General features: G+C 46.8%; 4 protein-coding genes across 10 annotated transcripts; 1 reads left to right on the top strand and 3 right to left on the bottom strand.

The window, feature by feature from the left end:
- Positions 1-439: 439 nt before the first annotated feature.
- On the bottom strand, positions 440-4,941 carry AQP8 (aquaporin 8). The gene is made up of 5 exons (XM_074919712.1): positions 4,688-4,941; positions 2,836-2,962; positions 1,888-2,102; positions 805-939; positions 440-482 (listed from the first exon to the last, which is right to left on the bottom strand). Exons 1-5 carry the CDS (start codon positions 4,939-4,941, stop codon positions 440-442), a joined length of 774 nt encoding a protein of 257 aa, XP_074775813.1.
- Positions 4,942-15,235: 10,294 nt separating this feature from the next.
- LCMT1 (leucine carboxyl methyltransferase 1) lies at positions 15,236-35,887 on the bottom strand. The gene is made up of 11 exons (XM_074919638.1): positions 35,716-35,887; positions 34,363-34,454; positions 33,633-33,754; positions 32,128-32,204; positions 31,414-31,475; positions 23,368-23,470; positions 21,357-21,477; positions 20,474-20,575; positions 19,955-20,046; positions 17,867-17,964; positions 15,236-16,152 (listed from the first exon to the last, which is right to left on the bottom strand). Exons 1-11 carry the CDS (start codon positions 35,811-35,813, stop codon positions 16,130-16,132), a joined length of 990 nt encoding a protein of 329 aa, XP_074775739.1. The 5' UTR covers positions 35,814-35,887; the 3' UTR covers positions 15,236-16,129.
- A 460-nt stretch (positions 35,888-36,347) lies between these two features.
- ARHGAP17 (Rho GTPase activating protein 17) lies at positions 36,348-83,933 on the top strand. 6 transcript variants are annotated; one of them, XM_074919824.1, is made up of 22 exons: positions 36,348-36,492; positions 59,232-59,271; positions 63,328-63,432; positions 64,250-64,326; positions 65,416-65,527; positions 65,719-65,795; positions 66,523-66,634; positions 67,375-67,443; positions 67,604-67,685; positions 69,783-69,910; positions 70,307-70,418; positions 70,982-71,063; positions 71,520-71,600; positions 72,323-72,436; positions 72,703-72,794; positions 72,932-73,088; positions 74,311-74,553; positions 76,480-76,643; positions 77,051-77,668; positions 78,636-78,659; positions 80,671-80,715; positions 83,011-83,148. In XM_074919824.1, exons 1-20 carry the CDS (start codon positions 36,440-36,442, stop codon positions 78,656-78,658), a joined length of 2,541 nt encoding a protein of 846 aa, XP_074775925.1. In that variant the 5' UTR covers positions 36,348-36,439; the 3' UTR covers position 78,659; positions 80,671-80,715; positions 83,011-83,148. The 6 variants fall into 6 exon arrangements, with proteins under 6 accessions (XP_074775925.1, XP_074775926.1, XP_074775924.1 ...); XM_074919825.1 differs by lacking the exon at positions 78,636-78,659; XM_074919823.1 differs by lacking the exon at positions 80,671-80,715 and having other exon boundaries at positions 83,011-83,127.
- A 4,089-nt stretch (positions 83,934-88,022) lies between these two features.
- On the bottom strand, positions 88,023-102,549 carry SLC5A11 (solute carrier family 5 member 11). Of its 2 annotated transcripts, XM_074918753.1 has the most exons (17): positions 102,374-102,549; positions 101,075-101,251; positions 100,098-100,169; positions 99,335-99,439; positions 99,023-99,082; positions 98,651-98,755; positions 97,217-97,322; positions 96,305-96,385; positions 95,673-95,878; positions 94,722-94,857; positions 93,938-94,045; positions 93,394-93,544; positions 93,005-93,173; positions 91,625-91,840; positions 90,239-90,401; positions 88,952-89,133; positions 88,023-88,547 (listed from the first exon to the last, which is right to left on the bottom strand). In XM_074918753.1, exons 2-17 carry the CDS (start codon positions 101,204-101,206, stop codon positions 88,341-88,343), a joined length of 2,199 nt encoding a protein of 732 aa, XP_074774854.1. In that variant the 5' UTR covers positions 101,207-101,251; positions 102,374-102,549; the 3' UTR covers positions 88,023-88,340. The 2 variants fall into 2 exon arrangements, with proteins under 2 accessions (XP_074774854.1, XP_074774855.1); XM_074918754.1 differs by lacking the exons at positions 88,023-88,547; positions 90,239-90,401 and having other exon boundaries at positions 88,981-89,133.
- Positions 102,550-103,577: the final 1,028 nt, after the last annotated feature.

Raw genomic sequence — 103,577 nt, 5'->3', positions numbered from 1 at the left:
AGAGATGCTCAAATGGGAGACAAAAACGCAGGAGCGGGCATGGGGCAGGGCCCGGGGGCTCGCAGCACCCACCGCCACACGCGTGCCAGAGCAGTGGGAGCCACCTGCCTTGGAATTAATAGCGCCAGGAAGAAGTTAGAAAGCGATTAGTGCCAGTGCTGGCGGGCAGTGGCACGTGGGCTCTGGGCATGGCCGCTTGACTCGGCTTCTCGCCACCTTCCCAGGGGCAGGGCAAGCTCCCCACAGGGCATTCGGGGCACGGGCAGCTCTCACCCCCTGCCCCGCGGAGCTGGAGATGCTCCTGGGCTGCTTTTCATCCTCCCCACAGCCTCCAGCGAAGCATCTCCGGCGCGGGGACCGCCGGGGAGGCGCAGGGGGGAGGCAGGATGGCGAGGAGCAGGGGCTGTGCCGAGCTGCTGAGGATGCCCCACGCCTGGCATCACTTCAGGAACAGGCGGGTGGTCTGGTCACCGAGCAGGAGCCTTTGGGGAGGTGAAAAGAGAAAGAAAACTCGGGGTGAAGCGGTTGAGCTGTTGCAAGGCTGCAACAGAAACACAGCGACAGCCCCAGCCCGGGCTCACCCCGCGAGAAGGCGCGGATGGAGCAAACACGCGGGTTTGGGCGCGGGTTGGATCTTTGCTGCTGCCCTGTCACGGGAAGGAGAAGGGGAAGGAGCCTTCAACCCTTGGATCTCTCTCTGGGAAAGCGGCTGCTCGCAGCCTTGGGCAGAGCCCCGGGGAGGCAGGGGGTGGGAAGGGGGGTGTCAGCCTGCACCGCTCTCCTCACCACAGGGGCATCACGTACCTCACCAGCACGCTGACAAGGAGGGCAGCGACCATGGGCCCTACCCAGTAAACCCAGTGATAGTCCCAGTAGTTTGCTACCAGCGCTGGCCCGAAGGCTCTGGCAGGATTCATGCAGGCTCCGGACACGGCACCGCTGAAAGAAAAACCAAGCAGCCGCATCAGCCCTGCGGGACAGGAGAGCAGCTCCGTCCCCGTCGCTGCCGGGACAGGGCGATGCACGGGCTGGGTGGGGGCACTGGGCACCACCGTACCCCCCCGGGCGCCTTTCTGGGGGTCTGGCCCCGCTCGGGGTGGTCGGCAGGTTCAGGTGGCCACTTGCCAGTGGGCACCAGCCTTCGCTTTGTGAGCCCTCGAGGAAAACCCGGCGCGTGGGGCAGAAACCCGAGTGCCGAGTCTATTTTGGGGCTTGCCGGGAGCCGGGATTTTAAAGAGGGAAAGCTCTGTGCCGCGCGCAGGCAGCGGAGCGGGGCAGGAGAGACGACGGCGTTTACAGATTAAAGAAAACTGCAACAGATAAATATTTGCACAGGAGGCTCGTGCGGTGTTTAAATAAGAGCCGGGGATCCCGCTAGAGGGGGCACTGCCTTAACTAAACAATATTAACATTCATAACCGCGGGCGCTCGGTTCGCATGGCGGCGGCGCGAGGCCCAGGCCGCTCGCTGCTGGGCCCGGCAGCGCTTCCGCGGGGACACGCGGGCTCCGGGACAAAGCCCCTGTTCGCTCAGGGCTTCCCACGGCAAACACGGCCCCTGGGGTTTATCAGCCCGCGGCGAGGCTGCCCCGGCTCCAGGGCCACGGCCTGTCCCGTGCCCGGCCGGGCTGTGCCCCGTGGCTCTCCCCAGAAATAGCCGAGGGGCCAGCGGGCCCGTCTGCCACCCCCGTGGTGCGCTCGGCTTTCCCCCGTTTCAGGCCGACAGGTCCTGCCACATCCCTCCCTGGGCACGGGCGCCCCTGGGGAGCGGGGGGACCCTGACCGATGTTGGGGGCTTGGGGCCGCCCCCTGGGCTCTGCTCAGCACCCTCCCCGCAGCCGGCGGTCCCGTCCTGACCCCTGCCCGGGGAGAGGACTCGTGCGCTCACCCTGCCAGGATGTTGACCGTGACCGTGAAGCCGATGCAGAAAGGGGCCAGCGGGGTCTTGGTCCTCCCGTTGACGGCGCCCATGCAGGCCACGAGGATGAGGAAGGCGGTCATGGCGATCTCGCCCCCGAGGACGGCGGGGATCTGCTCGTCGGCCGTGATGCTGCTGAAGGCTCCTCCGCTGGCGTTGACGTAGCGCTCGCTCGGCGCCACGGCCTGCACGGGGGGACGCCCGGTTTGTGCCCAACACGCTCCATATTGTGGCCTTTAGCGGGCATATGTGCTCACCCTCAGGAGAGCGTGGGTGTAGCATCAGGTTAAAGAGGAGCTAATCTCAGCACTTTCCTCCTGAAAGCCAGCCTAAGCGCCTGGCAAATATAAACTCATTAGCGAAGGCTCTTAGCATCACCAGAGATAATGAGCCAGGCAGGGCTCTCCCGGGATGAGCCTCACCCAGCTGCCCGGGGAGGGGTTGAAGCGGCCAACGGCAACGGGCAGCACCCAACGCAAATCCAAAAGCGCCCTGAGAAGCGGAGGGAAACGCCGCGGGTGAAAGGGGCTGGAGCTGCGGGGTCCCGAGCATCCTTCTGGGCCTGATCAGCCCGCCATGACAGACTCTGGAGAGCAGCTGCCCTTGAGGATGAATCAGCCGGGCCCCAGCGCCGTGCAGAGGCGGCATCCCCACGTCTGACCCGAGCCTGCGCGGGGGGCGAGCTGTGCGAAAGCCCTGGGAGGGGGAACGGGGCGCCCCGGCCCCCAGCGCCAGGCCAGCCCCACAGCCCCGTCACCTCCTGAGACATCAGGGCTCCTAGTGACAGGCAGAACCGATGCACAGAGTCCCCCCCGCCCTCCCCGTCACTGCTGCTGGGGACCCCGGGGCTGGGCAGAGCGGGGGGGCCCTGCACCCCAGCATTAGCCCTGGCTAAAGAGGCTCCCCGGGGGTCTGTACCTTGGCCAGGCCGGCTCCCAGCACCCCCCCGCAGAGCTGGCAGAGCCAGTAAGGGATGAGCATGGTGATGTTCAGCCCGCCGACCAGCCACATGGCCATGGACACGGCGGGGTTCAAGTGGCCTCCGCTGCAAAGGAGAGAGAAGCGTCAGTGCGGGGTGCACCCCCGGGGGGGCTCCACTCCAGAGACCCCCAGGCGTTTCCAGGGAAGGAGCAGGGACAGGGGGTGTCCCCTGGCTGTGCGGTGGGCACCGAAGCCCCGGTGCAGGGGGGTTACACCACAGCAGTGATGGAGCCGGGACCCAGCCTGCTGGGACGTGCGTCCCCGGGCGGCAGGGAAGGGGACAAGTGCTGTCAGGCAGGGCTGAGGCCTCTGCCAGGATTTTCGGGGTTTATCTGCCCCTGCTCCATGTAAGGGCAAGGGCAGGCAGGTTGGTCTCTCCACATCCCTGCGTGCTGCCCTCCACGGCCCCAGGAAGGGTCAGCAGGAGCCAGCGATCACCTCGATACGAGACCCAAATCATTCATCTCGAAGGCCACATGCAAGACAGACTCAGGTACCTTCTAATTAAAACAGATTACCACAAGCCACGTGTTAACGAACAAGTTTCATAACCAATCAGCCCTAATAATAATTGCTGGTGAAGCCGATGAGTCAGAGTGTCTAGGAACTATAATCACATCTTATTCTCCCCCTGTAATTAAAGACCCATCACAGCAGAGCAAGAAGTGCTGTTGAGGCTACCAAACGCCTCGGCCGGGCAGGGCTGTGGCTGCAAATACCCCCGGGACGGGTGGGCACCCGGGTGCTAAAGGAGGACGTGTCTGCAAATAAACCGTGGCGAGAGCACCCACCCCCCTGCCCGCGAGCATCCCGAGCCAGGCTCCTCTCCAGACACAAATCTCTAAAACCTGACTTCAGGCTAAAACATCTCCCTGCGCAGGACCCTGAGCTGGCTCCGGGCTTCAGAGCTAACGGGGGACCCCGGAGATGTTTCTGCAGCCCCTCATCACAAAGCCCCACCACGCTGCTCCCCTCACCCCCGGCTTCACTGCGCAGAGGGTTTGGGGTGTAACAGGCACTGCCAGCCCGTGCACCCTGATCTGTGAGTCCCAGCTGGTCAAACCTCACCCCACAGCACTACCCCTCCCAATCAGGTACTGATAAACTATCAGTCAGGTTGCTCCGGGCTCCAGGGCTCACACACGAGCTCGGCTGAGCGGGGTGCGTGTCCCAGCCCGGCGTGTTGGGGGGGACAGCCTGGAGCCACCCCGTCCCTGGGCTGCGCAGAGCTGACTGGAGGGAAGGGAATGAAACCTCACAGGGACTGTTTCATCTTCCTTCAGGATAAATCTACATCTTAGCGTCAAACAATGAGCAGGTTTGTCTAAATGTTGCTTTTGAGTCACTGAAACCATTTGTAAATGGAATCCAAATTTTTCACCTGAAAATACACAGGGGAGTAGCATGCTCGGGTCAGAATGTTTTGTTCTGACATCCTTTTAAAAGGAAACATCTCAGCTTTCTGAAGGAAAAGCTGACTTCAGTTTTGCCCATTTTTATTAAAAGGGGCTAAAAATTAAAAGTTACACTCAACAGCCAAGCGAGCTCCCCCAGGCCCAAGGTGGCACGGACGCCCACCACCAAAGCAGCCGCGCCGTTAGCCCAGAGGCTCGATGGCAGCGTGGAGCTCCTGCAGCCACTAATATCTGGGGAGGAAAGATCCTAACGGCAGCGTGTGGGGAGACCCGAGCATCTCCTCCTGCCCACGCTCGGAAACCGTGGCGGGGGGGTGCAGAGGGGTGGCGGCTGGGGGGGCAGGCGCAGCCCCCGGGGCCGACCCCCCCCTTACCTGATGTCTCCCAGGACGGCGACGGTGAGCCCCAGGGCCAGCCCGTGTGTCAGGGCGGGCTGCAGCCTCCCCGTGCCCCCCGTGTCCTCCACCACCGAGAGGCAGCCGATGAAGATGAAGAGCGTGCTGCCCAGCAGCTCGGCCACGCAGGGCTGCACGTAGCGCTCGTACCAGTGGGGCTGCGAGGGCCTGGACTGGATGTCCATGTCCAGCACCTCCTTCACCAGCGGGGGACCACGCTCCACAGCGGCCATGAGCAGGGCAGGAGCAGAGCAGGCAGCGTCCTGCAGAGGGGCTGGAGAAACCGGGGATGCAGCTGCTTCTGAGGGGTCCTGGTGCAGGGATGGAGCACCCCGCGTGTCCTGCTGGAAGGCTGGCACCCTCCCCGCTCCGGTGTGAAGAGGTAGTGGATGGGAGGCTCTAAAAAATGGATTGGATTTGCATTGCTTAAAAAAAAAAAAGGGGGCAATAAAAGCTGATAGGCCAGCCCCCAGGAATATAAAAGCTCTTTATCACTGCCATTCCTTGGTTCAAGGCTTGGGGTGGTGGTTTTTTTTTTTTTTCTGTAGGTTTTTGTTGTTGTTGTTTTAGGGTTTTCTGCCAAGGCTCAGGATGGGATCCCTTTCATGTAGATACCCAGAGCGCCAGCACCTACACGAAGCCCAGCTGGAGCCTTCCCCGGGTGGCTTTTACTTGCTTGTGGTGCCAAGAGGTGGCACATGCCGGGAGGACCCTGACACCACGGGGGCACACAGGCAGCCAGGGCACCCTGGGAAAGGCCTCGTGTAGCTCCAGGGAGGGAAAAAACACTCCTTGGGGAAAAAATTCACTCCTGGCCAAGGCTTAGCTCTAAGTCTAAGGCCAGGTGTAACACAAGAGACAAGAGCCCTTCCCAGCACGGTGCAGCTGAGAGCCCCAAAACATGTGTGGGAGGGGACACGGGAGGAGCAGGGGGGGAAGGCTGCACCCCAAGGAAGGCATCACCCTGACTGGGGGAGGCAAGCTGGCGCCCCTCGCAGCCAGCCCAGGACTCGGAGCAGTGTCCTGGCTTAGGTGTGGAGGGCAGACGCCTCCAAAAACTGCCCAACGTTGGTACTGCTGGGCATGGCACACACATGGGATTTAACTTGTGTTACGTCAGTAACGCTTAAAGGCCTTTAAAATCTTAAAGACAGCATCAGCGTGGAGAGACGTATCAGCAATCCCCACAGAGAGCAGGTAAAGAAAAATCCTACAGAGCCCAGAGAGCCGGTGAAGTGACCGATTTGCCTTGAGTTACCCACGGAGCCTGCCTGAACCACGGCCAAAGCTGGTTCCCTGAGCCCTTAACCCTCATCCTGCCCAGGGCTCCTCAAGCTGGGGGGCCCCTACTCCCCTCGCCCTGCTCTCAAACGGAGGATTGCTGGCCAGGGTGCCAAAGGGACCCACCAGCAGCTGGGGAAGTTGATGTTGCTCAGACACTTCAAACCGAACCTCCCCACAGCCCGTGAGGGATCGGGCCCGAGCGGGGACAGAACCCACCCCGCAGGAGACGAGCGTTGTGGCATTTCACCTCCTTGAGCAATTGCCTGCCACGTTTTGTGTTTGTAGTGGGTAAGTAAGGATTGGGGCTTATAGATTTATTTTTTTTTCCCCCTCTTGTAAGCAAGGGTAAAGAACACCACGGATGTTTTATGATGTTTTCACAAGACACTGGGGATGGGAAGGAAATTTCCACTTGCCTGTCCCAGGGAGGGCTGTTGCTGGCCACACGATAGACAAGGGTTGGGCCAGAGCTCTGAGGGAAACCCAGTTCAGGCACCTCTAAACGAGCCTCTGTCAACGCGTTTCCCCTCCCAAGAGCTTGGTTCCTACAGACAAAAGGTCTTGGCATCAGGTTATAGAAATCACTGGAATACGGAGAGTGAGTGCTGGGGTTGGTTGGTCTTTGGGGCTCCTCTCTGAACCCCCTGCACAGACCTGTGGAACAGGAAAAAACCTGACCCAGCCTCATCAGCTCACAGAGCAGAGTCACCTGGACCCGGGTACATCGAATCCATCCGTCACCACAGCCCCCAGCACAACCAGCCCAGGGTTTCACTGGAGGCATTAACTCGGGCGAAAGGAATCCACATTTCAGTTGGTTTTTGGGGTATTCATGAGAGATCAGTGTAACACGTATCCAGATTTCACCTGGCGCTTCCCCCCAGCAGCTCAAAGCGCTGAACAAGCTCTGCTGCCGTCGTGTCAGCGCACCAGGAGGCGGCCGAGCGGCCCCAGGCCACCGGCAGCACCGGGCAGCGGCGTGGACGAGCCCCGGGCACCAGCCCACGGCTCTGCCGCTCCTCGGCCAGGGCAGAGGCAGCAAACGGCCCCTCCCAGCCGCTGCTGCCACGGACACGGCGCAGGAACGCTGCTGCCGGCGATGCCATCGCGCCCGGAGCGCTGGCGGGTCACAGCCCAAAAGTGAAGATTAACTCCATGTCCTTGGCTTTTAAACATTTACCGCTTTTCTTCAGGGAGCAGGGATGTTTGCCCGAGCCTTCTAGAGGAAATGCTCTGCCTTCGGGCAACAAAGGAATTAATTATTGCTAAGCACAGGACCCAATGTTGTGATCTTGAGGGACCTTTTTCCCCCCCATCAGCAGGAGCTCCAGCCAAGTGCCCGCCAGCACTGCCTGGGCATCCCGTGGCTGCCACGCAGCACTGACGGAAAAACCGCTGGAGGCAACCGGCTCGGGAAATATCAGCACTGTGCAAAACACTGACTGATTTGTTTTGGAAGATTAGGGAAACGAAAACATTTTTTGCAGGGCCGTGGCTGATGTGCTGCTAACTGAGCAGTTCAGCGGGTAGTCTCTTGCCTTCCTTGCTGGAGTTTGGGGAATGCTGCTGCTCTCCAACCACTGCCTCGGCGTGAGGGCGGTCACAAGGGAAAATAACACTCCCTGTACATAATCCAAGTTAACATCAAATACAGGGACAAACCCAAAGCAATAAAATAAGGATGCTATTTTCAGCTGTGGCTCCTGAAGTGCTCTCAAGCACGTAAATCCCACCTGAACCTCCTGATGGACAACGAGGCCGAGCAGCCACCTGGCTCATCACCAACTCATCCCAGCAAAGGGGCAGGACGGGCCCTGGCAGCGCGGGAGGAAAAAATACAAACTACCTATGTAGGAATTACCCCAAGTTTTCAGCTGTGCTACACTAGAAGCGCCAGAGGAGCTGCAAGACAAAGGGACGTGGAGGTGTTCAGCGTGGTCAGAAGTCCCACTGCCAGCCAGAGGAGCACGGGCAGAGCGAGGAGCTCCAGCCCGAGGGCTCCACCGAGCCTCGAAGGGAACAGCATCATCTCGGCACGCACGGGGCTGCCTGGACTCTCCCATGCAATCAGAGCAGCAATATACATCGTCTATATTTATCATCACGAATTGGCAGAGGTGGTGTTGGATTTCTCATATGCTTACCCTGAACTGTGACTTCCCTGCCCTCACAGCTCTCGAGCAGGATACGCTTTCCCCAACACGTAATAAGCGGTTGCTGCAGACCTAATTTAAGCTCCATCGCAATCCGACGTTACTCCACTGTCATTCTGAGAAGAGGCTGCTCCAGCACCTGCCTTTTCTTTAGAGATGCCCCTAACACACAAAGAAAACCACCCTGCTCTTAGCACCCTTTGCCCCTCACGGATAAGATTAAATACTTGGCACCAAGGTTTACTGAGTAAGCTTGACAGAAACTACGCTCGTGGGAAAAGGCGTGGGGATGAGAACAGATAAATCTGTTCATATTAGCAGACGCTTATTTTTGTCCTTGTTTGTGCTTGCACCGATTTGTTAAATAAATGACAACAGCAACTGTGTCAATTAGTTTAGTACAGGAAATGGTGGTACAAAACAAGCAACAGCTTCAAAAGATCCTTTTTAGGAACCGTAGAGAACATTTCCCATCTCCATCTACCTGGACAGAAACGCCCTATTTTATCCAGCCCCCCCCCAGCAATGTTTCATTCTGTTTCTCTCTGCTTCATCCCACGGATCCGCAACCTTTCATTTGCTTTTCTATACGAACCATCCCACCCAAACTCAAAAAAGCACTTCAGCGGACACTGAAGGACAAGCTCAAGTGCCATTAACATTGAACAATGCTGAAGTGTGGGACTTGAGCGTACGTGGAGTCTCTGCAGAATCAGTGCCAGCACATTTCATAGGACAGACTTGCGACTGCATGTCTATAAAAAAAGCTACCAACAACGTATTTCGGTGCTGCACAATGGTGTTGCTGCAAGGAGAGACCCCAGCGCAGCCAGCAGCCGTGGTCAGCTCTTTTAAAAAGCAATAAAGAAGGCAAAGGCAACTCATTTGACACTGCCTTATCTTTACCGTATTTATCTTGGAGACTGATAGTCTCAATGATTACACAACTGTTACTGAATGAGAACTTGCAGAATTATTTGCAGCTCATAGCAGTAACACAGGTTAGCTGACCTCTGCCCATTTATAGATCCCATATTGCATAATAGTTTTACTTCTAATTGCTACCGTAATGCTCGAGTGCAGATGGAAATTTCCAAGGGTTCTTAATACAGACTTACCGCTTTCTGCTGGAACGCGGGGACAGATTTGGGTCAGTTCTGCACACACAGAGTAGACTGGTTTTTGAGAAGGGAAAATAACCAGTAGGATGAAGCCACACTCAGACCTTAATTCTGGCATTTAACATTAAAATCCACCAAGCTCTCAAAGAAGGGACGGATGCTGCTAGTCCCATACACACGTGTGCGTCCTCCCTGCAGTTACCCAACACTTGTCGGCCTTGGGATAGTCGCGGGGAGCCTACAACAGAGCGTTTCTGTCCTCAATAACCACATTTCTCCATGCCTCAGCAGCAGAAAGACCTGAAAAATCTTGTAAGCTTGAAATGAGGAACTGGTAACTCTGCAGAGAAGCTTGGGATGCTAAGCACCAAGCTAACAACTGCTTTTCATTCAGTTCCTAGAGCTGGGTAATCTCTGTAAGGAACTAAATAAGTTAATTTTCTAGAAGAGGACTTCTTTTATCCATCTTTTGAGTGAGTAGGCAGTGCTCAGGCATGGCTAATGTGGGTGGAACACGGTAAAGTGCGATCACCTAAACTGTGGTTGAAGCTTGGACAGAGCGAGGATCAACACCCAGGAGCAGATACGAGGATTTTCTTGTACCTGTCGGGAAGAATTTGTGACAGGAGTCTCGGAGGCAGGCAAGGACCACGTGCTCCGACTCCCTCGGTTTGCCATGACAACTGCGCTCAGCAGCCTCCTTGTGCAAATCCTTCATAACCACAGACCCTGGGAGAAGCAAAGAGGATTAACAGCATCTTGCTTCCAGAACAGCAAGTACGACCAGAGGCCCTTCCCCTGCTGCCCCTTCCCGCTCCCCACGGTCCCTGGCAGGGCCCCCCAGCAGGAGCTGCAGCCCCCCACAGCCCAGCCCTGGGGGGCTCCCTGCAGAGCCGGCCGCAGGGCCGCAGCCAGCCCGGCTGTCGTCCCCCCCGCAGGTCCCACGTCACCCTGCTCCCCGCACGCACAGCGCACGGGAGGGACAGCCCAGCTGCCGCGGAACGGGAGGGACGGCGGGGAGACGCGACTTGGCAGGCGCTCCACGACCCGTTAGCAACATCCCCGTCTCCTCACCATGGGAGACTTCCAGAACTTTTCCTACCAATGACCCCAAAGCTCCTGCTGTTACAGACACAATCCCTACGTTCAGTAGGAAAGAGGAAACTATTCAAGTACTTCGAAGGGATCTTCAACAGAACGACACAGGTGTGGCTCTGACACGGACCAGAGCTAAAGTCAGGGCCCATCTGAGACACCCAGTGGCCAAGAGGCCAGGCTGTGCCCTTACCCGGGGCCGGCCCCAGCCCGGCCCGGCCCCCAGCCTGGTCAGGCAGCACGGGGTCGGTGGCAGCCGGCGAGCTCCTGCAGGCAGGGCCAGCAAACCCCTGGGAGCACCAGGGAAGGTGCCCGGGGCAGGAGGTGGCAAGGGGAAGGGCCGAGCTCCCGCACCACAGCTGGCTGGTTGGGGCAACACAGCTGACCTTCGCCTTGCAGTTCAGGCAAGCTTCAATGATTTTTACTTTTTTTTTTGCCCCCTCCTTTATACAAACCATTTGCAGGGATGAGTTTTCTTGTACTGTCAGTACAAATAACGCAGGCAAAAGGCTGGGCTGGGAGCAGGCGAGAGGCAGAGACTCACCGTGCAGCTCGGGAGCCGCTGCCGACAGGCAGGGTCACGCGAACCGCAGCGAGCGGCAGCACAAGGCAAAGACCATCTCTCCTGCCTAGAAAACGTTTCTCAACCCTTTTCAGCCAGTGGCTTTCCAGCAAAGTAGCATTGTTTCAGCAGCACCATCTCCAAACCCAAATATTCCCTGAAGAGAGATGGAAGATTTATTTATTTTAGTTAGCGTGATCCTGAGAACAAGACTGCCCACACCCGCTCTCCCCCCACCAGCTCCCGAGGTATCACAAATTCCTTTGATCGTGTTGTAGCCCTGAAGCACAAGGTGACCTACTTTCTTCACCACGGTTGGTTACTGAGCTAGAACAGACTTCTCTTGAAGACTTCTTGCAGCAATGATTCCCCTTCTCCTAGCGGGACGCTGAACCGTTTAGCTGAACAGCTGCAAGATGGAAAGTCAGACTCATCCAGACTAAGAGCAAACAGGGCACCATCGTGCCTCTCATCCCACGGCACCAGCTCTGCTCCTATGCCGTGTTCTTCAGTGCTTTCCTCAGATGAACAAATTATACAGGGACCTAAAATAGAAACTGATGAGCAGAAATTCCACCAGTATGTGCCTCATGCTAGCAGAGACATCATTTCCAAGCACAGAGAGGATTAAACTACGACAAAGACAAAAAAGACTGCGAGCGCACAGGGCCCATCTCCTGTAGGGAGCCGCATTCAAAGCCCATTTGTACGGAAAACACAACAGCTCAGTGGTTGCATCTTAATGTCAACCAGTTCAAGGGGAACAGATCTGCTTGTTCCAGAGCAGGTAAGACTTCAGCTTGGCTCCCACTCAAAGATCTGGTACAGGAGGCTCAAGGAATATGCTTTCAAAGGGGGTCTTGCCAAAATGAAATTGATAGTAGAGACGGGGCTTTTATGGCACTAGGTATTCATTCATTTTATTCAAAAGAAAATCAGCAGGATAGTCTTGTTGCCACAGAGCAAGCATTAGTCACTGCACAAGAAGACTCCTGCAGTGCAGAGGGTGTTGTAAGGCTTTGGGTTTGTTGGTGGGTTTTTCTGGTGGTGGTTTTGTTGGTTTTTTTTTAAATTCCTGATTCTTACTAACAGAGACATTAACTGTCAGGTAACCTGTCAAACTTAGCTATGAACAGATATGTGACACTACACATTGTCTCATTTCCCCCATCTTCATATTTAAGCACCTTTGACTCAGCTCTTTCAGATACTCTGATACATGTTAATTCAAACCAAGAGGTTTTTCAGGACAGACACCATCTCTCACCGGGTGCTTGTGCAGTACCCAACCCAGGTAATGCTAACGCCAGCAAGTCAGATCGGAGCTGTCTGTGGCCAGAGATCAGGGAGCAGAACATCAAAGAGTACCAGAGGCAGAGCCAGATGGTCAAAGCCGTACTGAGGAGTCTCCGATACCGAGAGGTTTGTCATCCGTTAATAAGTTCTTACTCCATAAACCGCAATGAAGGAAATTGCATCCACGTGAATACAGGAGGAATTAGCTTCTATACAGGCTAGAAGGGGAATCCTGAGAGAACACGGGCGAGATTCAAGGACAGTCGGGTACGGGTGGGGCTGGAGGGGCGGCGAGGGCGGACTCGCGGCGGCTGCGGAGCGCTGGCACGGCCGCCAGCACCACGCTGCGTGCCCAGGGGCTCGCCCGCCTGTGGGGCCACCCTGCTCACGTGGCTCTGCCCAGACCAGGGAACCGCCTCTGCGATAGCCTGGCACGGGCTGTGAGGGCAGGGCAGCTCCAGCGCGGGCTGTGAGGGCAGGGCAGCTCTCAGCCTGCTCCCCAAAACCACTGATCCTGCTGATAAAAAACTCCCCGAACTCCATTACCACAGTTCACCTGAAGCAAAAGGAACCTGAAACAGCACCAGGTCCCAGCTCAACCCCGTCCCCCCAAGCGCTGCAGCCCACTGTGAAGGTGGAAGTAGTAAAACATTTCCTGTTGTCCATCTCGGGAGCACCTCACTGCTTCTGCAAAATGGAACCAAACCAGTAAAGTACCCAACCTGTAGTCATGCTTTCATAACACCACGTCTTTGATCTAGCAAGTGAGTTTGCAAGACAGCACGCACCCCACAGGAGCAAAGCTCTCCTGTGAGTCAGAGCATCTGTAGGTGGGAGGCCCTCGTATGCTATACGCTCATTAAAAGCAAGAAAAGCAACTTAATGGTCCGCAGCACAATCCAAGATGCAGTACTGACGAAGTCCAAAAAAGTTTGAAGATCCAAATAGAAGACTTACCAAGATTTAGATTGGGGAAATAGCCTTTGGGCAAAGGACTGCATGGGGGCGACGGGGCACGAAGGTGAGACAAGCACCTCAGAACCCCAACCTCCATACGCACCTGCAGTACAGCAGTTCTTTTAGACAGTTATTTCATTTCTCCTCAAATGTAGAACAAAGAAAAACAAACAAACCAACCCATCCCAACAACCACCCAGTCCAAGGCAACTGTCAGGGAAGAGATCAGGTGTTCACAATTTCACACAGCTCAAGGCCTGGACTTGCGAAGACGTTAAAAAGATCAGGGGTCAGTATTTTCAGAGTAGCCATGCTTCAGGTATCAACAGCCAAGCTTCTGGGCAGCACGAAACCACATCAGCAGAACTGAGAAGTAAACTTTTACTGGACTGTGGCCCAGTCAGCAAATCTGACCCATCTTTCCATCACAGCGTAGGTTGGCTTTGTGGAGAGCACAGCCGTAATAAAAACCCGCTCTTCCAACTGATAGAGAATGACAGCAAGAGGAGGAAAAAAACACTGCAAATATAGCAGCACCGACTGAGATTCTGGAGTTCTTTGACCTTTTCTCTGGCCCCTGTCCCAGCCTAGGTAGAGACCCTTGTCATTTTGTCAGCATCGCATTAAAGCCCTTTCAAGCTGTCAGGCTCTGCCTCCTCAACAAAACCAGGACAGCAGAGGGAGGACACGAAGGTGTTTCCATAAGGAACCTTTTCAGTTTTTAAGCTCTGAATAGGGACCGCAAACACAAATTCGCACTGGCAATTTCAAATAAGGTTTTATCCATATAATACTTTGCCCTTGTGACTCTGATACTCTTCAGGAGGTTATCAGAGTTGTCTTTACTCAAACCTAAGGTTCTGGACCTTCAGAGGTGTGTTCCTGGCACAGACCTTCCGAAGGGGCAGACACCCAGAAGTAGCTGCACACCGCTATTCCTCTTCACGCCAGCTGAGTATCTACCCTTACACAGCTACACAGGTTAACCGAGGAGAAGCTGTGCACTGAAGACGGGCAAGGAGGCAGGATGATATCTTCTTCCAGGTCTCTGGCATAAACACTATGTTTAGCTAGGCAGTAAGTTTGGAAGACTGAGACTAAGTAAGACAGATTCACAGAGTCTGACTGAATTTAGCTCCTTGGGTTCACGTGAGGGTAAGACAGAGCAATGGCACAGTGGGAACGAAAAATAGTCAAAAACTGGAAGTAACAAGAGGGTGAAAGCAGAAGGCAAACCCCAGCAGGTGCAGGCTGTTGAAAGCAGCAGGCGAACCGTCCCCACGCAGCAGAACGGCTCAGCAGCGAGTCCACTCCCAGTCCAGGCAGCAAAGCCCACGGCCCCTGGTACAGCTGCGCCCAGGAAGGAGCTGGGATGGCAAGGTGAAAAAATGAGACGCGTCCTTCTGGTCTCCTGCATCTGCAGAGAGAAAGGGTCAACGCTAAGGCAGGCACAGCTCACACATGTCTCTTCGTAGAAGAGGGGTACAGATAAGCCCAAACATCTAAAACGTGCAGGCATAAACATACCATCGATATTGTTATCTAGGAAGCAAAGGTTATAAGCTCCTTTCATAACCGCACAGTCCATCCCTTCCCTTCGGGGGCAGAGTTTACACGAACACTTTGCAAAGGCCGAGCAGAGCATTAACCAAAAACTGCATTTCTGTGCCTCGTCCTTTAAGAAATCGGCTTGACACCGACATAACAGCAGGTGGCCTGTAGCTACCAGTGACTGAATCAGTGAGAGAGAGGAGGGCAGCGAAGGGAAGGCCATTGCTTTTTATTACTCCTGTTTCTCTGAAATTATGACTGTCACTTCTAAGAACTGTTTACTTTTCCTGGTATCTCAACAATCTCCTCCCCCACATCCCCAGTCCAAGTCCATGTTCAACGACTTCCAAAGCCAGGTATTCTCACACGTACAGTATGGAAACGGTTGCTTACGCTTGCTACTGCTTAAAAACCCACTCTTGGCAAGGCGTTTGGGGAGAGAGGGAAAATGTAGCCACTGAAACGAATATAAATAAGGTAATTTCTGAAGAGTAAGACACTAGGCAAATTATAAATACTAAACATTTATTATTTTTCTCATAGGAAGGTTGCAAGGTTCCATTTCAAACAACAGGGCAAGGTCTTTCATTGCTGTTGGGGTTTTGTTTTGTTTCTTTTAAGGGGAAAGAAAGAAGAATGAGAAACTGGTGTAAAGATACTACCAGAAGCAGTGCAAATTTAGATTAATTTCTCTCTTACCTTCACCACCCCAGCACTGAACTGCCAGGCTAAGCCCTTCCCAGTTAAATAAAGTCTACCTTAACATCACCCAGTTCCTGGTGCATCACTGCACAAGAATCACAGCTCCCCTTCTTCTTTCACCCTTCCTCTACAAGAAGGACCTCGTACAGTGTAGCAACAGTAAAGCCTGGAGAAAGCTAACACGGTGACACTTCATAAAAATTAAACCTAAACAGAATGAAAATTAACAAAATTGAACCTTCATGATCAGCCGTGCAGAGATATCCAACAACGCAGCTCACCAGCATTGTTTTTCCAGCTTCCTGTCACAAATACACTTTACACATCCACAAAAAGACAAAAGAGGAAAGTCATATAATCCAAGAACACTTTACTTTCGGTTTTAAACTAAGGCAGGCAAGCTTTTGAACAGGAATTACTGACATCTTATGAAAGTCCGTCATTACATATCTGGGAATGGGAGGCAAGTCTTGCCTCGTAACAATTGCTCACAACGGGCAAAAAAGATTCATTAGAACTACCAAAAGCCAACAGGACAGTCGACATCAGCAGCACCCGTCGCCTTCCGCACCGGCACCGCTTACACGGATGCACAGACTGAGGTTGGCACATGCAAAGTCCCATCATTTCCGTGATCCTGTCTCACGGGGAAGGCAGTCCCTGTGGCTGCTGGGCCCACGGCTTCCCGCCAGCAAATGCATTAGAACGTGATGTTTGCAAGACCTGTTTGAAAAGAAGGAGGGTGGGGGGAGAAACAAGTGCTTATTCTTATACTACCTGTACTTCACTACCATTAGGGCAGTTAGACACAGGAAGAAGGATGCTTTGAGAATTATTATTATTTTTTTTTAAACTTACATGTAAAGGATTTGGTGGGAGGAAAGGGAATTAGGAAGCAGGTTGATCTGTACTTTTCTAACCCTTTTTTGATTGTGATGTAGCAATTAATTTAAATAAGCCAAGCTGAAGGAGTACTGAAGTAACTGAAGGCAGAAGGAACAACACAGAGGCTGCTGCTGAACCTAAGGTCTGCCCATAAAACTAAAAAGAGAAAGCTGGGGGAAGTACCATTAATGAGGGCAGTAAATTCACACCGGATAAAGAAAAACTGCTTTAGATTAAAGCATATCCATGCATCAGATGCTTGATTATCTCCTTTGAGATTTGTCTTTTTTGTCTTCTAAAATATGCTGCATCACTTAACCTCAGCACCCAAATCTGTCCTAAATACTTCTCTAATCACAGCAAAGAATAATGCCAGAGATCCCAGGAATACTGGCTACTATGAATAGGTGACCTTTTTGCCCTTAGCTCCTCTCAAAATAAGTTCTGTATTACAGTCATCACTTTTTAGCCATAAAAAAAAAAATCAAAAGGAAAACGTGCACTTCTGCAGCTCGGAACTGTCGAAGCTGCAGGATGCGAGCCAGCAGCCACCGCTGCCTAGTGCCTGGTACAGCAGCAGCAACAGGCTCCTGAAGGTTTAGTTTTACCAGCTGTTTCAGATGCTTTGCTACTCAAGTCTGGCTCCACAGCTTCAGCAGAGATTGTATCTCCTCACATCTGCTAAGGAACGGGAAATAACACTTGTTCTCGAATACTGCTTTGTCAGGAGTAAGGGAAGGGCAGAGAAGGGGAGGAAAAAGATACAGACTGGCAAGCAGAGAAGTTTTCTGGGAAGACTTAAAGTCCCTGAAGTTGCAGATAGAGGCAGAGATAAACTCCCTGCAAGACAGTTGTCTTTCTAATTTGGACAAATAATGGCTGTAGACATCCATCCTTCACCTGAACCACAATATTATTTTTTTTTATTTCTTAAGCAGCAGCAACATACATAATGTTACATAAAGCACAGATCAGGTCTCTCCGTTTCAAAGATATTCTAGTCTAGGAGAGATGGAATTTTAACAACAAAAGGAACATTTAGAAGAATTAACTTCAGAAGGAATTTCTTCCCCCAGGAGAAAGCAGCATGGAAAACTTAAGTCTCAGATAGATGTAAATGGGGACCGTGCAGAAGACTGGGCTAAGTAATACAAATTTATTTTTATGTTGTCAGGACACCGTGATTTCATATACCATGTGCCCATATGGCACTTTACATGCATAGGATTTGTAAACCTTTCAATTAGCATTGATACTATAAAGCAGGCAGTTATTTAAAGTAACCCATACGGCATCTTTCGGTGTAAAAATTCTAACTCCCCTGTACTGGACAGGCTTCCTTTGGGGCAACTCAGATGCCGGTACAAACCCCCAAAAGGCTGCGGAGAAACAGTCACAATACACCCGCTGGGAGGTGTTCACAGCCCCGAGGAGCAGACCCCGGTCCTGCCGCAGGACACTGCTACCCTCCACCTGGGGTACACCGGCCCAGCCTCCGCGTCCCATCCCGACGCCCAGGGTCACCCCCACCCCCGGGGGTGCAGAACATTACCCAGGTTACTGCTGTCCTTTGAAGCCCAGCAGATGCAGTAGTGCTGCATTAGTTGTTCAAACAGTTCCTTTTCATCTAGGAATTCAAGTCCTTCTATTCTGTAAGAATAAAATAAAACCTGTGATTCAAGCTGGAGTCTCGGGATAGTTTTTAATGTTCTCTACGGCCAGTAAGACAGTTACCTTCTAGTAAATCAGTACAGGCGTTTGTCCATAACGAAGATGCCACCACCACTCCTACTCTTTGTTGTCAATGTATGAAACAAGTGACCCGCAAGATGTTTTCAACCTCTCATCCCTGGAATTTCATGTTCCAGGACTACTCTGTGTAACTTCTCATAAAAAGCTTTAATTCTCTTCTAACCCCTTTTACTGCATGTATCTGGTCTTGCTGGATTTAAGCAGACATAATAGCACAGCCTAACGGAAGGCGATTTATCTTTACCAAAGGATTACAGTGAACAGTTGAAGATACTATTTTCTCCAGACAATCACAACAAGTCCACATTATGTCTTGGAAGAGTGATGGGTACACCAGTACAGCTTCTAACAACTCTCCCACATGAGCTCATGATGAAGCACAAACCAACTGGTACATATAAGATCTGAGGATTTTTTTCCTAAAATGGTTCCTACCTAGGATTCTTAAAGTAAGATCTTTGAATGTCTTCCACCAAACAAATGGGAGAACTTTTCCCAAGCTGTGCTTGTTTTAAAAAGTTTAACCTGGCACATTCCTTTCTCTCACTCTAGATTACTCGAATATCAGAGTGTTTATTTTCCATGCTTAATATTTGGAAGGGCTGCTACTGAGGATCAAAAGAGGCTGAGGGGCAAAAGTTCCTAAGTACACTCACAGATGTGCGAGTGCTGCAGAAAGACACTTTTGTGAGGATTTTTATAAACAGAAAGCATTATTTGCCTCATTAATACCAAAGGACAGAGTTTACATAACCTATTTCTTGGCATTTGGAACAAGCGGAAGGAGCTGAACAGATCTAAGGTAGTCAAAAATGCTGTAAAAAAAGTACAAGCTATGTCTCTCCACAAGTGCCATATGGTACAATCACACAGCACTATTTAAACAACCTGTGATTTTCAGTCTCACCTGTTCCGTTCTATGGTTTGAGAAATCCCCATATGCAAATACTTATTCTGACCAAAGTAACTCGTTCAGCTAATTCAAACTATAGGTATTGAATGACTCAGAGCAATTCACACTTTGTATTATATATCTAGGAAGTTACTCATTAAAAACAGTTTCCCCCTTTTTAGCTTTTCTTTAATGCAAAAAATTTAACAAAATCCATGCAGCTTACTGACTGTTCCAGCAGCCATTAGTCAGACCCTCTACACACGAAGCTCTGCCTGCAGACTCAGCAGTCTGGCTCCTAAAGGTGGTATGAAGGAAAGCATCATCCATCTGTTGAGAGATGGTCACCCCACGCTGTTGGGCACACCTCTCCTCTCTGTCCCTCTTTGCTTGCATAGTGCAATAGGCCATAACACTAAATTACTGCCCTGCCTTGGCTCATTACCTAATTATGCTGTCAAGGAACAAGGAAGATCAGAACTGGTCATTTTCCACCCAACTGTAGTAGAAAAGCAGACTGATAAGTAATCTGATCTAGGCCTACAAGACTGGAGCAAACCCCTGGATGTCACCTCCCTTGGGGACATGAGAAGTAGCTGCCTGTTCTGAGTGTATTTTAGGACCCAACTGGCGTTGTGGAGGCTGGATGTTCACAGGAAACATCTTAGGTACTGTAAAAACTCAACACAGCATTTCCGCAGCATCTTCCATCTGCAAATTTCTGTCATGAGACGCTTTATGTCACACCTAAATAAAACACCACCACTGCCTGTCTACTCCTGGCAGCAATAACCCTCTGGATCATTAATGCTCCAGGCGTTATCCTTGAGGCTCTGCAGAGCTCCAGCCTCAGACACGTCCTGTCTATCCAGCGGGCAACTGCAGGCAGCCTCCTCCCTGTTGTATCAGAGGATCCCATACTAGATACTGGTGTGAGCTACCCTGGAAATGGCATCTGAAGATGACTTTTGGCCGCAAGCAAGCTATCAGCAATACCTTTTGACATCAGCCTGTGGCAAAAAGCTGTACACTTTCATCATATCAATGGCACGTGCAGTTTCCCAGCCATTTAACAGCAGTCGTTCCCTCTGTAAAATAAACAAGCAGTGCAGTTTTCAGAGGACTTGAGGAAAAATACCAGAGAACGGTTTTTCCCCCTAAGGATTTTGTAGGCCATCTGCTTGACCTGTTCTTTGAAGAGCTCTTACGCTCTTTTCTAAGCATCTGCTGCTAACCCCTGCGCGGGGAGGACCGTGGGACAGATGGAGCTGTGCTCTGATCTACCGCAGTTTTTGTACTTTGCTGAAGCCAAGCGGCATCGAGCACCCACAGCACTGACAGCAGGGACCCGTGGCACCACAGACAGGAAAGGGTTTCAGCAGGCAGCAGCTGCCCCACCCCAAACCCGCTCTGGTCACTGCTCTGGGCCTTACCCTGCACACAGAGAGGCAGAACTTGCAGGCAGATTAAATAAGTTTAATATCAAACACACCCAGAGCTCTGTGCCCCTTTTACCTGAGAGTCTAAGGATCTGCAAACTTCCACTCCAGCCAGGTTACACTGTCGTCTCTGCAAGTTCTCAATCATGATCTGTCCAAAGCGGTCCGTCATATTCACCTCAGGTAGAGAATGAGACAAAAGTGTTCCCCCTTCCGAAAAAAACGTAATCGCAGTGAAAAGCAGTAACTTGGTTAAACTCTTGAATTGTCTACGTCATAAAATGTACAGGATAACATCAAAGCAAGCTTCACATTCTTACACCAGGTCTCATCTCCCACTGCCACCATCTCCTCGGCTACCTCACGCCTACAAGCTGAGTGCCCCTCCAGTGGTGACAGCGCTGCTGCCTTTGCAGACACTGGGGCTGGGCACTGAAAACTGGCTCTGCTTTAAGTTGTTGGCAACTTGGTTCAGCCCTCCAGCAGTGATTTACAGCTCAGAAGATCCTGTTACTAATTCCTGGAGCCACCTAGTTCCCCCGAGGCAGCATTTTAGTTCCACCCTGAGAAGCTGAGTTTATGCTGATGTGATTTTTTGTTCCACTTTGCCAAAGAACAGAGAGATAATTACATAATGTTATACACTCACATCTAACATTCAGCATTGTTTCTTTTTCCTCTGTTTTATTTAAACCAATATTCTATGGTTTTCTCCACATATGGATTAAGTCTCAGTTATTTTGGTTCAACATAGCCTAGAAACTGTCCTTCAGAAGGGCTGTATATTCTTTACAATGAGCTAGCAGATCTACAAGATAAAAGACAATACTGAAGAAATTCAGCAGAAACCACTGTCTCTACAAAACAATATGGCCCACTATTTTACAAGCACAACTCCCACTTTTGAGAGCAATTTCTATGACAATAAAGCAGGTTTAAAAATGCCATTTTTGTTTTACCTGCTCATAATTTATAAACATCGCCACTGGAAAGGTGCTTGCTGCCCACTTTAAAAGATTTGCAGATTGCTGCGGTGTCATGTAAACCAGCACACACTCTGCTACCAGAAGCGTTGGCAAACTTTAAAACAAAAAAACAAGAGAACTATTTCTAGCAAAAGAAAAAAAAAAATGTGTAAAGAATTATTAGCAAGCAAGTAATTTCACATCCCCAAAATTTCTTACAAGAGCTGCCCTTTTTGTGAACTAGAGATTTAAGACGGAATGAAATCACTTCTTCAAGCCGACTAGAACTGGGTTTTCTGGCAATTGATGAAAATTAACTGCAGGGGACTCCCATGGATACAAACTAGATATTAGGAGACAATCTCCCCTAAGTCAGCCACACGATGAACACAGAAGAACACGGATTCTCTAAGTCTTCTCTGAGCTGTGGTAGCGTGAACTGAAGTGCATATTAAAATTAATTTTGCAGAAGAATTGTACCCTATATACACGATACACACTCTTTTAGAGACCAGTAAAATTTGGAATAAAATACAAATTTAAAATAAAGTTTTCTCTTTAGAAAAGTTCTAAGAAGAATTTTAATTAGACAGATTTGTTCAACATCTGTGAAATAAGCTTCACATATTATTATCTAACAAAACGCAATCTATAGTTTGCACATTGCCTCTTCCCCCTCCATCCACAAAAAACCCAAAAATAGACATCTGCACAAGTAATCTTCCTCAGAATTACGGAGTTTTCTTTTAATTGCTAGAATGAACAGGAAAAAGAAAAGTCACTAGAAGCAGAAGAAATTCCACAAGGAGCAGCAATGTAGGCAAGCAAGGCAAGATTTCAGGAGATAGAAGTGTAAAGATTTAAATGGCAATTTGATGCATTCTGCTTACCCATATGCTCTCTCCCACCCAGGCAGATAGCCGCTATTTATATATCTTATATTTGAAAGGTATGTCCATCATCCACTAAGAGCTTAAATCCTGCCCCCCCCAGCCTAACGCTTGAACAATAAAATCCCAGATATTAGCTTCCGGAGTTAAGTTCTCCAAGGACTCCACAGCAATCACTTTACCAAAAGGTCTGGGGAACAATAAGGGTTTAAAGTGGAGGCAATAGAAAATAATTACAAAGATAAAACTCTGAAATAATTTAACATTGACAGAATTATTCTTTCTTTTACCAGCTAAGCTCCCAGAAACCTTGACTCGTACCGCCCTTACAACAGGGGTGGAGGATGCTCACCGATCTAGGTACTGCCCATCAGTCAACATCAAAACTAAATGCAACTGAACCAGCTCTTAAAACAAGCAATTTATGACATTTTGATACATCTCTAGTTTAGAGATTCCCCTTGAACAACTTATGATTCTATTAACTAGATTTCAACCAAATTCAAGCAAGGGGCAACTCTTTTAGAAATCTCTAAAGAGTTAAATTCATGAAGTAGAGAGAGAAAACTCTTATGAGCTCCGAGGCAGAAAATGGCTGCTGCGGGAGCTCATCCCCTCCAGGGCAAGGGATGGGGGTGAAAGCGAGAAGGAATTACAGCTGCCTGCCCTGCAACCACAGCTTTAACTTGTGCGAAAGGATCACACACCCCAGAGAGAACCCACCACCAGAAACACGGCCACAGAAAGCCATACTTCATCCCCCCCAGCGTTTTAAGATCAAGAAGGAAATAGTTCTGTAATGTTTGATCTTCTCAGGAAGGACAAAAACACGGTCTGCAGAATAGACTACGCAAGGAACAACCTTGCTTCAGACTTGGAACTACCAAGCAGTCACGGCAGTGCCAGCCTGCTCGGCTCAGCGAGGCTGCATGAGGTGTCTGAACAATTCCTTCTGCTCAAAGGGCTCAGGAAAAGGTAACCATGGAAATAGCATAATGAGCACTGGATGCAGATACTGTATGCCCAAGCCTGACTTTACTCTTACCAGTATGCTTCCACAAGCCCTCATAAAAAAAAAAAAAAAAAAAAAAAAAGCTGAAAAATAATAATCTTACTGTATATCCAGGTTATGTTTCTTTAGCTTTTCCTCCAGATCTGATGAGAAACGGAGATCTGCTCCTACTATGGAATATCGACTGGACTCTAGGCTGTGAGAATCTGCAAGTTTAAGATTTTGAGAGACTAACGGTTACAAATAAGAGGGATGCTGAAATTATAAACTAAAAAAAAAAAAAACCACACAGCAATGTATGAATTTGAAGACAAAGTTTGATCTGTTATACCTAACAATTAACAGCAAACTCTTCTTTTTAAAACATTGATTTCCCTTATACCTGATTATTGTGGTTTACAGATGGTGACTGCAACAAGCCTACTCTCTCACTCTGCAGCCACTCTAATGCAGATCGGTTATCCCATCCGTTACCATGGTTTCGAGGAATGCAGAGAGAAGAAAAATGTGAAGATTAAAGGCAGGGGGTTTTGTTTTGTTTGCTGTCTTTTCAGATAGCCCAACGTATGCACATAAGGAACTACATTAAAAAAACATGTACATCGATTTCTGGAAAACTAAGTTAAGAGTAAGAAGGTTCCAGATATCAACAACAGATATAGCTAGATAAATTAACAACACCTATAGCTATATAATATATATGGGTATCAGACATAGAGTTGGGGGCCAAAATGTTATCATTTAGGCTTTTTGTATGACCTAGTGATGGCGTTTAAGGGTAGAGTCAAATTAGGAAAGGTATTCTGAGAAACAAATATTCACCCTGGGATACAACAGGCAGCAAGCTCCTGTAAATGCCTTCCAACGTGAAGGGAGAACTAATACTAAAGTCAAAAGGCACTCTGCCATACTAGCAAGACTGTAAGGAAGCCAGCAGCAACATGAGCATCCTGCTATCAATAATTCTGACAACCAGTTGCAATCAATTCCACTAGATGAGCCCAATCCCCTCAGAAAGCATTTCACAAGTGCAGCAGCAAACCCACTTAAAGACGTAAAAGTTCTGCAGGAATAGATCAGATTGCTCTTTCAGCTTCAGCTTCACCAGAGTGAAGTCATTAAGACCGAACAGCACGTAATTTGCCCCTCTAACTTACCATATGAGTGTGCCAGAGCATGCAGTAAAAAATAAGAAAGCTAAACGGTGAAGAAAAAAAACCCCAGAGTGAGAGTTTAAAGGGGTTTTGTAAGGGTCAGTCAGCATCCGCAAGCACAGCTGGCACAGCCCCAGGCAGGACCCTGCTGCACACAGCTCCTGAACCAAACACCAGAGCAGATGCCAAGAGCCAGGTGAAGAGAGAAAGAGAAGCCAAGTGGCTGAAGAGACAGGATGAAAGGGGTTTTCCATTTCGGGAGAGGAAACAAAAAACTGGGGGGAGAAGGTATCTTATTAAGCAGTGCTTCAAACACTCTGGAAGATGTACCTCCATTTAATTTTCAAGTGACCAACTGTTTGAAAATGGCACCAGCAAGTCACAATAGCTGGCTTTCCAGCAACATTTAACAGATACAGAAACAGAACAGTTTGCGCAGAGAGTTACAGGGGGAAAAAAAAAAAAAAAAAAAGAAAAAAGAAGAAAAAAAAAAAAGTTGTGCAGAAAATGATTCAACATTTTGAGTCAAGGCTTTTTTCCATGTGCATGTTCTGTAATAGCTTTAAGACTTCCCACACCCTTCTATTTAAGTTATTATATCAAGGCCATGATAATGGCATCAAAAAAAGCCACACAAAACCCCCACCACACACAGGAAAGTATTTATATAGCGATTGGTTTGCTGTCTGGAGATACAGCACGGTAAGCGTCAGTCACCACAATTAGTATGAAATTAGTGCAATCTTCTTGTCCAGCTTCATTGACTTGGACATACTAGTACGTTAATTAAAACCAGAAATAAACTACAACAATTATGAAGTGATCCAGTAACAGAAGCAGTACAAACACTTCAGATGTGGAAGTAAATGTCTCTTGCTCACACCATGTTGATTCAAGTATTTTTATCACTGAAGAACAGGAAAGAGCAAAACCTCTTATACTCCAGGTTAGAAAACCATCCTTCAAAAGGGTTCAAATTTCAGCAATCAAAATTCCTAACGTTGTTTTTAATAAGCCTGTATATGCATGAATAAACCCCACAGAATTTCTGTTATGCCCTGACATGGTGGGAGAGGGGATGGCCAGAGGAAGCGACCGGGGCGATCCTCAGGGCTGAGCCGTGCAGCCCAGCAGACCCTTGTTTCTGGAGATGTGGGCTGTGGCCAAGTGAAAATAAACAGCCATATAGCCATAGCCTGGTTATTTGAAGTCAACTGCTGGAAAGAAAACATGAAACATGAGACAAGTTTTTTCAGGAGTGACTTGGTTCAGCAGAAATATTAAAGCCAAGTATCCTTAATGCCTTAATACCGGACCCCTCGCAGGAGAAACCGTCAAAAGGCCAAGGTGGCCGACGAGGAATGGATTGTCTTCCCCTCTTCAAAAGCCTTTTACTCCAAATGCAATCACTTCACTTCCATTTCCAGTATCCAGACTGCCTGGTTCTCCTTCTCTGGTCCATTCAAACAGAATGTACTTGTTCCTCCACACATTTTCCTGCCAACTTCCCTCAACTCTCCATTGACGGTTGTTGGCAAACACAACCACAGATAGTACTGAGGCAGAGCTGCACACACATTATACACGAGCTGATACAATTGCTAAAAATCCTGTATTTTAAATATGTCTGAAAGCACCTCATTAAATATCTCCATAATTCTTACATTCCAACATTTATGAGCAATACTTTTACCTTGAAGGAAATCTTAGGGGAAAATATGTAATTTACACTAGAAAATTTTAAAATGCAAAGAGAGGCAAAAGGAAAAAAAGCAAGAGGAAAAAGTTTAAGCTAAGCCTCTTCCAAACTTCCTTGTAAGATTTTCTCCTAGCTTCCACCTTTGGCCTATACATGTCATTAAAAAAATTCTTTTATATATAAAGTCAAAGGGATGAAGAGATCATACTTAACTAGGCAAACAACTTTGAGATTTTAAAATCAGACTGACAACTGCTCCATCACTTCACACTTAGCTGGCAGACACTCACTCACGGCGAGGCAATGGCAGCTGATGATAGCTGGAATTGCCATTGTTCCCAGCCTGGAGGCTCAAAGTCGAAGTATGACCATAAACACCCCAGAAGATAATGTACTGCTAGTCCTCGTCTGACACCAATTTCTACTTTATTGCAGAGTCTGATGCTTTAAGTATGAAAATTTGCAAACATGCTGCCACCCTGACTGAGTAGTGTTGGTGCAAATGTATTTTACAATGCCTGCCTATCTACAGAGCAGCTGAAAAAGAAAAAGCAAGTTTCCGCTTGGTAGTGGCGTCACATGGTCTCCATTGAGTTCTTCTTATGAACAAGAAGTTTCTTTTAATGGATTTTTTTTTGTGTGTGTGCTAAAAAAAACTACTTTTTTTTTTTTTTTTTACTCTCCTGAAGGTGTCTGCCACAATGACCTCCCCACAGACGAGAGCCCTGCCCACTCCACCAGCTCCCTGCCACTGCCAGGAGTGCTGCTGCCCTCCCTCCTGGCTGGCTGAGAGCACCCCCCACGCTGCACTAATGAGCAAGTCGGTGGCAGTTTTCAAATAAACAGGGCCACCTCGATGTGACTGAGGCCAACTGCCCTGACGCTGGCACAGCCAGCAACATTTCATGGCTTGATCCACTGAAAATCCCCCGTTCCAAGCGCCAATTCCTCTCCAGGCACCAATACTTCCTGTTGGCTTTTAGCAAAGTTGTTTGGTCCTGGTGTTCTTTTCTAGAGCACGGAACTACCTTATGGTTTTCTTTGTGATGCTCACACTCACCACATTCAGTTCTGTACAAAGTTTCTCTCTTGTACATGTCTGAAAGGAAGGTTCGAGAAACACCAGATTCAGATTTCATTTGAGAAATACAAGGGAGGGGAGAGTGAGGGAGAGAAGGAAAGCGAGCCCCAGCACTGCAGCCCACCCCATCCACCCAGCGCAGACTCTCAGCCGAGGTGCTCGCTTGTTATCCACACAGAATGCAATGGAGAACGTTTCTCTCCGATCAGACCACCTGTAGGTGTATTTTCCATGACTTCTGGCACAGAAGTAACAAGTGGTTTGAATTTAGACATTGGAGTGACTGAATAGTAGCAGAAGTTGCTTATAGTTGCCTTTTGACCTCACTGCAATAATTTTTGTCTTTACAGAAACACGCGACCAGCAAGTAAATGCTGTTTTAGGGTGGCCCTCAGGCACTCACCCACTGCCTTAATCCCTCTGCTCAAGTGGAATCACAGGCACACGAAGTACAGTGTTTCCTCTCCTACGAGAATGCAGAGTTTTCTTTTCTTACTCTCTTCTCAGATTAGTGAAACAATTTCTTGGAGGTTTTCCAAGAAACAGCATGCAGGATACTATTGACTCAAACTGATTTCATTAGGATTTTTATCCTAAGGTATCTCTGGCAGCTTTACAACCAACCATCCCATACAAGCTATTCTGCAGGCTCAAAGGCATGATACAGTCCTGGTCTCACTCAGGTTGGTTGTTTACTACATCAGGACAGGGTACGTGTCTAAACACAAAGAAATTTAGTCTGTCTTGCAAGAGCAGGATCATTCCCAACGCAAGGCGCGCGAGTCACCAAGACAGCAACAGCCCCAACATCCACGTTGCGTCACAAGCAAGTTTGGAAATTAAGGGAAAAAGAAGTTAAAATAATCAACTCTCAAAGCTGGACTAGACAGGGGCAGAAATGTAAGACTGGCAATGAAACGTGATAGCTCACTGAAGTGTAATTTGCACTTGCAAGGCAGCAAAGGTGGAGTACTAACTTCCCAACACTGGCAACTGCATCATAAACCAGATAGCGCCACTGAACTTTGAGAACAATTTAACCTGATAATGCCACAGGAATGTCAAGTTACTGCACAAATTCACTGCTTTCCCCCGGAGATCTAACATTCCCTAGGAAACGACAAAGTTGTTCAATTGACAAGTGTCATCTTGCTGCATTCAAGGGCAGAGGCCACAAATATCTATACTTGAATCGCAAGCCATACTGTCATTGCTTTGTCTAAAGGGCAAGGAGAAAGCAGATGTTGGCCTGAAGCTGATAAAGCTGTCTATTAGCACTAGCTTCACGAAATGAAAACATTTAGCGTGAGAAGAAAAGCAGTAAGAGAACAAGAATCATGTCAGTCGATATTACAACAACTCAAAAATCAAATTCCGAAGCACCTAAACAAATTTTTCCTGGTATACATGCGACAGCAGTGTGGAATTAATTTGGGGGCGAGGGGACACACACACACACGACAACCTCTCTCTGCAAGGTTCTAAAATCATGGACCATATCCCCACCCCAAAGCCCACGGAAATAAGTAACATTTCCCTGCCTGGAAATGCAGCTTCGTTATGCCCCACTACACTCCCTAGGCCAGGCAGTATTCCCAGGACACCACATTAATCTAACAGCTGCACCAGGCCAGACCAAAGGTCCCCCTAGTGTGGTAGCCTGCCTCTCACAGATGCCAACAGCAGCTACCTAGGGAAAAGGCAAAAAGAGGGCAAACACGTACAACAATACTGGCATCTATCTTTTTTCTAAGAACTCTTAAATGTGATTTGGATTTCTGGACCATTACTGAGTCAATGTTTTCATCTATCTATTTATTATAATACCCAGATCTTGTTCGCAGGCAGCAATAATCAACCAGCAGCCTATCATTTACATGTGAGGCACAAACTATTTTTTCCACCCATGTGCATCACTTTATATTAATCCGCATTGAATTTATCATCAAGTCACTAATTTCACAAGATTCTTCTACAGTTCTTTACCACTCTGAAAAGTTTGGACTTGCCAACAAGCTGCCACTTACTAATCACTCTATTTTCCCAATCATTTCTTAGTGTTGAACAGCAACATATCCTTAAGCACAGATCCCCATCTCTCTCCATAATGAAAATTAACAACATATGCCTACCCTCCATCCCCAGCTCCTCATCCATATGAGACCCATTCCTTCCCCCCGCAACAACCGTGCAATTTCTCTGGCACACTTTGCTAAGGGACACTGTCAAAACACATTTTTTAGATTCAAGCACGATATTAACTGGATGTCCTTTTCCAATATATCTGTTGACTCTTACAGAGAACTCCAATAGGTTTGTGAGGCGTAACTTACCTTTACAAAAGCCATGTTGACTCTTTCTCAACACATTATATTATTCCTGTGTTCCACTAAGTCTGTCTGTTAGTTTCTACTAATCTGTCCAGTAGAGACATCAGTCCTACTGGCTTGTAGTTCCCTGGATTTCTCCTGGAGACCATTTGAGTCACAGCCGCCACCTTCCAGTTCTCAGGTACTAAGACAGTTTTAAAATGAGAGGGTATATACCAGTTAGTAGCTGAGCGAATTCATTGTCAAGTTCCTTTAGACCTGTAAGAAATCTCTATTCATCTGACAGTTTGATTTGCCTACTTAGTCCACAGCCTCTTCTGGTGGCTCTTCCACATGAAGCAGTTGCATTAATACGTCCTTAAAGGAGAGCTCCCCACAGAGGTTTCACTCAAACTGACCTGTGGTTATCGAGTGCCAGTTCAAACTGGGATTCCACAACAGATTTCTACCACCTCCAAGTTATCTGGACATGAAGCTACATCCCAAAGATGTAGTAGAGCCTACATCAGCTGGGTTATAGTAAAATGGCTACTTTAAAGTATTTAAAACCCAGCACTGAGAAAGAACAAGGAAAACAGCTTTAGAGAAATAAGCCCCTCCAATACATTCAGACACTGACACATTAATTGCTGTTGACTGCTGTGACTTGCTATTAGTAGCTTCTGATTACAATACACCGTTGGTTTGCTCTGCTAGGTGTCTCTACAGCTGTTCAGTAACAGAAATACTATCAAACCCTTCTGATCAACCTTGTGCTAGTGCCTTTTTAACAGTGCTTATGCAGCATATCTCACTGTATACAGGAGAAGTAAGAAGTCTCCTTGCTGAAACAGTGGTGCTCGGGAGCCCTTTTTCTGAGATGGGGCATGGGGCTTTCATCTTTCAAGACCTGAACGTACAGTGGAGAACTCTACCGTTCGAATGACATCTAAAAGGTTGGTGAGTTAAGACCCTCTAATATACAGCAATAAAATGTGCACAACATGCACAACCAACTCAGTGTGTGGCAGTACTCCGATCCGAGTTAAAGCACTAAAAGAGCCTTGGGGTGAAGCACCTACACCTTGCCACCGGCAGCACGAGCACACCTCCTCACTAGTTAGACTCTCCCTCACTCTCTGAAGGGCCCTCCAGACCCTTAGCTGCAATTGTGCTTATTAAAGTCACCTGTACCTGTAATCCCACCACTCATCACTGCTAGCTCTGTTTTATCTGCTAACACAAATTAATTGGCATCGTAGGTGCAGATAATTACTGTTCCTAAAGGGTCCAAAGCAGCCACGATAGTGCAGTATCTGCTATTTGGGCACAAAAAACATTCCTCAACAGAACCCAGGCTTTTTTTCCACAAGCAAAGAGCTTTTTGAATTACAATCCTGACACAAACATAATGAGGCTGTAAGCCAAGACAATACAACCCCCCAGCACCTGAACCTAATGTTCTCTTAATACTAACACGTAACAAATGGCACCGGCTCCTGAGAATGGTCTTTGCAGGCTGCATTCTTCTGTTAAGAGTCTGCTAAATGTAAAGACCCATGCTCTTAATGAGACAGAAAGAAGACCAAAGGAAACACTCAACAGATACTTTAATCCAGTATATATGACTAGCAGCATAACTTGAGCTACATATGAGACAAAAAAAAAAAACCCTCAACAACTTTCTGGCAGAATAAAACCACTTCAAGAGAAGACGTTTCTAAGATGACACAGAACAAATGGGCAGGAGTCTGTAAGAGAAGAAAAAAAGCCTCTTTTCCCTCCCAATTCTCTGTCCAAACAGCATTTCAAACATTAAAAGTCTGCCCACATAGCAGAACAAAATGATCAGAAAAGTTTTAAAAGTGCTGCAGTACATTGCTGACTTATTTTTAAGATGACTCACCTATTAGAAGAGAGTCCCCTGAATGGGATTCCATAATTGGTTTTGACAGGGGAGGTTTTGATCTGTGGGAAGAAGGAAGAAGCATCTCTGAACAGTTAAGCTTGTTTAACAGTGTGCTTACGATTTATTTTTTTTTAATATATAAGTGTGTGTGCGTGTATTAAAAACAGACGAGAGAATACCTCTGCCCTCTACTGGAAATAAAAACGTTTGCAAGTTAGACTTGGTACTAAGTTGCAGTTTATACCCAATGACTCTTAAGTTTTGAGGCAACCTGAAGAGAAATCCAGACATTCTCCTCAGGTATCCTCCATAAGCCTTAACGTATCATCGAACACAACACTCACGTATAGCACCAGCCATCCTACCTCTCTAACTGAACACCCAAGCCTGGGAATTTACTGCTTTCTTCAACAGTAAGAGAAGACTTAATCGCCTCTAATCATCACGAGGGTTCCCCTGCCCATTATATTTTACATAATTAAAGTCTGCTTGGCCTCTCTAAAGCTTTCATAGACGAACTTCTGCAGTTTGGAATAGTGGCTGTGCCATCACATGTATGACTTGCCTGCATAATGAAACCTTTACTCTAAATCCCGGAGCATGAAGAGTTTCTCGGAAGAGAGATGAAATAATTGCAGTTTGCAGTTCATAGCATTTTGCTGAATTACATTCAGTCTCACGCAGCTAAACACACACAGGCACTATACTTACTTGATATTGTGTATTTTTCTTGCAACTATCATTGGAAAATCCACTTCAAAATATTTTCTAGGGAGAAGATTTTCATCCTGAGAATTGGAGTAAGACCATAGAATTAGCAACATTCAAACTTTGCAGACACATGACAAGATATAACCTTAAGTCCTAAACAGTTTTGGTTTAGTTTACACTGTCATTCGTAACAGTAGTGTAACTTAATGTCCTACAGCTTAAAAAAAACCCCAAACCAACAAAAACACTTGGGAGACATCAGAATGTCCTCTAAGCATTAAGGAAACTATTTAACATTTTATGTAATGCAGCAATCCTGGACTCCAGATCACTGAAACATGTATTCCAACAAAATATTATCAGGATCTAGAAGAACACAGCACCAGGAAACTCTTAGGACATTTAGTGTGCATCTTCAGAGTATTCTTCTAAGCAAGGAATCTGGAACATTTTGAACAGGTTCACAGAGAAAGCGACCACATTCCACAATCTGTCCCCAAACCCACAGCCAGACTACAAGCACATCAGTGTTCCTCTACCACAAAAAAGGGGAAAACCTCTTCACTTCATGTTGTCACCATCTGACACCCTAAGAGATAAGCAGTACCAAGTTTCTCCCTATGCAGCAATCCTTTTGTGATGGAGATGTAGCACTAGTTCTAGCTTGGCAACCTCATGAATTTCTGAACAGTAGATGAAATCAGGAGTCAGAACACTGAAGCACTCGCTTAACTGGGTCCCATCTTCTGTCCGTTAGTTGTACCACACCTGCTCTTTGCAAGGACAAAGAATTGGAATTACAGGCCCCAATTTAGCTTTTAAAATCACTGTTACAAGAAAGTTAATAAAACTGTATATTAACACAGCTTTCATAGGAACGCCGGTAAGAAGAAAACTTCACATGTCATAAAATTTCATTTTTTCCCTTCCACTGACTGAAATACAACGAATTGTGACCAAGCAAAACACAACTGGCCTCCCCGGCCTTTCTTCCAGAAACCAAATTTACAAATGAAAATGCTAATGAGAAGACAAGATGACTTGGAAGTGTGTTCACTCAGAATGATACTATCATATAATATCTGAATAATCTGAATTTTTGTGAATCACATGCATACATATAAACAGATGTATATATTTATATATAAAACTCACATTTATATAAATAATTCAGATGAATAGAGTCTGTACAATTCTGTGCTGTGGTATCTGATTCCTGTTTTAATACAGGATTAAATAAAGGGAAGCCTTAACGCTTAAAGAGGACAGCACAACGTGGAGTTCAAGCTCTACTCCTGGAAGTCCACTAGAGGTCAGCTCCCTGTCACAGGCTTTTTGGTAAAAACCGGTGAACACCGCAGCCCCCGCCCCGCGCACTGAGGTTTGAAGGCACCTAAACTAATTGTAAGGAAGCTGAGAAGTGAGGCAGACCACGCAGGGCACTCTGCTGCAGCACTCACAAACCTCTGCCTCCAGCCAAGTTTGTCACTCTCGGCTGTCATTACCTTTAATCTCCAGAACAGGGTATCCATGCCAGCACCAAGATTAACAATTTGGCAGTTGCATTCTGTCTTCTTTAGAAAAGCTTTAATCAAATAACTGACTCCATGAACACGAGCATAATAGCCTGTTAACAAAAAAAAGAGGATTTTTAAATTATTATTTTCATATAATACTTGCTGTTTAACGATCATTAAGATTTTTAGGTAACTTTATAAACTATCTATTTAAAAAAATGGTGTTTCTTAGGAAGAAAAATGAAGTAGAATTATTAGGAATATCAATGCACTTTTAAAAAAATACCTAAGGGTCTTTGGTTTGGGGTGTTTTTTTCATTACTGACAAAGTCTGATGCACTGATAAAACAGGATTCCTTTGGTAAATTAAAGTTTTAGTCAAGTTTCACCTCAAACTGAGCAGAGACCAGAGCTGACATACCCACCCTGCTGCCCTGGGTCAAATCAACATTTTTGATTGGTTTGTATTGATTGCTGCACGCCAAGACACACAGAGACATTCCACTCAGAACACAGAAAGCAAAGGATAAGAGTTTTGATTCAAAGAATAATATTTAAAAGGCCAACTACAGTACAGAATTATTACTGTGAAGAAAACTTGTCTCATCCTTTTACATATTTGCTGCACTCCGTAACACCCGGTATACAGAGGTTTCACGAGGTGCTCTTCAAGACCAATTCAGAACACGTTTGCACTCACAGTCACATGCCAACTTGCCTCTATTGATTTCAGGTGCTTTTCTTTCTTTGGCTTGTCTCACAAAATACTGGATGTAAGGGTCCTTCCAGTAACCAACACTTACAGCAAACCTGTCCAGCAGAGAAAAAAAAAAAAAAAAAAAAAAAGAATTATGAAATAAGGCCGCCAAGATTTCCTCTAGAAGACACACAGGCTAAAAGGTCACTCTCTGAGCTGGGTGTATACATGCAGACACAGTTTACAAAAATCTGTTGAATGTGTGGAACTTTTTAAATTAAGAAGTTACATAAAGCCTAGTTAAAAATTTTGGCTGTTGCCATATTAAGCAAGCATCTTTTTAATAGCCTCTGCGCTATTTGATGAACTTCTGCAAGACCCTAGTCTCAAATATTTTCTGCTTGAGGACCCAGCAAACAGGAATTCTGTCTGAAGTTCCTTAGACCACGCACAAAGGGCGCTTTACTGCTACACAACATGCTCTGAGCTGTTTGCTCTTATTCCAGAGCTTCTACCCATCACTTCCACACAGACAACAGTGCTATTGTAGTCTAGTAGAACTTACGAGTTTCACAACGGATTTGAAAAGGTAAACTCTCAAACTCAGCCACCCAACAACTTGCTGCTACACCAATAACAAGAGGTTGGAACAAAAAGCCAGCAAGAGCAGAAGTTAAATTCACACTCGCGCACAACGGGACAACAAAACTCATCACCCATCCTCCAGAGGTGAGGAAAAGAACTCTGAAAAGTATCAATTCTTTTTTTCCTGGGATCTCGAACATCACTGATGTTTCAGATCCCCACTGTTAGCCAGCGTAACTCCAGCGATCGCCGTAGGCTGCTTGATAAACAAACTCTAAACCGAAAACGGGGCAGGGGTTGAACAACAGGAGCAAGGCAAGCCGAGGGCTGAACCTCCGGCTCCGCGTGAAAAGCGCCTTCAGGGCAAACGCCCGCCCTCTCCCCCGGGAACTCGGACCGTGCTTTGAAGTTTACTCTGCCCAACACAGCTTCGCTAGCTGCACGGCTACACAGCTTCAGGGGCGCCTCCCCGGGCAGCCGGCCCTTGCCGCCGCCCTCGGCCCCGGTGCGGACAGAGAACCTCGGCACCACCGGGCACGGCAGCAGCCTCCCGCGGGGCGGCACCGGGGAAATGCCGTGGCTCCCTCCCTGCTCCTCCCTCCCAGCTCCCCGGCGGCCGCTCCGTACTTCGCCGCCGCCCCGCCCGCCCTCACCCCCGCCAGCACAGCCCCGGGGCTGCGGTCCGGTGGGGGGGGGACACGGCGGGACGGACGGCGGGGGTAACACCAGGGGTAACACCGGAGGGGCCCGGCCCGGCTCGCCCCTCCCCACCCCCCCGGGAGCCGCTACCGTTTGCAAACGGACGCGTCCTCGCACGTGCCCCGGACCGCCTCGTCCGCCTCGTCGAGGCCGGGGGCGGAGAGGGGGTCGCGGGCAGCGGCCGCCATGGAGCGGTGAGGGCCGGGCCCGGGGAGCGCGCGAGGCTCGGCCGCCCGCCGCTGCCGCCACCGCCCCTGCGGCCCGCCCCCCGCCGCCTCTCATTGGGCGGTCTCCGCAAGGCGGCCCGTCGGAGATCGGCAGCGATTGGCCCACGGCCTCGCCCGTTCCCACAGCGCCCAATGAGAGAGCGTGAGCTGCAGCGCCCCGCCCAGGAAACGGTGGCTGTAGCGCAAGGGACGCCGGGAGCGGTAGTCTTGTGGGATGCTCGGCCATAACGCGGGGGGCGCGCGGGCCCCGGGGCTGTCCGCTAGGGGAGGGGGGGGCCGCCGCGCACCGGGCCCGTCCCGGCTGCCGCTGCCGAGAGAGCGGCGGGCGGAGGAGCCGCCCTCGCGCTGCGGAGCGCTGACATCCGGGCTCCGGGCGGGACATCCGGGTTCCCGGTTGCCCCGCCCCTCCCGGAGACCCGGCTGTTCCTCGTGAACACGTGATGCGTTGGGCGGGGCCGGAAGTGGCGGTGGGTTCCGGTGTGGGCGGGGCCGGCGGCGCCGCGGGGAGCGGGGAGGAGGCGGCGGCGGGAGGCCGGGCCGGCGGAGCAGCGGGTGCCCGGCGGGAGGCCGGGGGAACGGCCGCCGCCATGAAGAAGCAGTTCAACCGCATGAAGCAGCTGGCCAACCAGACCGTCGGCAGGTGGGTGGCGGGGCCGGGCTCCCGTGGCCCTGCCCGTCTGGGCTGGGGCACCGGCGGGGCTCTGGCGGCGGCTCCGCGCCGTTTCTCCGTGCGAAGCCGGCGGCGGGGAGCGGGTGGGGGCTATCCGCAGTCTGGGCCGCGCGTCGGAGAGGGGAGCGTGCACGGCGGGGCTTCCCGCACCGCTTCTGAGCGGGGCCTTTTAGGGAGGAAAAAGTTCTGTCAACTCAGAAAGAAACCGGCGGGACGGGGAGGGGAGGCGGCGGAGGCCTCTGTTGCTTGGAAAATGTTAAAAAAAAAAAAAAAGCAGCAACAAGAGTTGCTCCGTTTTGGAGCAGGGAGTGGGCGTGGGGGCCCGCTGGGAAGCGGTGTCGGTCCGTCGGTCTCCGCTGCCCCCGCGGGCTCCGCCTCACCTGCCAGCTCCGAGGGTTGCTCCGGCAGCGAGGGAGGCAGAGCCCCGGTGGGAGCTTTGGGGGGGGGTCCCCTGAAACGCCGCTTCATGCGCGGCCCGGGGGTCGCACGTTGGTGCAGCCGGTGTTTGGGGTTTGTGTCATGGTCGGGGCCGTGAGGACCGACAGCAGAGAGCCCTCTGCGGCGGGGGAGTGTCGGCACCGGGGGGCAGGGGAAGCGAAAGGGGTTGAGGGGGGGCTCCTCAGGGGGTCGCCTTGGCCCCTGAACCCCGCAGAGCTATTTGCATTGTGCGCTTCCTGTCTGGGGGTTTGTGACTTTCGTTTCCTTTGCCACTGTGTTAATATTGAGTTGTTTGATCTATTTCTCACCCTTTTTCACATGCAAGAAGACTTCGGGGAGTGCATCCTCTATGACTTAATTTTAACAAAAATAGCAGAAGTCTCATAGGTGCGATTGCTGCCAGTTTCCAGCTGTCAGAGTCTTGGAAGGTCTTTAGCCTGATTCTGTGGAAAGAAATCTGTGCACAGACACAGGAGCGTCCGCCTGCAGCTCTTCCCCTGTGCTAAAAATGCAAATGTAACTGTACTGTGTTTCTAGTAGAGTTCTGCAATTTTCCCTCTAGAAAGTCCTCTCTGCTTTCAGGCAAAACTTAACCTGAAAGTTATGCGCTTACACTGGAAGTGTAAACTTTCATGCTATCTGAGTTTATACTTCCATGGCCTCAGCTCCAATAACTCATTTAACACAGTGTTTGTTTTTTGGAGGCCTACATGCATATAAAACAGGTCAAGTGTGTCAGCTAATAATGGCTAAATAGTAGATTTTTAATAGGGTGTTTGTTTTGCTCTAAAAAGAGAGCATAAATTCCAAACCAACCTTGTGTCCTTTCATTCTCGTTTCATATAAACTAATGGATTTTTTTTTTTATATTGTTGGTGAGATTATTGGCATTCCCTTTTTGCATGTGTTGGGTCCACAGCTCCAAATCCCAAGTGGAATTTCAAGTAATCTGTGTTCTGAGTAGGATAAACATCTCAGGCTGCTTTCTACCTCAAGGGGAAAATCAGAATTAAATCTGAGGAACTGTTTATAGTCGTGTATGGGTTGGGAGGTCTGTAATGACCTTTGACTACACGCAGCTGAAGCCTGGTGGAAGCTGTGGCTATCGGTTGTTTCACAACGGAGTTTCTCAGGGTGTGGTTGTCTGCGTGCATGATTATTGCTCAGATTTCGCCAGGTAGTCTGCTGGTGCCTTTGCAGCCTGGGCCTAGGATGGTGAAGTTTTCTAGTTCCATTAAAATATAGACAAGTACCTGTAATTGGTTTTCATTAAAAACTTACTTGAAATGACACTGATGCATTTGTTTTTCTAAACTTAAGAGTTAGTTTAAATTAAACACCATTTCTCGCTTACCTCATTTAGTCAATATTAAATACAAGCACATCCTTATTGGTTCTGTCTTTGCTGATAGGGTGATTTTTAATAAAAAACTGGTATAATAAAGTTGTATGGATTCTTTATCAAAGAACAAACAAACTGTTCATTGACTAGAGGTGAGAGGACTCTGAAGAGTGAGGGTAATTGTAAAGTTTTGACCAGTGCTTGTTGCCTTTTTCACATATAAATTATGTCCTCGTGTTTGTAAGTGCTTTGAATGAACCAATTTGCCTCTTCTAGGGGTCTGTGTAGTCTTGTTAGCACAAGGTGGTACTTACTCTTCGGTTGCTGACCTTGATATTTGTGGCTTTTCAAGTTAAAAGAGTAATGCTTATGTGATTGAAATAATTTTCATCACTGTAAATCTGCATTAATTCTAATGGAACTCAGGAGACTTGGCTTTTGGATGCGATTTGGGGGTGGGAGGGAAAGAAACAAAGCTTGGGAGGTTTGTGTTGGCTTTTGCAATGTATGGTCACCTGTATGTGTAGCAGCTATAACAGTGGAAACTCAGGGAAGATATTTTTACACTTCCCAGAGTGCAGTGCATTCATGTGCACAACCAAGCACTGTTTTTCCTCAGACCTGTTTTTCTTTAATTTTTTTTGGTTCGTCATCTCAGTGCTTTTATCTGACTTTCAAGATCTCCCGTTGTCTCTAAGGTTGAATTTCATCGTTTGTATTAGATGTTCACTTAGATACAAACAGCATTTTAAATAGTAACTGCTTTTGAGGCCTGTCAAAGCCCACAGTCTAGTGAAGACTTTGATTTGATAGTCAGAGATAATTTCTGGAAATGCTTCTGCATCTCCTCCTCCAGCTGAGGAGGCGAGAGGGATGTCTCAGCCGTGCAACACTGCATCAAGAAATCAAGCGTGATTAGACCAGTTGGTGTACAGAGATGTACAAAGAGAGAGAAATGGGTCGTTTCACAGTTTTAATAATAGTTAACCTTTTGTTTTAAGAGGTGTCAAATGTGCTATTAAAAATAATTGGTGAATATTTAATATTACTAGCCTCCCTCTATTTCATGGACTAGTCAGACATTCAGAGAGTCACCAGGCTCTTCCTTTCCCAAAGTAAAATCAGTAGTGAAAGATTTGTGATTGGTTTCATTTGCACATATCGGGGCTGAGGTTTTCAAATTTCGGGCAGCGCTGCCTTTGTGGTTTTGATAAGCGCTGTAGAACTCGGGGAAGACGTGGGAGATGTGACAGTCCTCATTCAGCAGGATCCTACAGGCAGTATTAGCAGAGGGAAGTGTTTTTGGCACTGGGTACCAGAACCGGGAGTGAACCATTTCAATTTTATAACACTGAAGAAAAAAGAAAAAGAAAAAAAGTTGCAGTGTGCTTCCCATCTGGTGCGGCGGCAGCCCGCAGCTTTCTGAGATGGCTCTCTAGTCCGTTGGTGTAACTCCTTTATTACCTCTTATGCTTGGACAGAGTGAGGAGATAAATCCGATCTTAAAAGGACTCTTGTGGTTATGTCAGTGCCTTGCAGAGGAGCAGTGTTCAGGATTTCAAGCCCCCGTATGCCGCTGGCAGACCCAGCAGGTGAATAAGCCACCCCACAAGAGAAGCCGTATCTGGAGGAGCAGTTTGGGCATCGGTGCTGCGGGGCGATGTCCCCCCACCCCGACTGGCTCGCCCAGGACACTCGGGGCCGTCGTGTGGGCTACCTGCTCCTCGTTCCCCTCTCCGGGATGTCTGCCCTTCCCTGTAATCTGCTGCTCCCTAGGGTGATCTTTGGCTGCTGCTTTCTGTGGTGGTGCGTGAGTTAGGGGCATCTTCTGCTTTTCTGTTTACTCATTCCAAGGTTTTTTTTCACCATAATTGAGGGGTGGGGAGGACGGGCATGTTATGAGGTCAGCAAACCTTGGTTATGCATCAGGGATGTATCATTACCAGAGGTTGGCATCCTTGGCCTTGGACCGTGAATATGTGACTTGAGATCAGAGGAGTAACTCCTTAGCGTGGAAGATAGAAAAGCTGGGCAAGAGCTTCATTAAGGCAAAGGAATGGCGTTTATGGGAAGCCTGTGAGTCCACATGGAGAGCATTATATAAATTATTAAATATAGGTAGGAAACTAATTAAAGAGGGGATTAGCTGAGTGGAACAGGATTCCACAATAATTAATAGATGTGTTAAATATTTTGCAGCAATTATCTTGTGGATGTTGTTGGATGTCTTAAACAAGACAAGTGTTCAATCTGCCACGGAGTATTTTTTATGTGTTTGACAGATTTGTTGTTGCAAGTGGTGCATTTCTACTGAGGGGGAACAACTCAAGCTCTGGTTAACCCATAAAGTAAAATACCAAATATTTGTCTATACAGACCTGGAGGAAAGGGGGAAATGAAACCAGTTCAAGCCCTGGTCGCTCTAGTTCTGTCGGCTGGTGTCAGGGAGTGTTGGCTGCTTCGGAGAGACCATCCAGCTCTGGGCTGGGCACCCGAGAGAACCTCTCGTTGGGAGTGGCACGGAACTTGCTCAGGGCTGTCTTAGCCAGAGTAACCACCTGTGACTGGTGGTTCTCGTGTCATCACGAAGGATTTCGCATCTACTTGGAGATAATTCACAGGCAGCAGGGCTGGGGTGTGCAGGGGAGTGGAGGCATGGCTTACCAGGAAATCATTAGTTCCACATGAGCTGAATTAATGCATCAGAATAAATTGCCACCTTGACCATGACAGATACACAGCTAATCACACAAAATAGCTAGCTCAGATCTAAATTTATTTCGAGCTATGTCTCAACTCCAGCCTAAACAATTAGGAACAGCTTCAGACTTTTAGGGAGGCTTTAAAGATTAAGGGTGGGGAGGTAGTGGAGAGGAAGACAATAACCTTCACTCTGAGTGCCATGGTTTTCAGGTGGCCTGTGATTCCTTAGAGGTTATGTGCTGAGATTGCTTTTAATGGGATTTATTGATTCCTCTAAACCTTTGCCTGTTTTGAGGACCAAGGCTCATATCCGCTGAGGACAGTTCTGTCCACACCCACACCCCGTGTGTGCTTTGCCTTGTGAAGTGGAAGTTGTGGAGTATGTTTGAGTACATCCCACCTCCCCAGTCTGAAGAGGTGAGGTACTACCTTCCTGCTGTCTCTGAACCTTTTCTTGGGGTGTTTGGGAAGCAGATGCTCATTCTAGCAGATCAGCTGTGTGTCAGGCTCAGAAATGAAAAGGATTATATTGTGGATGACATCAACAAGGTAATTCTTCAGGTATCTACTAGCTTGTCTTAAAGTTTTCATACCCTTTATAAATTACAAGGGGAGACGGGTTTTGATTAGAAGCTTGAGAAGTATTCTGCTTTTCGGTTGCAGTTGTCTGTAATGAAAATAAACATTCAGTGGTATTGTCATTGAAGGCTTTCAAAGGATACACTAATAAGCATTTGAACTACATAGCCAAGTAATTCATAGGAGGAATGAGTCCACAGAGGTGTTTCTATGATGCTGTTTACTTACAGAGGAACAGGTTGGTAATTAATGACACAATTTTATGAGTTAGGTTTTCCTGCCTCTGGGGACACAACTATTAATGTTGTTCCCATCAATTTCTTTTTTCATCTTTTAGGTGCAATCTAGTACCATCCAGATTAAAAATTACTCTAGCCAACTGATCTGGAAAGTTTAGGTCTGGTGAAGTCAGCTAAGATCGAGACTGATAGGTGGATTTACTGTCTGTCTTTACCAGGAGATATGCTCTATCTGCCCTTGGGCTGTGACAGTCATTTAAACCAGGGACAGGCAGATCTGACTAATTAGAAATCTGAAAGAGACCACAAACCACATTAGAAAGATCTTCTTTTTATGCAAGAAGCTGACTTACTGTAGCTTCTTTACTAGTTTTCCACTCTTTCAATACAACTTCTTGTATACAAATAGGTTTTTCCCTGCCCTGTACACATGACATTGCTCTGACTCAACAGGAGTATTTGAACGTATCTTTTAATAGCTCATGCCCTACATAAAAGTTACTATGCTAAATTATATTTAGTATTTCTTCAAGCCGCTTGGCAATCTCAGTTGTAAGTTGGAATTGATGTTGTTGTGATTATTACATTAAAGCAAGTTATGTTAAAATAACAATTACTGAATGATTAAGTACGTTAAGGAGCTACCTACATTTGATTTGTGTAGGAGAAGACCTGCTGGAAAACCATAACTTTTAGTAATACTTCATGGAAGAAGTTAATGGTCCAAGTTCTAAATTTTTTCTTCCTGCTAAAGTGTTACCCATTGATTGTAGTCTTTCAGAATTGTTCTGTGAATTATTCCTCAAGTTATTCTACTTTCGGTCTTTTTTTAATAGTACTTTACAAATCAGCTTTTTTGAGCATCCAGAGTGGTAAAACAAGAGTGCACTCATCTCTGTAAAGTCTAGAACACTTCAGTCAATATAACATCAGCTGTACCACGCCATTTAATGTCAAAGAAACATTTCTTCAATGTTTTTATAGTTCTTGTATGGAGGAAAAATGTTAAAAAATGGAGTGTGACCCCAGTATTTGAAAATTTCTGGCTCACCCTAACATCCTTTTAAAAAAAGTTAGATATGATAAGCAGTATTTACTTGGAGAACTTGTTGTCATTGGCAAAGATGTTTGAAAAAGGGGTAAACAAGATTGAAATATGTTCATATTTATGGGCCGGGGAAGAATCTGCTTTGTGCTTGTCTCTTAGGTTGGCATCTGTCTATCTGAGTACTCATGAAAAGAAAAAAAAGAAATCTCATTTCAGTGTTTATAATAGTTATCTGAAACATTTCCTGTTTATCTCCAGAAGAAGTTTGAGGTCTCTTTAATGAGAAAATTGCCTTAGATCTTTCTGGACGGCAGATTAATTCAGTGACAGGTTTAAAGAGTCTGAGTAGATTCAATTAGGGAAGATCTGTTTTCCTGAACACGTGCAGACTTTAGGACTTGGTGTAGCTAACTGTCAGGGACCGATCGAAATAAAATGTGCGTGAATGCCGACGCACTCGTAGGCTAATGGCGAGGGGAATGCATTCTCTAAACATCTGCGTGTTGGTTTGGCTGCTGAAGAGGCAGAGCGAGGAGGCGTAGGCTTTATATTGACTGAAGCTCTGGAGTTGGCACACACGGCTGCACAAAGTGTTCGCTCCCTCTTCGCCACTTCTGGGCTACTGAACGGGCCCTGCAGAGACGCAGAACTTGGCGAAATGGTGTTTCCATCTGAGATGCGAGTGAGCGAAGAGCTAACAGTTCCCCCTTTAACGCTGCCTCTCCGCCTCGGCGCTATCAACGGAGGGGTTTTGGTATCTGCATATTTATCTATTTCCTGCACCCTTTGGGGAAAACTGACACAATGTAATGCGTTGTGCAGCTCAGGAATCTGATTTTTCTAACAGTACAAACTTCCAATTATAGAAAAACATGAAGCTGTTATGTTTTTAGTTTGGGGCTGCTTCTTGTGGTAAGACTTGGCACTCGTCAGCGTATTTGCGACTGCCGTGAGCGCAGCAGCGGGTGCAACAGCTTGTGGATATAAATTGTGTCCAAGCTGTGGCCTCCATTAAATTTTGTGAGCATGTCTGTTAATCCCATTAATTAATGTACCCTTCAAAGCAAATGGCTAAAGCCAAAGGAAAAATTACCTGAATTTACCAAAGTTGAGGGCATTGTAGTGACATTCTTCAGTCGTTTTACCTCTGGATAACTTGGGAGCTGGTGAGGTCTGTAGGGCTGACTGCCGGCTGCTGCCGGTGCGAAGGGGTGTTGCTGTCCTGGAACCCCTGGTAAGAAGAGAGGTTTTGTCCATGAACAGATGGTCAAAAAAGGAGAATATTCTGGCCTGCTTTTAGGTGTTCCCTCTAGGTTTGTAAAGGCAGGCAGTTTGTAAGTATCTCTTAATTCCTCAGAGACCAAGGTGGCCTCGTGTTGGTTTAAAGTCTAGGCCATTAAGAACTCTTAGGATTAGGAACTGTTAAGAAATTATATTGTGTTTTTAAGAAACTTACTTCTCTGCAGAAGTTGTTTGCTTCGTGCATTGCAGTGTGGTGCTTTCCAGAAAACCACTGTATTGAAACTTTCTGGATACTTCATGTTGCATTTGTAGTGCTCTTACAAGGGCAGCAGCAGGCTTTAAATCGAGTAAGTATGTGCTCAGCCCTCAGTTTCAAAAGTCTCTTCCCTTGTGATCTGGTTCCAGAGCCTGGGAAGGCCTGAGAACACCTTGGCTGCCGTGCCCAGCATCCAGTGGCCAGGAGCAGATGCCACGGGAAGGGCGCGGGGCTCGGGCACCCTGGGGGAGTTTCACGCCCATGTGGTGACGGCCACCAGCCGTGTCTGTCTCGGAGTTTCCCGAGCTGGGGGTGGCTTCTGTGTGGCTGATGTCCGGTAGCACCAGGTTTGTGGTGCTCGGTGCGTTGGCTGCACCGCCGTTGCTGATGGAGAGCTCCACCTTGCCAAACAGCTGAAGGAGGTGTTAAAGCTGTGGTCAGCTCCTCTGCTTCTTGAAAAGTCCAAATTTTGATAGTTTCAACTACTTGTTTTCACTTTAAGTGAATCTTGTATGAAAGAAACATGTTTCTCTGTGCCTGCAGTGTGTGAGAATGAGCTCTGGAGCGTGTTACCTTATTTTCCAGAGCAGTGGGTGCTTCCAGGGCAGGTGAAGCTTCAGTTATTTTGCTTCCTCTTAATAGATGCAGAAAATGCTTTTCAAACTTATATAAAAATACCAGGTATTCGGTGGTGAAGAATGACTTAAGTTGTGCGAAATTGTTGACTTCAAGATACCTTAATAAAAAGTTGTGCTTTCCAGTAGAGAGCTAGCTAAAGCTGTTGGTTAGAAGAAAAAGTATTATATAACTCTGTGGCAGACGTGTGTGTCAACTGCTGAGTGGGCAGTGTGTAAAATACTTGAGATTCTTGTTGCAAAAAAAAGAAATTAAAAGATTCCATACTCGGGGGTTTGGGAGATATTAATTACCCTCCTGCATGCATGTCCTCACCTCCTTTGGCTCTTGTTCGTCGTGCTGCTGCGTGATGAATCGGATGAGAGGACTGGTAGATAAAATATTCACGGTATCAGCCATTCGCTGTAGGATCTGCTGGAGCTGGGTTGCCTCGGCTGCCTGTTTTGCTGGGGGTCAGGACGGCACAGCAAGGGTAAAGGGAGCATCCGTCTCGGGAAAGCACAGTCTGTGTTGCCTTAAAGTGATGACTAAAATGTCATTTTTCGGTGCGGATGTTTCTCAGGTGGCTTCAGAGGCTTTTGAAGGGTCTAGGGCAGCGATAAGGATGGTGGCCCGGCGCTGGGCGCCGCCTGGGTGAAGCACCAAGGGGAAGAGGGGGAAGCTGAAAGAGTCGAAGGGATGTATGGACCAGGGGTGTTTGGTGCGTCCAGGGTGGGGGGGGTGGTATCTGACATAACAGCAGAACAGTGAAGGTAAAACCAGATTTGAATCTGCTTTAGTGACAGCTCAGCTACGCCGTCAGCAGTGCACCTGCACTCCGGAGGTGGGGTTCGACTCCTCTGATAGTTACTCACATCAACAAAATAATCTCAGTATTGCCCTCCTCGTGGATGAAGCTGTGATTCCTTGATTCTAACTTGAGCTGATGGTGGTTCTCTAGAGCAAATAATTTTAATATCAGGTTATGCCCAGAGTCAAAATCCTAAAATAGTAATGATTTAATCTTGCTAAAATAGGTAGAAGTGATCTAACAAGCTGTTTCAGCCTGATGCTGTAATGTGATACGCTTGGAATTTATGAAAGCAAATGTATTTCTTAGATAGTTGCATGGTATTTTTAGGATATGATAATGGATCTGCGACCATAACTGCTCTTTAGAGGTCATTGTATTAGCAAATGCTGCAAGGCCAAATACATGGGATCTTTTTAGGATGTGGTCAAATGAAAAGTGTCTTAGTGTCCTAGAAATGTTTTGTAGCATTGTGCACAGCTCCCAGAAAGAAAGGTTTTATAACTTCAAAGTAGCAGCTCTGCTTTTTAAGTGTTTTAGGAGAACCTCCAGCCTGCTGTGTTGAGCCTTATATAAGGCAGCAATTTGCTGTCCCCTGTTTGTCACAGCACAGCTCTGCTCTGAACCCCGTGGGAGGTTTAATAATACAAATTAAACTGGGTAAGGTATGGCTGATCTCCGGTAATTCAGAACCAAATAGCTTCACAGCACTTGGTGACATATCAAGTGATTTTTAACAGATTACTGTCCTTGATTACCTGATTTTTTTCAGGGCTGCTTGATTGTTACAGGTACCAGTCTTGAAAGCAAGGCTAAATTTGATCCTCACTGATGCTGTCATGCTTAAAGCAGCACTTGATGTCTAGACAAGAAAAATGGGGAACTCTCGAGGATCCTTTTTCTCTGCAACATTGTTGACTGAATTACATGATTTTGGTTAAAATATATTCCATAGGAACGAAATAGCTTTAAAAGCTTTGAGTTTGTTACTGCTATTCCATTGCTGATAAAAGCATGTCAGAATAGTCGTGCATCTTGTGCTTGGACAGTCCTGCTGTCTCAACAGGAAACGAGCTTTCATAAATACGCGCCAGCTGGGTGAGGTCGCAAGTTCTTCTCCTAAGTGAGGTGGAGCCTCTTTTTTCCTTGACACAGATTGTTTTTTTGTGAAGTTAATTGCATTGCAGAATGACAGGAACATCCTGGAGTGACTGCAGCAGAGTGCATCAAAGAGTCAGGGGATCTGCAAAAAATGAGTATGCAAAATACCCAAACCACTTTGTAGCTGAAAGATCAATAAAGGAGGAGTTTTTTCCTTCTGCTTTACAAGTTGTCCTGTGCCAGAAATTGCTGGACTGAGATTATTTTTTTTTTGGTATAAATATAGTCGTTGGCTATATTGCATGTTTCTCAGGATCCCAGTGGCACTTCCAGAGTGAAAATTAATAAAAGGAACGTTGGTAACTTGGAGCACGGCGCTTGCAGCTCGCACATGTACGCACCTTGGTGACAAAACTGAGGCTACAAGAAACTACTTTAGGCAGTGACGGGAGATTTAAGTTGCGAAGTTGGCCTTTTTTAAGAAGATAAATTACCTTGCGTGCAGACTGTAAAGTTATGCCTGTGTTACAGCTTTGAAAAGTACAGCATTTTATTCAAATGCAAATATCTTTGGCATCTATGAATTAATTATCGAGCAATTGATAGGAAGTGTTAATCCACCTGATTAAAAGTTCTACTTTCAGTAGAAAATGAGGACAGAAAGCTAACACTGCTGCAGAAAAATAAATGTGTGAGCTAAACTGTTGCAGCTTCTATTCCAGTCAAACATTTAACTGGTTTGCCTTGCTGTAAGCCGATTTAATACGGAGATTAAGTGTTCTGATCTGATATTTTTTTGTAGGAATGGAACAGTAGGATAAAGTAATCCTGGTTTTGTAACAGCAGGTCCAAGTGTGCGTTGAAGTGCAGTACGGATTAATAAACCCTGAATGGCTCTTAGTCTGAGACTTGTGTTTCCTTCTCAGAAATCTAGTGATAATTTTCAGTTTCATGCTAGAACAGCAGAAAGCATCATGTGCAGCACATGGCAGGGCAGCAGGGGCATGGTTGTGCATGTCATACACGTTCGTAGGGTCCTGTATACGCTGTATCTAAGCAACATAAAAACAGATGTCTATATCCAGTGCTGTACAACCCAGTAATTGGATGAGTCGTCTCAATTGCAGGCTAATTGTTGGACTCGGCTCTGAAATTTGCTTTCCTGTTGGTGAAACATAATAAAGGGTTCAGCCATTCCTTGTTGAACATGGCTACTGATCAGAAAATCAGCGCAGAGGCTTTGTTGTGAAATAGCAGGCATAAAGAATAATCCCTATTTTGTCACTAGCCTGTTAGTCAATTTTATTTAACTTCAGGTCCCTGAATTCCCTTACATTTTTTTTTACTGTTATTTCAACGCTTCCAACTCCTTTTTGCATTCTTACTTTCTATTCCTACTTCATTGTTCTGCCTTTTCTGTGTTTCCTTGTTTTGCTTCTTGTGTTGATTCAGCTTGGTTCCTTTTCAAAGATTTTTCTCTTGCCAGTTTTGTGAATCCCCGAACTTAAAATAGACCTGTCTGGACAGTATGTTAACTTACGGACAGTGTTACCTTCGGTGAAGTGTCCGCTTCTGGATTGGAGGTTTTTGACACTTATGCAAGGTAACATGTAGCTGAAATGTCCTGCCAATGTGCAAAAAAGGCAAACAAATATACAAAAACTGCCCAGGATTGATTTTTTTTTTTTTTTTCAGCAGTTCAGTGTATTTTGCTCATTCCTGTATTGCATATTTTTCCTATTCAAACCTGTCTGCGCCGTAAAACTCTTGCCTTTGCAAAGGCTGTGCCGCTTCTTGGAGTCTTTTCCAGTGATTGCCAATGCAGGACTTCTGGTAAAAGAAATAATAAAATTTTAACATGCCTTGAGTTAGTGGGCAATCCACCTCTTTTGTGGTTGGAATGGAAAGAAATGTCTTGTTTGGAAGTTCAGGATATGTTTGAGGGGTTTTTGGTGGTGTGTTGTGGTTTTTTTTTTTCTCTTTCTCAAATGCGAAGGAGTTCTCCTGTCAGCAGGTGGTTTGGCAAGGGGACTGGTTCTCGCCTAAAACTAAAAGCTGCCAAAGCCACGTGTAGGGAATTCATGAGCCATTGTCTGATCCAGAAACATCAGCGGCTGCCTGAACTCTGCTCAGGATGCACAACTGCGTCCCGCTCCGCAGCAGTGCCCTCTCTGCCTCCCTTGCTGCCCTCCGTTTCTTCCCACCCCTCCTTTGTGCTCACACCTCTCATCTCAGTGGTGGAGTTCATCTGACTGAAAAATGGGTTTCCTTTCAGCCTGCTCAGTCCTTTGAACTGTTGACTAGTGGAGATGGTTGTGCTGGGCAAAAGGAGACGGGAGCAGCCAGGGATGGTAGGAGGGAGGACCCAACAACTTTTCGGCAGCTCTGCCAGCTGATGTCACCTCCGTGTTAATGAAATGTTGGCCCCGGGGTGCAGATTCACGATCAGCTTAAGCTGATTTTAAGTAGCTGCTGTTGCTGAAAGGGACAGATTTCCCCGCTCCCTGCACTGGTGCCAGCTCCCCTGTGTGCCGGCGGGGAGTGCTGCTGCCGTGGGGTCACCCGCCGAGGGGGCCGAGGCAACTGGACACCAGAAATTTCTTTACTGGCTGTAATTCCAGTCTGAGCTGGCCACGACCACCAGGGATGCCGGGGAGGGGTGGCAGGACCTGTGCCTGGGGTTCGGGGAAGGGGGCCGGCGTCAGACAGGACTCCGGGAAGGAGAGGGGTCGTGGGGAAGCGCGCAGGGAGGAACCCAACACTTGGCGTTTGTCGTGGGCTTGGTGTGGCGGCGGCTCGAGCTCCCACAGGCCGAGGCTGCTGTGAGGGACAAGGGGAGCTGCCTGCGGGCGGATGGATTGCCACGGCTCAGCCGGGTGGGTTTTCAGCTAGACCTCGGGCTCTGGTTGGAGCAGCCAACGGCGGCGATGCCCCTTTTGGCAGCACCTACCTTCGTGTTGGCGTTCAGGGACTGTGAAATTGCACCTGACATTAAGGAATAACATTCAATAGTGATTTAGAGTGCTTTCTGCTTTACTGTCTTTCATATCAAAATTGTACCCTGCTAATTTTAGATAAAATTATTCTACATAAGTAAAAGGTTTTTGCTTGCTTGGAGGAGGGGAGACCTTGTGTGAAAATAAACTTTTTAATGGAAATAAATACTGCACAGTTAAATATTAAAAATGCTTCTTTAACAAGACATGGTGTAAGGGTGTTTGTATACATTTTTTTAATAAATTGTATTAATTGCTGACACGTTGAGTGCGTTTAGCATGAGAAATGTAGATTGTAATACTTAAAGGGAAAAAAATCAAGGCATAGAAAGTACATTATTATTTGATAAGTTTCTTGTGTAGCTTAGCTTTGTCTTAGATTCAGTGAGGGGTTTTTTAATCACTAATTTGTGACAGCTTTGACATAAGAGTTTTTACTTTGTGGGGGAAAAAAAATATATGACCGCTGCTGGATTTCATCCTGACTGGATTTAAGCATTTAGAATTCTAATCCCCTACAGCAGCACTTTGCATTTCCTTCTGAAGGTATTAACACTTTCACAGATCAAATGCTCTTTTGAAAAAGAAGCCACATTTTGCTATATTGGCCTAACACACTGTGAGTGGAAGTTTGGGTTTTTGGAAAGTTGAATACAGGGAGAGCTTTGCCAGCTAGAACTTTGTTCATGGTATGAAATAATAGATTAGCAATAAGTATTTGATTTGCTGGGACAGTAGTCAAGTGGAAGCATTTAATTGTAAATTTTGATTTGTATCCAGGAGTTCAAAAGCTATCAGACTCATCGGAGACTGCTCACTGAAACATGACTTCCTCCATCAACAAAATTGTGTTAAATTTGGTTCTGCATTTAAACCACACTCGTATTTTTGCCATGTGGAAAGTTCAACTTGCATTGATCTTGAATTTGCAGTGCATGTGGCTCAATTACCTACCTAGATTTGTTACGTAGCCTTAACTGTTTGAACTATTTTCTCCAAACGGCACCGTATTTGGTTTAATTCTCAATATCTAGTATTAAAAACAAATGTATGTTTTAGAGGGGCTGGAGTTCTGAAGGGCAGTGCAGAGCCTCGCAGCAGTGACTATACCTCTGAGAGGGGCCCTAAAATAGGATTTGGCTTGAGCCGTGGTTGTTGTAAATAGCTAAATTTACTGTCTCACTTGGGAGAGGAGCCTTGGATCCATTTCACTTAACGAAGGAATTTCAGATCCCCTAATGCGAACAGTCTGTCATGGGTTTCCCTGCAACTGCAAAGGAACAGTCTGCTTTCTTTCCAAGATGATTATCTTTCTGAAGCCTGGTCTGCCTTTAATTAGAGCAGGCAGGCTTCATTCCTCAGCAGTGGATGGCTGAGATTATACAAGAGATCAAAGTCACAGCTTTTAGATGGAGCAACCAAGCAAAATTTAATGGAGGAACTCAATGGAGGAAAGGAAGAAGGAAAATGGAGCATAAATCTTTATCCAGTTATTGAGGTCTGAATTGCAGTTTTGAAGCTCCTGGGTTTCTGAAGATACAGATCTTGATTAATGAAATATTTTGGTGCCTTGAAGGTGATGCACCATTTTTTTTAAAGCGCTTCTAAAGGATTAGAAGTGCAGAAGCTCCAGTAACTGCGTGGGTTAAAATTCGTGACCTAAGCGTCACATGAGTTTGAAAACTGGTTTTGCCCTGAGGACCTTCCATAGGAAGTGAGCTGGTGGGTTATCTCCTCCGAAACAGCAGCCTTTCCTGTCATTTCTGCCACTGCCACTAAAGCATCGGTGGTTGCCAGATTTATGATGAAAGCAATTCTGATACTTGTGCCGAAGTTTATATTGTTATTCTGGGTGAAAAACAGGGATAGTAGGCAAACTCAAAGTCTAACCAGTGACCTGTCGTGAGTGGTGTTCCCTAAATACTAAGTAAATATTGAAAATGGTGACTATCATCTGAGAGTCATTCTGAAATGATTTTAAAACGTTTGTAAATATCTCCAAGAATATTGACACTTGCCTTGGGTCATGCATCATTTCTTCTGAAAAAATCCAACCACACTGAGGATCCCAGTTCATCACCTTACTTTCAGCATGAGTGCTGGGTTTTTTTATGGTGGGAGTCAAAATGAGATTAATTTGAGTCTTGTGTGACATAATGAACTTGGTTTCTGTGGTGAGAAGTGTACTTGGAGAGACACGTTTCTGCTCTGGCTTGTCTTCAAAATGCTGTGCAGGTGAAACCAAACTCCTACAGTATATCCACAAAGCTGAGCGTTGCCACCGCCTGCCAAAGGAAGCAAAATAAATCCTTCGTAATGAAGTGGGTTTGAAAAGTGACCTTTAATGTAGGCATTTTTGAAAGCCACAGCTGGGTTTTTGCTTTCCAGTTACACAGAAAGATCCTTTAATGTGTTAAAGGTCTCAGCTTCTGAAAAGCATACAGAAACGCAGAATCTGGGTAGAATACAGGGAGTGAGAAATGCGTATGTTACAACCTGGATTTGAAATTCTGGTTCGTGTAAGGAGCCTTCGCGTGAGCCTGGCTGCCCAGGAGGAGGAAGGGGCAGGGCCAATGCTGTTGTGGTCTGGGCTGGAAAATGAGGTTCCCTGGATCACCTTGATTTCCCGAAGTCAAAACCAAGTAAAAAATGAAGGCAGATAGGGCCATAAACAATGATTGATTTCATGTCTGGATACTGGCTGCAGCAATTGCTGTAAGTGTACAGTAAATGGCACCCAGGGGTCGCTTCTCCTGCGTCCTCACTGAAAAGGCATCACTGAGTTTGTGTCTGGTCTTGTTCAGCTGTTTCAGCATTTTCCCCTGATTGAGATTTGTATTTAGTTTTAAAATTGACACGTTTAATAATTAGATTCCATAAACTTGGATTATAAATACAGGGTTCATCCAGTTTAAAAGGGAAGCCTGTTCCTGGAATTTAGCACAGTGTCAGGTGGGGAAAAGTAAACTGATAGTCCTGAAACACCTTTAAGTTATACTTTTTATCAGGTTTGTCTTAGTGAATGTTAAAAAAGCAAACCTTTTGGAAGGGAAATTGTCATCTAATTCTGGATTCCTTGTTTTGGAACAGAGCTGCTGATTCTTTAACTTTTCCTGGCAGCAAATCCTGCCTATTGTATGTGGAAAGCAGGCAGGATGTGCTGCCAGCCCAGCGCCCGGCGGAGGGGCTCTGAAGTGTTAACTCACCGGCAGAGCTAAGCTGGTTACTCGTGGTAACAAACAAATGCTTTGTTGAAGGAAAATCGAACAGCCAGGAAGGCTAGCTTTAATTTTGTCTCATGTTTGGGGTGGATGTCTCCTCGCTTCCGCTGAAATCTTTCCAGAGCCCAGGAACGTGGAGTTGTCGTTTCGTCACGAAGCAAACTGCCCTCCCGTGGCATCACCTCCCGCCAGCTCCACCTCCCATCCGCAGGGCGTGAGTCAAGGTTTCTGTTTCCACTTCAACATCTGAACTGAGTCACTTGTTCTGTTGTCAATGTCCAAGTTTTTATGGCTCTTCGTGTCAGGTTTGCTCTTGTTCCTTCCTCATTAGCTGTTCAGGAGTGTGAATTTCCACTCCTTACGTAGCTTTGACCTGCTTTGGGGCTCAGCCTCTGGGTCAGGACTGATGCCTTGGTGGTGGACAGGACTCTGCTCTGAAGCCAGTGTGATCTCAAATATTGTTTAGAATAAGCTTTGGTTTTTTAGATCTTCAGTGCTGGTTTAAAAGAGCCTCTTCATTTTATATATGGAAATGTAAATTCTTTCCCTGTGGAAGATAAACACTTTTATCTCAGGAATTCTCATCAGATGTTTCCAGATGTGCAGAAAAGACTTCTGGCCGGGAAGTGTGAAAGAGCTGTAAAATGAAAAAGTGACCAGTTTTAGACCTGTGGAGTGAGAGCTGTTCTGCCCTCTGCTCGCAGCAGAGCCCTGCACTGAGCTGTGTTTCAGGCTGGCTGTGCTGACGGGCCTTGCCAGAAAGAAATGAAATGAATGATACTATAAAACACTTAGGAGGCCAGCTGGGGGCACGTGCGAAACGTTTTTTAATGTCACAGCAAGCTAAGGTATTATAATTAACTTGTCTGGAATTAAATATACAGTCTTTCCACTCTCAGATCTCTTGTTTTCTTTGCTTGGAGTGAATTAAGGCAATTACTTCTGGCCATGCCATCCCCAAATTGAAAATGGCACCAGCAGTTTTGTGGCATGTCATCTTTCATGTTAAGTACACTATTTCCTGTCTTGAAAAGAAAAATTGTTTGAAGAATCAGTTTGGCAACAAAAATGTTGAAAATTACAGTTTCTCAGTGGTATTAGAAAGTGAAAAGCTGGCTCTGCTCGGGGTTTTTGGCTCTCTTTGAAGAATCTGCCATTCACCAGCTGAGCTGTACTCGGAGCGAACCTGCTCTTTGCTCCATTCCCACCCCAGTGCTGTGTCAGCAAGGTTATTGGTGTGAAGAGTGAATCTGAGGAGCTGGTTTGCCTGACAAGTAACTGTTTCTGCCAGATTATTTTCAGTCAGCGTGGCTGCCTGAGCTGTCTTTGATCCCAACTGAGCCAAGTGCTGTATCCATGCAGGAGAGGGACAGTGAAGAAATGAAGAGCTGCTTTTGCAGCTGCTGCCACCGACAGCAAAATGTTGTGCTAACCCAGTGTGAGGCAGTTTGAAAGTACCATTTTTAGGGAATTCAATGGTTTTATCTTCTTTATTCGTTAAGGAGGTGATGATAGTTGCAACAGGTGATTGTTCAGTCTTTAGAAGCAGTCTTTCAAAATGCATTGCTGAATTTCAGTTGAAAAGCTTTGTACTAGCTGCTTCATGTAAAGGTTCTGATGTAACAGGTGTCCTGCCTGGTGTGGCAGAAAAACTTCACCTTTGGTTCTCAGGAACCTTGCTTTCCCAGGGGACCAGCTCCCTTCCTGCTTCCCGTGGACTGCTGCCAGCGCAGGAGGGATCTTCCACTGAGGCAGCTGAACAGCCTGTGCCCAGGGTCCGCCGGCGCTGGGGCTGCTGCTCGGGCTGTGCTCGTTCCCTGCGTCTCGCGCAGAAGGTGTCAGGAGGCTCCGGGCCAGGCGGGTCCCCGTTCCCCTGCTCCATGCCGGGGTGGCTCCTGCTCAAACAGCTCGGTCGCAAACCCGCGCGGCTCGGCGTGTTTTCCCCATTACTAATGGCTTGGCCAGACCCCGTTTTGCAACTGCGAATTAACTGTTTGGACTGGATTGAGTTTAGCTGCTGGGAATGTAAACAGCCATAGCTGCTGTAGTCTGGGCTTCGTAATCTCAGTTTGGGATGGGCTGTGTTCGTGATATCCCGCGGGGGGAGCTTACAGTGGAGGGTCTCCAGGCTGGGGGCCAGCTACCAGTGCTCCTGGGCTTGATAAACCCCTTGGGAACACTCTGCAACTAAATCTTCCAATTCTTAATCGGTTCTTGATTCCAGAAGGATTTCTTCATCACTTCATGCTACTGACTAGATAAGATACAAGTAAGACCTATCAGTGGATAAGGACAGAACTTTAGCAATGAAAGAGAAATTCTGTTATTTTCTATAAGTTTGCCAATTCTCTAATTAGCAGGCAGAAGGAATTAGTGCCCTACAAAGCTGCAGTTAGATGTAAACTTTAAACTAGCAGGACCTGTTATTCAGAGGGAGACAGAGGTACCTTTGATGGTTTGATGCTTATTCCCTGCTCGGTGAGGAGATAGGCTGTGCTGCTATCAAGGTTGCGTTTTCTGTTTCGTGATCACTGAAAAGCAATATTATTTAGTGGCGCTTCTTGGTTTCCTTATTAAAGGTGGAATGTGGGCCTGCAGGAAGGGTGAGGTCTTCCCTCTTGCATTTCCGAGCTCGACATCATCATCAGTGGCTTTTCTAACTCAGCGCTGGCCTGCGGACGCTGTCCTGCTGCCACCCATGACTGGGGAAAATGACTTCAGAGGAGGAGATCTGGATTTTCAAGCTGTGACTTTAAATCCTTGATAAACCAGTTCGGTGTACAAAGAGTACACCTTGAGATAAATATATGAAAATTGTTTTGCGCTTCACATAATGACATATAGTCTGTGGGTAACCGTATTTAAAATGAAAAAAAAAAAATCTGCTAGCATGTTATTGAGCCATCTTTGGTGTTCTCTCAAATGGGTATAACTTTCTAGGAAGAAGGAGAAGGGAAAATCAAACTTTGAGTGAATCTGAAGTTGTACGGAAGCTCTGTTCTACTGTTTGATGGTTTTAAATTCATATTGTGGCTGAAGTCATTCAAAAGTGTCCAGTAACTTTATAGCAGTATAATGAAAGGTCCTGTTGAATACAGATAGGGAATATTACTAGAAGGAACATTGTGTCCTCTAAAGAGAATTCCTATAAAATGTGGTTTGTGATTCTCAGTAGCTGCAAATGAATTTACAAAATCTTACTGATGTGAATATTGCTACATGGGTGAGAAAATTCTGTGAAGTCTGTCAGTCGCTGTTCTTGTGATTATCAGCAGTTCAGTGGTTTTAATGTGTACATACCCAGTTACATAAGTACTCTACGTGTCCTTAGAAGTTGTTCTGAATTACGCCACCCGAGGAGGTGGCTGTTTTATTTCCTAAAACTGCTGGTTAGGTGAAGGTTGTGTGTTCCCTTCTGGTATGTTGGATCTTGGCTTCGTGGTGTCTGTCTCGTATCACGTCGATGTGTGTCAGCATCCCGGGTGAACAAACCGCTGAAACGCCTCCGTCTAATCTAACTTTCGCTTATCCTGAGCCAAATTAAGGACTAGAGAGAGACAGGGGCATCAGTGCAAGCTTCAGTTGCATAACGTAGGTGTAGAAACCAGTTGCATTTTTTTCCTTAAACAGATTTCTAGGCAAAAGAAGGAAACAGACCTGGATATATGTGAAGATGAAGGCACCTGCTCTCCCATTACTTTTGCTATGGTCTGTAGCAACCCCTGTGTGCTGTGTGTGTGGCGCTGCTGCTGTCTTGCTGTTTCTCCGGGTTACCCTGGAAAGATTGAGTCCAGGTCAGCTGCTGGGGCTCGAGTAAACTGCCATGCTCTTGTGAAATGCTGAGTGCTTTAACTAGAAAAATCTTTGTGGTTGGAGCTGCAAGTAGCTATTTGTAAATAGCAAAAGTAAATCATTTCCAGTAAGCTGTTCTATTTATAAATGACCGCATCTGATGTTGAAGGAAGCTTGTTTTCGCAGAAGACACCTTGAGCTGTGTGTTCAGTGAGGTAAGCAGTCTGCTCAGCCTGCTTCCTCCTCAGGGCCGCACTCCTTCACCCTCAGCTGCTGATCCTGGCGCACGGTGTGTCACCTCGATCGGGATGGATTTTACCCGTCGGGTGCCTTTCTGTAGGCCTTGCTCAGGCAGACGTGGTGTTTAAGGTGAGCGGTTCGCTCAGGTGTGTCTGGGTGAGGGACAGACCCGCAGTGCTGTGCCGATTGACAGCATCGTACAGGCTCTGGGCCGAACGCTCTTCCTTAAAGGCGGGTAAAATTTAACTTCGTGGAAGCTGTTAGTGAAAAGCATCCGTTCACCTGTGGAAAACAGGACTGGGAAGAAAATGGTGTGTTTGAAACCAAAAGCCATGTTAGCTGTGGTAAATACAGCCCCTTCTTCATGCAAGGCATGTGCACTGTCAAATTCCAGCTTAGGAACAGAGGTGGCTCATCTCTTACATAGTCTGTTAGAGGGTAGAAGACTGGCTGCTCAAGAATTTTGTGTAAAACTCTTCTCAGGCACAGCATGATGTTCCTGCAGAAATACCTGGTAGCTCTCTATTCTGTCAGATCAGTTAGCTGATGTGTGTAGTAGTTGCCTCTTAAGATTAGATTAAAATCTGTTTAAGAACGTGCTGCTACAACTGGAGTGTTATTACACCGAGTTCTTCCGTGTAATTTCTGGTGGGATCTTACAAGACTAAAATAAAAATAAATTTTAAAATTGCTCTCTAAGAGGAATCATTGCAATCACAGTATTTTTATTTGTGGAAGTATATCAGTCTTTCATGTGTCTTCCTAAACAAATAAATACTTCAGTTCTTACAGTTTATGTTGCTGTTGAAGTATTTAAGTGGCTTTTGTCTTAGTCTTGTTGAGGTTTTGAGCATTACAGTATTCTGGTATTTAATTATTAAACACCTTATGGCTCACAAATAGTGCAAGCAGAGAATGTGCTGTGAAGTTGAAGTCAAATGCTTAAAAACAAAATAAACCAAACCCAACTCAAAGTGAATTAATAATGCGTTTGGAAGCATGTTCAGGTGATGAAGCCTGATCGAGAAAATGAACTTTTTGCGCATGACCAGTCTTGCAGTAGGTTATTAAACAGATTGCAGGATCAGAAGGAAGTCAGTGTAGGAGAGGAGGAACTCTGACAGCAGCGGGGGAAACTCTGAACAGGAAAGTAGAGTGCTGGAGTAACTCCAAGTCCTCTATAGCAAGAGCCGTGTAGTAGCAGTGACCAGCCAAGTAGAAGAGATCGCAGGTGAATTTATCTTTCTCTGTTTTATAGATCTAGCAAAGGTAGGATAAAGCTGTGTGATAGCAAATGAGTCAACACCAAATAAATCTGTATCAACATGAAACAATTCAAAGTTTGTGTAAACTGAGATTGGAAGGAGGTGTGGAATTGTGTGTGTAGAGGTTTGAGTATGTTTGTAACAATATTTTGTCTGGAGGTATGTGTAAGTATTCAGGTGTGTCTTCTATCGAGGGTAGACCTTTACTGGGCATACTGTTAACTTCTGATGATCTTTTAGTAATCTTAAGCGATCTTTTCTATTTTAGTATTATGGAAGTCTGTAAAATGAGGTAGTGGGAGATTTCTGATGAAGGTTGTGTGCGTGTGAGGTTAAGGGAAGGTGTTCATTTCCACTGATTGCTGGCTGATACAGCTCTGCAGCGGTAAAATACAGACAGATGAGGTTGGCTGTCCTGCTTTTCTCATGTCTTTATATTCCTTTACATTCAGGTGCACTGATAACATTACCTGATTAACACATGGAGTGAAATTGAAGTTGCTTCAATAGATCTTTGCGTTCTAGGGAAATTGCTGGGGATTTCAGTCTGTGTTAAACCGTGAGCAGTCTGAAACACCGTTAGAGCTTGGTGCAGTGGCTCGTGCTGTGGCTGGGGGATCTGGGAATGTCGGGCTTTCCCAGGCCATCCACGGTCGCTGTGCCGGGCGCCCCTGCTACGGACGTCGTGAACATGGGGTGTTGGCAGCAAGGGTCATAATGGGATTAGAACTTTAAACCAAACGGGTTTTGCTGAAAGCACTGTAGCAATCTTTGACTCTGAACATGCTAATTAGTCTGACTGGTTTTTTTTCCTCCCTTAGGGCTGAGAAGACAGAGGTACTCAGTGAAGACCTGTTGCAGGTATTGTAACACGGTTCATATATATTTTTTTTAAATGCCCTTTGTGAAGTTTGAGCCTTCTGAGTTTCATGGAGTACCTAATGTGTGTGGGGAAAAATCACTGCAAATCTCAAGGATGAAAACAAGGCTGACTTCTCAGCACATGAAAAAACTATGATACAGTTTGAGTGGAAAAACTCAGGTACATCTGTTTCTGAATCTGATCATACGGCTTGATAAAGTGAAGGAGGAAACATTTTTGCTTTTCATTAGATGAACTAGCTTGTTAAGCTTATGAACCATTAGTGCTAATGACTTGCCAGTCTGGTGGAGGATGATGAGCTGGGAAGAAACTATGATTAGGCACAGCTGGTTTCTGTCTTTGCTTCTGTTTCTCTTGAACAGGTCAGCTTGGGCCTTAAGTGGCAAAAAACATGACAGTTGCTTGCTAATAGATAATGTCAACATTTTTTTCTGAAAGTCTGGAATTGCTCTAAAGAAGTGTACAAATGCTTCTTACTTAGTTTATGATACTGGTTCTCAAATTTGTCACACTGACATGTGATTTGTTTGCAGACTTGTCATCTTTTTGAAAGTACACCATCTAATCAATCACTGCTTTCATGGTGGAATTTTAGTTGCAACTGTTAGATTAACAAGGTTGAGTACAGACTTGTTCTACATAGTTTTCTTCCTCTGGTTACTTTGTGAAAGACTTTAAAAAAAAAAAAAAAGGCAGGACATAAATTGGCAAAGGGAAGTCAGGCTAGCTGCTCCCCAGGACCTCAGGGGTCATGGCTATTTCAAATTGATTACAAAGCATCTTAATATGCTTAAGTTCAGGACCTGTATCTGAAACATGGAAGCCAAACAAATGACGCAAGTACTTTTAGTTCAGATCTCTCCAGCTGTTCAGTTTAGAGCAGAAGATGAGAGAATGTATCAGCCTTAAAACTTGAATTCGGCACAAATACATGAAGCCATCTTGAGCAATGGTGAAATGAACCGCTCTGAAACATTTTACCCTGCTTTATTTGAACCATAACAGTTTGACGATACTGTTTTTAATTTCTGAAGAGAAGTGTACAAATTAAATGACGTAAAGGATGTTAAAACACCTTGATAGCCTTCAAGGGCCCATCTGTTTTCTTGGTTAGCTGCAGAATAGTAACAAGAAGTGAAAGCCAAAAGTGCTGCTGCTTGTTGCCAAAAAAATTTTGCAAGCAAGGCTTTCCCAGGCACAGAGCAGACTGGCTACACCCAAGTGGAAGAATTTACTCACTTGTTTGTTTGCTCTTGGGGGATTGTGGAGGGGAGGGAGGCTCTTATCTAACTAAAGAGCTTAAAAGCGTGGTACTGTTCACTTTATAAACATGTTTCACAGTGTTCTTTTTTATATTTAGCTCAAGCTTTGACATAGGATTGCCATAGCTTGCTTTCTGTTTTCTGAAGTGTAATACTCCATTTCAAGTATCCCTGTTGAATGTGATCCTGTCTGAAGACAAGGAATATAATTCAGTCCTGGAAAGGCTTCTACAATAGGCCCACTTTCTGGCATGCCCTTGTAGCATATAATAAAGCACTTGTGTAATGTTTTCTACACTGAAGATGCCCTGTGGGTACAGACAGCATGGCCTGTAGGTCACATTTTCAGTTCAAAGGTAGCTTAATGGAGATTAATGTCCTTCATGGTTTTCCTGACGTCTTTGAACTAAAAAGCAGATCAGAGAGGCGAGTATGTTATAAAGTTTTGGGGTCATGTTCCTCCTATCAGTCTTCTGCCCTTTGAGTTTGGCATTCCGGCTGCCTGGGAGGAGGCTCTTGGGAAGATGCATGCTCCAGAGGCTTTCTAAGGAACGTGAGGCACCGTGCGTGGCTGACAAGGGCTGCGTTAGTCTGCTGGCGCCCGTAAGGTGGTTCAGTTACGGGGTGTCACCGTGTTTCAGGTGTGGGGAAAAAACCCTGTGCTTAGTATTTGGAGAAGTCTTAAGTACGTGACCAAACAAAAATAAATGCTTTCACAAACAGTGGTTTAGAACATGTTATCTTCAAAATTGAATACCACCACCACAACAGAAATGATTTGTCTTAGCTGCAGCAGTAAACCACAGACGGTACCTTCTTGTTCATGTATCTTCGTAGGGCTTCTCTGAAGTGGACCTCATTTTGAGCTTGTTGATACGTGCTCCGCAAATAAAAGGCAACGCTTTGTGCTTTCAGAGCAGGCCTTCTCGGGCAGTTTCTCTGCACCATACTCTAATAGATTTTTATGAAGCTTTTTGAGCACCTCAACTTGGATTCATCATGTGGCTGTCAAGAGCTTTTTGTGCCTCATGTAGCCAGTGAAACTTCAGTCTTCCTACTTCAGTTCTCCAACTCTCCAGCCCTCCTATAATGGTTCTTTTCCACCTTCCCTTTGGACTTACAAAACCTGCTGCTGGGCAGCACAGCCCCAAGGCCCAGCTTCGGGTGCTCCTCCAGGCTATGGCTGAGCAGAACTGCTGCTCCCTCTTCTGAGAGGGAATGGGGACCCCAGTCCTGCACTTGCTCGTGTGTTCAGGCCAGGGCTCCCCCGTCCAACAGCAGCGATGGGTGCTGGCCCTCTCCAGGTCCTGTCTGTGCCTCCCTCCACTGGCACCTTCTCCCATCCCACACCCTGCAGGCTCCTCTCCTGCTGGATCTGCTGGCCCTCTCAGTAGCTGTAGTTTTTACTAGCTGCTTCTGTTGGGACCTAATTGCATCCTCCCAGCTGTAACCACTTCAGGGATATACATATCCCATTGTAGCAGTGCCAACTAAACCTGTTGGGAGGAAGAAGTATGTCATTCTTACCTGGATGGGTAAGATTCCAAAGGAGAATTTGTAGCATTTCATGTTCATTAGAGCATAGCAGTCTGCTGCCTCTGGGAAAGCCAACGGTGTATCTCCTGCTTTAAATCCAGGTATGGTGCCTTTAACAGGAGCTAACACAGGGTGTAATAACTTAGCACTAGAATTACTACTCTGTCAGCTAATGTGTATTTCCGATCAATAGGAAAGCCGGGGAGAATTCTTGCCCTCCTGAAAATGTAATTAATAAGAGTGATTTGAGATCTGTATCAAAAACTGGAATCTCCAGATTATTTCTACAGATGAAATCTACTTTTTTTTTTCTTGCTTTTTAAATAGAAGCCATTCCAAAGGGCCTGTCTTTCTTTTTTTTCTTGGTGAGTCATCAAAATGCAGATAAACCGCATTCTTTTGGTGCTGTGCATAGAGAGCTGTGCCATAAGCAGTTCTGTCCTAGTCCTCATGAGTCTGTTTGCTTTTGGTGTTCTTTGAAATAAAATATTCCAAATTCCTTACTTAAAATCCATTAAAAGAACAGTTTATTAATGTATGTCTTTGTCATATTCACAGTCTATGTATTAAGCCATGTTTCAAATATGGTGTGATAAACAGAATTCTTGTTTGTGCATTGATGGCTGTTTTTCATTTCACATCCCTTTTGAATCCTATTAATATCTCTGAAAATATTATTTTGCTTAGCACGTAGGCACTTTGTCCTTGCATTTAACAGCCAGAGAAGGAAACGCAGTAGAAAACTTGCAGTACATTGGTTTGGCCCAGTGTAAAGCAGCAGCCAGATATGTCTTTAGCCTTCTACTTTACAAGGTCACAATGAAAAAATAGGAGAGCTTTCCCACAATTTTCTCCTTAAATTAGTGTCTTGGATGCCTGCGTGTGCCATTCATCTCAGATGGCAAGTATCAACCCGGTTGTCTTTTGCTGAGACAAAAAGGAGGGACAGACAGTGTTTTTCTCCCTCCCTCTGCCACTCTCCAGCGCTGGGAGCACTGCATGCTCCGCTGAATTGCTGCACCACTGAAAACAAAAGGAATTTAAATCTCTTTCAAGCGTTTTTGTTGTCAGGCACTTCTGCTAAGCATCTGAACTTGTAAGCTGTAGAATTTGAGAAATATGCAACCCAGAACTAAGTGTGGTACAGGAGGAAGATTTTTCTGCTGAGGCCAGGGAAATAACTTCTGTTTTTTGTTTTGTTTTCTCTTCCTCCTCTCTCCCCCTCCTGCTGACTAGATCGAGAGACGTCTTGACACTGTGAGATCTGTTTGCCATATTGCACAGAAGCGATTAATTGCATGTTTTCAGGGCCAACATGGTACAGATCCTGATAAGAGACATGTAAGTACAATTGCCTTCTGGCTTGTGTTCTGAGACCTGTCTGAATACAGTCCGGCCTTCTCCATACTGATCAGCTGCTAGGCTTCAAATCAGCCAAGGGGAGAAAAGCTCTGTAAAGCCATCTCACATGTTGATATTCTTTGGTAAAATGCTAGCTGTAATTCCCCATCAAATACAGTAACACAACCCTGGAGTACCTTCGTAATGTCAGACACTCACTTGCTTCTGCAGTGCGCTGAGTGCTTGCAGCTTCCGTGAGACCTGGCGATGCTGTGCAACTCTGATCAAGCTCCTCATATTTAGAATTACTTGTGTACTGACATCTCCAGTTAACTGTAAACGTTTTTTCTGTACGCGTTTGCTTCTGCCCCTCTTTAACAAAGCTGTAGATAGGTTTTCTTAAGGTGTTAGAACCAGAAATAATTAACATTCAAGTTCCCTTCTTTTACTGAATAATAGAGACCTCCTGAAAACAGGGGCACACAGAACAAACCTCTGCAGGGAGAGAGATGACAAGCTAGTTGCTTAGATCTCAAGTTAAACCTGTTTACTTGTCTTTGACAGTAGTTACATATTTGGGCCTGTCATTCCAACTAAGAGTGAGAAGAAAGTGCTTTTCAAAGGGTCTGAGAACAGGAGTCTTGAGGCTTGAAACTTTTTTTTTTTGACTTGGCGTTTTCTTAAAGTCAGAGAATGAGCTGCATATGTGTATAATAGCAACCATATGGAAGAAGAGAAAAATCTTAGAGGGGATGTACTGGGAAACCTGGAAAGGGTGAATAGCGCTAAGCTAGGCACTGTTCCTTCTGTTCCATAGAAAAAACTTCCTCTGACAGCTCTTGCTCAAAATATGCAAGAAGGATCTGTCCAGCTGAGTGATGAAACTCTGTTGGGGTAAGTGTCTGGCTTGCTTTCGAAGTTGCAGTCTGTTATTTTACTGCCTGCGGGGCTCTAATTAGAGACTTTGGGTACACAAAGGCTGTTTTCAAGCTAATGAAACTAATATTTCTAGATTCCTTCTCTTAATCCAAAAGGAGAAAAAGTGAGCGAGCATTTCTTCCAGAGTGCTTCTGGGGGCAAGTTTTAGTCTTGCCCAGAATTGCTTTCTAGAGGATTCTGATTCTCTGCTATCTTAAAAGCTTTTGAAAATTACTTTTATCCTTGTGAATTAGTAGAATTATCTCAATTTAAAATTTAGTGCAAATACCGCATTCTGCAGGTTTTCATTAATGACTTAAAATAACACCAATTTGCATTAATGGCTTCTAGTTTAAAATAATGCCAACTTCCTTATCCTGGCAAAGTGCATATTTGCAACTTACAGGAAAGTGGCTGAAACAAATAAATGTCAGTATGCTGAATTCTAGAGCAAATGTGTTTCCTCGTTGCTGATGGCAGTTCTAATGGAGACGGCGTAGAATGACCGTAAAAACCTTTGTGTGCGTTTTTGTGAGCTGCTGCAGGAGATTTAAACGTGGATAAAAACCTGAGAGGATAGGGTTTTTCCTCAGAACAAGCTTAAAACAAAGGTCAAACCATGGTTTTGGAACTTGAGACTGCAGCATATGTGATTGCTTAGCATTATGGTGTTAAGACTCCTTCACATTAAAGGGGCTTAGGACAAAATGAAAATTAAATGCTGCATTGAGCAATTTTCCCGCATCTGGTGAGATAGAAGGATGGACTTTGAAATAAATACTAACTTCTCTGCCCTTAGGACCAGTATGATCACCTAGATGATCCAAAAATGTTTGTAATGCAAAGGAATTTTGGAAGACAAAGGTTTAATAACACTCCTTGCCTATCCCAAATTTGACAGCGCAGAGAGTCTTTGTTTTGTGCCATTAAGTAGTGCCTTGCTTTATAGAAGACAAAAGCTTTCCAAAAGGGTAGCAGATGACAAAGGGCTCCCACTATTTTGTTTTGAATCTTTCTTCTTTAGTCAGTAGTAACTCACATCACAACTTCCTATAATTCTTAAAGGAAAATGCTAGATACATGCGGTGATGCAGAGAATAAACTGGCGATGGAGCTCTCTCAGCATGAAGTCCAGATCGAAAGAGAAGTTTTAGATCCGCTGTATCTACTAACAGAGGTAAGTCACCAGCCTGACTGAAGAAATGGATTTATGTATAAACTGAGAAAAAAGGGTTTATCTCATTGCTAGTAATAGAACTGTTTCCAGGAGTCCTGTTAGTGGTGGAAAGTGGGTATGAAATGTGCAAACTGTAGTTCGTTACAATACACAATTTAAAAATAAATGTAAGCCTTGAATTCTTGTTTTAGACAGAGATCCCAAACATTCAGAAGCAGAGAAAACAGCTTGCAAAGCTGGTGTTGGACTGGGATTCTGCAAGAGGAAGGTAAGAAATCACTTCTGTGATAATTGCTAGGTCCTTTTCTGTTCATGGCGACTTCTTCTTGGCGTCTCGTGGCGTCTCATCGAATGCTGGTACTTGCTTCTGAAATGGGACTGCATGTGTGTTAATATGTTGCTGAAAAAAGACAAACCTACATGTAAATTATTCAAAAAAGGACTCGCAACTACTAGATCTAAACAGAATCAGGGTTTTGGAGCTCTTACTGGCCTATATAGAATGTATAATTCTGAAAAATGCTGAAAACTCATCTTCTGTCCAGTTTGCATAAGTTGTCAATTTAAATAAGGAATGGGAGTCTAATTCTGGAACCATACCAAGTGCTTTTACAGCATTATACCGAACCGTCTCACTGGTAGGGTCCTAGGTTGTTCAACTTTAGTCTTAAGTCCCTTTAAACGGTCTTCAACTGGGGTGATAATTTCTGTAGCATTTTCTGGGATTGGTAGTTCTGACGTTTTATACACCCATGCTATGGGCTGTGGAGAACGCAGGGTTTCTTGTGGATTTTTATAGTTGCTTATCTGTTTGCGAATTATGCCAGCATGTCATAAATGGTGTATTTTGAACACCCTCCTTAGTTCTGCTGGGAAAACCCCTGAAACTATTGGGGTTTTTTTCTGTCAAAAGAAAGCCATTGCAAGGGAGCCAGAAATGCAGATTCTTGCTCAGTAGTAGTTTTCACCAAATGACCAAAGCCCTTCTTCCACAGGTATAATCAAGCCCACAAGACTTCAGGAACAAATTTTCAAGTGCATCCTTCAAAAATAGAATCTCTTAAGGAAGAGATGGACGAAGCTGGAAATAAAGTAGAGCAATGCAAGGTATGACAGGATGAGTGTCTGTCCTTTACGTGTCTCCCATTAGCAACCGCAGCAGTCGGAACGTGCCTGTGTCTGTGCGCCTGCCCGAGTACTGCACTTGCAAATTATGTGGTTGTTAACAAACTATATGGCTTAAAGGTATATTAATGCTTGTGGATCTCTGTCTTGAATTGCTTTAATTTAACAAGGAACTTTTGGGGGGGTTAAGATGAGTATTTTATGTTATTTTCTGTTTTGGTCTGAGCCAATTATAAGAAGGAACTGTATCTTAGCCTTGACTGAAGCGTTCAGGGTGTCTGGATGCTTCAAGCCACTGAGTAGCCTTGCAGTGTGAGCTGCCTGGATGAAATTCAAGCTGCTGACATGAAAGGAACATTCTGACTATTACTGACTCTGAGCAGTTCACATTCAGTTTCAGTTCTCAGTTGTCGAACAGTACATTATGCCACAGTTGAGCTGAGCACCAAGCCCCTTTCAGTAGCACTTGTCTTTGTATGCAGGGATTGGCTGTAAATAACGTACTGCCATACAATCCAGTTGGTGATTTAAGTGGGCAACTGCTTTGCTGTGTAAGACAAAGTTCAACATTTTGCTTGGGGCAGGTGGATTACTGGCTTCCTGCACTGCTGGAGTTGATAGGTCAGGCTTACTGTGGGCAAAATATACAGAAAGACAGAAGTATGTTTAAGTTGAAAAGCCCCTGTAAATTTGACGTTGCTGTTTTGCATTGCTTTTCAAAGGATCAGCTAGCAGCAGACATGTATAACTTCGTGTCCAAAGAAGGGGAGTACGCTCGATGTTTTGTTATGGTGAGTACTTCTCCACTGTGACTTTGATCGCAGCGTGTACGTGCATAGACACTCAGTTCTCAAAGATGACATTTTGTCTGCTAAACCTTCTAGTCTTGTATTTTGTGCTCATCAGAGGCTAATGCTCTTTTTGTTTTTAAAATGTGGCTTCTGTTCTCAGTTATTAGAAGCACAAGCAGATTACCATAGAAAAGCATTAGCAGTCATAGAAAAGGTCCTACCCGAAATTCAAGCCCATCAAGGTAAAGTAACTTGTGCTCTGGCTGATGCTTCTCCTTGCCTGTGCCACCTATGCACAATATTCTCCTCCTTTATCTTGATTCTCTTGCATGCAGACTTACTTAATAAGGCCATTTTGATCTACTTAACAATTTTACATTCCCAAGCATAATTCCATCTTTGTGTTCTCTGGAGTTCTCCAGCCATATTTTAACACACTAATAAAATATTAAGGATCTGTCTGATACCCAAGAGAGTAAAGGAAGGATTTTTCTATTTGCTTGCACTTCTTCCTTGATATCATGTGCCCTTTGCTAATTCATACCTGCCTTTTTAGGCCAATAAAAGTTTCATTGTGATTTAGGAACTCTTTAGGGTCCTTGCTTCTCGAATTACTACTAGGCGATTATCAGAAAAATTCCCCTTATTCTAAGGAGCTTGACTTTTTTTCTTCCTCCTTTTATGCAATCCTTTTTCCCAGTGTGCACACTGCACTAGAGCTGGCTAATGCAGTGTTCATGTTACTGTCTGGAGTACCAGCACTTAAGGGAAGCTATCAATACAGCTGCATTTCTTCCCCATGCTCCTAAGCTTTCCGTTGTCAGTGGGAGTTAAGGTGTGTCGTTGATGGTTTGGTATGAAGATGCACTGTGTGGTGTTGAATTGCTGTCCTAAATACTGGCTGTACTGTCTCTTAATTGCTAATTGCTTTGAACAAGAGGTAGACCTAACAAAGTCTGAGGAAAAAACATAACGAAAGCTGAACGAGGCTCAGGTACCTTCAGTTATGGACCACGTGCAAGTTGTAGAAGACGAAGCATGTAAATATACAAATAAATACAAGCATCTCGCTGAAAGATGACACAGAATGTCTGTAAATGTGGTGGGAGATGAGGTAATGCAAACAAACGATGCTTACACGGCGTCAGGGCTGTGTTACAGCTGTCTGGAAGGTTCTCTGTACAGACACGACTCCTTTCACTCTTTTTAGTGTTGCTCAGCTGCTCTGTACAAACTCTTCATAGGACAAATGCTTCAGAGCAGATCAGCCTCCTAGGAGGTGGGCTAGCAGGCTTGGTGTCTGCGTGGTCCAGTGTCTGGAGATCTAAGTGTAGTGCATGACTCCAGCAGTGTTTCTAGCTGTTGTGTAAATTACTGTGATTTTGAACAGTTCCTGGGATTTTTTGTCCTAACGTTTGCTGTAACGTGCACAACTGGGGAAAATGACACGTGCCTCTAACGGTGTGTTAATGAATGAGAGGAACCAAAGCCTTATGAGGGATGTAGTTGATGAGGTTTTGTAAACAAAAAGGGTAAATAAAATCCTGTGCGGAAGCACAGTGTGTCCCTTGAAGTCTTCATCTTTCTTGACCTTTTTTCCACATAAACAGAATAATGCATCTGTACTAACAATAACCTTTTACATCTGCATTTTTTTCTATTAAGGCAGCAGAAAGGGGTGAAAAAATAAATTGTAGGAAGCAAGAAATTCACATTCAATTTGGAGAAACTTGTGCCAATTTTGACTTTCAAAGTTAAGCAACAATTGAGAAATTGAACTGAGAATTTGTGCAAGTGTTACTGATGAGCTGTTAATGTGATAATTGTAATGTAAGACATTGGGGCTATTAATATCCGTTTTAAATTGCTGATTCCTTAAATCAGCAATAAAATTTGTGTTAACAGCTCAGCTTGTATACACATTAAATACGGTTAAAAACTTAAGTTCAGCCCAGGTGATGCAATCTGGACAAAATTTTTCATAAAGACTCTTGCAAACCTAAGCCTTTTGGTGTCTTGGTGGATCGGAATTAATGTAACTTCCAGTCATGTGGTGGCACTTGTGTTGGGGCCTGATGGGGCATGTGCTTCCATTTACACAAAGGATTTCTGTGTGATATTCCAACCAGAAAGATGCAGAAGTATTTTTTTTCTTGAACACCAGCAGGCTCGTTTTCTCTTTACTCGTGGTATAGGGGACTTTACCAATCAAGGGCTGTAAAACTCCTTTATTCTGAAAATTCCTTTTCTGTACTGGAGACTTTCTTCTTGTCTTGTCTGGGACATAATTCAAGGGTTTGTTAGATATTTTGCTCAGTGTTTTGATACTCTCCAACTAGACAAATGGACTGAAAAACCAGCTTTTGGAACTCCATTAGAAGAGCATCTCAAGCGCAGTGGTCGTGAAATTGCAGTCCCTATTGAAGCCTGTGTAATGATGCTTTTGGAAACAGGAATGAGAGAGGAGGTAGGTAACACCATATCACATGCTAGGGAGGGTAGGAAAAAAGAGCTCAAACTCCTGGACTAGTGTCTGTATTTTTTAACAAGTTGCTTAAGTAATTTTGTTTATTGGTGTTGATGATAAGTCTTTTGCAACAGAGTAACCTGCAAAGATATTTCAGATAGTGCTGAGGTGAATGCACCTAGAATGAAAAATTAGCAATGGGCCAAGGGTGAGATGTGACTAAAACGTTGTTGATAGCAGTGACACGTGAAGAGCCAGCTAGGTCAGAACAGTACTGTAAGGAGAAGACACCAAACTTGAAACTGCTCTGAAAGACGCTGTCATAAAATTTCTGCTGTTTTCTGCTTGTGCTAATGTGTTGCTAGCAGTCAAATACGTTTTATTTTTAACGTGCAGGGCTTATTCAGAATTGCTGCTGGAGCCTCCAAGTTAAAAAAGCTGAAAGCTGCCCTGGACTGTTCAACTTCCCAGCTTGATGAATTTTATTCTGATCCCCATGCCGTTGCAGGTATGGTGAATGTTCTGAATCAAGACCGCGTATAAACTGGTACAACACGAGTTTATGCTGTTTGTTTAACTGTTGGCTTGCTGCAGTGTAAGGTGTTGATCTCTGCAGACAAACTATGAATGAAAACACAGTGAAAGGGCAGTACAGTGAACAACTTCACACAGAAGCATAGGGTACACATGCTCATCACGCTGGATGTGTTCGTGTCTGCGTGACAGCGGCGTTTAGCATTCAGGTGATCACAGTAATCCAAATGTGATATTTCCTCTCACGACAAGAGTGTTAACGTGATCAAGGGAGATTGGAGCCATATGTCGGTCTTTGTTCTGAAGAGGTGACTCATAGGTTCATGGTACATGTTTCTGTCAAATTACAGTAAATGCTGGGAGACCTTTTATGTTAAGTGTTGAGCAGATACATTGTGGAAGTGTCATGTCTCCCCACTGTTTCACTGGAACTTGGGTCCTACTGCAGAGCTAAAATAGCACATCTGAGGACAGAATTTTAAATGAAAACCAAAAGCAGCAGCTAAGCAGCTAGCCTGTTTCTGGTCTGCATTGCAGGGGCCTTGAAATCCTATTTGCGAGAGCTGCCAGAACCTCTGATGACCTACAGTCTGTATGAAGAATGGACACAAGCTGCAAAGTAAGCACACTAAAAATACCTACGTAAGAAAGCATTCTGCTTATTTTGATCAAATTGGGTTCTTCATATATGAATTCAGAAGACAAGACCAAGCTCACATAGTTTACTTTATCATTTTTGCTCTAACAAGTAAATATTTTGTGTAACAAATTATTTCAAGTTTTGTGGTTCAGCTTAATAGTAATTGCACAAAAATGGGGTGAAATATCTATTTTATTGTTTAAACATAAGGGCTGCTTCAGACCATTGGCTGCATAGTGTTGATGCTTAAGTTTTCTTTCATTGTAGATAGAGGTAATTCAGGGATTTGACGAGCAGGTTGCTGAATTACTGAATACAAAACAGTGAATTTATTTGGCATAAATGGAAGATTATACAGTCATCTTTGTTCACTGCAGAAACAACGAATTTCTGATCTGAAAGTAAGGTGTAACAGAATTATTTTTTTCCTTTCAGCATTCAGGACCAGGATAAGAAGCTACAAGAGTTATGGAGAATTTGTAACAGATTACCTAAGCACTATCATGCTAATTTCAGGTATGTGTGAATGTCTGTTGACTTGCAGTACAGCCACTTTGCTAGAATACTACATTTCAAAGATGATTAATCAAAACGCTAATCCAGGTGGGTTTTTTCCTGGTCAAATTCAGTTAGGTTTGTAAAAGGACACCCTGTTTTATGTGTGCATTGGTGGTGGTAGACTCTTTCAGTCAAGTTAATTCACTGCTGACGGCAGTGAAAGAGGGATACGTGGAACCCTTCTACTTAGGGGTCATCCTGTTGGCAGCGGGACCTGGCTTTTCACCAGCTGTGCTCTTCATTGTATTTTCCAGTTTTAGAAATCACCTGGACGTATCTTACATGTGTTGTTTTTCCTTTTGGTTTTACCTTTTGGGAATGAGTCAGAACAAAACCAACTTTGGTGACTCTTAGAAGTGTGGAAGTTCCATCATAGGATATGAAAATAGCTGTTAAGTAGGCCATCTCAACCTAAACGTTTTTTTTTTCTGAAAATATAATAGTTCTGTAGTTCCGTTTTGGTTCCATTGGTGGGAGATGCTTTCCTTTCTGCTCAGTTCAACTTTTTTGGTTCATGAGTAGAAACTTAGTGGCAGCTACCAAGCGAGAAGGCTGTTCATCTTATTTCTGGGGTTTGGGGAGCTGTCTTTACAAGTTCTTGAATTTTTACTTGCTTCCTTTCGACAAAAAATGCTCTTTAGTTTCTGCTGTTTAATTTATTATTTTTTTTCTTTTTGTAGGTATTTAATAAAATTTTTAGCAAAGCTTGCACAGAACAGCGATGTTAACAAAATGACACCCAGCAACGTCGCAATAGTCTTGGGCCCCAACTTGTTATGGGCAAAGAATGAAGGGTAAGTTGTTTTAGGAAAGCTACAAACCAGAACTTCCATGAAGCTGTAGAATTTCTTGTCACATAGCTTTAAATCATGTAGGCTACTCGCAGCAACAGTTTGCCTAAAAAATATTTCAAATGTTCTTTCAGCCTGTGTCTCCAGATCCTTTTGGGTCTGTGTCTTTTTAGGGGTGTTTTCAGATGCTGTGAACGTCACTGAACAGTCTAGGTTATTTTTCCTTTGACAGACCTCTGTGTAAAGCTTTTTACCAATTTCTTCTGCAGATCCCTTGCTGAAATGGCAGCAGCAACTTCAGTCCACGTGGTAGCAGTTATCGAGCCAATTATTCAGCATGCAGACTGGTTCTTCCCTGGAGGTAAATTCTTGCCATAGTTAAAAGAATTTTGTATTTGTGATAACCCAGTGCAGGTAAACCTCCAATAACATCTTTGCATCGAGGCACCATTTTGTATATGCATGTCTTGGGATGCATTCTGCCTGCCTCTCTTTCAGATCAAGATTTCAACGTGTCTGGGGCGTTTGTTGCGATTCCTGCTGTTAATTCAAATCACTTGTCACACACTGGGAATGAATATGACTCTGGGACACTGGAACGGAAGAGGCCTGTCAGTATGACTGTAATGGAGGGGGATCTGTTGAAGAAGGAAAGGTATGTTTTGTTCTCGGGTTAGGTTTCAGTTATTAGCCTGCTCCTGGGAGCTGGGCTGCTGAGGAGGCTGCCATCGGACACACTTTTATTGGTCTCAGGAGGAGGATTTCATGGAAATACTGTCGGTAACAATAGTGATTTATTTCCCCCTGTGTTGTTGCAGCCTGAGGAAGGTTCAAAGGTAATGTAATGGTATTTGCTTCCAGTTATAGAGTATGCATAGTAAAAACCAAGCAGATAATTACTGCTTCCAATTACCATTTTCCTGTTACAGATTTGGGGGGGTCTAAAATCCACTGAAACAGAAGTGTATATGGTGGCATCTATCAGTATCTAACTTCTGATATTCCATGGCTTCTTTTTCAAAGCCCATAAGCTGAGGTGGTGTTACCTGGTGCCTTCATGATAAGACTTCTGAGTTGATGATGGTACAGTATGCCACAGCAAACAGTAGAACGCTAAAAGTAAAACCAAAACGTGCTGTTTTCCCATATAACATGTAGTGTAACGTTCATTTATTATCACTCATATCATGAATATTCAAGTGATGTGCTGTTTTGTTTTTAGCTGTTTATGCAAATATTAAATTGTTACCTGGGTGTTAACTGTAGCTAGCCACATGCAAATTTATCAGCACTGGCAGAGGAAGAAGAAAATCAATTCAAGATTCACCGTCTTTAACACAAGAAGAATAAGATTAAATCCTAGAGTGAATGTGCTGTATGCATTCTAAAATCTGTTAGAATTTGAGTCCATCTATCCATAGTTCCCTTCAAACAGCAGTCATAGCGTATATCCAGGGGCTTTTTTGTCTGTCTTGAAATCTGCACTGCAGCTTAGTGTGTGATAGAAACAAAATTCACGTGGCAAAATATAATTCAGTGAGGAGGTACCCTGGTATGGAAGGAAATGTATGTATTCCCATGTAAAATTACTGAGTCATTTGACCTCATTGTCATCAATGTCTGTCTTCAAATGTAATTGAGTAGTTTGTTCCACTTACGTTTTGCTTACCCCTCCGTGTGGATAAGCCAAACACGTTGCATGTCTTAACATTAGTGGTGTTATATGCAGAAAGTTGAAGCTTTCCTTGTTGCTGCTTTGCATGCTGAGCAACAGGGGGTTGCATTTGTCTTCGTGGGTTGTAACATCCAGTTGTCCTGTTGCTTTAGTGACCTGGTGTGGGCTGGCGTGGTGTGTTTACTCTCTCTTCTTTCTGTAGCTTTGGTGTCAAGGTTATGGACTTCCAAGGGAACCCTCGGAGGTGTGGCACTATAAATAGAAAGCACACATCCCCTGCTTTCCAGCCACCACTCCCACCCACGGAGCCTGGCGTGCTGGCTCAGGCTGGAGCGGAGCAGCACTCACAAGCTTCTGTGGCTGAAACAAGCCCGGTGGGTGCTGGTTTTGCTCTCTCTGCTGGCACAGCAGAACAGTTACAAAGCCCGGGAAATGAGGATGGCAGGTAAGCGGCACGGCTTCAGCTGGCAGTGGCTTAGCAGGCTGCTTCAGCAGCAAACTGATGGGTCGGGTCCCAGGACCCCTCTTCTGGCAGCAGTGCCTGTCCTGGGGGGCAGCAGCAGGAGCTCTCCTGCCATGCCTGTTGTTCCAGAGTTACCTTCTGAAACACCATCCCTTTTTCTGCACGTTCCAGAACTGATCTTCTAAAAGAAGAGAATTCTTAGGGAAAAAAAGTGGTGATGAAAAATACTGAAAAAGACCGTACTTCCTACCCATTCTGACCTTTCCAAGTTACACCCGAGAGGTGTCCACACAGTACGACTATCAGTTTGCTGCTGAAAGAACAAAACCTACCAGTGGCAATACTAGAAACCCGTTGGTCTTGTTTGTTGTTTCTTGTACATGTTATCTGGATATGTGTCTTTTTTTTTGTCTGTAGCAAGTGCTAGTGATGACCAGACTTATTTGCTAGAAAACTGGAAGTCAATTTATCATACTTCAGGATTAGTTTCTTTAGGACAAGCGTGTATACAGGCTACTTAATTACTATTGAAACTTTGTGCAGTCATGTCCCCAGTATTAATATACACGAACTCCAAGACTGATGGGGGTAGCCTTGACTCTTCCTTTCATGTGTGGTGAAAGCAGCACTTTGCTTTCAATATTTTGTGGTCTGAGAGATGTAACAACCACATGCAGTGCTCTCTAAACGTTGCCCTCTCGCATAGCGTCTTGTGGTAAAACACCACTGTGGGGTTTGATGCAGCACTGACTCTTTTGCAAACAGCTTTTGTTCTCAAGTGACACTTTAACATTTTTTTTTTCTCGTTCGGAAATCCCCCACAGACTAATATTTCCTCCACAGATGTCTTTTGTGGCAGAGCCAGCTAAAATGAAACCTTGAGGGTAGCGTCTAAAAGCTGCATTTAAAATCTGCACAAACTCCGCATTCAAGTAGTTGAAATTTATTCGCAGCATCTGGAGAAATTAGGATTGCACTGAGCCAGTAGGTGACTGAAAGGTGCGAGTCCTTTTGAGATGAGGTGAGGGCAAACTGCAAGTGCGTAGCAAGAAGAGGGGGCAGTGCTCGATGCCGCCTTGGCTGGTTCATACTAGTGCTGTGGTTTCCCCCTCTTCTGTTGTCTTTGTAGCCAAAGGTCAGGAACAGCTGAGATGCCCTGATCTCACTTTCAAAGATTTTACAGGGCTTGATCCCTGGAAACAATTCTGGTCTCCCAGCAAGGTAAAAACTTAATTCCAGGTAGAGTGGAGAGAAGATTTCAGCCAGTCCGTGAAGGGACAGCCGGCTCTTGCAGTCCCTGGGGATCTCAGCAGTAGGACTGCATCCGCCTCCCCATGTCCTGTGTGTAGCAAGATGGTTCATGTCCTTTGTGGTTTTGGGGTTTTTTGGGGCAGCTTCACCGATTGCCATCGCTCGGTCCTTAGTGCTAGGTCTGGCAGGGAGTTGGATGCGATGCTGCGACAGGGTATTTGAAAAGGCAAATAGGAATGGGGGTGATGGGTGTATCTGAATGAGGAAATTGGGCAAGTAATTTTGTATGAACTTTCACGTTGGGAGTCTGTTTTTAAAGGATCTGCAAACGCACTGAAGGGGCGTTAGCCCAGAGGCCATACCCCTAGGTATCAGTATTGCATTCAAACAGGTCCTGCGACCCTGCAGAACCCGGAGTCCTGATTTAATTTCGGTAATTAACCTTTTGTACAGGCTTGCCTAAAGCCTACTGGCCACTAATTTGACAAGCTGTAGCAGCTTTCAGGCTGTGAGTACCTACAAGGCAGTGCAGAAGTTATTCTGAAGAGCTTAAGGGTCAGAACTGTAGTACAGTTCGTAATGTAAACCTGAACGGGCGCAGCTGATCTGGGAAGGCATTTTACAGTCATCTTCTAATGTAGGATTTTTAATTTTCAGTACCTCAAAATCGAAGGACAGCACGTCTTCAGCTACTCCTCCACCCGTGAGAAACGGCGGGCACACGGGCACTGCCCAGAACCAGTCAGCAAGTAGCACTAATCAGCTTTCTGTTAATCAGCCACAGAACGCGGCAGGTCCCAGTCCCCATTCCATGAGGAGAGGTGTGTGTTTCATTTGCTTTTCAAGCCACTAATTTCCAGTGCTTTATGTCCCACAAAAACGCTTACCAACATAACTTCATAAGCGTCTCTTCCTTTATTATAGACAACGGTTTACTCTGCTTGCATTTCGCTAAGGCCTTAGCTATAAATGCGTCTCTGACTTTTGGACTTTGGTGGATGCTCATGGTAACGTTACCAGCACTGTTAAACAAAATCACTCACAGGCTTTTGATTCGTAAACTTGTGTACCTGTTCCTGCAGCTTCCTGTTGGTATCGCTTTTATTAGATAATACACCATTTTATTTTGATAATGAACCCGAGTGTTCTTTCGTGCTACTGATTCCTTCCTTTCAGGAGTTTGGTTTTGCTGCACACAACCGTGATATCTCTCCTCTCCCCTTCGCAGCCGTGAAGAAGCCCGCGCCTGCCCCTCCCAAGCCAGCCAACCCTCCGCCGGGGCAGCCAGGAAGCCACAGTTCTGCCCCCGCTGCTCAGCCACCCTCTGTCTCTCCAAAACCACCTGCTAGAAGCTCTTCTCCTCCTGCTCAACATGCAAACCAAGGAGCAGCCCAGACCTCCGCTTCCCAGGTTTCTGCACCTCGGAGATACTCCAGCAGCCTTTCCCCAATACAGGCTCCCAGCCACCCACCACCACAGCCCCCAACTCAGGCTACTCCTCCACTGCAGCCCAAATCCAACAGTCAAGCGTCTCCTCCTGCTGCAGCCAGCAGTGAGCACGGACCAGAGCAGCCCTGTTACACTCCTCCGCAGACTCCAACACCACCCGACACACCCCCGCTAGGCAAGCATGCCACTAGCTCCCCCTTGTCACAGCCACAGCCAGCTACTCAAGAATCCTCCCAGTCCCACTCTCCCCCCCAGGGCGGTACGCTGCCGCGGCCACGGCCAGTCCCGAAACCCAGAAATAGACCCAGTGTTCCCCCCCCGCCTCATCCTCCTTCTCAGCTGGCTGGAGATGGTATTATTGCAAATCCCACGCAAACAGCTTCCAAAATAGTAACAGGTGAGTGGATTCTTTCCTGTTTGGAGGTTCCTCAAGACGTAGAAATGGAGAAAAAAAAAAAATGCTGTAGCTGAATTGAGGGGGGAGAGGGGAGCTGAAAAGCCCAAATAATAGTTAAAATACTAAATTTGATTATTTCCAGTTAAAATGTCCTGTTCTGTGCATGAGGATTTGGGGCACTTCCTCAGGGAAGGTTTTCATTCTTGAGGCAGAAAGGTTTGGGGGGGAAGCAGAGATGACTTTTGCTTATTTTTTTTTTTCCTGCTTTGGAAACAAAATGCTGTTATAGCACCCAACTCTCCAGGGCTTTCTCCAGGCTCAGCATCATGCATCTGTGGCCAAAAAGCAAGTGTTTGGAGGAGGGAGAAGCAGTAGCCAAGGGCAGTATATTTCAGCACATACAGAAGATAAGAAGTGGTCACTGGTACCTGGTCTAACAGACAAGACACTACACAGGGAATGTTTTACCTTATGAGAGCAAAGTCTCCTGACGTGCCTTAAGTTGGGCACCCGGGAGCTGAAGGATCACTTATGCTGAAATGTATTTCTCAGGCCAATTTCTAGGTAGCTCTTTGTATTTTAACTGCAGCTTTCTCTTCCAGTTTTGAGACATTTGTGAAGTAAAGAGAAACTTTGTCTTCTCACAGAAATTTCATGAAGCTTTTAGTTACTAGTTTGATAAGGATAATGTTAATTTAAGCCTTAGGTGGAAAAAAAATGCAGCTGTTGAAGACAGTCAAAACTAGCAAATCCTGAAATGTTCCCCTGCTGAATTCCTGCTTATTTTAGGAAATTCTGAAGGAAGAGATAATGAATTTAGGAGACTAATGCTTTTAAATCTACTTATATTTAATAATGGTTAAAACTTTCCAATGACACTGCAGCTTCTCTAGAATAAGACTAATGTATTGGAATGCAAAGTATAAATTCTGTTGCCTAACAGCTTTACCCCATGATGCCTTCACAGGTGGGGATGGTTACTGCGAATAAGGTTTGTACTTACCAGAAACATGCAATGTAAGCTAAAATGCTCCTGCACAGCAATATTTTATTTGTAGCTTTATTTTGTATATGCGCTTTGGAATATGTGCTCTCTGTCAACTCTGTGTTATCTCATTACTACATATCATTCTGTTTGTAAGAGATTTTAAGACCCAAGCTGCTTAATTTGAATAGTCCTGTGAACATTAAGCTATTCCTTAAAACAGATTGTAAAAGCATCTATAACGAAGTCCAAAACCACTTCATGCAAAGTCACCAGAACTGCTAATCCACAAGTCAGGTGTGAAGCAGTGACCCGTTCAAAACAGGTTTGTTCTCATCAGTGCAGGCAAATACTGGAGCTCATGTTTTTTCCTACAATTCTGTGGTTTATGGTTGCATTTTCATGTAGCTTTCACTTTAGGTTTTCAGTTATTTTTAACTACTTGGAATTTATTTGGCAAAAATACATGTTCATGTGACTAAACCCCTTTGCAGCAGAGCACCCAGCAGCAGCATCTGCCTTCTGGCACGTTTGCATTCTGTCAGCTCCAGCCTCACTAATAGTAGTGGTCTGTTCAACCACAGCTGCCAAACAGCACAGTAATAACCTTCCTGTTCCGCTGTGACGGGGTAGAGGTGCTGCCTTTTTAAGGTAACAACTGCATGACAGGCTGAAAAAGTTGAGGGTGCGTTCTTGAATTATCTCAAGATTTGACTGCTTACAGGGAAGATAATGAAATCAGTATTGGATTGAGAAGTCAAGCTGGAAGTACAGTTTTCTTAAATTCTAGCAGTAAATGAGCTCCTTAAGCAACTAAAAAGTAGCTTTGCTTTTTAAAATAACAGACTTTTCCTTATTGTACTTCTGTTCTTTTTGTCAGCATCTTTAAGATACAAGAGCAGTTTATTTCAAAACTGGGTTCAGAAGTAAGGCTGGGCTCTGGATCTTTCCAGCACTTACAAATAAGTTAAGAATGGGAACTGTGCTGATGAGTCAAACTTCAAGGAAAGACTTAACCTTAATTTTGAAGTCGTGTTTCATAGGTTGACCATATTTGTTTTCATTTTGGAATTTTTCTGGTTCTGAGGAAGTTGCTTTAATGATAGCAGACAGGCAGGGTTTGTCTTACCCCGGTGTAACTGGAGAAATACTTCTCTCCTAAATAATACCCAGCTGGTGTGCAGGGGGCTGCTTTCTTACTGGGGGAGTTCCAGTTACCCAGGGCGAGCATCTGCCAGAGGGGAGTGACTGGCACAGCGAGCCATGAATTACAGCCTGGAGCTGACTCCTGCTCAGGGAAGTCACAGCCAACTGCCCTGTAGTCTGGGTAAATATAAAAAAAAATACAGAAATCAACAGTGTTGAAATGAAACTGAAGAGACTTCATGCCGTTCCTTTCAAGTGCGAAGCGTAGCAAACTGGCCATGGAAGCTGTGTACAGTAAACAGGATGAAAGCTGCTGCGCAGGAAAGCCAGTAAAGGGAAGCTGCTGATGAAGGATTCTCTAGCAAAACCGATCAAGGAACCTAGAAAATCTAGTATGTTTTGTGAAAAAACAGTTTGAGGAACAGTTGAAGTGATACTCAGGCTTACCTACAGCAGTGTGCTCGGTACAGGATCATCCACCTTTACCAGATCAGCCTTTTTTAAAGGATTAATATTCTGAATTAACACCACTGCATATTACATAAGAGTATCTGCTCTAACATTTACACGTGCACATATAAGCACTTATTATAGACTTGACTTACCTAATTCACAGTGTGAAATAGCTGGTTTTAACTTTAACCTTAAATAGTGGAGCGAGGGAAGACAGATGGGAATAATGGAAGACAAAATTAAGTTGCCAGCAAACTTCATAATATCAGAATGGGAATTCTGAATAGTTTTCAGGATACTGTTGAATTCCTTTGTCCCTGTACTGGCCTTTAGTAATGCCTCAAATTCTATTTATGGTATTAAAGTAATAAGCCCTAGAAAAGAATATTCTAATCAAAAATTTTATTAAATAATCTAGATGTTTGACCTGCATTCAGTAGGAACTGTATTGGAAAGTTCAATGGTAAGGAAAAGGCATATGATTGGCCAAAAATGTTGCTAATTCATAATCATGTCTGTGCTAATGCCCACTACTAACCTGTCACAAATAACACTGCTTGCTTGCATTATCATCAGCGTGGCATGCAAAAAGAATGGCTGTTTGATGCTCGCTCTTACATTAACGTACTAAAAGTATTGGAGACTAGAATGTCTAAAGTTGTTCGTGTTTTGACTGGCCAGTTTCACACTGTTACCACTTCCACGTACAGAAAATCCAATCTAGACATCCGTGTGTTTTATACAGAGGCTCATTCTGTATTTGATGTAGCTGTCCCATTGTTTGTCACAAATACTCCTGTCCTGTGTCCCCTCATGCTTTCAGTTACCTCCTTTTCCGATTCACCCTTCAGTGTGCAGTCGTGGTAGGGAGAACAACTGTGCCTGCATCTAAAGCTGAAGCACACCTTTTAAGTGAAGGTTCAGAGGTAACAGTAGGAGCTGTTAGGTGTTGGGGAGAACGCAGCGCCCCTGCTGCCTGGCTCTGCTCAGCTCTGAGGTCAAGCTCCACGTGGAACATTTTGAGTAAGAGAAAAATGAAAGAACAATTTGGGAACTCGCCTGATTGTAGTTTATTCTTCTATGTTGTATTGCTTCTGTTAACAAGAGTAAAAATGACTAAAAACATCTAAAGTTTAAATCAGCTGACGTTAAAAGTACCTAAACTTTCATCGCTTGTAGAAAGAGCAGTTGCACAGTGTAGTTGGGGACACAGGAGAGCTGCCGGTGGTGTGAAACTCGGTTTCAGGGATTGGGGACTTAGTTTAAACACATGAATGTGGGGCGAAGTGACAAAGTTTGGGTTTAAAGTAGCCCCAGTAATTATTTCTTCATTGCTATCCAAGCTCTGTTGAACAGGGGTTGTCTTGCAGGTGCCACAAGGCACTCGTGGGGTGGAGCCAGGACACCCACTTTCCCAAGGAGAATGAGGGAGAGAAATCGATTTAAAGGATTCCCCCAGGTGATGGTGTTTAACGGGTCATACCAGGACTGATGGGTTGTGCTGTGCCCGTGGGATGATTTCATTGACCACTCAGATACTATCTCAGCAGAACATGGTATCCCCAAGGCTTTGGTACAGGACCAGGGAGAAAATGTGTCGTTCACACCTCCCAGGAGAACGTGAATCCTGGCATCACATTTTTGGGGACGTTGCAGCAATACAAACGTGAACACTGAGCTGCTTAATCAGTGTCTGGCCGTAAAACGACGGAGTTCCAGCCTCTGTCTTTTGCCCAGTGATGCTGTTAATCGCTGCTCCTTGCGTGAGGAGGGGCAGGGGAGCCTGCTCCCGGACTGCAGGTCCTGTCGCCTTTCACCTCTGCCTTGTCATTTAGCTCAGACTTTCAACTTGAGCATTTATAAAGTAACTTCTGGGCTAAATTTAAGATGTAATGCTTGAGACATGAGTCGAAGTCTTTATAGGATGCCTGTCTCTGCCACCTGTGTTTAAAAGCAAGGCATTTATTTGGATTCTTTATTGATATAAATGATCTAAATTATTTTCTATTTGGGACAGCTGCTGGATTGCAGTAAGTGATGTCGTGGCATATTATACGTTAGTTTTCCAAAATACTGACTTAGTATTTTCAGTTACATTTTTTTGAACTGTTACAGATTTTTCTAGTCTTCTAACTACCAGGGCAGTCAGTCACCAGAAATGCAGCATTTTGAGGTCTTGGACACCTTGGCTTGAACAAACTTCTTCCCCCAGAAGAGGCGGAGAACATTACGTTCCCCGTTATACACAGGAAAGGGGTTTAATCTGCATTTGGTTTAAAGAATTTCTTTCTCTTCTTGTGGCAGTGCCTCCTTTTAGAAGCAGTAGGAGCAGGTATGGTGTCAAAAGTCATGGGTGGTGGTTACCTGGCTGCTGATGCAGGCGCCAGATTTCTTTGCTGAGTGACCATTGTGTTTTGAGGAGGAAGTCTGGAGTGACGCAGCACTCGTAAGGGGCATTGAGGAATCTGATACTGAATTGTACTTGCTGTCTTCTGTTCTTCAGAAAGCAATGGTTTTCTTCTGTTATCTACCAGACTAAATAACAGTATGGAGGAGAAGCGACTCATAAGCTTTTTAGTCTGACTTAGCCTTTCTGTGTCCATGTGTGCACGTGCACATATGTGCCAGCCCTCTGTTTGAAAAGCCTTTGTTGGTCTTTCCTTTCCTTCTTCTTTCTAAGGACACGCACCAGAAATGCACTAGTCAGTGAGGTGTCACTGTCCGCGCTGCTGATCTTGCTGTTCCCTTTTTTGTGCAGACTCTAATTCCAGTATTCAAGAACCACTTCAAAACCCTTCTTCAGAGCTTCTTACAGAGCCAGCGAGCAAAGAACTGCACAACCACCTCATGCTCGACATTGACAACGACACGGAAAGCACTGCTCTGTAACGGAAACTCCAGCTTTTGAAAGGTTCCTCTCCTGGTGGGAAAACTAACAGACCTGGCAGTGAAAAGCTTCTTTTGACGATATGGCAAAACCGCGTAGAATTGTGACTTGTGCAACACAGAGAAAGTGATTTAGCCATTCAGAAGAAGTTTAATGATCTGCGTCTCAGCAGTGGTTTTCCCCCTCTTGGATGGAAGGAATTAATTATTGCAGAAACTTGCATAGGAAGTGTAATTGCTGCTAATTCAGATGGTATTAGCAGAAATTCCAAAAGAATAAGAAGCAGAACGTTAGTTATTTAAAGTGCATGTATTATGGAAATAATCTTTTTAATGTCACGGTTAGACTTTTATTTCTAGTTCTTAGCCATTACAAGGAGATGCCTTGCAAGAGACATTCCCTCACTGATTTGCTGCAGATTCTTTTTAAAACATGAACCAAAAAATGCCAGAGTGCTGGTGGTGACTGCTGGTTATCAGTCGCCTTGTCAAAACTGTGGATGTATTCTAGTGCCTTGAAGGACTGTCTTACTGTAGAAGGAAACTTACTGTATCTTTAATCATTTCATTGCTACTTAATGATCAGTACTTAATACTTATTTCATAGTTATTTGTATTAACCAAGCCTGCTTTTGTTTATGTGAAACTTGCGACTGTTTCGAGAGAGAACTGTGGAAGTGGCTTTTGTGCTTTCATTGAAAATGGTTGAATTTTGAAAGAACTTTGAAACAGCTGTATGGATTCGTCGGTTGGGTGAACATTTATAAAATTAAAGATTGTCTTTTGTCAACTCAAGGCATCTTTATTCAAGTTTGTGGGTAACATTGCTTGAGCAGACGCTGAAGTTCACGGGGTCCTTCCCTGGGCTTTGCGGCTCAGGAGTCGCTGGTGCTCAGCTGCTGCTCCGAAGGACTGTGGTGGGAGCATCCTGGGAGTGAACGTGCATCTGTTCTTTACTGTGTAGATTCACCTTAAACAGAGATGAGGCCAGCTGCGAGGAGGAACGCTGGATACAGCCTGTCACACAGAGAAGTGGGATGGAACAGGCCATACAGTTTCTGCGAACGAGAGAGAGGGAGAGGAAACTAGTCAATTCAGGTAACATTCATATAAATAGTTGAATTAATTTACTCAACCTGTAAATTCCTTAATACTCCATAATACGTTTTATTGAAGTTACTAAGCTAGACCTCGGGCTTAACTACAAAATAAACGGCATTGCGTAAAGGCTTTGACAAGGCACATCGCATATATTATAGTTGTTGCCTTCTTGGTACCAATCCCAGTGGCTGCCCAGTTTCCAGTTCAGACCTCTCTGAACAGGAGCGGTGACCCCCAGTAGTGGGTGTAGTCCTGCTTTCCCCTGCCACTGCACGAGCGCTGTAACATTCATCTCAAAATTCAGCGTTAGGAGCCACAAATTCTAGTTCTGTGACTAAATTTGATGTTTATCTCTCGAACTATATGCAGTGTACCTGTATCCAGGGCAGGTTGTGAAGGACTTAAATAAATTCTCAAAAAATCTTCGGGACTTTCCCATTCTTCAGCGTTACACAAATAGTTAATTGTCTCTGCCGGGATTAGCAGCTCGGGTGCAAGAGTGTGTACATTCTCATTCGTATCCTCACTGTCATCCTGGATAATAAACAGCATATTCCAATACAGTTCGAGTAAGAGCACAGGGCTGTGATGCAGTTAAAGTTGAGGCAGTTTGCCCAAAACATGAGGGCTGGGGCTGCTCTGGCACAACCAGGAGCGCAGTGGTGGGCAGGGGGAGGAGGCGGGGTGAGGTATTGGCTTCATGAGTGGCTTTCACCTGGCTTCAAGCTCAGCCAGTGCAATTAATTAGCTAATCAAATGGCAGCACAAAATAGCACTGCAGAGGTCCAGGAAGAAGCTTGGAATAAATGAGGTTTTGTAGTGCTTTAACACTGCTGCTAGAATCTGCTCAGGTGTATACGCTTGTAAATGCTGCTTGGAAGACAAGCGCAGCTGCTTGCTTGTGTGGTTTGGGGGGGTAAACTCAGTAAGTTTCTTAGATCCCAGTTATTTGAAGTTTACCTCAAAATTCTGAACACAGTCTGCCAGTTGGGGTAGGAGGGCGAGGCACTCTGCGACCACCTCCGCCGTGGACTGCGCTGGCGTCGGGGCCCGTGGACGTGTCGCCGGAGGCGTCGCTGTTGCCACGTGCCAGTCTGGGAACAGTCTGGTGGGGATGTTATGTGCCACCACTAAAACTTTAATTTCCTGGAGTAAAGCACTGTGTGGAAAGAGTGAATTCCATCCTAAAGTACAGCCAGTTCTTATCAGATGATCAAGTTTCATAAACTACGGAGTTGTTTGCATTCCTGTGCTGGAGGAGTGTCTGCAGGCAGCGTGGTGCATCCCTGCCACTCAGCCCCCAGAAACCCTTTCTAATGGTGCTCTGAGGTACCGTGCGAGGGTCTTGAGCTGGGTGTGGGGGTAAGAAACAAGGAAAAGAGCAGTAGGAGTTCATGCAGAGTGGGATGGGAGCTTGCTTGGACAGGAATTCCATTCATAGCAAAGAAAATGAGGCAGCTTCTGTGAACCTGGATTTCAGTAAATTAATACAGGGCCCTAGAGAAACACTTGGGTTAAGCTAAAGACAATTGTCTGAACTCTGGGGGACTGGCTGGGTAGTGCTGAAAGGGCAGGCAGCAGGCTGGAAGGCAGTGACTCACCCTAAACATCATTTCTGGCGTTCCTGTATGTACATCTACAAATGTTTACAGAGCAGGGTACAGAAATCATACAGCCGATCCCTAAGGATGGAATTTCCCTGTTTTCAGAAACCTGTGAGGGCTGTTGACAGTTGAAGTCTTGGTGTCTCAAAGACAGGTTCCAGGGCAGAGGCCTGGGGAAGGGCCTGCTGGCAGCTGCTGACTGACCCAGAAAGGATGGTTGTGGTAACTGGAAAGGGTCAGCTCTGTGGTCAGCAGGTGCTCAGTGGGAGAAGAAAAGCTTGATGTAGTCATAGCTAATGTTCAGTTTAAGCTTAAGGAATCATTTTACCACTTCTGTTAAAGTTTTGTTTCACCTAAGGTAAGATGAAGCCCTTACCTGTGACCTTGATTTTGGAGAGAAGCTAAATCTTGGATGATGAGATGGATTGTGCTACTGCAGGACTGCAGAGGAAAGGGTAGAGCCTTTACAGAATCGCGTATTACAATCTAATTCATGAATATAAAAATAATTCATCAGCTGAGCTTTCCCTTTGAGTCGCAGGCACTAAGAACAACACGTGTTGCTCCTGTTACGTCTGACAGAACGTGTCAGCTAAGTCAGAATAACGTTCTGGGACAGTTATCTGAAGCAGGGGCTGGAGTAACTCCCCAAGGTAAGCCACGAACCCACCCCGGCGTTGTGCAGGTCTTGAAGCCTATGTATGCAGCAGGAGGTGGTTATACGTTTGTAGTTAGCTGGATCTTAGAAGCTGGATTTGTACAGAAATGAAGGTTGCTTGATCCCACTAGGAATTTATGTGACTTACCTCTACTACGTGAAAGATACAGCTGGAATAGAGAAGTAGCAGACCCGAGACGTGTTCTCCGGAGTGGTCTTCTAATGCGTTTTCAAACAATCCTCTGTGATAACCTTGTTTCAAAAGAAAACCTGGCAGTTTGTCAAAGGGTTTATAGCGATAGCTCCAGCGCCTTGGTGTTGTGTGGTCTGTTCTGTGTTCTCTCTGCTCCCTCAGACAGCAGTCACAGATCGTGCTTTTGTTATTCAGAAGATGGCATTGCTACCCTGGGAATCTCTTCTGAACAGCTGCAGCGCTGCAATTCACGCTAGTTCCTAAAACTGCACCAAAACCTGTACTGCTTCAGTACCTGAGGTCTAAAATTCCCATTAGTGTGTGTTTGCAGGTGTAGTTCCATCGCTGCTGCTGGAGGGCCCCCATGGAGAGCACTTCAGGAATCTGTGTGTGCACCTGAATCCTTGGCTCTGCTCGACATTGTGTCAGCCAGTGCCAGTGTTTAAATAAAATAAAATTACCTTAAGGTATCTCACTCGTCAGACAGAACATTTGGTAATTAGTTCCCTGAGAAATTCATACATAAAGTTGGTTGCAAAATAGGTATCGGACTTAATTCCTAAAGTCTCTCTCTCCCTCAGTTTCTCAGTTGTGTTTCATTTGCTTAGGAAAGATTCCCAAGTGACAATTCTCTTTATATGGTTTAACAAAATATTAATTTTATTATTTTATTGGCTGCCACAAGGCATGTATGTGTCACCACTCCACACTGCCCCTGCTGTCACTCTGCACATGCAGTGCCATACGCTTCTGGGGGTGATTTTTGCCACCACCACGCAATATTTAATGTGTTCGAAGAAACTGTGTGACAACAGGTGCGCAAGGTGAGCGGGGAGGGTGGGATTCCCCCAGCCCCAGCACGCCGTGGGCAGCCGAGCCGTGGCTGTGGCTTCCTGCCCCACACCGCGGAGGATTGTCCCTCTGCCAGCGTCACCCACCTGCCACCTCCTCAGCCGCTGTCCCCTGGCCCAGCTGGGCCACCACCAGCAGCCTGTGGAGCGGGAGCCGGCCCTGTGGGGAGGAGAGAGGAGGCCAGGCCAGGCCTGCTCGCTCGGCCAGGCCCTCGGTGGGGGGCCCCAGCCCCGCTGCTGCCGCCTCCCCACCTGCACGGCGCGGGCCAGCCGCTCCCCCCTCGCAGCCAGGAGGTTCTGCCGCTCCGGTGCCACCGGCTCCGGCGTGTCCCGCCGCCCCGGGGCTGCCTCCGCCATGGCCGCGGGGGCCTGGAGCCCCTGAGGGGCCGGTGGAGGCCCCGAGCAGCTGCGCTGGGCCTGAGGCCACCCCCTCCCAGCCCCACAGACTCCAGGCAGGCGGGGAGCAGCTCTCGCTCTTTAATAAGTTTATTTGCAGCTACACAAGGGGATGGGGGATCCCACCGCCGGCACTGCCCCTGCGGGTAGAACGTTCCTTGAGGCCAGCCGAGGGTGTTGGCTTGGCAGCGCTCACAAAATGGCTGCGGGGTGCCCGGCCCCCCCGGGAGGCGAGGGGCTGCCGCTGGGCCCCTCTGCCCTGGCAGCACTCGGTGGGTTGGGGCAGGATTAGTTCCTTTGGGTGTCCCTGATGACAGTTTTGGAGCAGACCCTGTGCTGGGTGCTGGTGTTGGTCAGTTTGCTGGGCAGAGAGGGTGCAACGCAGGCAGGCCCCGAGGGCTAGGTTAACGCAGCGGGAACTCGCAGAAGTGTCAGCAAGGCCACAGCCCCCTGCACCGATGGAGGAGGCCAAAGGGGCACGGCCGAGCCCCTGAGGCACAGCTCGGGGCTGCGACAGGAGGCCTCGGCCGTTCTCCGGGCACTGGGATATGGTGTCACCCCTCGAGGGTGGAGGAGCTGAACCGAAGGGGAACCAGGTGGTTGTAGCTGGTTATAGAGGCATAAATAGGAAAAGAATCCAGACTTCCTGAATTCCAGGCAGTGCTCTAAGCTCAAAGAGCATAATTAAATATTTAAAATAACCAAACAAACCTCTTCCCCCTCGCTCCCTTCCTTAGCTCTTTACACCCATCCTGTTGCCAGTTTGGGTCTGACAGTGACAGTGCCGAGCGCTCAGCACCTTCACAGCCAGGCCCCCCTTAGAAATAAGGAAAGGATGAGGGAAGAGGGTCTGTCTTCTTAAATAAAATAAAATTTAGAAAGCATTAAGAATTACATTAACCCTCTGCTAATTATTATTATTTACACCAATTAAAATTAGTTGATGTCATCTGGAATTGAATGGCCAACTGCTATGCGAAGTAGGCCCAGAGAAAGACCCCGGCACATACACATAATAGCAAGTTGATGTTCAGGACGTGTTTCACCAGCGGTTTCTCCTCCAGGGAAGCCACGGGAAGCGGCTCAGGTTTACTCGATGCCGCGTTCTCGGTATTTTCCTGTTTGCGCTCCATCCCGCAGAGCCACAGAAAGGTGGTCGTCAGCTTCGATCTCCTTTTGGCGTTAGTCGTACCTACAAGGACAGGCAGTAGTGAGGTATAAATCTCACCCAGCAAAGCCCAGGAATGTGTCAGTGTGGTCCTGTACAAAGGGTTTTGGTACAGAAACGCACCAGCATTCTTTAACTGAATACGCTAGCTCTGCTGAGGTGGAGGAAGCCCTTCAATTAGCATCTTTGGGGGCTGTAGTACCAATTTCATTCTTCCCTGGAGCTCTGAGCTCAGGTTCTGCTGTTCCCAACATTTTAAGAAACAGTTAACAGTAGACCAAACCTAAAAGCTGAGCTGTAGCTGCTTGGTGCCCATCAGCTTCCTCTTGCAAGTGCATGCTCTAGTCCTCTGAGGGTTACTCCACGCCACACGTGTGTAAATTGAGTTTTCCCAGCTCTGGTGTGGGTTAGGGCACACACGACTAAATGCCGGGAAGGCAGTGCTCACGCACAACAAACGTGAGACTTCCCAGCAGTTGGGAGATCTGCACCCAAACTCATTAACTTACTGATCTGTTCAACAGCTTTTTATAGATCAAAGGAGTACACAGCAAAACCTGCAGAGTTACATAAACAGTGTCCCAAGCCTGGCAAAAACAAGTGATGATAATCATCGCTGGAAAATGCAGAGTGAGTTGCTATGCATGTTTGTACCTAATACCGACAAGTACAAGTTTTAAAAAATGTAAATCCTCCTTCACTGATCTGTCAAGAACTCCGCCCAGGGCTCTGGGTTCTCCCTGCTGCTAGAGTCGATCAGAAAACATCACTGAAAAACAGAAATGGAATTTCATGAAAATAATTGTGGTTTTCCTCCACCCTCCCCTTTTTCAACCAGTTCTCCTTGCAGCAGGTGCAAGCAGCACCAGTCCCTAGCGCAGGATAATGGGCATGGCTTTCTGTATCCCATCCAGCTCCTTCTTGATTTCAAGCATATGTAATGCCATCAAGAGATGGAAAAGAAACTAAACTTCTGCTTAGGTAAAACCATCAGGTGAAAACCTTCTAGCATGCCCTGAAGTTACAGAAATCCAGAGGAAGGAGTTTTAACGTTTCTCGTCTTCAAAGCCTTTACATAATGCCTAGGGTTAAGCGTAGGTATTACTGAATAGGATGTCGGAGCACTTACATTTATTATCATCTGAACTATTTTCAGAAGCAATGCTTATATCAATCTGGAGAGCTGGACGCTCAGCTTCACACACTCCTTTTGCAGCATCAGGGGAAGGGCTGACTGCTAGGTCTTTCTTGACTGGTAGATCCCCACGTGTGAACCAGGTAAGCCGACTTATCTGATGGCATGAAGAGCGGTGTTAAAGACAACTGCTTTCATGGTTCTTTAAAGGAGCACCTTAGCAGCAGAGCAGCCTGCAGAGAGAATACTTAGAGGGGCCGAAATCTGTTCTCCTGCTCTGTTGGAGCAGGTGAACAGCCAAGTGCTCAGCTGGTGACTACAGCGGTGGCTACCCTGGGCATGGTGGGTTCAGCTTTGTCGGGAACACGACAGCCGTTGGTGCAGCTGCGCTGGCTGGAGGAGGCTGTTCTTCACTCCCTGCTGCTGCGAGGAGACGGTTCTGCACGGGACCACCGCGGATGCAGACTGAGAGCAGGTCAGTGAAGGGAGCAAAAAGAATGGAAATTGTGGCCAGGGAGGAATGATTCAAAGAACTGGGGTTGTTGAGAGAAGAGAAGACAGGTGGGAGATATGATAATTTTCTTCAAATATGTAAAAGACTCATTAAAGAGGAATGTTCTCAGCATCAACGATAGGGTGGATAGAAAGGGATGAGCACAACATGAAGCTGGAAAGATTCAGGGTGGAGATGAGGAAAAAACCGCGCCTGGGAGGCAGGTGAGCTCTCGACTTGGTCGTGCACCTCCCTGGGCATCCTCCCTCTCTGGGGATTTCTCAGAATAATTCCCCAGGTCTGTCAGAAACGTGTCAGGTTAGCCCTGTCTTGAAGCAAGAGGATGCGCTGGCTCTACGATTTCTGAAGGTCCCTCTGGCCCTCCTTTCTGCTAGTCATGTTTTTCTGTAGCCTCAGTATATCTATTGAAAATAGTCAAACTGGCACAAACCTGTTCCAGAGGAAGTGTGCTCTCTGCCCTTGATTTCTCTTTTCTGCGAGTAAAAATGGTTCCTCACTAAATTAGTAAGAGAGTTGATAAAGATGACCCAGAAGCTGGAATTTCTTGGAAAATAGAGGGAAAAAGCTAATTTGTCATGGATTAAACACACGTTTGAAATTAAGAACAGCTCTTTGTAGCATCTACTGTTGACCCGTTCCCAGGGTGGGATTCTGGATTTATGGGACCAAAATCTTAAATGGCAGCAGGGTGCTGGAGCAGAGGAAGGATTGCTGTTACAGGTTATTGCAAGTGTGATCATAAACAAAGACTGAATGGAAATTTCCATTTCCAGGTTATTTATCCCCACATTATTCCCGTGGATGTAGCGTGGGGCATCCTGGAAACCGTTTAGAAAGAACAAAAGAGATCTGAAGGGGTGACGCACCATTTCTTCCGCAGGGGGTTCTGTGAGCATGCTCACGACCAGCACAGTGAGCGTGGAGATGGCGGCCAGGACCATGGAGAAGTAGAGGTAGTGCATGTACTTCACCACGCCTGGGCGGAGGTCGGTCTCGCCGCACTGGGGCTCTGGGTAGATGAAGTCCAGCACCAGCCGAATGACGCCCAGCAGCAGCCCGATGGCCAGGCCCCAGAACGCGCCCTAGGAAAGGCAGATCATGGGATGGTTTGGGTTAGGAGGGACCTTAAAGATCATCCAGTCCCACCCCCTGCCATGGACAGGGCCACCTTCCACCAGCCCAGGTTGCCCAAAGCCCCATCCAACCTGGCCTGGAACCCTTCCAGGGAGGGGGCAGCCACAGCTGCTCTGGGCAGCCTGTGCCAGGGCCTCACCCCCCTCACAGGGGAGAATTTCTTCCTTCTGTATAATCTAAATCTCCCCTCTGTCAGTTTAAAACCCTTACCCCTCATCCTATCCCTACACCCCCTGATGACAAGTCCCTCCCCCCTTTCCTGCAGCCCCTTTCAGCCCTGGGGGGCCGCTTTAGAGAAGGCTCCGGGGAGACCTTTCTCCAGCTGAACCCCCCAACTCTCCCAGCCTGTCCTCACAGGGGGGCTCCAGCCCCCCCAGCATCTCCGTGGCCTCCTCTGGCCCCGCTCCAGCAGGTCCGTGTCCTTCTGCTGTTGGTGCCCCAGAGCTGGACCCAGCCCTGCAGGGGGGTCTCCCAGAGTGGAGCAGAGGGGGAGAATCCCCCCCTGGCCCTGTGCCCACCCTGCTCTGGGTGCAGCCCAGCACACCGTTGGCTTTCCGGGCTGCCAGCACACGCTGCTGGCTGACAGTCTTCCATCCACTAATCCCCCCATGCCCTTTTCCTGCCATTTGTGTCCCAACAGCTGCCTTAACCCTGGGGGGCTGACAGCTGCCCTCCACCTGACCAAAACCTGCTTTGAGACGGTTTTACCCAACCAGTTTTTGTGGAAAAAATGGAGGTTTAAGACTCCTGATGCCATTTAGTCTGGCTCCGTCACTCTCTGGGCTCACTGTGCCTTCTGTAGCCCCCCTGATGCAGATAATACGAGTCCATGTAATACATGAGCTGATGGCTAATAAGCCCCTAACAGGGTCTGAGATTTATGAAGGACACCCTGAATCATCTCACTCTTGGAATGCCAGTGGAGCCTCTGAGAAGCAGCAGGAATTGCTCCCTCCTGTAGCGGTGGTAGTTGCTTGGGTTGTGCGTTTGTGCTCCCAAACACTCCGAGAGGCAGAACTGCAGCCTGGGCTGGTGCTTTGACCCGCAGAACTCCCGTGGGGGCAGCGAGGCCGCGGAGGCGACTGCGCTGAGCAGCACAGCGGAGCCGTTACCTTTTCATTTGCTCTTTTCCAGAAGCAACCCAGTATAAACACCATCGCCACGGGGGGCTGCAGGTAGGAGCTGATCGACTGGATGTAAATAAAGAGCTGCCCGCCCTGGCCAGCCTGTACCAGGGGGATCCACAGGATGGAGACCACAGTGAGCAGCAGCACGAAGACCCTGTGCAACATAAAGATGCCGTTACTCTGAGCTCAGGCCTTTCTTTTCCCATTGCTCATCTTGCCAGGCTCCAGCTGAGAGCTCTAGTAACCGTAAGGCCTCTGCTCTAGTCCTCCACCAAACCTCTGCAATGGGAAGATACTACGCATACAGGGGCAGACAGAGAGGGGTCTGTAACGCTCAGGCTCTGATCCAATAGCCGTGCCCTAGTTCTCTGTACCTGCCAACGATCATGAGTTCCCACTCGGAGCAACGGGGACGGAAGTGTTTCCAGAGGTCCATGGTGAAAATGGTGCTGGCACTATTAAAGATGGAGGTCAGGGAGGACATGAGAGCTGCTATCATCACCGACATCATCAAGCCCCTGAGTCCTGGAAAGAGAAGTACAGCTGCCCTGAGGAATCCACAGTAACCCACGGTAGGATACCCTAGAATTCTCCTCTGTACTAGAACAGACTTTTAAAAATGTTTTTAGCCCCAGTTTTGAAATGGTAGCGATCAGGAGGTGTTAAGAGTTGATCCTCATTGTGAAACGCCTGCATTTTATCTCTTAACCGAATTTGGCTGAATTAAGACCCCTGGATACTGGATCATCACCCATCTCTCCTTTGCATGCTGTCCCTTGCCACTGTCTCACCAAGCCCAGCATAAACCCCACTGAAACTGTGGTTGCAGGGTATTTTCCTCCCCGAACTTCTCACAGACAGACTTTGGCTGGCGCGTGCCGTCGCCCTCAGTGCCAGCACCACTGCCACGCTCCTTACCTACAGGCAGAAGTTCTATGACCAGCTTAGGATAAGCAATGTCCGAACAGCCAGACGGGTTGCCACAGATTTTTCGGCAGATTTCTGCATCTGCACAAGCCACCAGATCTAAAATAAGCAAGGGGGGAGTGAGAGGCAATAATCCATAGCCACAGTAAACCAATATATCTAAATGAGTCTACTGAATGTTGTAAACTGCTTTTTAAATGAAATACTGGAAGGCTTGGAAGTGGCAGAGGACTGTCAACACAGCGAGAATGGGCAGCATTGGGCTTCCCTCTTTTCCCTTTTTTCCTCCCATGCAAAAAACACGCTCAGCGCAGGGACCTGACCTGCCACACGTGTCTAATCCTCCTCTAGGAACGTCACTCACCCGAGGCCCCGGGCTGCCCACCCGCCCCGGCACAGCCACATCCGCACGTCCCCACCCGGGGAGCGGTTCATGACATTCCAGGTGGTGCGTTAGGATTTCTCTGAGTGCCTCAAACTTAAACTGCAGGAGGAGCAACGTGTTGGGTGTAGGAGGGGCCTGAGCGCTCAATCAAAAGGCAGAGCGGCTCGCGCAGCGGGCTCGGGATCAGCACGAGTGCTGCGAGACACAAGGCAACTGCATGAGCCTCGTGCAGCGTGGCTGGGGTCTGCTGCAGAGAGATGTGTGTTTCTTCATGCTTGGGGCACTGGATGCATCACAACCTTTAACTTATTCATCAGAGGCTGTTCCAGCTCCACAGAGTTGGCACAGCCAGCAGCGGTAGAGGGAACAGATCTCTCCTTCAGCACTTACCTGGGAAGAGAATTCGGCTGATCATGCCTGGCATTACCATCATAAAGAGGGGCAAAATTTTCAAGTAGGAGGTCATCAAGGAGCCTCCTTTGGCATGAGAGAGGTTTTTAGCAGCAAGGGACCTCTGAACGATGACCTAGAAATTAAGAAATGTGTTTGGTCTGCTCTCGGCAGAGAGGAGCTGGCTGTAGACGATGTGATACCGACTGCACTCGTGTTTGTTCTCCTCTAGGGAAATCTTAGAAGGGTGAACACAGAGATTGGCTGTAGCTTTATAATTCTTGCTTCAGATCCTAAGCACCTTACAGAAATGTAGACCTGAAAGGCACTGCTTGTGTCACCGAATCTGAGCCTTGCTGCTGCAGTATCCCATGCTGCTTAATCTGTTTCTTAACTAATGACACTCAGGCTCAGAATTTTCTTTTCTTCCTTTGTTGGGGGTTTCCCTGACCTGATGGCTCAGCCTGGCCAGGTCAGCAGCCCCCCTGTCAAAGCAGGACAGAGTCTGAAACGAGCAAAGTGAGTTAAGTAAGAGAGAACTGCAGGAACATCAGGAGGTTGCTTAGGGCTCCAGTCTTGCAGGCACTGGTGGTGTCACTAGGAGGGATGGTAGTCAGACCCTGGAAAGTTGAAAGAGTGAATTCACAGGTGGTTCACAAGCAGTGAAAGGCTTAAGTTAAAAAAAACAAAAAAAAAAACAGACAAGAAACAACTTTATAGACTGGGGTTAGCTCACAAACACATTCTTACCCCTTTTTTACATTGAAACAATTCCCAGAATTTAGTTGTGCATATCAAGCTTTACATCTTTAGGACTGAAACCATCAGATTTTACTAAATCCCCATCAGAAACAGCAAATCAGTCCAGACTCTGCTGCAAACCCTGGGTTTGTAATCAACCAACCAACAGCATGTTCTGAAAAGCAAACAAAGAAATGAGCAGTAACCCACCTGGTCTGTACACCAGTACCACAGGGACGGGATGGTCATTCCCACCAAGACTCCTGGCCAGGGCAGGTCAGAGTTAACAGGGTCTCGGAAAATGTGAAAAGCATCTTCTCTTGGCAAGCCACAGCTACTGTTTTCCTTGCGGGTGCTGGGAATGGCATCAAAGTATTTTGTCTGCAAACCTTCAAGACCGCCAACTTCAACAAAGCCTAAAATAGGTCATGAGAAGCAGTTATCACATCTCCCCGGAGCAGTACTCGGATTTTCAGCCTCTGTAGTTTGACATGGGTGACCCCCCACAAGGATTCTTTAAAAATCAGAAGCTATTGACTCCGACACTGGGCGAGGGGATAGCGTAAAGCCAAAACTGCTGCCTAGGGAAGGTGCTTCTTCCCCCGTAAGGCTGCTCCAGAACGTGCCCTTTAGAGATTCTCCAGGGAGCACTCAGGCATTTTTACCACAGAAAGAGCTACCGCAAGATTATTTGCGCAAGCAGATATTCCAACAGGAGAACGTACAGAAAGCAGTTCCCAAAACATCAACTGAGTCATCAGTTGTGATGAGCCAGCTTGTTTGCAGTACTGGGTAAAGCTTCTAGCATAGTTTTAGTAATAAAACCCCAGGGAAACACTCACTGAAGACCATGAGAGTCACAGCCCCGATCAGCATGATGAGGGTTTGCAGAGCGTCTGTGTATATCACAGCTGCCAGGCCACCTAAGAGAGCAGAGAAGCAGCAAACTGGGGGAAACTGGGTTTGTTCCGTCATCGCATTTCACACTTTGCAGAAGTTTTTGACAAGCAGCATAAGCCGAGCCCCGTGCCTGGCAGGCTGGCGTGTTCTGACCGTGTTGGGGGGCAGTTCGGCCAATTCCTGTGCGTGACACTTTGGCTGAAATCTCTCATGTTTTGAATCATAATGAGTCACCATTTTGCCACTAAAAAGCCAAAGTCTAGTATAAGTACTTCTACGGGAAACAGATGGAAAAACTCCAAAACATCCAAAACAAAGCTCAAGCTGAGTAAGGAGGAGAAGACAAAAAAAAAAAAAAAAAGGGGGGGGGGAATCTTTATGAGCAACATCACTAGGGGGGAGCACTGGGAAAGGAGCAACCTTTATTTGTCTGGGATTTGCTGCTGACTCCGTGCATGGCTTTTTTCCACTTGGCCACTCATAAACCCTGAAAGGGCATCCAAGATTGACAGTGCTTTCTGCATCACACGGCTCATTGTTATGTAAATCACTCATACCTCCAAAAAGCCCAGAGGAAAAATGTATTGTGCAAATGCCTCCAGGGAAGCCTCTCCTTAAAGCAGAGCTGAATGCATCTGTATCTGATACGGCCTTAGCAGGGGGATTCGTTTACCCTTACCTGGTAAATTTTTCTTAAGGAGGGAGCTGCCAATCTCTTCTCCCCCCCACTATCCACACTCAAGGCAAAAGCAGACTGCGTGGGTAACGCAGGACTCGGCCACGAGCAGGAGGATTCCCGGTGCATTGTGTGACCCGCTCAGCTCACTGAGGGGGTCTGAAACTCGGCCACGTACCCGCAACGGTGTAGAGGGCTGTGACGGCCAGCAAGCCCACCACAGCGATGTACAGGTCCCAGTGTAAGGCCTGCTGAATGAAGAGGGCCCCAGCGTACATATCGACCTGGAGAAAAAGGACAGTTATCCCCGTTCAAGGATGGCGTTTCCGAGCCCCTCAAAGCTGGTAGTGCCAGGGAGCGTGAATGTCTAGCTGACCAGTCTCTTTTAGTGGGATCAGACTGGTTTGTAACCGGCCGTGACTCCCCAGCCCCCCGCAGCATCTTCTCCCCACGGCACATCCCCCCGCAGCCCAGCTCTGCAGTGGGACCAGGCTCCATTCAGTATTTCGAGACTTAGTCGGTCCCAGGGGCGAGGATGGAGCTGGCCCGAGGGACGGGGAGCACCCGCAGCTCACTGAAGGGGGCATTTGAGTGGGGTGAGCGTATCTCTTCCCCAGAGCACCAGCACGCTGGGAGGGGAGAGCTGTGCTGGCCGGGGGACCGGAGCACTGGGGTGCAAATCTCACGGGTGCCTCTGCCTGCCGCCAGCCCCGGCACCCCCCTGCCATAACACACATTCCTCCCTGCTGACACGGGGACAGCAAGATAATAAGGAAAAGCATCCTGGGAGCCAGCGTTGAACAACTCGCTCTGCAGCTACGTGCAAACGCTGCCTTTGAGGAGAGCTTTAGAACGGGGGAACTGCAGACCCGGAACGGCGAACAGATACAAAAGCATCCTGAGCACAGGAACTGGATTGTCAGAGATTCCCATCAAACGGGCAGTTTTCTTTAGAGGAGAACCCGAGCCCCGTGACCAGCATCTATTTCAGAGGGGACACGGGCAGGCCTGGGTCAGGCAGCGCGTCCCGCTTTGGCCCCGGGTGTACAGGAAAAACACGGGCAGGGACCCGTCTGATCTGGGCTTCACGCGCTGCCGCACGGTTAATGAACAGCTAGCGAGGTGTTGCGCAAGGGTGGATTCGGTTGTTTGTTCTAGGCACATCAAACAGGTGCAATAAATCACTAAACTCTTTTCACCTAAACACACACCAACTCCTACGTTCTTATTCATCCCGCACATACCAGCATTTGGAGTCTGCACGGGCAATAAACACACGAGGGGAAGGAACTGGGAAAGCTGCCAGACATACAAAATCTAACATCAAATTTATCCACGCTCACAACAACCTCTCAATGAACTATTGCTCGGGTTGTTGACACCCAGCTTTCCCTCCTGCTGTAGCAAGAGCTGCAGATGCTCGATAGGAGAAAAAGGAGTTATTTGTGTGTAGGTTCTCAAAACAACTATGGTTTACCTTCCTCGGGTGTTCTGATAATACACCCTTGCTGCCAGTAGTTGCATTTCTCAGCCTCGCTGATCAGCATGTTTTCAAAGTGAGCTGAATTCAGCCTGCTTCCATTTATTTTTTTTTTTTTTTTTTCATACTTACTGATATTTTGGTGAAGATGTAGATGAACAAGTAGAGAATCGCCAGGAACATCTGAATCCTTTTACCTCCAAAACGTTTCCGCAAGTACTCCGGCATGGTAGTAACCTATGTGAGAGACACACAGCTGGAGAAGGTGGGAGCTGCACCCTGGGAGATGGAGCAACCCTGCCCCATCGCCGGGCAGCAGAGCAGCCTGACCCCCACACCCGAGCCCCCAGACCTGTTCCCAGGCGGCAGCACCTCCCGCCCAGGCCCCCGTGGCTCACACCAGCCCCCCAAAGGAGCACAGCAGGAGGTGGTTAAGCCCAGGAGTCAAACAGGTGGTTTAAATACCAGCAAATCACTGACAGACACAGCATCCCATGTACTTACACCTGCTGCTATGTAAATTGGAAGGAACAGCCACGCCAGCACCAGAACACAGAACATCCCCTGCAAAGGGAATGGAAAGGAAGGTCAGAGATGCCGGTCGAGGCTGCGACCAGGCGCATCCGTGGGGACGCAGGGTCTGGGCCGTCCCCCAGAGGCCTCGGGCCCCCCACAGCGGGTGGTGACTTGTAGCTCACGCAGCCGGAGTCGGAGCCTTCGGAGCTGCCAGACCTGTCCCCTCGTGTGGCAACACGGTGCCAGAGTTGCCCCGTGCCCTGCCCGGAGGCGGCTACAGAGCCCCCGCGCCACACTCACGTTCCACTCGTAGGCTGTCGCGGCAATTCCCGAGGCAGCTCCTGACCCAGCCAGGCCGATGAAGTGGCCACTTCCAACGTTGCTGGCAAACAGGGATGCTCCCACCTGGAGGAAGAGAGGAAATGGGCTCTGGCCCTGGCACGAGCATTGTCCTCAGCCTGGTGACAACACAGCGATGCTGTTCCCCGAGGACACTAAATCCTTGTCTCACCCTCTGCCACCTTCTTCGTCTGCCTACATGTTCAGTGGCTCTGGCACCTCTCTCCAGTTTCTTTCATCACTCACTGCCTATCACTCATTTGTGGGACTGTTCAGGACCATCCTGCTCTCAAACCATCGTCTAATCCCTTGCAGGGGAGCCGGGCAGAAGGTGGAAGGTAACAAGTACAAACGTCGGGCCGTCAGGTTCCTACATTAGCACACAGTGACTCACCAGCCCAGCCCAAATGCAATACCCCACCAAGGACTGGCTCAACATAAACCCATGCCCACGATGGGGTCCACCCAGTTAGTTCTGGAAATGTCCAGCTCAAAGCACACAGAACCAGACAGGCTCTACAAGCCAGGCGGGCTCTCGCGGGGCACAGGGCTGAGGCAGGTGCCCCAGTCTCAAATATAGAAAAACCCTCCATTATAAATGTGTCTTTGCAAAACATGGAAGGCTTTTGGTGGGATTTTTTTTTTCTCTTTGGAGAAATAGGTTCTGTTTTTCGGTCTTGCTGTAGCCAGGGGGCACGAGCAGTGTGACAATAAAGATACTTACAGGCCACCAAACCATCTGTCCCCCAGCTAGGAAGTAGCCTTTCACGGTGCTGCGCTGCGTCTTCCACATGGACTGGGAAAGCAGAAAAGCAGAACAGAGGTTTCAGCAATCGTTTCAGCTGCTGCTCAGAGCATCGCCAAGCGATTTCCCCAGCGGGAGACTCTGCACCGTCATCAGATGCAAGCGAAGGGTTTCCTGAAGGACCTGCAGTTGCTGCTGGGGAATCCTGGGGGACGAGGGAGCAGTGGCCAAGGGAGGGGACCGGCCATACTGTAGGCCACATGCAAAGTTTTCTATCATCTCGACATCCTAATTAAATTTTTTCTACAATAGTGATCTCACTCCAGATCCATGAGGAAGGCAAGCAATTTTGGACAAGAACTGTGGACATCCCTGGTTATTAGCTGCAGCCAGGAGAAATGCTCGGCATTGTACGTATTACTCCCTGACTCCTGTTCCTCGGGGATTTCAGATAGTTTCACGCAATACCATGAGAATTCTGCACCACATCTGAAGGGAGCAACTATTCATCTCTGCCTTATGACAGCCAGATTGTGCTCCATGCCAAAAGGATGTCCTTCTGCCTTAATTATATATAAACAGTATTTTTAATTTACGGAATCTGCTGTCGGGACCACTGCGGACAAACACAGGTGATTTATAGGACAGCAATTCCTTTCTGGATAAACAAAACATTATTATTAGCAATACTTTGTACTTAGATGACCTCTTCCTTACAAGGGTTCTCAAAGCCTTGGCAAACACTGGAGCCGAACAGCTCTTCTCTGGAGCCGTGAGGACACTTCCCCAGGCTGAAGTAAGGGAAAGGACCTGTACACTCCCTCTTTCCGCTTGTTCAGTTGAATCCAGTGAAGTGCAGCCTGACTCGAGCCAAAGTAAAATAACCTGAGGCCAGAACAGCTGTGTTTGTCAGCATAAGAGGGCACGTTTGAAAGCTTTCAATGGTATCTGCTTACCCACAGCCCAACCGCGAGGACAAATACGAAGTACAGCACAAGAACCGCAATGTCTATGGCCTCCAGTGACTTCTGGGGAAACACCTCCCACGGCGGGGTCACCGAGGATGGGGTGCTGCTGGTGGTCTCCATGGTTTCTTATGCAGGTTGAGTGCTTCTCTGTTTTGGCGCATATATCTGTAAAAAAAATGGGTTTGTGTGGTTAGGAGAGGAGGTGGCAGCACCGTGAAGGTGTTGACTGTTTCTTGAATGAGTCGGGGGTTATCGGCGCTGGCTCTGGCTGCGGTGCTGCTCGTGCTGGGCCTGTGGAGAAGGCTCTTGTCTCTGGCATTTGCCTTCATCCGTGACTCCCTTTCGGTGGTGTGGAGATGCTGCCAGCACCAGGCCAGCTGTGTGCTGCTTGCCTTTTCTTTGCAGTGGATAGTTTTCTAGCCAGCAGAGAAATGGGCGCGATAGAGAGGTGTGAATAGCTGGAAGAGCCGGGGGAAAGGACCGGGAGGTGGCACAGCTGGCAACGACAGCCTGAGCTTCCCAGCACGGCAGCACTGCAGGATTGCCCTTGAGGAGCCTCTGGCAGAAAGGTGCCTGACAAGGACACGAAGACACGGTGACATTTTCCTCCTTTGCCACAACGAGAGCTCGAGCCTGGGTGCAGAACACTTGGGTCTCGTCCTGAGTGCCAGGCAAGCAGGCACTGCTCCGTGCCAGGAACAGGGCCTGGCAGCGAGTCTCCGAGCTCAGGGGTGGATGTTCCCTGTGGCACGCCGCAGCGGGGCTGAGCGGCGAGTACCACCCGCAGACGGGGCCACGGCATGAAACTGGCACGGAGAGGCGGAAGAGCTGGTGCTGGAGCTGGGGCACAGCAGCCCGCAGAGGCATTTCCTGCAGGTGAGACACTCATGTGCTTCCCACAGGAAGAAAAACGCATTTTCTTCTCCAGAAATTGCTGCTGAGGAGACGTGGTACCAGTGTGGGACCCCCGCGAGGGCTCTCTGGATCCCTCCGGAGCAGCTGTGGTGCCAGGCTGCTGCCCTTTGGCAGAGGGGCAGGATAAAGTCCATGCCAGGAGGTTGGTTGGTATTTGAATTAATGGAGTTCCTCCTTTCCTCCTCCTCCCCTCACCTAGGCAGGGCCCTGCTTTGAGAGCAGGACAGGAGGCGAGTGGCAGCCCTGTGCGGCCAAGGCAGGGCCAGGGACCACCTCGGGGAGTCTGTGGCTGTCAGTCACCAGGAATTCCTGAGCCCAGCACCTCACTGCCATGCTCCAGCCACGGAGCAGGTTTGGGGTTATTTCTCTTACCCTGCTGAGCTGAGGAGATGGTTCCTCTGACGAGAGGCCAAGCCAGCACTCCCTGGCCTCGACGCTGCCTCGCAGCCGGCTCAGCTCCGCGTCCGGCCCCAGCGTCACCAGGACAGCTGGGCTGGGTGTCTGCTGGTCCTCGTCCTCCTGCCTATGCAGCTGGCCAGATCCTTTGGCGTCTCTTGGACTTGTAAGGCAACACTTCCAAGCTCCTCTGCCAAAAAGCTGAAGAAGGTGGGGCGAAGGGTGGCCCACACCAGCCCGGGGCTCCCGGTGCAGACGGTCGGACAACAAGCGGTCGAACAAGTTCTTCCTCTGAACACCCGGCGCGCAGCAAAGCACAGACCGAAACAGCCGCCCTGTCCCACGGTCGCGTGTTTCACAACCTCTGCCGGCTTCACCCCTTTGTCCACGTGTTGAGCTGCAGCTGGAACCTGCCCTTAACTCACCTGTGGCCTGAGGACTTGCCCGAAGCACAACGGGCGCCCTCCTGCGCCACCGCCGCGCCGGGCTCCCGGTGCCCAGGTGTGAGCAGGCAGCGGAGAGGGAACGGAGCCGCAAGCGCCGCGGTGACAGAGATGCCGCGATTCCCCCGGCCGGGCAGTATTCAGGAGGACAAGCCCTGCCCTGTGTCCCCGCTACACCCAGTCCTGCAGCACGGGCTCTGCCTGGAGCAGGGCTGCTGCGCTCCTGCAGTTATGAAAAGGTCGGGCAATAAATAAGGAGTTTTCCAGTGGCAGATACCAGCCCATCACCCACTTTCCGCAGCTGAGGGGTTGTAGCTCGGGACATCAGGAGCCTCCAGCACAAGAGCCAAAGGTGGTACTGAGCCATGTTCTGGCTGCGTGGCAGCGGTGGCAGTGCCGGGCTGGGACCAGGGGCTGGCAGCCCCTTGGCAGAGCCTTTTCTGTGCCTTGTAGAGCCCCTGTATCCCACTGAATTCCTTGGGAGCTTCTGCCTTGCAAGGATGCAGAGCACTGACGATCAGGAGACCAGTGCTATCTTACCTCTTTAAGAGGCAACGTGTCTTGGCTGTTGCTGAGTTCTTACTGGCATGCTTAACCTCTAACTAGGAAAAGAAAATTAGGGTTCGGTATGCCAGCCTTGGGATATTGCTAAGCCTGCTCTAACACCTCCTACTTTCTCTTTTGCTGCTCTGATATTGCTGCTTCTTTTCATCCTGAGCCACTTCCCACCTCAGGCC

Source organism: Athene noctua, chromosome 15 (assembly GCF_965140245.1).
Source record: "Athene noctua chromosome 15, bAthNoc1.hap1.1, whole genome shotgun sequence".
Taxonomy (NCBI): Eukaryota; Metazoa; Chordata; class Aves; order Strigiformes; family Strigidae; genus Athene; species Athene noctua.
The sequence above is the reverse complement of the archived record's forward strand: the minus strand, read 5'-3'. Positions and strand labels throughout refer to the sequence as shown.

What these genes read in the sequence shown, in the direction of transcription:
- AQP8 (XM_074919712.1), bottom strand. Translation starts at nt 4,941, where the DNA reads ATGGCCGCTGTGGAGCGTGGTCCCCCGCTGGTGAAGGAGGTGCTGGAC. An exon ending in TGGGAGCCGGCCTGGCCAAG is followed by an intron (nt 2,103 to 2,835) that starts GTACAGACCCCC and finishes CCCCCCGTGCAG; the next exon opens with GCCGTGGCGCCGAGCGAGCG. An exon ending in CTTGTCAGCGTGCTGGTGAG is followed by an intron (nt 483 to 804) that starts GTACGTGATGCC and finishes ACCTCCCCAAAG; the next exon opens with GCTCCTGCTCGGTGACCAGA.
- LCMT1 (XM_074919638.1), bottom strand. Translation starts at nt 35,813, where the DNA reads ATGGCGGCCGCTGCCCGCGACCCCCTCTCCGCCCCCGGCCTCGACGAG. An exon ending in AGCACCTGAAATCAATAGAG is followed by an intron (nt 33,755 to 34,362) that starts GCAAGTTGGCAT and finishes TTTTGTTAACAG; the next exon opens with GCTATTATGCTCGTGTTCAT. An exon ending in AGAAAAATACACAATATCAA is followed by an intron (nt 31,476 to 32,127) that starts GTAAGTATAGTG and finishes TTCTTCCCACAG; the next exon opens with ATCAAAACCTCCCCTGTCAA.
- ARHGAP17 (XM_074919821.1), top strand. Translation starts at nt 36,440, where the DNA reads ATGAAGAAGCAGTTCAACCGCATGAAGCAGCTGGCCAACCAGACCGTC. An exon ending in CGAAATTCAAGCCCATCAAG is followed by an intron (nt 67,686 to 69,782) that starts GTAAAGTAACTT and finishes CTCTCCAACTAG; the next exon opens with ACAAATGGACTGAAAAACCA. An exon ending in TCCCCATTCCATGAGGAGAG is followed by an intron (nt 76,644 to 77,050) that starts GTGTGTGTTTCA and finishes TCCCCTTCGCAG; the next exon opens with CCGTGAAGAAGCCCGCGCCT.
- SLC5A11 (XM_074918753.1), bottom strand. Translation starts at nt 101,206, where the DNA reads ATGGAGACCACCAGCAGCACCCCATCCTCGGTGACCCCGCCGTGGGAG. An exon ending in TAGTTCAGATGATAATAAAT is followed by an intron (nt 89,134 to 90,238) that starts GTAAGTGCTCCG and finishes CTGTCCTTGTAG; the next exon opens with GTACGACTAACGCCAAAAGG. An exon ending in ACATCAACTTGCTATTATGT is followed by an intron (nt 88,548 to 88,951) that starts GTATGTGCCGGG and finishes CTCTATAACCAG; the next exon opens with CTACAACCACCTGGTTCCCC.